The following is a 144,179-nucleotide window of genomic DNA, read 5'->3' as shown; positions in this document are numbered from 1 at the left end:
CCAAAGATATTTCAGGGTGTGTGCATGTGTGTGTGTGTGTGGGTGCACATGCGAATTTAGATGTTCTTACTCAATAATCTCCAAACCAAAAAACCCTGGCAATTTCTGACGTAAGCACTTACCTCCTGAAGATCTATAGGTTTGTGAATGGTGGGGGTAAAGAAAGTGCTGGAGATGGACCCCTAGATGATCATAAGACGATCAGTAGATGTCACATGGTGGCCTGGAGAGGGCACTGAGGGGCAGAATCATTGTGCCATGGGGTGGACTAAGTCAGGCGTCAGCAAACGATGGCCCCACCACCTGTTTTTGTAAATAGCTTTGTTGGAAGACAGCCATGCTCATGGTTTTAAGAATGACTGTATTGTCTATAGTGGCAGAGCTGAGTAGTTACAACAGAGACCACATGGGCTGCAGAGCCTAAGGTATTTACTCCCTGGTCCTTTCCAGAAATTTTGCCAACCCCTGGCTAGACTAGACAGCAGACCCCCAAGTGAAGGAGGGGGTCTCTGTTGCTGGCGACCTGTCTATTCTGCTTCCTACTCTGTCCACCAGCCTCTGCTTCCACCATGTCACGTCTTCCTTGTATTCTTTCCAACTCGTGGCCTATGCTTAGTCATGGTTCTGCTTTCTCGTAACCTGTGCTGCAGAATCTCTGTGGATGGTCTCTCCAAGCTCTCCCTACATCATGGACTTTGGGCTTCAGCCCCAACCACCACCATCATCTCTGTCATCTTCCAATTCAGAATTTGGAATTGAGCACTGTGTCTTGCCCAGTTCTCCTCTTCTTGTTAGGTCACAATAGGTGTCTATTGGCTTTTCTTAGGTCAAGTGGTCACTCTAATCTAACTGATGGATAGCTCTAGTATGGACTTAATTCCAAGACCATCGGTTTAGTATCAATTCTCATTCTTAATCTTGTCAAGATCCTATCCTTTAGGAAAGGGGTCCCCAACCCCTGGGGCCATGGACCAGTACCGGTCCTCGGCTTGTTAGGAACCTGGCCGCACAGCAGGAGTTGAGTGGCTGGCAAACAATTGAAGCTCGCGCTCCCCATCGCTCACACTACTGCCTGAACCATCCCCCCACCCCCATCCGTGGAAAAATTGTCTTCCACGAAATTGGTCCCTGCTGCCAAAAGTGGTGGGGACTGCTGCTGTAGGACCTTAACTGAGATAAAAGCATAATCTTGTCAAGGCTTTATCTCAGTTAACTGACATGGCCAAGATTTCTAAGCACCATTCCTATTTTATAGGTGAAGAGACTGAGATCTTCTAAGGTTAAATATCTAATCCAGGATGGACCACTTTGCTAGTAAGTGATGAAGCCCAGCCTCTGAGTGACTGTCCTTGGATCTCCTTAAATACTGATTCTGTGCTCTTTCCACCTGTCCCCATTGTCTTGGCAGAGTCCCTGGGACTGAACCTGATTGGGTGAGGAGGAACTATCTACCCAGAAAGGACAGAGGATGGGGGAACAAACCAGGTAAGGAAGTCCACTTGACTTAAAGGCACAGGGGTAGGTGGGAAGGAGCTGTTGTAGAGTGGGTTTGGCCAAATTGGCTAGATCTGGAACACATGGTGGGCCAGGCTGGTCTGCAACCCTGTGGATGGTTTCAGAATCCCAAGGACTGAGCATGGGGCAGCATTTGCTGGACCCCTCTGTCCATAACCACCATCCATTTGCATCTGGTAGATGCAAGTAGACAGAAGAAAAGTAAGACTCAGCGGGCTCTGCGGGTGTGGAAGGTGCACCCTTGGTCATAGATGAGCGCTGGACTTACAGGTCTCCACTGGACCTGCACACTGCCCACCTTTAAACTTGTTATTCCATCCAGGGAAACAGTTCGCAAAAGAAGGTTTCTGCACGGGCATCTGATGCTCAGAAGAGATTTGCTGATGTAACAATTATTTGCACTATTTATATTCAAATGTTCTTTTAAAAAATACAGCATCCAAATTTACCGATGGTAACTGTGTGCAAATCAGGAGACTTATCTTCTTTTTATAGGCTAAAATCAAATTACACTTCACATTTTTCTCACTTGCAGAATATTAGATTGTGATGTCTAAATGACTTGTGTTTATGAAAAAGGTGAATTTTAAGAACAAATTTTAAAACCGCATAAGAAGTTTAACGGGTGTTTTTAGAAACTGAAATCATCTGCTGTTAGGTATTTATATTAAACTGGTACTCACATCGTTGCATCTGGCAGAGCTGAGCCCTGAATATCACCATGGCTTGGGCTTTTCTTTATTACCCTGTGGACAATAGGACTGTTGAATAAAGTTCTAAAAAAAAGTTGGTGGATGTTTCTATTTTTTCACCATCAGAGTCAATCAACTTGTTTTCTGACCTGTAATCTGAGATCTGATTGAGTTCTCAATATCATGCAATTCACAGATTCTGTCCCCATTTACGCACACCCGTTTGTAGTTGTCACATGGTTTTCAGTGTTCTTAATGAGCTGTTAACAAGCTGTCAATTACCTACGCAAATGAGGAAGGCCGCCATTGAGAGGTGGCTGTATCTGGAGTTAAAGAGTACTACCTTGGAATGTTATGAAATCAATCATTCTTGCTTAATAGCTGTCTTTACCCATGTGTCTCTTGTCATGTCTGGGTCTTCTTTCATTATAAGACTTACCACATAAGAAAAGCCCTCTGGGAATTTTGAAGGTGCTTAGAAAGAGCTTACCTAAATCTTTTATAACTTTCAACTTGGCTTACGTATTGCCTTGGATGCAAGTTAACTTTTCCATCTCTGCCTTTCCAGGCACACGACACCCTGCTATGGAGCAGAGTTCATTGCTATCCCTGTGCTGACGTGATGGGGTTTCTGCCTACCTCTTCCTTCCAGCTCTTGGGAACTCTTCAGGACTCTTTGCCCATGTTTTCTCTGCAGGAAAGGTCTTCACCCTCTCCACCGCTTGGTGAACTCCTAGATGCAGGCATGCTGACTATAAATAAGTCAAGCTACATGCTAGGAATAACATAGGCAAGCTTATTAACAAAGTTAGCTGAGCCCCATGTTCCAGGCACAGTGAATGCAAGAGTAGAGATCGCTGCCATGATGGAACTGACATTCCGGTGGGGACACAGACAATGGACAATAACCACACTAATTAAGGAAATGACACAGAGAGAGGGGAAGGTGATGCATGATATGGAAAACTGGAGGGGGAATCAGTGGCAATCCAAATGGTCAGGTGAGGCCTCACTGAGGAAGTTGCATCTGAGCAAAGATTCGACAAAACTGAAGTTGTTGGCCTTGGGGATACGGGCAGAAGAGTATCCCTGGCAGAGCCAACTTCAAGTGCAAAGAGACTAAGACAGAAGCAGGTTCCAGAACAGTGAGGTGGTGGGGAGGGCATCTGAGGGAGCTGTGCTGTGGAGGGAGGGGCAGATGAGTGGGAGGAAGAGGGGCAGATGATGTGGGAGCCCTTTGGAGAAGCTCTTTGGTTTTTTTCCTCTGAATGAAATGGGAAGGCATTACTGGGTATTGTTATCTTTGTTTTTTTTTTTTTTTTTTAGTTTGGTTTTTATTTCTTCAGCTTGGTTTTTTTTTTTCTTCCAGTTTTATTGAGATGTATTTGACATACAGCACTGTATAAGTTTAAAGGTGTACATCATAATGATTTGACTTCCATACATCAGGAAGTGATTATTACAATAAGTTTAGTGAAGATCCATTGTCTCATACAGATACAAAATTAAAGACAGAGAAAAAAATTATTGCCCTTGTGATGAGAACTCTTGGGATTTACTCTCTCAATGGCTTTCACATATAACCTACAGCCGTGTTAGTTACATTTATCATGTGGTACATTACATGCCTAGTACTTATTTATCTTATACCTGGAAGTTTGTACCTTTTGACCACCTTCCTCCAATCAGTCTTCCCTGCACCCCAGCCCTGGCAATAATTTTAGATTTACAGAGGATTTGCAAAGAGAGTACAGGTGTCCCTCATACCCTTTACCCAGCTTCGTCTGCTGTTCACATCTTATGTAACCATGCGACATTGATCAAAACTAGGAAATCAACTTGGATGCAAAACTATTAATGAAACTGCAGACTTGATTTGGATTTTCCCAGTTTTTCCACTTTTTTTCTGTTTCAGGATTCAGATTAGTCTGTTTAGTGTCTCCTTGGTTTCCTCTAATCAGTGACCATTTTTTTGTTCTTTTCTTGACCTTGACACTTCTGTAAAGTGGTCAGGTATTCTGTAGAATGTACCTCAATTTGAGTTTGTCCCACATTTTCTCATATAGCCTGAGGGTATAGATGTTGGGGAAGGTACCACAGAGGTGAGGTGTCCTTTTCTTATTTTTAATTAAAAAATTTTTATTCTTTATTGGAGTATAGTTGATTTACAATGTTGTGTTAGTTTTAGGTGTACAGCAAAGTGATTCAGTTATACATATACATATATCTATTCTTTTTCAAATTCTTTTTCCATTTAGGTCATTACACAGTATTGAGCAGAGTTCCTGTGCTATACAGTAGGTCCTTGTTGGTTTGGATGTTGGGGAAGGTACCACAGAGGTGATGTGCCCTTCTTGTCCCATCACATTGAGGACACATGACTTATTACTGGGGATGTTAACATTGATCACTCAGTTAAGGTGGTGTTTGCCAGGTTTCTCTGCTACAAAGTTACTATTTTTATTTTTCCATACTCTGTTCACTGGAATAAAGTCACTCAGTCCAGTCCACATTCAGGAGAGGTATATTAAGCTCTACCTCCTGGGGGAGGGGTATCAAAGAATTTGCAGTCCTGTGTTAAAATCACCACAGTAATTAGGAAGTTTGTGGGGGAGATGCTTTGAGACTGTGCAAATAACCTATTTTTCTTTAAAGATTTGCCCACTATCTTTGGCATTCATCAGCAGATCTGACCTGCAGCATTTATGAATATCTTGTTCTGGTGGTGATTTTCTAGTTCCTTCATTTCTTCATTGCCAGCTTTTGAAGAGTGTGGTTAGAAACATGGACTCTGGAGCTTTGCAGTGAGGGATCACTCTTGGTTCTACCTCCCTTTAGCTGCATGAACTTGAATAAGCTATTGAATCTCTCTGTTTCTCACTCTTCTGTGTAAAGTGGGGCGAATACTCTAGTTGTGTTGTTTCAAGAATTACATGAATTAATATATGTAAAGCTGTTAGAAAAGACCTTGACAAATAAGAAGTTCTCCATAAGAGTTAGCTATTACTAGTATTAGTAGAGGTAAAGAGTGTCTTATTACTAGAAATGAGCAAATCTACCTCTAGAAGTAAAATCAAAGAAAACTGTGCCTACCAAGACAGATACAAAGAATGTTCACAGCAGCATTTTATGTTATAGTAAAATTGGAAACAACCTAAATACTCAATCTCATATTGATGTTTGTTACAATGGAATATTACAGTGCAGTGAAAATGGACAAGCTAGAGTTACATGCTCTAAAATGAATAGATCTCAAAATGAATATTGAGCCAAACAAGTAAATTTCAGAATGTGTACATTCTTCATTAAGTTGGCTGAAATATGTTGGTTTGTCTGAAGCACGTATGTGGAAAAACCTTGGCTACTCACATATATGTGTTTGAAAAGGAAGAAGTAATTTAATAGCCTTTTCAGATAATTTGGGGTATTCTTCTTTGATACTACAAAAAAACTTCAGCAAGTGGTAATTTCTTAAAGGTTAGTTGTAATGTAGAATCTGAAACCATATCAATGAGCTCTTTGTACTTTATTATATTAAAATCCATTGTATGTCTTGAGCTTTGAAATGGAATTGATGGTAGACCTATGTGTGATTTTGTAACATTATATGTTGGTGTTTTGGAAAATGTTGGTTCACCGTGTTACCTTCTAAATGTTGATAACTTTAATTATAAAATACTTTAGAAATCACATTAATAGTATCACCAGTGAGCTCATCAGAAAAGGTTATAAGTATCAAGGAGCTGGCAAGTTCATGGTTGCAGATAGAAATTTTTTCTAGAATTCAAGTATTTTGGTTTGAATCCTGGTATTTCCTTTTAAATGACAGGCTCTTTTTACTCATTTCTGAGAAAAATGTCTGCTAAATACTCAAGTCTGAATAACCGTAATCTTTCTGTTCTTCTAAGTAAAAATGTTGCATGAAAAAAGTAACTAGATTAGCTGGCAACTCAAGCAATCACACAAGTGTTTTCCTTAGGACAAGCACCATACTTTGGGGTGCAACAGAAGTGATCTAAGTGTGCTTCCTTTTTTTTACACAGAATATCAAAAAGAAGTGCCCATAATACTCAAGATGTAATAAAATGAATCATTTTTACTGTAAAAATCATTTTACCATTTCATCAAGGATATTCTTAAGGGAAACTGGCATTATTATTATTATTTTTTTCTTAACTTCAAGTGTGTGGTCGTGAAGAATGCATTGCCTGCTAAAAGAATTTGGTGCCGCTTCCTTGATTCATGCTAAGGCACCAGTGGTTTTATCCTGCAAAGAATTCTGCACCATCAGTACACATGCCAATGGAGTAAAAAGAAGAGAGAAATGTCTTAGAATTACCATGAGAAAAATTTTGACCTTGTAGACACTTTAATGGCATCGTGACCACAGACCTCTCTTTGTGAACTGATGGTTTAACACAAGGCCAGACTTGCTGGTTGGTTGGTTGTTTTGCTTACTTTGTTCACATGCCCTTCTCAGAGAATTGCTCCAGCTCTCCGTTTCTGAAGTGTGGGTAGCAGGCAGTCTAATTTCTCTCCTCCCTCCATCACTGGCCACAACTTATTCAAGAAAGGCTGACAACTTGGCTAGAAATCATCCAATCAGTGGCAAAGGGGTAGTTCTCTTTCTGGAGAGTTTGAATGAGTCACAGAGATGTCAGAAAGTAGTGGCATTGTGAATGGGGGGCCACATTGAATTAAAGCCATTTTGTCCACCTGAATGTTGGCAAGGAAGTAAAAGGAAACTGATGTTATCATCTGTAGATAGAAGCTTGAGAATAAAGCAACGTAGAGAAGAGTAGCAATGGGAACCCAGGAAATGTCGTGGAGAAGAGATAAAGTGACAGACACACACACACACACACACACACACACACACGCACAGACTGACTTCCAATAAAGCCCTTTTTACTTGAGTTAATTTGATTACATTTCCTAACAGCTTAGAACATGACAAAGGCTCTAGGGGGGAGATTCAAAGTGAGGAGAGAATTAAAACTTGAAGTCTTTAATTATGAGAATGCACTAGGACTCTTAAAAACCTCAATTGAAATTCACTTGAAACAAAAACTTGGAACTTTTGGATAGCACAGGAAGTATGTCTCTATGTTCATGCATTGCAAGGGGACACACGTTAAAAAATAGGTTTTCATGTCAGAGTCATAACTTAGGCTCCTGACCTTGAGCCACCAGTCACCTTGATTGTTCTGAAATATATAAGAGCTCTGGAGACCAGGATTAGGCACAGTCTTTCTGTCATATGCCCTCTTTCGTATTCTTTCTGAAGCAATCCTCACCAGATTGCCTGCTAATTGCCCTATGGCATCTCCATGGTCAGAATGCCATTTCCGGCTTCATTTTCTGTTTTCTGTTTGTACATAAGATAATGTTTCTTTTTTTTTCCATCTGCAAACTCTAGGGGGTAAATTTTGAGCATGACGCACGGAGGTTTAGCCATGGGACTCTCATTACTGTTAATGGGAATGACAGCACTCCGTTTCAGAGCCCGGGAACATTTACTCCTTGGATGATGGTGTTCTGTGGCTGGTTTTTTAATTGTATTTACAAATAAAGCTGAATACAAATGGTGGCAGCTCCTGGGAAGATGGCATTTTAGAAAATGGGCAGAAGTCGGACTTGCCTTGGATTCCCAGCCTAATGTGTTGTGGAATTAGAGAGAGGGGTGGTAGGGTTCTCTGCGTCTATTTTTAAAGATTGTAGTAATATGCACTTAACGTAAAATTTGCCGTTTTTACGTGTACAGTTTGGTGGCATTAAGTACATTCACACTGTTGTGCAACCATCATCATCCATCTCTCGAACTTGTTATTTCTATGAATTTGACTCCTGTAGGTACTTCATATAAATAGAATCATACAATATTTGTCCTTTTGTGACTGGCTTATTTCACTTAGCATAATGCCCTCAAGGTTCATCCATGTTGTAGCACGTGTCATAATTTCCTTCCTTTTAAAGGCTGAATAATATTTCATTGTATGTGTACACTATAGTTTACTCATCCATCAATGGCCACTTGGGTTACTTCCATCTTTTGACTGTTGTGATAATGCTCTTATGAACACGGGTGTGCAAATATCTGTTTGAATCCCTGCTTTTTGTTATTATCTGGGAGTGGAATTCCCGGATCATATGCTAATTCTATGTTTAATTTTTTTTGAGGAAATGCCATTTTGCATTCCCACCAGCGATGCAAGAGAGTTCCAATTTCTACACATCCTCGCCAACATTTGTTATTTTCTTTTCTTTTGTTTTTTAAATGATGATGGTCTTCCTCATGAGTGTGAAGGTTCTCTGTATCTTGATAAACATCTTGATAAAACACTATTTCTCTAGCTCCACTTTCCTCAAGCTTTAAATTCAGAAAATACTCCCTAAGGTCCAGAATTGACCAAGTGTCCCCACGTGAAGCACTGAGAATGCCCCTCTGTTCATCCCTATTGCTATACCTGATGCCTCATCTCTAAGTTGTGGCCTCTAAGTTTATCTCCTTCCCTCACCTCTGTGCTCTGTTAAGACAATGTCTGTCTCCTGCACCTAGCCAGCATTGGCACCTAGTAGGCACTCAATAAATATTTACTGAATAAAAGAATTTAAACAAACTCTGTTCTATGTGACAAATGTGTCTTTAGATACAAAGAACAAAAAAAGGTTTATTACCAGGATGACTATATCAAAATTCAGAGCCTGCAGTAACCAAATAACATGACTGTAAACACGGAGATGGAAAAAAGTAAATTGACTAAATTATTAGTGTCATTTTGATTTCAGAAAGTGCTGCTTCTTTACACATAAGCAGTTACAAATGCAGCCTATAAAAGTTAATATTCATAACATGATTATCTTTCAATGAAAGTATTAGGGAAACACAAAATAATAATAATGGTAATGTACAGGGGGCGGGCATCCATGGTAACCTCGCACATCAATTTAAGTGTTTAACCAAGGAGCTGTGGCTCTTTAAGACAGGAGGCTCTGACGCCCAATTTCAGAATGACCCTCAATAAGCACGTTGAAGATCATGATTACTTGGCATTTCTTGATTACTGATTATTTAGAAGGCACTTTAGAAATTGCAGATCGCTTGCTCGCCCAAGGGAATTACAATCCACGTAAGATAAACAAAGTGGAAGCTGTGTAAGGAAGATTAGACAAAAAATATTAGAAGGCTCCAAGTATTAATGGAACTCTTTCCAGCCCAAGCCACAGATATTTTTCTTCTTTCCTTCCTTTCTTGCTTTTTAGTGCATTCACTGATCATTTGCAAATTTTTAAGGAAGGGACAGACAAACGTGTTTATGGATGTGGGTGTGTGAGGGGGTTGAGTACACACTGGCCTAAAGGAATTGTAAGAGATGAAAATGGGAAAGAATGGTGATATTGATGGCTTTGGCCCTGGAAAGAGATGTTGGAGATCCCTTTGTTTTTACAAATGACGAGGTTCTAAAGGGAGGGGATCTTGGCAGGGCCAAGGATTATATTGCTTTCTAGCAGCAGACTAGCAAGAATTAGGTATAAACCCCAGGGCTTCAGTGGGTTGTTGGATCAAGGTTGGAAGATGATCTTGGGTATAAGACTAAGACACGTGTACTCAGGAATGATACCCGATCATACAAATGGATTATAGCAGTGAAAGACATTGCAAGTTGCTGGCTTCCACTAATTCAGTCTTCAAGATGGGCCACGTGGAAACTTCCAACAGGACTGACATCGCTGTGAAACACGGGAGGCACAGTGCCTGGGGTCCACGATATGTTTAGGGGCCCACAAGAATATTTTAATTTTCATTTCCTTGATAATCAGAAGAAAATTGTAAATATAATAAAAACAAATGTATCGTAATGAATCCAATTTGGATTATATTAATCTTACACCAACTATAAAATATAAAATTATAAAAAATTACAAAATATAAATTTATACCAATATGGTGCAAAGTATAATTTTTAACAATTCTATGGAAGAAGGAACACACAAAGGCAAAAGTGCCTCAGGCCCCCAAAAGTCACAATGTAGCCCTGCCCCCAAAGCCTCTAATCAGAGCTCAGTTTCTCACTGATCATTTTCAGATCATTGCATGAGGATAATTGCATTTGTGAGCAAGCTGGACTCAAGAGCCAACATGAGAAAAGTGACTACATTTCTATATTACTTAAGATTTTCAGTAACCAGAAGCAGAAACTCAATTTAAATTGGCTTAAGCAAAAGATGGAGTTTTGTGGCTTAAAACTGAAAAGTCTAAGGTTATCCAGCTTCAGGTACAGTTGGAACCAGGTGCTCAAGCAATAACATTTGGAATGTCTTTCTTCCCCTTTGAGCAGTGAATTCCCCTACATTGGCATTGGTCTCTGCAGGCTTGTGTGGGAGACATGCTACCCAGCAGCTCCGAGCTCACATCCTCCCAGGCTGGCTTCATAAGGGTCCCAGCACATGTCCCCGGAATGGGCACTTGAGTGATGCCAGGCACTGTGCTAGGTCTTTACATGCATCATTTCCTTAAATCCTCAACTCCAGCCTATGAGATAAGATCTAGACTTACTCCCTGTTTAGAGTCAAAGACACTGAGGCTTGAGGAAATTAGCACAAAGGTGACCCTGAATTTCTCTGACTTGCAAGGAGCCAGCTCTCTGTGGCAGGGCAGTATGAGTTCTATTTACCTGGCCTTGGGGGTCCTCTACAATGTGACCTCAATGATCCTTTTCAGCCTGGTGTTTCCCTCTTCCTTCCTGTTTTCCTGGACTCTCTCCAGTTTCAAGCTTTCCTAGCTGTACATATTTGCCTGAGCTGTCCCTGTCCCCAGAATGCCTTTCCTCTCATCGCCAAATCTTTAAATCCTTCTCCGCCATTGAGACCCAGGTCCAATGCCTCAAAGCTTCCATGATACCATAGTGTAGACGGCTCATTGCTAGTCTTCCCCTGGGTTTTATCACCTTCCTCTCATGACCCTTGGCACTTCCTCCTGAAATGATTACTAATTATTATATAGACGTCATCTCTCCCTACTGAAGAGGAAACTTCTGGAGAGCTGAGGTCAGAATGTGTTCACCTTTATATCAATTTGCCCCACCCCCAGTCCCTTTGAAGCCTCCTCAAAACCTGCCGTCCAGAAGGTGCTCATTAAACATTAGTTTATTAATTAATAATGACTCACTGGGCCGCCAAATTACCTTAACAGAATGGGCTGCTGCACAGGTAGGCTTCTGAAGGTAGTGCGCAGACTTCTGTAAGGATTTAAGAGCAGAGGGTAACAAAATATGAAAGAAGCCAAGGAAATTGAGTTACTATACTCAATTTCAGAGTACACTCAATACAGAGTATACTATACTATATAGCAAATTTTAAGCTTAAAAATTATTATTATTTATTTCAACTACTGTGTCTCCCACCATTTTCCATAAGAAGAGATTAAGGTATAGAGAGTTGAAAAGACTTGCCTTGGTCATTACCAAGGATATTAGCTTCCATTTATGAAGCTTCTATTTTATGGCAGGCTCTTCATGCATTATCCCTAATCTTCACCATAACCTAATTTGACAGATGAGAACATTAAAGCTAAGAGATAAAGTGTCCAACGTCACAATGCCACTAGTAAGTGATGATGCCAGAATCTGAATCTAGACTTGTCCAAAGCAAAAATTCATGTTTTTTTTTTTTTAACCATAACATGTACAGTGAGACTAAACGTAGCACCTCAACTCTGTGTCCAGTGCCTTTTCACAGTACTTGACTCTAAAGCCCCAAGGGTGAAGACTCCTGTCTTAACTCACTTTATATGGCATCTTTATGCATCAATGTGAGCCATTGGTGTCTAATAAATTCCTTTTGTTGGTGGAGGTTATCTTTGGTATAATAAGAAGGAAAAATCTTCATTCAAGAGAAATAAATGATAATTGTAAAACAACTAATTTATAGAATAGGGTGTAGAATTTTTGGATGAAAACAATAGGATGTAGAAAAGGGGACAGAGTCAATTCAAATGTGTTCATGCTGAAAAGAAAGACAGCATGGAATCTCAAACCAAGAGTAGATCATAATTCCTTTCTTCATGGCCTGATCTGCTTGCCCCAGCCACCAGTTTGCTTTCTCATTTACCTGTTTTTTTTAAAAAAATGAATATGTAAATGTCTTTGTTGTCCCTCAGCCCAAAGCAATGGGATAACGTAGGGCGGTGGTAGAAGGGGGATTGGGGAAATGTGGGATTGCTGAGGTCAGTAGAATTTCTAATTTCCTATTACCCAGCCTAAAATAGTGCCATATACTTCTCTGTCCCATCATGCTATTTTATCATTTTATTGCATTATCACCATCTGAATACCCTCATCATTTATTTGATTACTTTTTCATTGTCTGTCTCCCCTTCTAGACTGTATATAAACACTTACTTCTTAGCTGTCATGTTCATAGACGTAGCTCCAATTCCTAGAACATTGCTTGGTGTATAGTAGGTAATAAAAGAAAGAATGGACCATTATTGAATAAATAAATGGAATGAAAGCCATTCAGTGGAGCCCATGATCTAGAATGGCTAGAAACACCTGGATCTCTCTGGTTCCTATTTTCAAAAAGATCAAGAAAGTGGGCATAGGGGGAACCTACTTCAACATAATAAAGGCCATATATGACGAACACACAGCGAACATCATTCTCAATGGTGAAAAACTAAAAGCATTTCCTCTAAGATGAGGAACAAGACAAGGATGTCCACTCTCAACACTATTATTCAACATAGTTTTGGAAGTCCTAGCCACAGCAATCAGAGAAGAAAAAGAAATAAAAATAATCCAAATTGGAAAAGAACTAAAACCATCACTGTTTGCAGACGACATGATACTATATACAGAAAATCCTAAAGATGCCACCAGAAAACTACTAGAGCTAATCAATGAATTTGGTAAAGTTGCAGGATACAAAACTAATACACAGAAATCTCTTGCATTCCTATACACTAACAGTGAAAAATCAGAAAGAGAAATTAAGGGAACAATCCCTTTTACCATTGCAACAAAAAGAATAAAATACCTAGGAATAAACCTACCTAAGGAGGTAAAAGACCTGTACTCAGAAAACTATAAGATACTGATGAAGGAAATCAAAAATGACACAAACAGATGGAGAGATATACCATGTTCTTGGATTTGAAGAATAAATATTGTGAAAATGACTATCTTATCCAAAGCAATCTACATATTCAATGCAATCCCTATCAAATTACCAATGGCATTTTTCACAGAACTAGAACAGAAAATTTTACAATTTGTATGGAAACACAAAAGACCCTGAATAGCCAAAGCAATCTTTAGAAAAAAAAAAAATGGAGCTGGAGGAATCAGGCTCCCTGACTTCAGACTATACTACATAGCTACAGTCATCAAGACACTATGGTACTGGCACAAAAACAGAAATATAGATCAATGGAACAGGATAGAAAGCCCAGAGATAAATCCATGCACCTATGGTCACCTAATCTATGACAAAGGAGGCAAGAATATACAATGGAGAAAAGACAGTCTCTTCAATAAGTGGTACTGGGAAAACTGGACAGCTACGTGTAAAAGAATGAAATTAGAACACTCCTGAACACCATACAAAAAAATAAACTCAAAATGGATTAAAGACCTAAATTTAAGGCTGGACACTATAAAACTCTTAGAGGAAAACATAGTCAGAACACTCTTTGACATAAATCACAGCAATATCTTTTTTGACCCACCTCCTAGAATAATGAAAATAAAAACAAAAATAAACAAATGGGACCTAATTAAACTTAAAAGCTTCTGCACAGCAAAGGAAACCATAAACAAGATGAAAAGACAACACTCAGAATGGGAGAAAATATTTGCAAATGAAGCAACAGACAAGGGACTAATGTCCAAAATATACAAAGAGCTCATACAGATCAATATCAAAAAACAAACAACCCAATCAAAAAATGGGCGGAAGACCTAAATAGACATTTCTCCAAGGAAGACATACAGTTGGCCAAGACGCACATGAAAAGACGCTCAACAGCACTAATTATTAGAGAAATGTAAATCAAAGCTACAATGAGGTATCACCTCACACTGGTCAGAATGGCCATCATCGAAAAATCTACAAACAATAAATGCTGGAGAGGGTGTGGAGAAAAGGGAACCCTCCTACACTATTGGTGGGAATGTAAATTGATTACAGCCACTATGGAGAACAGTATGGAAGCTCCTTAAATAACTAAACATAGAACTACCATATGACCTAGCAATCCCACTCCTGGGCATATACCTGGAGAAAACCATAATTCCAACAGATACATGCACCCCAATGCTAATTGCAGCACTATTTACAATAGCCAGAACATGGAAGCAACTTAAATGTCCATCAACAGAGGAATGGATAAAGAAGATGTGGTACATAAATGCAATGGTATATTACTCAGCCATAAGAAGGAATGAAATTGTGCCATTTGCAGAGACGTGGATGGAACTAGAGACTGTCATACAGAGTGAAGTAAGTCAGAAAGAGAAAAACAAATATAATATATAAACGCATATATGTGAAATCTAGAAAAATGGTTCAGATGAACCTATTTGCAAAACAGAAATAGAGAAATAGACATAGAGAACAAGCATATGGACACCAAGAGGGGGAGAGGGAAGTGGGATGAATTGGGAGATTGAGATTGACATATATACACTATTATGTATAAAATAGATAACTAATGAGAACCTATTGTATAGCACAGAGAACTCTACTCAGTGCTCTGCGGTGACCTAAATGGGAAGGAAATCCAAAAAGGAGGGGATATGTGTATACATATAGCTGATTCACTTTGCTGTACAGTAGAAACTAAAACAACATTGTAAAGCAACTATACTCCAATAAAAATTAAAAAAAAAAGAAAGAAAAAGAAAAGGCTCTCAAGTCATTATGGTTCATTTCTGCTAAGCAGAAAAAAACAATAAAGGATTTTTTTTTAAAAAAAAAGATCCAAATTCACAATGGCTGCTGGGAACTGGGTCCTGATGGAGAATTTGGAATTTACCAGGGGACAACATAGAAGAACATCCGAGACCAGGGAGTTACCATGAAAGAAGGAAACACCAAGCTTGCATCTTATTATTATTGCCATGGTGTTGAAAAGCTCCTTGGAAAGTTCAGAACTTGTCTTCAAGTGATTAGGTGGGGCTTCTTAACGAATGGTGACTGAGTATTGATTTTTAGATGATTGAAAGTGGATACCTTCTCATTTGGTGGGCTCCCAATCAGGGCCCCAAACCTCTTTAAGTCAATAGAAATTGCCATTCCAATCAATGATTTGCACTGAGTGCAAATCCCTAAGTCAAATCACTAGGAAGTGATCAATGGAACTGCTTCTTTGATGTCTATAGGAAAATAGTGTGTCAGGTAAGTCGATGGGGAAAGTTTACAGCTTTTCTCAGTAAACTTTTGATTCTTTGGCAATTTACAATTTGGAACGATAGGCACAGATTTTCCAACATTAATAGCTTACTCTTCAGAAATCCTCACTGATCTGTCACCAATCTGTGAGGCTTCTGAGTTTCCAGTGGCAGTATCTTAACCTTGAACAGATAGTATGACAGGAATTTTATGGTGTGTACGACATATAGCAGGTAGTTTTTCTTTCATTTACTTGCAATCACTTAAAGAGAGAGAGAGAGAAAAGAAAAGAGCACCCGAAACAACCTCCCATCCCTTGTTATTTCATCAGTTACCTCCTATAATCAATGAAGTTCCTGAAGGGAAATTGAGCTGTTATGGCTGACTCATAGAGCCTACAATCAGAGTGGGAGTTTCTTGATGAGCTTGATATTCAACTTATCCAGACGACTCTCCTTGAGCTAATTAGGGGTGGGTGAGCTTGGGGAAATGAAGAGGTTGGTCAGGATCTGATTGAAGCCTCACTCCTGAGCAGTCACAGTTATAAGATTACGGTGATGCATGGGGAGAAGCTGGTAGCCCATAGGCAGTTGGCTCCGTTGGTTCCACCTGATGACCAAGAGGCCAGAGTATGTAGGTTTTATTCACTCGGGTACCCTCAGTTGCTTAGCAACCATGGCCATAGCCTACATTTCTTACCCTGGTCTCCCAAGGTCTACCAGGAGACAAGGTAGTCAAAATCCTATCCCTGCTATTTACCAGCTGAATGACTTTAGGAAATGATGATGATAAGTATAATAATAACCACAATACTAGCAGCTAACATATATCAAGCATTTACTATGTGTGTAACATCACCTGTCTTGCATGCATTTACTTATTAAATCCTCATATCATCCCTCTCCATTAGTTAGAGTCTCCATTTTATGCATAAGGAAACCACAGCACGTGAAGGTAAGTTAACCAGCCTAACATCACACAGTCACTTATAGATGGCACCAAGATTTGAACCAGATGTTCTGGCTCTAGAGTCCAAGCTTGTCACCAGCAAGCCAGTACCACCCTGGACTCCATGTCCTCATTTCTCCAGGGCTGTTGGCCTGGGCAAACACAGATGTGAGTGCTTTCTCTGTAAATGATACCAGTAGAAATTAGTAGAGTCATGCCTTTGGTAGCCAGTGTGTTGACTGAAGGCATATGACCCCTACCCCAACTCCTGTCCTAATACAGGAAACATAATTTGAAAGCATGCCCTTCTGATGGACGGGCCAGGGTGTCATTCTGATGCATGAAGGAGACTATTATCATCATAACCTTTCAGCGAACTGCCCCGTGGCTGAGATGATTATCTGCTTGCTCAGAGCTGTCACATGTGGCAGTGACAGGCAGTCCATCATAAACAGATCCAATACTGCATGGACATGAATTTTGTCTTCTTAACCCCTGGATATATCTTTCTCTATTGCTTTGCATGTTCCCAGTGATTATTCTGCCATTCTGACTTTTTTTGCAATTTGATTTTTCTCCCTGCAGGATTATGTATTTTTTCTCACTGGGTCCCCAGTGCTAGAGCCCAGTAGGATCAACTTTCTGTAGGGTTTGAATTTTTCTCGTTTAATGTCAATATTTTTGCATCTGGCAGTTTATTAGAGTCACGTTCTAAATTCTGAAGTTTGGATCCATCTTCCTGTTTTCTCATCTGCCAGTTAAGTACCATTTATTGCAACCTTGCACAGGGCCTGAGCCAGCTTCCAGATGATGATTGATAAGTTGCAGTCTATATTAGTCAGGATGAACGAGGTTATGTTGTTGTAACAAGCATCCCCTAAATCTGACTGACTTATAAAACTAAAGGTTGACTTCATGCTTCACTATGTGGGCTGGCTCCATATCTTCTCATCATGAAATTTGGGTTCCGAGAGTAAGCACTTCCTTGGATTTCTGGGTTCATGGGAAAGTTCTGAAGGATCTGGCACCAGCATTGGAAAGGGAAGGGACGCATGTAACTTGTGCTCACATTATGGGCCAGAATTAGTCACTCAGCCTCTCTCAAAATGGAGGTGCATAGGAAGTGCAATCTTGCATTGTGCTGGGAAAGTGGAGAGCTGGAAATACCTGTCATGCAGTTCTAATGACCACCACATTATCTTCAAGAAGTCAATCTAGTCTAAACTACAAGAAAGGAATCCATTAAATGAGGCTATAAGAGAAAATGTGATGAGTGCTTTAAACCTCAAAAATGATGCAAAGAGAATGGGGAAAAGAGAATTAACCTTTTTGCACAGACGTTTGGTTCAAAGATCTTTGCATATGGCTTCCTACTGACCTCTCAACAGTCTTGTGAAACAGATATCATTAACTCCACTTTTCACATCGTAGGAAGCTGGAGAGCTTGGGATTTGTGTAAGGCCAGTTGAGGCAAAGTCATTCTTTCCCCTATTTCTTTCTGATGTGAGCAACTGGTCCTGATCTTATCCCAGGGAGTCCAAGTACTATGTGTGGCATGAAAAACATTCTCAGTAGATGATGACTGAAAGAAGGAGCCATTTGAAGAATTGCTTCCTGATTTAAGAACCAGGTTGGATCCGCCATATGCATTTAAGTTTGGCCAATAAGTGGTAACAGGTGAACAAGACTCCTACCACCAACTGTGGCCAAAGCTCCCCAGAGTGGTGTTCTATCTCTCCTTCTCTCCTCCTTGGGGAAAAGTTATCATACACAGCTAGAGGCAAAGGGTTACATTTTTGTGCACACCCAAAACAACCCCAAACAATATAGTCTAAACCCCTTTAAAAAATCTGTCTTTTCCTTATCCTTCTATTCCTTCTTTTTAATATATTACATTTCTATTATTTCTGTTCTTTGAAATTTTGAAAGAGGGAATATATAGCCTACTTAGTATGTGAATCTGAGATACAAACCCAAAAAGTGCCAGGAAAGAATTTTCTGTTGCAAATCTGAGATGCTGAGTTGTTTTCACTTCTTGAAGCACTTTTGTACGTTACCAAGTAGCAACCCTGTGAATTCTGCAGTAAACACATGAACATTTGAGATAATTATTGCAGAAATAATAAAAGCAAGTAAAAAGTGCACTTAGTCTATTAGCAGGACAACTCTCTTTCGAGAGAGATGTACAAACTTAATTATTCAAGGAAGCAGTAACTGGAAATGGAGACTCTGTTTGCACTCAACGATCATTCCAGAAATATTTTTGAGCTTCTGTTCGTAATAACTATTTCAACTAGAATAGTATCCCTTCACTGAGGATCATTGCCCTCATCATTGTTGTAAAGCATTAAGTAGTATCTCATTTAATCCTCATGTAACTGTATGAAACTGGCAAACTTGCTACCTCCATTATCCAGAGGAAGTAACTAGACTTTGAGATGGAAAATAGCTTGTCTAAAGTCATGTGGCTGGTAACTCAGTTCTGGCTGGCTTTCAAGGTCAGCCTCTTACCCATTTCACCTCCGTGCAACCATTCCTAGTGTGTGCCAGATACATAGTTGCACAATCATGCACTTTGCAGGTCGGAAGGGCTACTAGGCAACAGTTAGACCTACTCCCTAATTGTATATCAGAGGGAACTGAGGTCCAGAGTGGGGGTAACACCCTAGTTACCTTTTCACTTGATGGCAGGGTTGGTGGTCACATCTAAAAGCCCTGGATCTCAGGAAGTGAAGGTCCTTGGGCTCTCTCTGGATTCAGACAGACAATTAGAACTCATCTCTGCCATGGCAGAACTGAGTGATCTCAGACACATGTGAGGCTCACGTCCCTCATCTATAAAATGCGGACAATTCTGCATGTGTATGTGCATGTGTGTACTTCACACCTAAGTGAGGGTTAAATGAGTTAATGTATAGAAAGCTCACCTCATCAGAGATGTTTTATCATTTATTTTGTGATTATTATTATTATGAAGCCACCGTACTCTCTACTATGATGATATCTTGATACTGTGGTGAGATACATTTTAGAGATTTTTGTTTGAAGCTACTGAGAGTTGAGAAGAGAGAGGTTGGCCACGGCCAGTGTGGGAAGGAGATGAGGCTGCAGTCGACGCAATTTTCACCCTGGGATCTCTATGTCTAGGTGACGAGAGCTCAGGATCAAAGAGGACATTGCCCTTGGACCACCGTGTGGTTAGTGAAAGTGGGTTTGTCATTAGCAGGTAAGACCATGAGTAGGAAGCCCTGTCCAGTTGGCCTTGAAAAGTTGACACAGTTATTCTACCAGAGTGTCTGCCCCAATCACACTGGGGAAAAGCACAGCCTCCAAAGTTCTAGTCAGGGAGAAAAATCTATCACTGACTGTTCCTTTTCCTATTCCCTGAGGATGCTGACAAATGACACCAAGTCCCAGGACCCACAGGAGAGAACACAAGAGGGAGGCAAGTGTGTGCAGCCAGGGTCGGGTCTAGCTGGCTCTGCCATGTGCTAGCAGGGACCACGAGCAAGTCACAGCCCTCCCCTGGCTTCTGAACCCGACGAGGCACAGAGCAGAAGAAGGGCCTGGGTTCCTGCTTCTGCCATTTGCCGTGGCTTCATCCCTTGACTTCTGTGAGGCTGAATCTCCTTGTCTAGGAGGATACTGACAAGGTCAAGGGCCGTAGCATAGGTGGAGCTCTGGAACAAAGCCTGACGATCACTGCTCAAGTCATGGAAATGTTGATCATCACGATGAAATGTATTTTCTTTTCTTTACGTGACTGTGAGCTCCTTGAGGGCAGGGGCTCTGTTTCTGTCATCTATCTACTTCAATGCCCAGGACAGAATCTGATAAAGATGAACAGGAGTAACAGTAACCCTGGCTTTATTGAGCATCTAATCTCTACTAGACCCTGTTCAAAGAGCCTTAAGTACATTAACTTCTTGGATCCTTATATCATCCTTATGACGTGGCTGCTGTCACGCACCTATGCCATAGATGAGGAAACCGGGGCACAGAGGAGTTGAGTAACTGGCCTGAGTTCACACAGGAATGCTGACATCATAGTGGATGCTCATTAAAAATGGAAGGGATGAATGAGTGGCTAATTCTGACTTCATCTTTTGACCCTTACTGTGGCCCTCTTCAGGCTCCTGTCACTCTTTTCAGGTGCTGTGCAGCTGGGCTGGCCGGATCTGGCTGTGGTGATGGGGATGGCAATGGAAATAGCTGGGGGTGCTTCAGGGTGGCCTGCCTGTCATACAGGCACAGCCCTGGTGAAATTGATGGGAGATTAATAGGAAACAAAGGATTAGTGATCAGAGCACTCAAGCGGCTTTCCACCAGTGAGAGCCTCACATCTAGTGACGTGCAATTAGCTCTCCAAGCCGAGATGCAGAGGCAGGGAATTAAATAGGCTTGCGGTGACTTCATTTTTATACCTGGGTCCGCCCTTGGTTCATCGGCCTAGTTAGCGCTTCGGAACCTCCAGCTGACTCTGCACTGCCTGCTAGCTTTAATACACTTCTACCCCGGCTTGCTACACAGCCCTACTGTTGAACACATGAGGCAGACAGCTGCCCGGAGGCATTCTCCCTAGGAACTCTCATATCACCACAGAACTCAGCTTTCCACTCTCACTCCATGCTTCTTCCTTCCATCAGCGAGCAAGGTAGCAGGTTGCAGACGCCAGCCAGTGTCATAGAAATGTCCTAATAGACACATCTGGGGAGAGTGGGACGGTTCCCATGGTACACCAGAAGCTCCCCCATCAGGCCTTCTCCAGATAAACCTATGAAACAGCGCTCTCTGTTCTTAGAAAGATCTATTTGAATCCTAGATCATGCGGACCTAAAATGATAACCTAAAGGAAATGACCATTGTTTTCGTCACCGCTGCCCCAAACTCCAAGACATTGTGTGAAGATGTAGTTTGATTTCTCTCCTTCTAGCAGATGGACTGACTCTGTTTCCCGGAATGTAATAATTATTTTATTGCCCTGGCTTCTATCCGGGCACACATTCCATTTTCCAATGTAAATAATCATTTCCACCTTTAATAGATGGAACCTGTCTTGCTTGGAGAATGAACATTTCAATATCTTCAGACACACAATGACACCGTATCAATATTTAAAATCATTTTATGCATGTATTCTGGGTTGTCCAACTTCATTAAGGCCATTCATCAAGCCTGTAGCTAGAGTCTATTCCCATTGGACTTGTAGGCCTGGGGGCCTACCAAACAGAAATTTAAACTAACTTGCCTTTTTAATTCACATTATTCTCAAATATTCTCTTTTTAAACTCCCTGCCATGACTAAGGCATTTAGACTGGGCCGTGATTCGGTACATGTCAACACTTAACTGACACAGACCCCATTAGTATGTCAGGATATGTGTGCCCCAGTAAAATACAGTATCCATTCTTCCCTCTTCGTTGATAAATTACCCTCTAGTTCTTTCTCGCACTCCACAATAATTTGAGTTTATTGCTCGATGTTTCCGTCAAATATTTACAAACATTTTAAACTATGTATAAATGAAATCTTCAGTGTTTGGCAAGTCTCCTCTTTTCCCCTGACTCCAAAATAATAAATCTATTTATCTATTTTTTATATTCCTGAAGATGCCCCACGTGAACGTTGGATGCTGAGACTAAGAATATTCTTGCAAAGAAAATCAGCCCCTCCCCTGGCCATCTCTGTAGATCAGGCCAGATTTGTTTCCCAAGTTGTGCATTATCTAGCTGACTCTGACATCCTGCACTGTGATGGCAATAAACAATTAAGTCCATGCTGAGGAAATTGCAATAAAACCTTCTGAAACAGGGCACCGACCCAGAGAAGGTCGGAGAGGAGCCTTCCTCCACGACGTCACCTAGCCAGACAAAGCCAGTGAAATGCACTGTCATATTTCAGGAGCATCTAGGTGTCCATGAGTGAAGTGGCTCTGTAAGGAAGGAAGAGGGCATTGGTTTGCTAGGGCTGCCATAACAAATATCACAGTCTGGGTGGCTTAAACAACAGACCTTTATTTTCCTACAGTTCTGGAGGCTGGAAGTCCAAGATCAAGGTGTTGGCAGTTTGGGTCTCCTTGGCTTGCACATGGCCACCTTCTTGCTGTGTCCTTCTGTGGACTTCCCTCTGTGCACACACTCTCCTGGTGTCTGTTTATGTGTCCAAATTTCCCTTCTTCTAGGGACACCAGTCATATTGAATGAGGGCCCACCCTAAACGCCCCATTTTAACATCATCATGTCTTTAAAGGCTATGTCTCCAAATACGGTCACATTCTTGGTTGGATAAAAGTCTTCCGTGTTGATAAAAGTCATTCTTGGTTGGATAAAAGTCTTCTTGGTTGGATAAAAGTCAACATGGTTGACTTTGGTTCCCCAAAGGCAGACCCATCCTCCCTCTCTTGAAGGAGTATGAAGGCAGCTTCTGTGTTCTCTGAGGTTCTTGGAAGTTCTGCGGCCAGCTTTGCTTCTCTGAGTTCCTGCTTCTTCTGGGGTCAAGTGGGGATAAAGGCCACTTCCATTACAGAGTCGTTATGAGGATTAAATGACCTCACAAATGAGAAATTGGCTGGCTGACAGTAGGCGTTCAGTGCATGTCAGCAAGTCTGAATCAAGTGGCATCAGAAAGGCAGCATTTAGACTTGAGGTTAAAAATGCACGATGCTTGGAGAGATGGAGGGGAAAAGTGAAGATATTCCAGGTGTACAGAAGAAGTGAATATTGCCTTTTCTGTGTATTTCCCCCCCCCCAACCCCCCCAGTTTGGGGACTTTATGGGGAAAAGTGTTTAGTGGTTGGATGATTGCATTTTCGAGTCGGTCATGTGTTCAATGAAAGTAATAGAGCATTATTTGAGTTACTTCCAAAATGAAGTGCTTATATAAAAAAAAATAGCTGAAGAGCGCCCATAATATTAAATTGTTCTGCACTGTGTGTGCCCAAACTCTCAATCCTTTCCAAATTCAGTACTTCACAGTTTTAAGAGCCCTTCATTTCAGAATTGAATGGGGTGTTCTGGGCACGTGCACTGTGGGCCACTTTAGACTCCCTCAATTGCGCTGATGATGTGAAGAGAGCTCGATTATGTGGAGCACAGCCCTGGCATGCATCTGCCTGCTCTCACCAGCCCCTTCTGAGCTGGAGTCAGACTGGCCCCTGGAACGTCTGTGCCCACGTGGGTAACTCTGGGCTGGACCTGCTCCAGGCACTGAGGTTCTCTCCGTACAGCATTCTTGTTCTGGTTTTGAACAGAGGTTGAGTCTTGGGGACAATGGCATGATTGGGTAAGGGAGTCGGGCTTTACTTTGACTAGACCCACCATGATAACATCCCTGTGGAGTTGATTTGGCCCTTGTTGGAAAGACAGAGACTGAGTCATTAAAGTCTTTCCCGGAGCCATTGCAAGCCATGTAGGTAGATGTGTGTTGTCTATTTATGCACAACAACATGGTGTAATAGTCATGCTCAGAGAGATTAAGAAATGTCCCCACAGATAGTAGGAATCAGCCCTGGGCCTGGAAACCCAGTCTGCCTTACTCCAATGTCCATGCCCTCTTCACAGCTGGCAGGAGATGTGGGGAAAATGCAGTCTTGGGAATTAGCAATGGAGCCAGACGTTGAACCAAGTCTTCTGACTCTCAGTCCAGAGTTTCTTTTACTCACAGGAAATTGGTGCCATTTGCTGAAAAAAAATTCCTTGGATTGCTCCACTATCAGTTTCATTGTCATTTTTAGTTACAAAGAAAAAATAGCTCATAAATGTAGACCACGAGTTACTGAAGCAACTTCTGCCAATAGGCAGAGCCACAGGTGGAGATGTTGGGATGGAGGCTTTGGGGTAGCCTGTGGCTGTCCAAGGTGCTGAGACCAGACAACTGCCGACCTCATATCCATTCACCAGGTCTCAGCTTCCCTGACCCTATAAGAATATAATAATCACACCCCTGACCTTCTCTCTCAAAGTGCCCTATTTTTCGTTTTCGTTTTCTTTTTTTTCTTTCTTTTTGAGTTCCAAATATCATGCTATGAAAGTACATGTTCATTTCAGGGACTTTGTTTCATATCTGGAACCTCTACCTGTTCTTCCCTAGAGGGGAGGGTTTGGATCTGTTTGGTCTGAGAACAAGCCCAGGGTTGCCTGGACTATAGTGGAAACTCAACAACTATGATTTGAAGGAATGAATGGGAACTAATCTCTTTCTTCCACTTCTCAGGTGTGGTGTAGGGGAACCTGTTCTTGGACCTACAGACCTAAGACTTGAATTAGTCTCACTTTTTTGCCCTTATTTTCTGGATGAACTTGGGCCAGTCTCTTGATTTTGGGGCCTCGATTTGCTCATATGTAGAAAGTGGATAATAACAGCCCTTTCCCGTGGTGCTATGGAAATGAAACGATACTCTCTGCAGAAGGTCCAGCAGAGAACCCAGTACATACTGACTTGTTGGTGTGTTTGCTGATTCTGTCAAGGGCTGTCTCCTCCAGGTCTCACTGTTTCCTGGAGTCTCAGTCATTGGGAGAAAAGGAGTTAAGGCAAAGAAAAACCTTCTTCAGGTGCTTGGTGATGAAGCACTGGCTACCCGAGGGCCTTTGGTGAAATGAACACAGTGACCTTGTTCACTCAGTTGATGTTCCAAACCAATCCCTCACCAAATCCACCCTCCCTCCCTTGGGGTGGCAGCCACTTACAGAACAGCCATCTGTGGACATGGATAAAGACCTAACTCCACTGTCAGGAGACTCAAAATAAAGATGAAATAAAAGTGAGTCAAAACAGGCCTAAGTCTTGATCTCAGCTACATGAGTGCTGGATATGGCAGTTCCAACTTTCCAATATAACAGTTCAATTGGTGAGTTTACATGGAAGTATTTATCATTATATGACAAGAACCCAAGCTATTGCTTATCAAAAACTGACTCCACTTTTAAAAAATTGCTCATTCACCTCATTTTGAGTTCCAGGACATGTGTTCTGCCATACTCGCTTTGTCCTCAATTTGCCAGTGGGTCCTACTGTTCCCCAGATTCATTCAAACAGTGAAACCAAGAAACTTCCTCTCTTGCATTGCTTTCCTCCCATGGATTGTGCTCTGTGGCTTTCTTCATGTTCTTTTCTTCATATGACTTGTTTTTCTCTATTCACACTACCTCTGAAAATCTTGTGCTTTTGTCTTGTTCCTGCTGGTCTAGTAATATGGTTAGCATTGGATGCTGACCCCCTTCCATGAACCCAATACCTGAGAGGCCATAAAATTAAGGAAGAAATGAATGGACCCAGACAAGTAGTATATAATATTACAAGAAATCTCTGGGGAGACAAAAGACAGTTATGATGACCAGAGGATGCCTACTTGTCATTTTTAGCAGGATGTATGTAAAAAGGAAAGTTTGAACATTTTATCTTTTCTTTTCTCCACATTATGCTTGGCATGTCTCTGTTAACTTTATGACATCTTTGAGGCAGAAAAAAATAGCAAAGTCAACTCAGTGGTGTTGGGAGTCAGTAAGGAAATATCACCCCTGAGGGCAAGTTTAGGGTGCAGGTAGAGTAAGTCCCCAACATACGTACGAGTTACATTCGGAGAGCGCGTTCGTTAAGTCCAATTTGTTCGTAAGTCCAACAAAGGTAGCCTAGGTACCCAACTAACACAATCGGCTATATAATACTGTACTGTAATAGGTTTATAATAATTTTCACACAAGTAATACATAAAAAACAAACACAAAAAATAAAGAAAACATTTTTAATCTTATAGTACAGTACCTTGAAAAGTACAGTAGTACAGTACAACAACTGGCACACAGGGCCTGGCATCGAGTGAACAGGCAAGAAGAGTTACCGACTGGAGGAGGGAGAGGAGGTGGGAGATGGTAGAGCTGAAGGATGGTCAGCAATAGGAGAAGGAGGGCAAGCTGCAATTTCACTCACACTTGACGTTGATGGCACAGGTTCTGGTTCCTTGCTGGTTTCAATTTTATCTACCCTCCTGAAAAAATGATCCAGTGATGTCTGGGTAGCAGCTCTTTTTTTCTCATAGATGACATGGTAGCACTGGATTGCGTTCTGAAGGGCTGCTGCAACCTTCCAGTACCATTTTACATTCGTGTCCTGTGCCTCAAAAACTAACAAACAGTGCCTCCTCAAATAAAAATAATACCATTGCCATTTCCTGCATTGTGAATCTCGTTGGTTCTTCAGTTACTTCTTCTTCCTCTTGTCTCTCTTCGGCCTTTCTCTGGGCCTCCAATTCCATCAGGTCTTCATTAGTAAGCTCCTCGTGTTGCACAGCAAGGAGTTCAATGAAGTCGTCCTCTTGCAGATCTAGCTCCAGCTTCTCACTGAGGGCCACTAAGTTGCTGAAGACCACATTTGCATCTTTAAAACTTCACAACTTGAAGGTTTGTATGTAGGGGACTTACTGCATTAGTAGGGAAGGTCAAGAGCCTGGTGACTGAGTGTTTCCATCTCTGCTTCCTTCTATGTTGTCAGTGGATGAAGGGAGGGCTAAAACTTCTTTGGGAAGAGCCAGGACTTTTCTCTAGTTGTGGCGAGCGGGGGCTACTTTTTGTTGCGGTGCGTGGGCTTCTCATTGCGGTGGCTTTGCTTGTTGCAGAGCACGGGTTCTAGGTGTGCGAGTTTCAGTAGTTGTGGCTCATGGGCTCTAGAGCACAGGCTCAGTAGTCGTGGCGCACAGGCTTAGTTGCTCTGCAGCACGTGGGATCTTCCCGGACCAGGGCTCGAACCAGTGTCCCCTGTATTGGCAGGCGGATTCTTAACTATTGCGCCACCAGGGAAGTCCCAGCTACTTAAACTCTTGAGGAGGAAGGAAGCAAGGGCACAAGGTGCTCAATAACAATAAAAGAAACTCTAACTCTAACATGCCAGTATATTAGGATTGTGAAGCAGAAACAAGCAGTTACAAAGAGGATAAAATATATAATACTGGACATAAAGAATGTAGGATGTGGAGTAAAAAGCACAATGAATGTATTTTAAGAATAAATTAGGGAGCTAGATCAGATTGAAGAATTCACCAAGAAAGAAGCAAGCAGATGTTAAGAGTTGAAATGTATAAAAGAAAAGTTAAAATAAATGGAGGCCAAGAGCACACATGTTGATATAAATATAATAGGCAATCATAGAAGGAGTGAATAAAGAGAGGAAGTATTTGTGAAACAATAATGACAGAATAAAAGAAAAAAGATTCAAGTTAAAAGCTCTTATGGACTATCAAACAGAATATATAAGAGAACAATCATTCTTAAACAACATGATTATATTTAATAACAGCAAAGAAAGGGTTAAAAAAAAAAAAAGCCCCAGCAAGCTTGAAGAGAGAAAGAAGAGATCACCAATACAGAAATAACATTTAGATTAAAATTTCATTTCTCAATAGCAATATTGAAGAAGGGAATGAAGAACAATATTTGAAGTGTAGAAGAAAAATAACTTTAAATCTATAATTTTATACCTAGTTAAACTATATTTTAATATCAGGGCATTATAATCATATTCTTAAGCAAGTAAGGCCTCAGAAGGCTTATTATCCAAACATACCCCCTTTGAAAATGTTTTTGGAAGAAGACACCAGTAGGAGGATACTTTGGGAAAAATGGATACTAAGGGTGAGTTGTACAGTTTATCTTGTGTGTGTGTATGTGTATGTGGGTTTAAAGCAGTATCCAAACAGAATCAGCAAGAAAAAATGCTCTATCACTTAGTAAACTGTTATAATTCTACATAACAGCATTATACCAAAAGTTTTGCTGGTGTGGGAAGAGAATAGGGTTAGGGAAAGCGTCTGGTTAACCAGAGAAAGGTGAAAATCACCCCAATATTCTTTATTTTGAGGGAAGACACTGAAATTGGTTCTCTCTGATTTGCCCATCATGCTGAAGTCCAGATTCTAATCCTGGCTTCTCTACTTTATGGCTGTGAAACTTTTGGGAAATTTCTCAGGCTCTCTGATCCTTAATTTCTCATCCTCAACCCTGGATGATAAAACCTGCCATGAAAGATTATTTGTGAAGTTCTGATGTAGTGTGGCTTCCACGACACTATTGCTGTGGACACTGCAAAGGTGTTGGCCCAAAGGTAGGAAACCATCATTTTGTCGGTGAATATGTAGCTTACATTTCACCCACTTTTTCTTCCAGACCTTGGCACAAGGCAGCCAACAATAACATATTCTTCTTGTCTTTGGGAACTAAAGAGGCTCAGGGGTGGAAAGAAGTAAGTCAGATCTGAAAATGAAGTTTCTTCCACCTAATCTAGAAATGTAATCTTCAAGACTTTGCAAACTGTTGCTTATTTGACCCAATATGCATTGATGGCTCATGAGATCAAGGTTCCTGCAGGGCCATTAATTACTCAGTTTGTTCCCTGGGAGTAAAGCAGGGACACTAACACATGTTCATTAGGACAACTTAATTGGAAACAAAAATCACCATGGATACCGCAAACATGATTTCGAAAGAGTAAAGCATGCTGGTCAGTTTTCATTTGGATTTTGTTTTATTTCATTTTATTTTCAGTTCTCCCAAAGGCAAAGCACAGCAGTCTCACGATAAAAAATAATGGCCTGAGAAATGTCCTTCTGTACCATCCCCATGGCTGTGTGGGTTTGCATAACTCAAATGTGTCTGGCGGGACCCATTTCATTCTCTGGCCCTGATGAGAGGGATTTGGGGTTCCTGCACGTGGGTTACTTGGGTCCCCCAAACGGCTACCCTGGGATATCCCAGAAGATGGTCTTCCAGGAACAATGTCTTTCTTTTCTCCTTACTGCACTCATTCAAGTGACAGCATTCCAAAGTTCCCATCCCCTCGTCTAGCTGTTAGACTAGCAAGCCCTAGAAAGAGTCTTTCTTTTTACAGAGAGGATATAGCACCCTGCCACGGCTATGTGTCTTTCTATTGCTGCTACGTAGCACTGCTCTGGATCCTGGGATGACAAAAGGTTTAAAATGCAATAAAGGACTTCAGTTGGATTGGACATGAAGAGGTGTGTGGTGAGTCTTCCTTTCTTCTTGGCACTTTTTTCTTTATTCTTTGATTAAAGTCTTTTCTCTTACTTACATCCCCCATTAAGATGTCTCAGTGTCATTTAGGGTGTTAATTGAGAGGAGGTTTAAGCTCATCAAAGCGATTATAAGTGATAGTTAAAAATTTCTATATATGGCCTGCGCTGGGATCGGCACGGTGGGGTGCCATTTTTTCTTTTATCCAACTGACATCGGTAATAATAGATGAAATTATTACTAAATCGCAGCTGCAGAGATGATATCATGATTTTTTTTGTGTGTAATCTTTGATGAAAAATTAATTTTTGAGAGGGATAATTTAAAATGATTTAAATAGTATTATACTGAAGTCCTTGCCGGTAATTAACACCAATCTTGTCAGAAGTGAAACCACTTTTGCAGCTGTTTCTAAAGATACCTACAGTATTTGTAACTTTTCTCTGAGTGAAATTATAGTGTTTGGACTTCATTTTTATTGCACAAGGACCATTAGAAGAAAAAGGCATCTGATAGGAAGCTTTGTTCTTTGAGGCCTGAATCCTGTTTTGTCTTTGAAGCCCCCAGCCCTACCCTTCCCCTGCTAGTTTAATTATCTCTAGACTGTGGACCAGGGCAGGAGTGGACATTTATTTATTTATTTATTTATATTATTTTTAAAAATTTTATTGAAATATAGTTGATTTACTATGCTGTGTTAGTTTCTTCTGACTAGCAAAGGGACTCATTTATACCCATATATATTCTTTTTCCTATTCTTTCCTATTATGGTTTATCACAGGATACTGAATATAGTTCCCTGTTATTTTTATTTTTTAAACATATAAAAGTATAGATACTGTGTGCATACATCTGTTTAGTCCTTAAATATTAGTTATGTAAGAACAGATAATTTAATATGGGCAGGATTTAATTGCCAGAACAGATGGCTGGTCATAAATGTTTCTTTGTCTCCATCAGTGACTTGACTTTCTTCGAAATCCACATTTTTCATCACCGTGGTGAAAAGCATTCTATTGAAAAAGAGCTGAAAATAGATCTTTCTTTGCTACTTTCTTCGTACTTTAAATGACAGAGTGAGGAAGTGAGGTGTGTGTGTGTGTGTGTGTGTCTGTGTGTGTGTGTTTGTCCTATATATAAAGACCTGTGGGAGAGGTTAAAAAAAGAAATGTAGTGAAATTTCAATAGAAAAAAAAGTGAATGAGAATCTGAGAAGACTGCATATTCTTCTGAGTCTTGAGTTTGGCTTTCTTCGTTTTTAACGTGCATGCTGATTTTTTGACAAGATATATGGCACTAGATTTTCACGGCAATTGCTGTACCTGCCATTTCATAATTTTTCCCCCTCAACTTTTCTGCTGAGAAGCGAGGGTGGGCAGGGGGAGGAAGAGAGGGGAGGAAAATGACTGAGTAAGGGAAAGTGAAGGGCGGAAGGGAAGGGAAGGATGAGAGGTGAAAGATGACATGAGGGCTTCAAAATTTGTTATACTGGGTATCTATCTGTTCATTAAAAATTGGAGCTACAGCCTCAGCTTCTGCTGCGGGTGCAATTTTATCCCCCCAGAAAGCAATTGTCACTCCTATACGCTCCCATTAGGAAAAGAAAGACAGAGAAAAGTTAAAAAGGAAAAGTACTTTTGCAATCAGAAAAGCCAGTTTATTTGGTGGACGTGTGGTGTGCTTGCCTGTGAGGTTTGCAACACGGAGATGGCATCAGGTAAGTTTGCAAAATGGAAATGTTATCAGAGAAGATCATCTCATGCTGCAATACGGGACAGTTTCTCTCTCAGCCTCAGGTGAAGGATAATCGGCCGGCACATCTGAAAGCTTGTCCATCACGGTGCCTGCGGTGACCCTGTTTACACCTCGATGGCCCAAAGGAGGAGGCCTTGGGAGTGAAAAGTCTTGCCCATGCAGGAAGTTAGGTCAGGCAAAGAAACCAAGTAGCCATTTTGCAGCCGTGAACTTTACAAATTTAGCTCTTATTTAAAGCTGACTCCTGAGTGCTTTCATGTGCCAAGTGCATGGCAGGCATTAGCTAATTGAATCTTCACAGAAAACTCAGGAGGTGGGAGCCATCCTCATCCTTCTGTGCGTAAAGAAAGAGGCTTGGAGAGGTAAGCAAGCTGCTGGAGCCACGTGGCTTCCCAAGCGGCAGGGCCGGGGTGCAAGTGCGGCCCCTTTTGAAGATACACATGTGTCTGTCCCCTGCTCGCCGTGGCTCACTGCTCCCAACTCTCTTCACAAGGTGGGGATGGGATTGTGGTCCCTCATTGTTTCTTCCACGGCAGTGTGGCTCCTGTAGAGAGGGGAGGGGAGACCTGGGAAATGTCAGGGCTCCTCCCTGCTTGGCTGCCCTCCTGCCCTAGGATCATCTCAGGATCTGGGGTTCAAGATCATGATTGAACCTCAGGCTTGGTATGTCCACTGTTAAATCCCTGGCTCAGCCATAAAAAAAGAACGAAATAATGCCATTTGCAGCATTATTGGACCTAGAGATTGTCACACTCAGTGAAGTAAGTCAGACAAAGACAAATATCATGTGATATTGCCTCTATGTGGAATCTAAAACAATGGTACAAATGAACTTATTCACAAAACAGAAATAGAGTCACAGATGTGGAAAACAAACTTATGGTCACCAGAGGGGAAAGGAGGGGGAAGGGGTAAATTGGGAGATTGGGATTGACATATACGCACTACTATATATAAAATAGATAACTAACATTAATAGATAATAAGGACCTACTGTATAGCACAGGGAACTCTACTCAGTACTCTGTAATGGCCTATGTGGGAAAAGAATCTAAAAAAGGAGTAGATATATGTATATGTATTACTGAATCACTTTGCTGTACACCTGAAACTAACACAACATTGTAAATCAACTATACTTCAATAAAGATTAAAAAAAAAAAAAAAAAGCTGGCACAGGGCTGGGGCCACAGAAGCTGCACAGTGAATTGTGGGAGAGTTGAGTCAATTCACTTCCCCTCTTAGAACTTCGAGAACACTCAGACTCAGCTTGGACGTCTCATTCTAGAACCCATGGATTTTACAATGAGGAACTTAAACTCTTCATACCCTTCGGGACCAGGCTCTAATGCCATCAGCTTCCTGCAGCTGGAGCTCCTTCCTCTGGAAAGTTTGTTCACGTTTATCACAACCCTTACCAGATCTTATTTTAATGATCTGTTTCCAGGTAAGTCTCTCCTACCAGACTAGAAATTCCCCGATGGCAGAGATCACAAATTTATTCACTTATGCCTTTATCGCGTGAAGTTGTTCATCCAACATATGTTTCCTAAGGACTTATTAGGTATCGGGCATTGTGTCACCAAGGATACAAAACAAGGCGGTTCCTACCCTCACATGGCTCATAGTCTGGTGGGAGACAGACTAATAACAGATAGTTGAATAAATAAATTTTGTGAATAAATGACAAAGGAATTAAATGTGATATATCTTAGGGGAGAGATGGGCCAGCTTTCTCTGTAAAGGGCCAGGTAGTAAATATGTTTAGAGTTTCCAGGCCAGAAGACCTTGTAGCCACTACTCAGTAATTCTGCCCCTGTGGCTTCAAAGCAGCCTTGGGCAATATGTAAGCACATGGGAGTGACTATGTTTCAATAAAACTTTATTTACAAAACAAGCCATGGGCTGGGCCCACAGACCACAGTTTGCTGACCCCTGCCCTAGGGCCTAGGCTTCATAGACTCTAAAGACAAAATATACCGAGATGAGTATTATTTCTGAGTCAACGTATGGGAGCTGCTTAAAAGTTCAGATGTGGTTGGCTGGGGTGGGAGTCCTGAAGATCATCGTAGGACTAAGGGCAGGTGGACCTGTCTGTCTATTAGTATTTGGAAAGGAAATGACAGTGTGGATTGAGGCAGGGGAGTGTCACCTGGTCATAGGCCTCAGTTCTTTGTTCTCCCCTGGGCTCACGCAGTCCTGAGAAAACTTGCAGAAAGGCTGGTCCACTTGGCAAGGCTGGAAGGCAGGGCAGGCATGGGTAGAGCGTGGAGCGCTGAGCCGGCCAGCGAACAAGCCTGGATCCTGCATATCTATCTGTGATTGCGTGTCATTCGGCTGCAATAAAAATCTGAGGCTGCATCAGGCCCTGGTCTGCCCCTAATGCATCCTTCCTTTCACCAGCACACTGCTGACGGAAGACCAGTGTCCTGGAATCCTGGAGAAGTTAGCTCTATCCTGACTGTGTGGTCAGAGCTCTCGGCCAAGGGGCCCCAGCTCGCCTCTCTGACACTTTCCTTCCTCATCACACATACATGGCCTCACTTTTAGGACTTTGAGGGTTGGACAAAGGGACATTCTGGCTGCATTGTGGGACTTGGATAGACCTGGGAAAGGATGACACAGACAATGAACACAGGTGTTCCAGATACAGGGACAGGTATCTAGACTGCTCTGGTAGCTGTAGGTACTTTTGTTTCCGTTTCACAGGTGAGGCTAATGAGGGTCAGAGAGGTGAGACAGAGCACAGCATGCCCTGCCATCCTGGTCTTGTGACTACAAAGCTAATGCACGCTCAGATCTAGGGTCCATTCCTGTCCCCTCCAGACGTGAACGACTTAACCATTCTTCAACACTCTGCTGACAGGCCACCTCCTTCTTGAAGCCCTCCCTGATTGCCCCCTCACACACAGACCTCTTCTCATCAGAGTGTCCAAAGGATTTTATCTGTACCTCCCAGGTATGCTTGTCACCATCCATCCTGTGTGCCTGGTAAATGTGTACAAGTCTGTGAGCGCCCACGAGCAGGGTCCTGCTCAGTCCCTCCCAGCCCCCACCCCAGCACAGCTATTGACACGTAGTGACTGTGCAGTGCACATGTGGAGGATAAGTGAACAAAAGAAAGGATGGGTTAAATATAAAGACCAAGTAGATAATGGTCTCCTAGTCCCCTCTCCCCTCAAAAGAACTGCTGCCCCTTGGAAGAAGAAAGGAAGAACGCTCAGAGCAGTTCTCAGAACGGAAGTGGGGCCGGAAGGAAGCAAGGACAAATGCAGGTTCAAATCCCAGCTCCGCCATTACCAGCTGTGCCTGTGTGGCCATGGCTGGTCTCCTAACCTCCCCGAATCCTTGTTCCCTGTTTGTCGTGAGGGATCATGCCCATTTTGGACAATTCAATTAAATGATGAAAGAAAGTGGAGGCCTGGCCAGTTCTGATAATTCGTGGTTAGCATGGGCTGGTCTCAGTAAGCTCCCTGAGAGCAGGCAATGGGTCTGTTTTGTTCATTCTGGTATCCCAGAACTGAGTAGAATCCCAGCATAAAATCGGGCTCCATAAATACGTGTTCCAAATCAGGGGATTAATGAGCTGCTTGTTTGTACGTCCTGCAATCGCTCCCAGGCAGGGCGAGGCTTGGCTGGTGTGGGCTCCTCCCGCTGTCCCAGCCAGGCTGTGTGGCCTGATACAGTCCAGGGTCCCAGAGGCAGCCCTGGGAGAGGGGTGGGCTGGGCTTGGGCAACTCTTACCTCCCCCCAGGGCCTCCGCAGACTGCCGGAATGTTGCTGAAGACCTGGCAGGAGGCGGCCAGATCACTGTCTCAGGCTGGCTCCCCAAGGGCTAGAACTCTGCCAGACCCCAGGTCAGACTTGCCCACACAGGCTGGCCCCGTCCAGAGCTTCAGCTGCGCCCGTCCTCCCCAGGGCTCCCACTGGGCACCGTGTCTGCTTCTTGTGTTGTGGGGCTTTGCACCTCCAAAGGCGCCACTCTGGGAGCCTCTTCCGCATCCCTCCCCGTCCCCTCCCTCCCGTGTGCATGGGGGTGCTGAGCTGATACAGGCCTCCCTGTGATGGGAGTGGGGTGGGGTCCAGATGGGAGCTGAGCCCATGGAGATGAGGCCCCAAGAGGGTGGATGAATCATTCCAGCCGTCACCCCAGCAAGGGCAGCGTGACTCAGGCGGAGCCAACAGTATTGCCGACGGCAAACTGGCGGAGGTTTGTCACCACAGGACCAGGTCTCCCTCCTCTCTCACTGAGGTACAGGTGGGCCTTGGTCTTGCAATCTGCTTACCATCTTTTGGGCTGGGACAGTACTGGGCACGCAGCAGGCACTCAGTGAATATTTGCTGAATGATTCTGCAACTGTATTTTGGGCTTGATTTTTAAAGATCATACACATCTGTAGACTTGTCTCAAACAGACCAAGGATTAAATCTAATTGCATCGTTTTGCAAATACTACTTGAATTTACAAAGAACCAGCCGAGTGAGAAGTATCCGTATGGGTTTACTAGATCAGGGTTTCTCGACCTTGGCTGCATTGACATTCGGGGCTGGGTCATTTATTGTTTTTGGCAGGGGGTGGAGGCTCCTGTGCCGTATTGTAAGATGAAGCAGCATTCCTGATCGCTACCCACTAGATACCAGTAGCAGCCTCTTCCCAGCTGTGACAACCAAAAAAGGTCCTCGCGCATTGACTTATGTCCCCTGGGGGTCAAAATGGTGAGGAACACTGCTCTGGAGGAGTTTTCTAAACTCCTCAGGAAGGATGCATTCATCCTTCAGTCTATATATCTTTTTAAAACAATCTTTATTTTACTGAAGTATTATCGACTGACAATGTTGTGTTAATTTCTGCTGTACATCAAAGTGATTCAGTTATACATATACATATATATATTATTTTCCCCATTCTTTTCCATTATGGTTTATCACAGGATATTGAATATACTTCCCCGTGCTCTACAGTAGGACCTTGTTGTTTATCTATTCTATGTGTGATAGTTTGCATCTACAGACTCCCAAAGCATCCCTCCCCCGCCCCGAGAACTGCATCTCTTCTCTATGTCTGTGAGTCTGGTTCTGTTTCATAGATAAGTTAATTTGTGTCATATTTTAGATTCCACATATAAGTGATATTATATGGTGTTTGTCTTTCTCTTTCTGATGTACTTCACTTAGTATGATAATCTCTTTGTCCATCTATGTTGCTGCAAATGGCTTTATTTCATTCTTTTTTATGGCTGAGCAGTATTCCATTATATATATGTACCACATCTTCTCTATCCATTCATCTGTTGACCTTCAGCCTGTACCTCTTAACTATGCCCTACCCAGTCTCAACCTGGCCTTTAGGACTGGGTGGCATTCTCAATGGAACTAGGTGGTCTATCCCTAAAGAGAGACATACAGATTTCCAAGACAGGATACCCTTCCCTGGAACACCCACCCGCTCCAGCCATAGTTTCTGCATGTTCTCTGCTTTGTTTCTGTCCTTGCTGCCCTCTCTCAGCTTCACCTGTTGAAGTCCTACTGGTTCAGTAAGGTCAAGCTCCAAGCCCATCTCTTACATCCGGACAGTCCCTGATCCTGATGGAACATCGCCTCTTTTCTATCCTCGAGTTGTCTTTAAAATTCCATCTTAGCATTGACTGCTGTCTTCCTGGTATCAGTTCTTATTGAACGTGGGACAAGAATTTTTGAGTTGAGATTAAGTGTATTGTATTCATCAGGGTTATGAGCTAGGGAAGGAAGCTGCTCTGGCTGTAAATCCCTTCTTTCATGATGTGGGTGACCCTGAGAATATTGTTAAGACCCTCTAAGCCTCCATTTACTCATAAGTAAAATGGAAGCTAATAAGGATGAATACCAACTTCCTATGTGTTTCTCCACTAAAGAGATAACGTGTAGAGATTGTTTCGCTGATACTATCATTATTTTGTAGCTGCCTGCAGTAGTAGATTATGAGACCCTGGGAGTCAAGAGCTCTATCTTCATCCATTGTGGAGATGGACCCATAATAGATGTCCAATTATATAGAAATATATATAATTATATTCATATATAATTGAACTGAATTATGAATCTTTCTGAGGCTTAAACATATGCTTCCATTTCCACAAGCTGTCTGTAAACTGGGATAAAAGGGTCTACCTCATAGAATCACTCAGAATTAGTGAAATGAGGCATATTGTGGTAAGAAGAAATCTAAGGTGGCCCTCAAGATTCCCACCCCCTGGTGGACACTTCCTGTGTAACTTCCTCCCCTGAGTGTGTGAGACTCGTGAATAAGATGGGATGTCGCTCTTTTGATTATATCACATTCTATGGTACAAGGGATTTTGCAGATGTCATTGAGGTCCCTCACCACTTTTCCTTGAGTTAATCAAAAGAGAGGTATCTTAGGGGGGGCCTGACCTGATCAGGTGAGCCCTTAAGAGATAAGAAACAGAAGCAGACACTCTTCTTTGGGCCTTGAAGAAAGCAGACACATTATGGACAGTCTTAGGGAGGGCTCCTGGGCAAGGATCTGAGAGTAGGGAGTCTGTCAGCTGAGCACGGTCCCTGGCTGACAGAAAGCAAGAGAGCAAGGACTTTGATGATACAGAGGCAACAGACTGAACTCTTCCAGCAACTACATAAACTTGGAAGAGAACCGCAAGCCTCAGATGAGACCTCAACCCATTGACGCTTTGATTTCAGCCTGTGAGACCCTGAGTGGGGAACTTATTTCCACTGTGCCCAGATTCCTCATCTACAGAAACTGTGAGATCATGAATGGGAGCTGGAAGTCACCATGTTTGTGATACTTCATTAGGCAGCGACAGAAAAGCAATACACATAGAAAGGGCTTACACATGCCCCAGGATAGACTAAGAGCTCAGTGAATGGTAATTGTTCTCATCGTCCTCCTTTTCTTTCTCCTCCTGCTTCTTTCTGTAGAAAGTACAAAGCTTCATCCTCAAACACAGAGGGGCATGAAATACAGCTGTATTTCTCCCTGCAGTGTTAGCATGCTAGGGCCACCATAGCAAAGTACAGAGAGTCAGTTTCCTCTGAAGCCTCTCTCCTTGCCTTGTAGACGGCTTTGTTCTCCCTGTGTCCTCCCACGGCTTCCCTCTGTGCCTGTCTGTGCCCAAATACCCTCTTCTTATGAGGACATCATTCATATTGAATTAGGGTCCACCCATATGACCTCATTTAACCTTAATTACCTCTTCAAAGATCCCATTTCCAAATACAGCCACATTCTGAAGTGCTGGGGTTAGGATTTCAACACATGAAATTTGATGGGACACAGTGCATAACACCTCCTAAGGCTTGATATAATAATTTTTATTTTAGGCAATGTAATCTCAGGCCAGGCAGAAAGTCCTTCTCTCTGTCAGTCTTTTTCCTCTCTTAGGTCTTGGATAAGCTTCTCAGGTGTCACTGGGTTGCATGGGTTCCACATCAGGTCCCCAGTCTTAAGGGGACCTTTCTGTGGTCAGGCTGGGTGCAGGGAGTCAATGAAGCTGACCAGGACCTATAGTGAAGGCCTAGGCATTCCATGAAGCCATTTATTCTCTGGAGTCCTGGCATTTCCCTGAGGCTCCACATAGAAAAGAGGACCAAGCTGCCTCTAATCTCAGCTTCCACAAACCAATGTGTGGGTGGGTCCCCTTCCCTTTGGATTCACCAGTGTCTACACCTTCATCTCCTATTTGCATCTTCCTTCTCTCCTAGGCTGGGGTCCCCAAGAGGGGAAAAGCTGTAACTTCTCCAAACCTTCCTGTCTTTATCTATATCTCATTGTCTCCTTAAGGATCTAGGCTTTTGGAAGACAAAAGCCGGGGAAACACAAGCAGCATATTTTATTTCTGCCTTAATGCTGTCTATCTCTGAAGGAATGAATACAAGAAAAGTCTGGCTCTTCTAAGGAGGTAGGGATGGAGGGGGGAGAACTTCCAAGGGGGAAAAAAAGAGAAAATTTTAGTTCACATTTAAGAAATGTTACCTACCACGTAATACTTAAAGCTCAGACCAGCGTTCCAGCACAGCTGTCATTTCAAACATTCTGTCCCACTGACTCCAGGAAAGTTCTTTAGATTGCTAGCTGTGTTGCTCAATGTTTTGATGGGGCAACAAAGTTAAAGGGCCTGGCACACTTGCAAAATTTAAGACTCACAGCAAAACCCAAGGCTAAAGCTGATGCTTCCATCTTATTTTTTTTTTCAACATCTTTATTGGAGTATAATTGATTTCCAATGGTGTGTTACTTTCTGCTGTATAACAAAGTGAGTCAGCTATACGTATACATACATCCCCATATCCCCTCCCTCTTGCGCCTCCCTCACACCCCCATCCCACCCCGCTAGGTGGTCACAAAGCACCAAGCTTATCTCCCTGTGCTATGCAGCTGCTTCCCACTAGCTATCTATTATACATTTGGTAGTGTATATATGTCCATGCCACTCTCTCACTTTGTCCCAGCTTACCCTTCCCCTTCCCCATATCCTCAAGTCCATTCTTTATGTCTGCATCTTTATTCCTGTCCTGCCTCTAGGTTTTTTTTTTTTTTTTAGATTCCCTGTATATGTGTTAGCATACAGTATTTGTTTTTCTCTTTCTGATTTACTTCACTCTGTATGACAGTCTCTACGTCCATCCACCTCACTACAAATAACTCAGTTTTCTTTCTTTTTTATGGCTGAGTAATATTCCATTGTATATATGTGTCACATCTTCTTTATCCATTCATCTGTCGATGGACACTTAGGTTGCTTCCATGTCCTGGCTATTGTAAATAGAGCTGCAATGAACATTGTGGTACATGACTCTTTCTTTCTTTTTTTTTTTTTTTTAAACATCTTTATTGAAGTATAATTGCCTTACAATGGTGTGTTAGCTTCTGCTTTATAACAAAGTGAATCAGTTATACATATATAATATGTTCCCATTTCTCTTCCCTCTTGCATCTCCCTCCCTCCCACCGTCCCCATCCCACCCCTCTAGGTGGTCACAAAGCACCGAGCTGATCTCCCTGTGCTATGCGGCTGCTTCCCACTAGCTATCTATTTTACATTTGGTAGTGTATATATGTCCATGACACGCTCTTACCCTGTCACATCTCACCCCACCCCCTCCCCATATCCTCAAGTCCATTCTCTAGTAGGCATGACTCTTTTTGAAGTATGGTTTTCTCAGGGTATATCCCCAGTAGTGGAATTGCTGGGTGGTATGGTAGTTCTATTTTTAGTTTTTTAAGGAACCTCCATACTGTTTTCCATAATGGCAGTATCAATTTACATTCCCACCAACAGTGCAAGAGTGTTCCCTTTTCTCCACACCCTCTCCAGCATTTATTGTTTGCAGATTTTTTGATGATAGCCATTCTGACTGGTGTGAGGTGATACCTCGTTGTAGTTTTGATTTGCATTTCTCTAATGATTAGTGATGTTGAGCATCCTTTCATGTGTTTGTTGGCAATCTGTATATCTTCTTGGGAGAAATGTCTGTTTAGGTCTTCTGCTCATTTTTGGATTGAGTTGTTTGTTTTTTTGATATTAAGTTGCATGAGCTGCTTATATATTTTGGAGATTAATTCTTTGTCAGTTGCTTCATTTGCAAATATTTTTTTCCATTCTGAGGGTTGTCTTTTCATCTTGTTTATGGTTTCCTTTGCTGTGCAAAAGCTTTTAAGTTTCATTAGGTCCCATTTGTTTATTTTTGTTTTTATTTCCATTTCTCTAGGAGGTGGGTCAAAAAGAATCTTGCTGTGATTTATGTCATAGAGTGTTCTGCCTATGTTTTCCTCTAAGAGTTTTATAGTGTCCGGCCTTACATTTAAGTCTTTAATCCATTTTGAGTTTATTTTTGTGGATGGTATTAGGGAGTGTTCTAATTTCATTCTTTTACATGTAGCTGTCCTGTTTTCGCAATCCACTTATTGAAGAGACTGTCTTTTCTCTATTGTATATCCTTGCCTCCTTTATGAAAAATGAGGTGACCATATGTGCATGGGTTTATCTCTGGGCTTTCTATCCTGTTCCATTGATCTATATTTCTGTTTTTGTGCCAGTACCATACTGCCTTGATTACTGTAGATTTGTAGTATAGTCTGAAGTCAGGGAGTCTGATTCCTCCAGCTCTGTTTTTCTTTCTCAAGATTGCTTTGGCTATTCGGGGTCTTTTGTGTTTCCATACAAACTGTGAAATTTTTGTTCTAGTTCTCTGAAAAATGCCAGTGGTAGTTTGATAGGGATTGCATTGAATCTGTAGATTGCTTTGGGTAGTATAGCCTTTTTCACAATGTTGATTCTTCCAATCCAAGAACATGGTATATCTCTCCATCTGTTTGTATCATCTTTAATTTCTTTTATCAGTGTCTTATAGTTTTCGGCATACAGGTCTTTTGTCTCCCTAGGTAGGTTTATTCCTAGGTATTTTATTCTTTTTGTTGCAGTGGTAAATGGGAGTGTTTCCTAATTTCTCTTTCAGATTTTTCATCATTAGTATATAGGAATGCAAGAGATTTCTGTGCATTAATTTTGTATCCTGCTACTTTACCAAGTTCATTGATTAGCTCTAGTAGTTTTCTGGTAGCATCTTTAGGATTCTTTATGTATAGTATCATGTCATCTGCAAACAGTGACAGTTTTACATCTTCTTTTCCGATTTGGATTCCTTTTATTTCTTTTTCTTCCCTGATTGCTGTGGCTAAAACTTCCAAAACTGTGTTGAATAATAGTGGTGAGAGTGGGCAACCTTGTCTTATTACTGAACTTAGAGGAAATGGTTTCAGTTTTTCATCATTGAGAACGATGTTGGCTGTGGGTTCGTCATATATGGCCTTTATTATGTTGAGGTAAGTTCCCTCTATGCTTACTTTCTGGAGGGTTTTTATCATAAATGGGTGTTGAATTTTGTTGAAAACTTTTTCTGCATCTATTGAGATGATCATATGGTTTTTATCCTTCAATTTTTTAATATGGTGTATCACATTGATTGACTTGCGTATACTGAAGAATCCTTGCATTCCTGGGATAAACCCCACTTGATCATGGTGTATGATCCTTTTAATTGCTGTTGGATTCTGTTTGCTAGCACTTTCTTGAGGATTTTTTCATCTGTGTTCATCAGTGATATTGGCCAGTCGTTTTCTTTCTTTGTGACATCTTTGTCTTGTTTTGGTATCAGGGTGATGGTGCCTTGTAGAATGAGTTTGGAAGTGTTCCTCCCTCTGCTATACTTTAGAAGCATTTGAGAAGGATAGGTGTTAACTCTTCTTTAAATGTGTGATAGAGTTTCCCTGTGACTCTATGGTTTTGCCATGTGATCCTGGGTTTTTGATTGTTGGAAGATTTTTAATCACAGTTTCAATTTCAATGCTTGTGACTGGTCTGTTTATATTTTCTATTTCTTCCTGGTTCAGTCTCAGAAGGTTGTGCTTTTCTAAGAATTTGTCCATTTCTTCCAGGTTGTCCATTTTATTGGCATATAGTTGCTTGTTGTAATCTCTCATGATCCTTTGTATTTCTGCAGTGTCAGTTGTTACTTCTCCTTTTTCATTTCTAATTCTATTGATTTGAGTCGTCTCCCTTTTTTTCTTGATGAGTCTGGCTAATGGTTTATCCATTTCCTTTATCTTCTCAAGGAACCAGCTTTTAGTTTTATTGATCTTTGCTATCGTTTCCTTCATTTCTTTTTCATTTATTTCTGATCTGATCTTTATGATTTCTTTCCTTCTGCTAACTTTGGGTTTTTTTTTTTTTTTCTTCTTTCTCTAATTGCTTTAGGTATAAGGTTAGGTTGTTCATTTGAGATGTTTCTTGTTTCTTGAGATAGGATTGTATTACTATATACTTTCCTCTTAGAACTGCTTTTGCTGTATCCCATAAGTTTTGGGTCATTGTGTTTTCATTGTCATTTGTTTCCAGGTAATTTTTTGATTTCCTCTTTGATTTCTTCAGTGATCTCTTGGTTATTTAGTAGTGTATTGTTTAGCCTCCATGTGTTTGTATTTTTTACAGATTTTTTCCTGTAATTGATATCTAGTCTCATAGTGTTGTGGTCAGAAAAGATACTTGATACGTTTTCAATTTTCTTAAATTTACCAAGGCTTGATTTGTGATCCAAGGTATGATCTATCCTGGAGAATGTTCCATGAGCACTCAAGAAGAAAGTGTATTCTGTTTTTGGATGGAATGTCCTTTAAATATCAAATAAGTCCACCTTGTTTAATGTATTATTTAAAGCTTGTGTTTCCTTATTTATTTTCATTTTGGATGATCTGTCCATTGGTGAAAGTGGGGTGTTAAAGTCCCCTACTATTATTGTGTTACTGTTGATTTCCCCTTTTATGGCTATAAGCATTTGCCTTATGTATTGAGGTGCTCCTATGTTGGGTGCATAAATATTTACAATTTTTATATGTTCTTCTTGGATTGATCCCTTGATCATTATATAGTGTCCTTCTTTGTCTCTTGTAATAGTCTTTATTTTAAAGTCTATTTTGTTTGATATGAGAATTGCTACTCCATCTTTCTTTTGATTTCCATTTGCATGGAATATCTTTTTTCATCCCCTCACTTTCTGCTTGTATGTGTCCCTAGGTCTGAAGTGGGTCTCTTGTAGACACCATACATACAGGTCTTGTCTTTGTATCCATTCGGCCAGTCTATGTCTTTTGGGTGGAGAATTAAATTCATTTTCATTTAAGGTAATTATGCATATGTATGTTCCTTTTACCATTTTTTAAATTGTTTTGGGTCTGTTATTGTAGGTCTTTTCATTGTCTTGTGTTTTCTGCCTAGAGAAGTTCCTTTCGCATTTGTTATAAAGCTGGTTTGGTGGTGCTGAATTCTCTTAGTTTTTGCTTGTCTGTAAAGGTTTTAATTTCTCCATCGAATCTGAATGAGATCCTTGCTGGGTAGAGTAATCTTGATTGTAGGTTTTCCCCTTTCTCCACTTTAAATATGTCCTGCCACACCCTTCTGGCTTGCAGAGTTTCTGCTGAAAGATCAGCTGTTAACCTTATGGGGATACCTTGGTATGTTATTTGTTGTTTTTCCCTTGCTGCTTTTAAAATTTTTTCTTTGTATTTAATTTTTGATAGTTTGATTAATACGTGTCTTGGCGTGTTTCTCCTTGGATTTATCCTGTATGGGACTCTGCACTTCCTGGACTTGACTATTTCCTTTTCCATATTAGGGAAGTTTTCAACTATAATCTCTTCAAATATCTTCTCAGTCCCTTCTTTTTCTCTTCTTCTTCTGGGTCCTCTGTAATTCGAATGTTGGTGCATTTAGTGCTGTCCCAGAGGTCTCTGAGTCTGTCCTCAGTTCTTTTACTTTTTTTTTCTTTATTTTGTTCTGCAGTAGTTATTTCCACTATTTTATCTTCCAGGTGACTTATCTGTTCTTCTGCCTCAGTGATTCTGGTATTGATTCCTTCTGGAGAGTTTTTAATTTCATTTATTGTGTTGTTCATCATTGTTTGTTTGCTCTTTAGTTCTTCTAGGTCCTTGTTAAACGTTTCTTGTATTTTCCGCATTGTATTTCCAAGATTTTGGATCATCTTTACTATCATTGCTCTGAATTCTTTTTCAGGTAGACTGCCTATTTCCTCTTCATTTGTTTGGTCTGGTGGGTTTTTACCTTGCTTCTTCATCTGCTGTGTATTTCTCTGTCTTCTCATTTTGCTTAACTTACTGTGTTTGGGGTCTCCTTTTCGCAGGCTGCAGGTTCGTAGTTCCCGTTGTTTTTGGTGTCTGCCCCCAGTGAGTAAGGTTGGTTCAGTGGGTTGTGTAGGCTTTCTGGTGGAGGGGACTGATGCCTGTGTTCTGGTGGATCAGCCTGGATCTTTTCTTTCTGGTGGGCAGGACTGCATCCTGAGGTGTGTTTTGGGGTGTCTGTGAACTTATGATTTTAGGCAGCCTCTCTGCTAATGGGTGGGGTTGTGTTCCTGTCTTGCTAGTTGTTTGGCATGGGAAGTCCAGCACTGGAGCTTGCTGGTCGTTGAGTGGAACTGGGTCTTAGAGTGGATACAGAGACCTCTGGGAGAGCTCTCACTGATTGATAATATGTGGGGCCTGGAGGTCTCTGGTGGACCAATGTCCTGAACTTGGCTCTCACCCCTCAGAGGCTCAGGCCTTACATCCAGCTGGAGCACCAAGACCCTGTCAGCCACACGACTGCTAGTGTTGGAGCATCTACTGCCGAGGTGGAGGGTGGCTGTGGTTCACTGTGGGGAAAAGGACACCCCCATCTTTATTGAGTCTTCAGCTTCATCTTCATCATTGACTAGTCTGATAGAGCTTCCATCTCCTTTATTGACTGAAGTTGGGTCAATCCTAGATCCTCACATCATTGGCCATCAGATCGGTTGCATGTGGACACTAAATCAGACTGAGCCAATGTATACCTTCTTTTGAAATTTTTTTTTAAATAAATTAATTTATTTAATTTATTTATTTTTGGCTGCATTGGGTCTTCATTGCTGCACGCGGGCTTTCTCTAGTTGCGGTGAGTGGGGGCTACTGTTCGTTGCGGTGAGCGGACTTCTCATTGTGGTGGCTTCTCTTGTTGCGGAGCACGGGCTCTAGGCACCTGGGCTTCAGTTGTTGTAGCATGTGGGCTCCGTAGTTGTGGCTCACTGGCTCTAGAGCACAGGCTCAGTAATTGTGGTGCACGGGCTTAGTTGCTCGGCGGCATGTGGGATCTTCTCAGACCAGGGATCGAACCCGTGTCCCCTGCATTGGCAGGCAGATTCTTAACCACTGCGCCACCAGGGAAGTCCTGAAAATTTTTAAAGATGGAACTGTGTGGATGAATGTGGAGTTGGAAAGTGGGATATGGAGAGAAAAGGGAAGATCTCTGATCTCTAAACTGTGAGGATCGGAGCCCAGGGTTTGCTGGTGGCCACGGAAACCGTGACAGAGAGCTTGAAAACATGATAACTTGCTGAGAGCATCAGAGGTAGAGAGGGAATTCTGATGGCATTCTCATCCTTGATTCTGCTCGTACCCTGGATACCCTACATTTGGGGATGTGAGCCATACATCCCCTGTTTTACCTAAGCTTGTCTTGCTTGTGTTTCTGTTGCTCATAAACAAAGTCAGTCTTGACACAGGAAGAACTATGTCTCAGATCAAGGTAGTATAAGTCAGGTGAAGAGTATTACTCTAAGTGCCCCACCTCAGACAGACTTGGCTTCAAACTGGCTGCCCTGAAGCTCCATTTGTCATCTGTGTGATCTTGGGCAAGATACTCAACCTCTGATGCCTTAGTTTCCTCACTTCCAGAATGGAGAAATTGGGATGATAAAAGCCCTTTTGAATCTGAAGGATATGGATTGGCATTTTTTCCCCTTTCCCCATAGTCAGCGTTCAGAAACTTTGCCTTAAAGCCAGTTTGTTAAGCCCATACTGCATATTTATTTCTGCCTATTTTTGAAATTCTTCCTTCCATAAGCATACATTGCAGGCATCCTATTGCGATGCCTCTTTCCCTTGACTAAGGCATGTGTTCCAGGGGTGAGCATGTGATGCAAGACGGAACAATCAGTATTCTTCCAAGGATTTTTCACCCTAGAGGAGAAGAGTTCTTGTCTTTTGGGTCTTGAAGCAGCCATTTTCCCTGGCACATGAAGAAAGTCTGTACTTAATCAGAGAGAAGGGTGCTGAGAAGTAGCAAAGAAGAGAGAAGGACTGTAAGAGAGAAAGAGTTGGATGACATGTAATATTGATGTGACTGAATCCAGCTTCATCCTGAACCAATAACATACTAAGTATATACAGTTTCATCCACAAGCTACTTTTTTTGGGCTTTTGTCACTTGTACCTTAAAAAAATCTGATATTAGGTGACCAGATGTTCTTATTTGCCTAGAAGAGTCTTGTTTTTAAGCCTGTTATTGTGATGTAATTATTAATATCGTCTCATTTAACTCTCTAAGTTATCCTGGTGGGATGACAAATCCCGTGTTACTCAACTGGTGCCCATGTGCCAATATAAGGGTTCATAAGGGCAAAGAGGACCATAGATTCTGAGAAAAGTTAAGGTAAAAGAAAACCAGAGGAACCAAAAGACTTATTGTAGAGAGGTGAGCTGCTCTTTCCCCAGCACTTGGAAGGGAGCAGAAGATGGGAAGACAGGTTGGAGGGAGGGTAGCATGTGGGGAAACCATGACAGTGGAATGATTCCAAGGATGATTGATCCACAGCAGTCCTCTTGGTTCCTTGCCCTTAAGGGATTCTTGGAATGGAAGGCTTTCCCCCTCTGCCATCTCCTGATGTTGGTTCAATGTCCTGTCCCCTCCTGGGAATTCTAAGTCCAGGAGAACCCCAAAACACTGTCCCTCAGGAATAACCAGGGTGCTCATCACACCCAGTGTTCACCTTCTAGTCAGAGATGGCCAGTGCTGGCTGAGTTTCTAAAGAAGTGGAGCAAAGGGCATCCATAAGCACCCTCCTCTTTCAAAGCACTTTCTATTCATTACCTGTCTCACAGGGAAAGGCGTGGGTGGATCATTTGCAAGAACACTATTTTCATTGTGGGTTTTGCTCTGCACCTTCCAATTCATCTGCCTTCCCTCTTGGCCTGGGTCAAGGTGACATTTTTATTCCACCCAGTGGCATAACAAACTTTGAACAAGAATGATAAATACCAGAATCAAATTGGAAGTAAAAGGATCCAGAAGATGTTACCTCTTGAGCATAATGGAACACGGATGGTGCCTGAAGTGTTCTTTGTAAAGTTCTGAAGAAAGCAAAGATGCTCCGGGGACATATGCAGCCTACAGTACTCCGCAGAGACTGGAGCCCAGAATTAAGAGAGGATGCCAATTTGAAGAATTTGGAATAAAGAATTACTCAGAAATAGAAACTGTTTTGGCAGAGTTGAAATGTTATATCAGTACAGAACGACTTCAAATTAATGGGCAGAATTCAGTTTTGTTCATATGCAGGCTCCAGCTTGGGAAGGGAGTCAGGTGGAAGGGCTGTAGGAGGCTTTGAAAGACACTGGACTTCCGGACAAACCTTCCTTCCCCCAACTTAGAATTTGGAGATGAGTTTGACCGAAGCCCTATGTGTAATACACAAGCATGTATGAGTTCAGACACGCAGTGGCTGGTAGGGACAATTTTGGCAACATCTAGGTCTATGGAACATTGCTTGAGGCGATGTGTAGACCAAATTATTTCCTGGCCCGCATCACAATGTCATGGTGCTTGGAATCTGGTAAGCCTGCTTACCTTGCCAGGAAGTGCGCTGTGCCCGTGTAAGTGTGGAATAGCAGTGACAATCTTGTATCTGAATCCTGTGTCTGTGTTTGCCTTTCTCTCTATCCTTATCTGTGTCATCTGATGATGTCTACACACCCAGACTCACACAGAGCCCCAGCCTGGCTCAACAGGCACTCACTGGGGACCCACTCTCTGTGGAACTCTGTGCTAAGCTCTGGTGCTTCAGTGAGGAAGATACCCTGGTTCTTCCCTCTGTATGTTTACCGTATCTTTAATGCTAAATAAAAGAGTGAAAATATTATCACATTTGAAGAGCCCACTGGCATTTCCAAGACACTTTCACATCAAACAACCCTGTGAAGATGAAAAGAGCTGTTCTTCCCATTCTACAGATGGGAAACTCAATTCAACAAGGCCAAGCGACAAGTTCAAGGTCACTCAGCCATGCCGAATCCACATCTCCACCTCTTGCCTCTACTTAAGTCACTTTTAACCATCTCACCTTTCTGTTGGACATTTTAAATTCCAGTAGGTGGACAATCCTAAGAGTGGATATGAAGATGAAAATTTTTTTTAAAAAGTAAGCCCTTTCAGTGTTTTGTACCATGAAAATTCATACGGACACAAAAGGAAGCAGGAGTCTCCTTGCCTTGTGATTTAATATTGTGACTTTAGACCCTGGGAAATATTTTAATTTGAATTCTTCCTTCTTTAAGTATTCTGGGACCATTTAAAGAGTCAATAGCCTGGTTTAGTCCTCCCTTCTTTCCTCCCTTCCCCCCTTCCTTCCTCCCTTCCCCATTTCCTTCCTTCCTTCCTTCCTTCCTTGCTTCCTTCCTTCCAATGGCTTCTAGTAATACAAGACTTGACTGGCTGCTGAGATGTACAGAAAAGACCCATCCTCCCAAATCTGGTGGGCACTGAAGCTGCCTGGTGGGCTCCATAGCTCCCCCAGTGATCAGGCCACCCTCTTCTTGAAGCCCTCTGCTGCTCCTCTGTCTTCCCCATGCCATTCCTTAGGTCTTTCCTGCATGACCTGAAGGCCTTAAGCTGGCTACACCTTCCAAGATCAAGCCCCAGCTCCTTCCTCAGCTCCCTCCTCTCAGAACACTCTCTCTCTCCCTCTCCTTCCTCTTGTCGCAGCTCCCTCAGCCCCTTACCTGAGTCAGAGCCTGTAGGTGGGGTCTAGTGCCAGCACCTCTCTCTCTCTCTCTCTCACACACACACACACACACACACACACACACACACACACACTCTACTGATTACTTAAGAGGTTGATTGACAAGGTACTGCATGTAACTGGTCCAGAATTCAAAATGCATAAAAGTAAGATGAACAGTAAACTGTACTTGTTTTCTGCTCTCTCCCAGCCATTTGTTTTCTTTTTATAGAGAAACTCGCAGCTTCTTGTGTGTCCTTCCATAGACACATATACCCATATAGCCATACAGGTAGACACATATATACACGAAGAAGTGTATGTGTGTGTGTATATATACATATATATATATCTGATGCGTATATATATGTGTATACATATATATGATGTGTCTATATATGTGTATACATATATATCTGATATACATTTACATACATATATATCTGTATAGTTATATATGTATATAAATGCACATATACATGTATAGATATACACGCATGTGCACATACATGCCCATATATGCATGCACGGACACATGTATGTGTATATACATATGTAGGCATATGTATATGTGTGCACACACACACACACACACACACACAACCCTATACAGCCACAAAGGCAGGTGGGTTTTTTTAACCCAAGGCTAGCACAGGGAGCACATTGTTCTCCATCTTGCTTTTGTTACTGAGCCATCCATCTTTGACAGCATTCTCATCAGTAAATATAAAGCTGCCCCATTTTAACAGTTATAGAATGTTCCATTAGATGACTGTACTCAGGCTTATTTAACTAGAATCCTCTTGTTGGATATTAGTTTATTTCCAATCTCATGGAGACGATGATTATGACAACTCTTTAGTTAATCCTGTTGTCCACTCAAATTTAAGAACTTCTTGCACACTGTGTAATGCCAACATCTTCACTTGCCTTTCTGAGTTTCACCTCCATGATCCACCCCTTCCAATGGCTGACTCCTACAGTCATCAAGCCTCACCATAGATGTTACATCTAAACCCTCACTTTCCTCATCTTTAGAATAGGGGCAATGTAGTGCCCACTGTTGGTGGTGGATGGGAGGACTAAATGGGTTCATGTCAGCAGAAATCCTAGAACAGGCCCTTCAGGTAGTAAGAACTAGGCAGGTGCTAGCCACTTCCCCTGTTGCCATTCTTATTAAGGAAATGCTCCACGTTTAGGATGCTGAAGAGCTGGACTCCATTACTCCCCACTCCCCAGAGGTACGGAGACAACTACAATTCTCTTGGGAAATAATCAGTTGACCTGTATGAACCGGGGAGGTGGTGGGTGAACTGATCTCTCCTACTTTTTGATATGAAAGTTAGGTGTGGGCGGGGACCTCACGACTTGGAAGCAGAGTTTCTGTATTGACACAACTACTGAAACTACTGCTCCAAGATTCAGGAGGGATGGAATTCAGGAAGAAAAGCTGCCACTGCAGTTTCCTCCCTTTAGAGGCCAGATGACGGAAGCCACAGCTTCCTTCTTTCTAAAGGGGAGAGAGCTCAGGGGTGCCAACTCTACAGTACATAGGCTTCCCTGAGCCTCCGACTCCCAAGTTTCCGGAGAGGGAGCTGTGAATTTCTGGGATCCTATTCAGAGCTTTCGCAATGTGCTCAGAGCTGATATTAAATGTTTTATATCATGTTGGCCATGATACAGCCACACTTACCTCTGATTCTAAAACAGCTCAGGATTTCATTAGGCCTTTCCTCACTTCCTGATGCACCCTCCTCCCCAACTCTCTTTACAAATTAGGAAAGAAGCTGTATGTTACAATTTCCGAAACACTAGAGGTGTGTGTTCTCCATCGCTCTTTCTTACCAGTGTGTGCATTCCATATATACATTTTCTCTAGGAAATCAGATATTACACGTTTTATGTTAAGAAAGAGACTCTTCTAAAAACACAGGGTGATGCTTTGACCATTCTACATATTGTAAGGTATAAACACTAAGCCCAGGTATCCAGATGTTATAAGATATCCATTGGATGTAACTTTTATTTGCCATCAAAGGCTGCTATGTCAAAACACAGAACCAAATCCCATGGCAAACTTTGCTTTGCTTTAATCAGATAAGCATGAATCCTATAGGCTACCCCCAACCTCTAGTTCTGGGGAGAGGGTTTATTGTCTTGAGACTTTCTCCCTTCTGGAGAGATCCAGACTGTCAGTCAGCTCCCAGGGAAGAGAGAAGAGTCTCCTCCCGTGTTTCCATCTTTCACTATCTCTTCCACACAGCAGGGTACAGGCACTCAGCCAAAGAGGCCATCACTAACCAATGGTTATTCTACACAAGGGCGCCAGCCCTTCTGCTGGGTGATGGAGATACAAAGATGAGAAGGACCCAGGCCCCACACAGGAGCTCACAGGCATGTGGGGGAGATGGACAGGTACACAGACTGAGGAAATAATGGGCTGCCTTATGGGGAAATTTTAAATAACGGAGAGATAGAAGAAAGCTTCCTAGGAGTCTGGTGCTGAGACTGAGGTGTGATGGATAAGTAGGTGTTTCCTAGACAGACAAGAAGGGAAGGATAAAAGGACAGCGTGTTCTAAGGCATGGAGATGTGGGAGACAACAGTGGGTTTGGTGAAAACAAGTTCAGTGTCTCCGGACCATAGGATACGATTGGGGGTGGTGGTGGTGGTGATCACATTTCCTCTTGTATCAACTGTTCCCTTCTCAATGGAAGAGCATGAAGGAACATCACCCCCCAGCTGGCCAGGCCAGGATCATCACTGGCTTCTCATACCTGCACGGGATCTCTGAAAGCTGTTGGTACACCTCCTTTAATTGTACTTTATTGGTTTGGTCCTTGGCTAGTCCCTCAACTCTCATGTTAGGAATATGCAGCCTCCTCTTTGCTTTATCTGCCTTTAGCTTCTTTAATCTATTTTCCCAACCATAATAAGTTCTCTAAAACAGGACCTTCAATGGATCCTAAGCGTCAACAGCAGTATATCCCAAAGTGTAGTTTTGTATCAGAATCATGTGGGGTGAGGGAGTCTTTAGTAAAAAAGCAGTTTATTTACCCTCATCCCAGACCTACAGGACCAGAATTCTAAGATGGGACTTAGTGCTTGCATTAAAGACACACACACACACAGACACACACACACACACACACACACACACACACACACAGAAAATATTGATTGACTGAGCTGAGTGATTGACAGGGTAATACGCATACTTGGTACAAAAATTTTAAAAGCACAAAAATGGTATGAACAGCAACAAATAATTCTTTTTTATCCCACTCATTTTTTTTTAACTCCAAGAAATACCATATTTATCATACTATATACAACCATACAGTTATGAACATTTTTAACACAATGGCAGTACAGAATACTCTGTTATTCATCTTGCCTTTGGTACCTAGTCATCTATCTTTGAGGCTATTTTCATCAGTATATAAAATTTGCTCCATTTTAACAGCTGTAGTGTATTTCATTTATGGGTATAAAAACATTTAACCAATATCCTTTTGCTGGACTTTGGTTTGTTTCTAACCCTGTGAAGACAACATTTATAACAAACTTCTTAGGTAGTTCTGATGCCTACTTCATACTGTGTAAAGTCAAAATCCTTAACTTGGCTTCTCCATAACAGTGACTCCAAAGGTGGGCTTGTGACCAGTAATAGCCAATCAGAGTACTTCATCCCTCTCCATCCACCTGATTGGTCTAGAGATGGGCACATGATTCAACTGCTATTTCAGGAAAAGATAATCTGATTGGCACATTTAAAGTCAGGTTTACCTCTGGGCCAATCAACTGTGGTCAGGAGGTTCTGTTCACTTGATAAAAACAAGGATGCCAGAGGACTCTTTCCTGTGGGTGTTGGGAATGGGAAATCTCTCAGCCAAAGGGGGTTTGTTCTGAGCTGACCTGACCTCCCCTAAAAATTGCATTTATGAGCTCAGTTCAGCATTTTAATTTCAGAAGGGAAAGTCTTTTGCATAGTCATGGGTCTTTACCAGGCTGTTAGAATTGAAAAAGTCTTCAGAAATTGTGAGTCCAATCACCTCATTCATCAAATGAGAAAACAAAGGCCTAACACAAGGAAGGGAGTTGTGTGATGCCTGTCAGTGAGTTAGCGGCAATATGGTACTGGGAGCCAGGTTTCTTGACTCCAGCCCAGGCGCTCTTTCCATTATCTCTCTCTACCTTAATTTTGTGGTTTCCTAAAAGGAAGGCAAACAAGGGAGCATTAACTTGAAACGTAAGGAGAATGCCTTAGCCTTCAATCCATTATTGAGTGAGGTAGCTCTGCTGGACCCGGCTGAATGATAATGTGCTCTTCTTGGACTTGGCCTTGGCTTATTTGTTGGTGCTCCATCATCCAGAGCCTGGTTCCCAGATGTTTTCATTGCAGACTCTGCCCACTATGATGCACTGGCGCCATGCCATCTCTTGTGTACTTGCCAAAATGCTTTTATAAAACCATTAAAAGAACCCTTTCCCAAGGAGAGTGGTGTAGGCTGTGAATTCCTGAAGGTTTACCTGCCTAGGGTAGAGGTTTGACCACAAGTGGGAACTCCACATGAAAACCTGCAAAGGGGCAGTCATTAAAGGGAGACCCAGTCTACCCTGTCTTGCCCTCTATCACCACCACCACTGTGACCACAACCACCCTGACTACAACTGCAGCAACAATGACTACAACTGCAGCAACAAACTGGGGGAAAAGACGGTAATGCAGAAAGAGTAGTATCCATCTAACCCTGCTTAGGTGTTGTGAAATGACACTATTTCAGTGGTGTCTCCGGTGCTCAAAGAACGTGGAGAGAATAGTCAATGACCTTGCCTCCTTTGGAGTCATCCATGGTAAAGGCAACTGTCTTCCTCAGAATTGAAGGCCTGCAGAAACAGAGAGGACACTGCCATCTTTTTGATGGAAAAAATTGTTTAAATGCCTAGGATGAGAAGTATAATTGGTTTGAACGTAAAGAAAATTTCAGGCAATGCATCTTGGCTATGTTCATGCTGAATCTGGAATATGTGATTATAAATAATGCTTCTCCTTTATTGAGAATAAAGGTGATTACCTTATTTAATGTGTAATACTTGTTTTATTCTGGCTTTCCTGCACATCTTCATCATCAGTGCCCTTCTGCTAAGGTGACCTGAATTAGTCAAACTAACACACTTCTTCCAGGAACCTAACTTTGAATGGTAACTCTCTCTCAATAATGTGTTTGTTATGTTTAACAACTGACTTTGAAAAAAATCCTCTGATCTGTAGTGTTTGCTGATTTCTCTGGTGTAAATACTTCCACTGTAGCCAATTGCAAGCCACCAATGTGGTGTCACTGAGCAGTAAGTTGGGAAGAGATGGGTAGTGACACAGCATTAGATACAATAGACACAAATAACCTTGAGGGCATAGATAATAGTAAACTACAGTAGTTAGAAAGTATGAAGTCTGAAGTATTTATTATCTATGTCTTTAATATCATTTATTTAAATGTAAGTTTATGTCATTTAATTTTTAATAATATCTGTGTTTAACAACTGGATCATACAATTTCTGAGACTTTTACTTCTGGCCCATGAGCCACTGTGAGCTGGGTCACAGCACACCTCAGTTTCTTCATCTGTGAAGTGAGGGTAGTATTGCCATGTGGAGTGAGTGGGTGATGAGATAAGGCACATGGAACTCTTGGAAGGGAGCCTGGTCTTAGAAGGTGCTCAGTAAATGTCACCAGTATCCTCCTTTACATATGCAGTCACACAGCGCCTGGGGTGATGCCAGTCTCGTGGTTTTGTTTGCTGATCTGAGTCCAAGGCTCTTTCCATGACAGCATTTCTGGCTGGCTCCTTAAGCCTCACGTTTGGGGTCTTTGCAGAGGCAGTATGGCATGGAGGAAAAAAAACAGACATTCAATTTAGACACTGCTGCGTTTGAAAACTGGTCTTGAGCAATTTCCTTTAGCTCACTGAGCCTTGGTTTTCTCATCTGTAAAATGGGTTTGGGTAAAAATTGAGGAGAAATAAACAAGTGATGTGTATAATGCACCTTGCACATAGTAAGTGTTCAATAAATGTTAAGAGTCTTCCCCTCTGGCCTCCAAACTAGTTGCCAGCCATTCAACAGCTAAGATTCCCTCCTGTGAGGGCTAAACTATGTCCATGGATATACCAGTTTAGGGATGCAGGCCTAGACTATGGTGTCTTAAACAGAACCCTGTATAACACAGTGACACAGTTATCGACTCTGAGTTGAACATGTAAGCCCCATGATATTAGCACCTTGAAAGAACTTTCTTCCACTGCTGCCCTTTTTTATATGTATACATGTCTCTCCTTACTTGATTAACTGAATTGTTCTACTCACATACCAATTCTTTGATATACTTAGTGTTTTCAACTAATTGCACCTTGTGGTCTCATGGCAGTCCCCATTTGAAACATTTGGCACCAGTCCTCCTATTTCATTTATACTAATGAAGGGAGTAGTCTGTGCATGAGAATCAGTTAGAAATCATGACTTGCCTTAATAATAAATACCAGATTGGTACACGAAATTGTATTGGCTAGGCCTTCATTAGGTAGCAGAGCTGTAGCAGGGGGAGATGCTTGTACATTTCTCTTGTAAACTCTCATTGCTCCTTTCTTTTTTGTTTTTCCTGCTTTTTGCAACTCAGAAAAACCAACGTGTCTTGAGATTTTGATATTCCCTAATCTGATACCATTGAAAGCACTTTATTTATTTTTTGGTCCTAGCCTTTTATTTATTTTATTTTTTAAAATTTTATTGAAGTATAGTTGATTTGCAATGTTGTGTTAATATCTTCTGTACAGCAAAGTGACTCAGATATATATATATTCTTTTTCATATTCTTTCCCATTATCATCTGTCACAGGATATTAGGTCAGTCTCCCAAGGCAATAGAAATAAAAACAAAAATAAAGAAATGGAACCTCATCAAACTTACAAGCTTTTGCACAGCAAAGGAAACCATAAACAAAACAAAAAGACAACCTTCAGAATGGGAGAAAATATTTGCAAACTATGCAACCAGCAAGGGCTTAATTTGCAAAATATACAAACAGCTCATACAACTCAATAAAAAATAAATAAACAAACAACCCAACTGAAAAATGTGCAGAAGACCTAAATAGACATTTCTCAAGGAAGACATACAGATGGCCAATAGGCACATGAAAAGCACTTTATTCTTTAAGTGCTTTTCCTCCCTCCCTCCCTCCTTTTCTCCCTCTCTTCCTCCTTCTGGTCCTCCCTTTCTCCCTCTCGTTCTCCCTTCCTTCTTTCCTCCACTTAGCCAAGGGACAGAGACACAGAGATGAATGGACTCCTATTTTTCATCTGGAGGAGATGGTGGTCTGTAGTGATGTCTCTTGGCTCACTATACTCTCACCAGCCTGGACTTCCAATGGCAAGACATCCCTGCCTTTAATTCCTTCCTATCTCCTGGGATCTCTCTGCCCCTAGACCTGTGCCAGGCTGGCCTGTCTCATCTTCCAGGTGTCAGGTAAAAGTCTTCTCCTCATGGAGGCCTTCCCTGATGATCCCAGTTAAATCAACTCCCTCCTGGCATCCTGTTCTCTCTCATCACCCTCTTCCTTTCCTTCCAAGCTGCTACAACAATCTGAAATCACTGTGTTCATTCAGCAGTTTTCCTTTTTATTGTCTCTCTCTCCTGCTAGAACATCAGCTCCAGGAGGCAAAGGGCCTTGTCAGTCTTCCTTATTGATGCTTCCAAAGGTGTTTTCACCACGTAGGTGCTCAGTAACTATTTCATAAATGAATGGCTCAGATGTTGGGACAGATACAAAGGATTCACCCAGTGTATTAGTTGCCAGTACTGTCATAACAAAATAGCACAGGCTGGGTGAACTAAACAACAGAAATGTGTGTCTTTGCAATTTGGGAAGCTAGAAGTATAAGACCAAGGTGTTGGCAGGGTTGGTTTCTCTTGAGGCCTCTCTCCTGGGCTTGTAGATGGCTGTCTTCTCCCTGCAGCTGTGTCCTAATCTCCTCTTAAAAGGACACCAGTCCTATTGCATTAGGGTCCACCCATATGACCTAATTTAACCTTAATTACCCCTTTAAAAGCCGTATCTCCAAATACAGTCACATTCTGAGGTACTGGGGGTTAGGACTTCAACCTATGAATGTGGGGGGATGGGGGCAATTTAACCCACAGCACCCAGAAAACTGCAGCAGTGACGGGATTGAACTGTTCAGTTACCTGAAAATGAGCCATATTCCTTTTAATTTTTTTAAAATTGACATATAGTTGACTAACAATGTTATAGTCGCTTCAGGTGTACAACATAGCGATTAGATATTTTTACAGATTATACTCCTCCATATAAAATTATTATAAAATGTTGTTTATATTCCCTGTGTTGTACATTATACCTTTGAATCTTATTTATTTTATATCTAGTAGTTTGTGCCTCTTAATCCCCTTCCTCTATCTTGCCCCTCCCCCACCCCTTTCCCCACTGGTAACCACTAGTTTGTTCTCTCTGAGCCTGTTTCTGTTTTGTTACATTTGTTCATTTGTTTTGTATTTCAGGTTCCACGTATAAGTGAGAACATACACTATTTGTCTTTCTCTGAGGCTTATGCCTTTGAAGACCCAGCCACTCTGGCTGGATTCCTTCGACGTCATTCTTCCACTCCGTCTTATCTCTCTGTGCCATGGAAAACATGACACATCTCAACACTCTTCTCACACTATTCCCTTTACCATCAGCCATGTCTCCGTCTGGGCAACTTCTACTTATTTTCCTCGATTCAGCTTAGTTGTTGATCCAGGGCTGGGTCTCAGGTCGTCCTTCTACACTTAGAATCACATCGTTGCCCTCCATCCTATCACAATGCAGTGTGATAAGGGGTTTTCTGATCTAATTTCCCTACAGACTAGGAGTTCTTTAAAGTCACCAGCTGCACCTTTCATTTCTGCATTTCCCTGAGTTACATGGTAGGCATTCATTCAATAAGAGTTCACTCTGTGGACAACTGAAATTGAAGTTAGTTCCAAATCTGACTTTTGTCATCAGGCGTATTAGTCAGAGTTCTGCAGAGTAACAATGCCACCAGAATATATATGTAGATAGATAGATAGATATAGAATACCACCCACATTACTGAGGGCATTCTGCTTCATTCAAAGTCCAGCAATTTAAATGTTAAACTCATCCGAAAAACACCTTTACAGAAACATCCAAAATAACATTTGACCAAATATCTGGACGCTGTAATCCAGCCAAGTTGAAACACAGATTTAACCATCACACTAAGAAAGACATTTTCTTTGCCTCATGTTTGTAAATGACCAACTGATGTGGATAACTGTATTACTGGTGTGAGGTAAGGTACTCCACCACGAAGCTGCCTGGAGAGTCAACTAGGTTTACGCAAACCACAAGGCATCCCCACTGGTGGGAGGTGCAATTTGTAAATAGCTTTGCCTGCTGTGTCCTTTTTTGTGGATAAGCTGAAGGGTTTAGTCTCTGGATACCCATCTGGCATCCTTTCCAAGAACTAAATTTGCTTACACTTTCAGATAAAGCCTGTGAGACATTTCAGCTTCACTTGCCCTGTCTACCTCTCCGTCTCGCCTAAGTGCACTGTTAAATAATGGATTTGTGAAATGAATATAAGGCTCTGATGGTGGAGGCCAGTCAGGAAGTATGTGCGCAGCTGGAAGGGTGAGACAAAGCATCAAGCAGACCTCCCTCTGGTTTGGGTTGGTTTGTTTGGGTTATTTCTCCTCCCTCCCCTGCCTCCCCTTTCCCCACTCTGTCCCCTGACTGTGGGGTTGGTTGGGATTGGATAGAAGACACCAGAAAACCCACTTGAGTGGTTTGCCCTTCCCAGTGCCCATGACCACAGACGACGCAAAGGAGTGAATGCTGCAGATGTTCTTGGGACCTAAATGCATTTTCTTGAGAAGTAGGGGAGAGAAAATACAAGTATACGAATTGATTAAACACCATCCACGAAAAGACACCAATGCACCACTGAAGAGTATTCCAAGTCCTTGTCAGAGCATGTAACCTCATGCTCTTGCCTTCCCAATCTTTTTCAAAATCTTGGTATGAGAAATGATAATATGAAGACCCTGGAAGGACCCTGGGTAGGTGTATTTCTTTTCAACATCTAATTTTGTCCTATAGGGGAGACACAGAGTAGGTGTGGCATTGTCAATCAAAATCCCTTCTCACCTTCCTCCTTAGTGATAAAACCCTGATTTCATTTAGGGTAACCATGGGCCCAGATGAACACACTAATAAGTAAATAGCAGTCAGCCTTGCCTTTCCTGGTTTCATTTGTGGTGGGAAGAGGTTGTGTTACACAGTTCTGACCAATGGACCACAAGCAGATGCCACTACATGTGGCTTTTGTGACTATTTCTTAATGTAGGTTGACCCAACTAGCACACACCCGCTTTGTCCTTGTAATTCTTCCTTTTTCCCATTGAGAAAGTGACATGTTACCTTCAAACAGTAAGCTGTCTCATGAATGCACATATATGCTCATTTATAACACACATGCATTTATATGTACAAGCACACATCCATGAATCACATCAATATACCCTCATTCATGTGTGTGCACACACATGCACACATAAGCCTACACATATGTATACATGCACACAAACATTCCATAGCTACTGATGCATGCAATGCACATGTATTAAACACACTTGTTTGCCTAAATACATGTATATGTAGTGATAGTCCTCTTTATCTGCCTTATTCAAATGTATATTCCTTCATGTGTGAATATACACATGGAGATGAATTCACACTTACACCATCTTTGCACACACACAGGCTGAATGAAAGGAGAAGTGGTTGAGGGCCACAGGGAACATGAAGTAGCATCTGAAGAATGATGTGGGCTTCATCCTTGGGGAATTGTAGTTCACTGACTACAGTGTAGAACTGCTAGATGCTGAGTGGTGTTTGATCAGGATTTGATTCCCAAGGAATTTACAATTTTCATGGGGAGAGAAAAAACACACACCTACATGATCACTTGGAAAACACTAAAACCAATGTGAAGAATGTCACAAAGCCATCAATAACATTCACCATGTCGACAAAGGTAGGTTGGGGTTTCCTGTGCCAGCATCCTCTCAGAGGTCAGGGATGAAAACCGTGTTCACTGACCAAGGCTGCCATGTACAGTTGTGTAGGATGTTTACTGTTCAAGGAACACCAACCAACATCAAGCCTGTTCTCTGTTCTTTAAGCCATTCACTTGCCCTGAGACTGCACCCTTCAAGAAGAGAGGGTGTTTTTCTAGTTGTACCAAGAAGCCCTCTGGGTGGTGGACACACAGGCACTGACCATGTCTGTGACACCCCATCCAGGTCCCTGTGTACAAGCAGGTGCTTAGATCTCAGAAGAACATCATTTGGTTCTGAGCCGCTTTCCTAGGTGATTCCTTGGCTGGTGATCAGCTTGGCCTCTGCACTTGCACTCACAGGCCGTGAGGTTTATATGGTCCATTGAATTAAATGAAGCCCACGAAACTACCTTTAAGCAGCACAGAGCAGCACAGAGAAATTGATTAAAATATGCATTCTCCTAATAGAGCGGCTGGTCCCAGTCTGGAAATTAATTAATGTTAATAGTACACAATCAAAACTGCTTTTGGAAATCTTCTTAGAACATTAACTAAAATGTTCACCTTTTTAATGCATTTGGCTGAACCACTGGGACTAAAACTTCTCTTGTTCCACGCAAATGTGAAGGCGAGGAATGAAGAAAGAAAGAAAGAGAGAGAGAGAGAAGGAAGGAAGGAGGGAAGGAAGGAAGGAAGGAAGAGAGAGAGAGAGAGAAAGAAAGAAAGAAAGAAAGAAAGAAAGAAAGAAAGAAAGGGAAAGAAAAAGAAGGAAAGAAAGAAAAGAAAGAAAGAAAGAAAGAAAGAAAGAAAGAAAGAAAGAAAGAAAGAAAGAAAGAAAGAAAGAAAGAAAGAAAAGAAAGAAAGAAAGGAAAAGAAAGAAAAAAAGAAAGAAAAAGGAAGAAAGGGAAAGAAGCATATTCAGCCCATTTCAAGCTTGGTTGCTTTGCCTTTCTAGCTGATCTGAGCCAGGTTTAAGGGCCAGGGAAGATGGCTCTGTTAGCCCCTGAGATGGATGGGGTGTCCTGGGAATGAGGACAGTCATCTCTGCATTTTGTGCCCTGGACTGCAGAAGGGGAAACTAGGGGGAGAAGAGGAGAGCAAACTGAAGGGCTAGCTGAGGATCCTCTGGGTGCCGTGCCGGTGTGAGGGTGCCAGGGAGAGAGTCCCTGGCAGCATGAAATCTTCCATCCAATTAACAAAGTTGTCCGTTTCAGCGGTTTCCAAATAGTAGGGGTTTTGTAGCATCACGCCTCTCAGTAACAAACTGTCTGCCTGTGTAATGAGTCTTTAACTCACAGATTGTCCACCCCCACCACGGCCACCATGCCACAGGGTTAAGGAGATTTGGATGCTCCAGCCCCCATAGTAAAAGTCCTGATGGTCTTCACCCTCGTCTTATTGCTCAGCCATTGATTTACTCAGCCATTATTTGCCTAGTCCCTACTCACTAGATGCTAAGTGATGCTGCTCTCACGGAGCTCAGAGCTTGATGTGGGAGACAGACACACAGATAGGGAAGGACAGTGAGTCAGTGTCATAGAGCCATGCCCAAGGCGGTGCCCAGAGGAGGGACACGGAACCCAGCAGGGGGTGGGGTTTGGAGGGCTTTGTGGGGGAGGGGTTGACTGAATGAAGGATAAGGGCAGGAGCTGGAGTGTGAGTGTGCGTGTGTGTGTGTGTGTGTGTGTGTGCGTGGAGTGTGAGTGTGATGCTGGGGAACCTGGGCAGAGGCAGGAATGGAGAAGTGGCATGGGGAGTTGGCAGTATGGCTCAGAGGAGACGGATGGAAACCCAATATTATGCAGGAGGAAGGGAAGGTGCGTTACTACCCTGGAAATGTGCTGGTCCAATCTAGGAGATCTTATGTTGTTTGGCAAGACTGCCAGGAGTCACCAACAAAATCAAGAGGAAAAATCTACATTGGTGAAGACGGTAAAGCCCCCAAAGGATTTACTCAAATCCTCTTTTTTGAGGGTGTTTACCCAAATGTTCTCTTTCCTATGATTGGGAATGGGCTTCTCAGCCTTAACACTGCTGACGTTCAGGGCCAGACGGGTCTTTGTTGTTGGATGGCGGTTCAGTGCACTGCAGGATGTTTAGCAGCACCCCTGGCCTTGACCCACGAGATGCTGGTTGTGATGAACAACCCTTTCTTCAGACCTTGTCAAATGTCCCCTGGAAGCAGGGATGAGAGCCACTGGAGAGATGAGGAAGCCAGATCGATGGTGTCACCAAATCGAAGGGACCACACATGTTGATTAGCCCTGACCTTTGGATCCTAAAAGTTGCAACTAATTTCAGCAGCTGTATTTCTCTGATTGTTTTTTGACAGTTTCACCTCATTTCAGTTTTGGATTTGCGTATGTTTTATCTGCAGAACTGGAATGGAATGTTCAAATATATTGTGCTCTTTTTACCAGTATAATTTAAACCACCCTGTCAGTACTTGCTGGTAATACAAGTCCATGAGAGATTTTCATTAAAATAGGACCATCTATCTTATTATATTATTTTCTCTGTTCAGGAGAGTTCATTGACAAATTTTAATTTCTCTGATCTCATTTTAAAATAAACTGTGATAAGAATAACACTAACATTTTAATAAAAACAAACAATCAGTTTCTTTTATAGTTTATTATTTTCTGGCATTAAGGAACAGGAGTTATGGGGGCACATGGGGCTGGGTGACACTAGTCTGAATTCAGGCCCCAGATCTTCCAAGCTTGAGCTGTGAGACCACAGACAAGTCTGTGATCTTCAGTTTCTTCTTCTGTATAATGGGAATTTTATCTGCTCTCTTGGGTTGTTGGAAAATCCAAATAAAATCAGGGCTTCCCGAACCTTTGAAGACTGAAAAAAAAAGCTAAATATAAAGGATTATTATAATTGTAATTATTACCATTCTATTGAAAGAGAAAATGAAATAAAACAGGAATCGGAATATTAACCTTAGATGTGCCACTTTGATTGTTTCAGCTCAGGTATGTTACTTAGGGTCTCTAAAATTCTGTTTCTTCATCTGTAAAACTCAACAGTAGCATTCACAGCATGAGGTTTTGAAGATTACAGGCAAAAAGTGTGCACAAAATGCTGAGCACAGTGTGAGGGAGAGTACAGACTCAAGGAAGAGTAACTTTATTATTATTATTACCACTACAGCTATTATTTCATCACTCTTGTTAATTTTGCAAACACACTTAGCCCAAATACATATTTAAAAAAAGAGATATGGCTGGGTTTTTTTTTTTTTTATTACCAAAAGCTGTCTTTTGGCATTTAAGCATGAAAAGGGGTAATATAGAAATGCAATCTCATTTTAGTTGCACAATTGCAACAATGTATCTTCTGGTCAATACGTTTAAAAGATGCTGTTATAAAATCATCAAGCATGTGCCAGGCTGCCCTTGGCCAATCACTTATAATGGAACCTCATATTTGAACCTCATGAGATCAAATCCACTTTATAGAACTGTAATTTTATTTTATTTTATTTATTTATTTAAACTTATTTATTTATATATTTATTTTTGGCTGCCTTGGGTCTTGGTTGCTGTGCGTGGGCTTCCTCTAGCTGCGAGAGCGGGAGCTACGCTTCGTTGCAGTGAGTGGGCTTCTCATTGCGGTGGCTTCTCTTTGCTGTGGAGCACAGATTATAGATGCGTGGGCTTCTGTAGTTGTGGCTTGCAGGCTCTAGAGCACAGGCTCAGTATTTGTGGTGCACGGGCTTAGTTGCTCTGCGGCATGTGGGATCTTCCAGGACCAGAGCTCCAACTAGTGTCCCCTGTATTGGCAGGCGGATTCTTAACCACCGTGCCACCAGGGAAGTCCCGGAACTGTAATTTTATTAGTGCCATTTTACAGATGAGGAAATGGAGGGCAGGAGCTGCAAGGAGGCAAAGGCTTTATTTTCTTCTCCGCCTCATCTTCATCTCTATATCAGCACCCAGACTGCAGCAGGCACCCAATAAATACTGTGGCCAACTCAATGGATGGATGAATGAACGGAGAAGTCCAGTGCATCCCCAAGATGGTCCCAAGTGGAGGAGCAGAGATTCCCAACCAGATGGCCAGTTATGTCTCCAGGTCTATGGGACACGGAGGCATCCCCTGTTAGGGACAGCTGCCCTAGAAATCCATTCCTGTAGCACCTTCTCTGTTCCTTTCTTAAAGCACGTTTGCACCTTGCCTTGGGTCAACGTCCTATCTGCCCACCTTTCTCTGTTCTATCAAACTGCAAGTTCCTCTCAGGAAGGTCCATGTGTCTGAGTCACACCTGTGGTCCTGCCCCCATGTTGCCTGATGAATGTTAATGAAAGGCCTGATAGCTTTAGGAGACATTGTTTCAATGCATCCTCACCAGATTACCTAACAATTACATAAACACCTCCATTCACGTAGCACCTAACAGACCCCAGGCATTGTACAGGCATTTTCTTGTTTCATCATCACTGCACATCCATGAAGTAAGTATCCTTCTTCTTTTTTTCCCCTCTTATCTTCATCATCCTTGTTTCATGGGGAGAAAAAGAAAGATCAAAGAGGTGAAATGAGTAAGAGTGAGTCTTCAAAGCAGCTCCCCTGGGCAGTGACCCCACGCACCGTCCCTTCCCTTCTCCATCCTCTCTTTTGGGGTGTCCAGACTCTCCTGGTTTCCTCCCCCAAATCCTGGACTCCCAGAGCTCTGGCTCCCAGTGGAGACGAAAGCGAGACAGGTCTTGCTCCTGGCTGGTGCTGTGGTCACTGCTGCTGCTGGGGGTGCCTTAGAGCTGCTCTAGATATTCTGTGGAGAGAACACTTGGGTCAGTTTGGCTATTGTGACATTTTTTGAATCATGAGAAAGTTATTAGCTCAAAAAAAACCCTCAAGTGATTATCAGATGCTACAGAGAGGAGAAGGGTGCTTTTCAGCAATGTCCACTCACATTTCCTAGTCACTGGCTTTGGATCTTGCTGGTGGCCTTGTCTCTCACCACCCCTCCCTACCAAGGTTGCAATCCATTAGGTCCTGACTTCCCTGGGGATGCATTAGTCACACCCAGCTTCGCCCCTCCTGTCTCCCTGCAAGGTGCCCCAGCATGACCTCAGAGGAGGCAGCCATCTCCCTGGTCCCTGGACCTGTCTCCCAGGTCCTCCTTCCTCCCCACACAAGTCTCACCTTCCTGGGAGTTGGACCCACTTAGGGGCCTTGCATAGAGGGAGGTGGGTCAGATGCTTAGCTCCACCCACTCATCCACAGCTGGACAGAGCGGCTCTTGTTTGTGACCACTTCTGTCCTTTGTTGGGGAAATGGGAGAGATGGGGCAGAGGAAAGAGATGGGATTCTCCAACCACAGATCCACCGTCTCAAAGGGAGACTGAGTCTTGGCGGGCTACAGGGGCTGGACCCTTATAGTACCAGCATCTTACCTTCTATCTCACCGACCACACTCCCCTCTCCCCACCTCCCTCCTCCCCCATCATCTCCTCTCCTCAGTGATGTCTCTGACACACATCCTGCACTCACACCATCACGCTAGCTCGCAGAAAAATGTCCAAAGAGGCTCCCATGACCCTCCCTGAACTGGCCCAGCCTCATTTCACGCAACAACTCCTGCGATAGAGTCAACTCCAGGCACCCGGAGCTTCTCTGCCTCCAAGCCCACCCCTGCCACACACACAGGACCCTGCAGGTGCCTCCAGCCCAGCACCAGCCAGGGCTCCCGCTTCTCCTCTTTCTCCATTAAACTGGGACCCTCCTGCGGGTGGGCGCTGCTCTCAGCCACCTCTGATTTCTTAGTGCCCGCCCAGATGAGGCTTTGACCCAGAGTAGACACTCAATAAAGCTTTTCTCCCCCATGAAAGATTTATCATAGTGCCTCTGGAAAGAATGATGGGACTTGCAAAAACTGACAGGATTATTATTGGAATTCATTTATTAAAAAAAAAAAAACTTCATATATTTTGTTATCCTAAACCCTGCATTCCAAGACATTTTTTTATGCCAAAGCTGACAAATGGATAGCTTTCCCCAGATTTTTTTTTCCTTTTAATTATTTGTATTCATTTTCTCTTTCAAAGGCATTTTAACACTGGGCAACCAGCTGATGGCTAAAACCGACATTATTAATGGGAGTATTAGAAAAATTAAAATCAAAACTTTTAATGTAAATTGAATGAAATGCTCAACCATCCAGCCAAATTGAACAGCTGATTATTCGTTCTGTACGCACAGGAGGAGGCGAATGATTTGAGAGTCCGTGGAGGTGGGTAGTAGACAGGAAGTGAAGTAGGAAGCAGGAAACCCAAGTCCCAAACTAAGATGCTGTGTGAACTTGGGCCAATCTCCTGACCTCTCTGAGTCTGAGTCTCTTCATCTAGTTGTTGAAGGGGGATGGATGAGATAAGGGGTTCTTAATCTGAATCCATGCGTGCTTTCTAGCCCTTCAGAGAGAGCTGTGAAACCCTGGAATGATGTGCAAAAGTGTTCTGGATATGCATTTTTCTCAATAGAATGTTGACAGCTTTCATCAGATTTTCAGAGATCTGTGGCTCAAAGACCTTTAGGAACCCCTACTAGGTACTTTCTAAGCTTCATTTATTTATTTATTCATTCATTCAAGAAACAAACAGTTATGAGCACCCAGTAGGCATCCTGGAGGCCCCAGAGAGCAGCAGTGAATAAGGAAATCTTTCCGCTCCCAGAACACTTCCTGGTTGGACTGTGAATGTACGCGGGCTGAGAACGCTGTCCTGAGTCCTTCCTGCAATGACCTTGGAAGGCGAACACCACCTCTCAGCTTTGTAGCTTTGATCAGGTGAGGCAGATCCAGGCAGAGCTGAGCCTCATGGGTCCACTGGAGGAGACTGAAGAGCCATGTGGGAAAGAATGTCCTGGAACAGAGGAGCCCTCAGACAAGGCAGTTCCCCCTGCCCTGAGGTAGCTTCCAGGGAGAGGGAGGAAGGAGACAGTGGATGCAGTGTAGGAGGAGCCCCAGAAACAAGGGATGCGCTTTGATGGGGACCAAGTTAGCCCAATCCAGGGAACAGGCAGAGAGATATGCTGGTGGCCTTTGGAACACTGAATGACCTCGTTTTAGCCTCATTTCAGAATACACTGGGCAACTCAGGTCACTCATTTACACTTAGTTGGCTCAGAAGCCAACACTGGGTCTGCAGGGTCCACTTAAGTTGCCCTCCCTGCCCCTTATGGTGGCAGGATGTGTAATTGAAGTGGCTCGCCACTTACAAAATCAAACTAACAAATGTTGATCAAAAGGAAACTTGCTTTTAATCAGAATGTCGGCAATCTGGAGTGTCCTTCCTGCTAAAAGCTTTTTCCTGCCTAAAGCTGCTTAGGGATGGGCCTGGCCGGGGGTGGGCCAGGAGGGGTCACTTTCTCTAAGGGTGCCGGGAGCATATTGTGGCCCAGAGGGGTCCAAGGCAAGGAGTCTCAGGGGTGAGCCAAGTTGAGATGGAGTACTCCGTCCTGGAGCTGGAATCCAGGGACGCCCCACATGAAGAGCTGCCAGACAAGGCACAGAGCTCCTGGTTAAATGTCAAGTTCAGATTAAAAGGTGAATAATTTTTTAGGATAGGTATGTCCACAATGCGGCATGGGACATACTTATCCTAAAACAGAAATTGGTTGTTTATTTGAAATTCAAATTTAACTGGGCATCCTGTATTTCTATTTCGTAAATCTGGCCACACATCCTGTATTTTTATTTCCTAAATCTGGCCACACATCAGCTCAATCGGGGGAAGCACAGGAGGAAGAAAATGGGAGGACCAGGAGGGAGGCAGGGATGCCAGAGGATTGTTTCTATTGGCTATTGTTTTGGGGTTGTATAAGTGGATTGGATTGATTTAAAGGCAAGTAAAACCATCTAGGTTCCCATGTGGACAAAGAATATCACTGCAAACAAAGAATATTGCGGCCACAAAGCCCTCAGCCACCGCAGCTGCCCTCAACTGTGCACCCTGAGGGGATTCAGGATGGAGAGAAGTAGGAAACTGGCCCTGGAGAGTCAAGGTGCATATCAAAGGAATGGTTTTAATAAGCCCAGACTCTTGCATCTTCCCATACACAGAAAAGTGGTAAATGCATTAATTTGAGATGTCTGGTTTTCTTCAATTAACAATACTCTTTGGATGTTTTGAATACCTGTTTTTTGTTGCAAAAACTCCTATATATCCTGGCCCCTCCCTTGACTCTTCAGAGCGGTCCCTCAGAGCTAACTGAGAGGCTGTCTCCCGGGCTTAAGTGCTCCAAAAGCCCGCCGAATAAAACATAACTCTCAGCTTTCAGGTGGCGCAATTTTTTTTTTTTTTCAGTAAACACCAAAATAATAAAATTTAGAAAAAAATGTGATAGTAATAGGTCATTTTTTTTTTAAGTTTTTATTTATTTATTTTTATTTATGGCTGTGTTGGGTCTTCGTTTCTGTGCGAGGGCTTCCTCTAGTTGCGGCAAGTGGAGGCCACTCTTCATCGCAGTGCGCGGGCCTCTCACTGTCGCGGCCTCTCGTTGCGGAGCACAGACTCCAGACGCGCAGGCTCAGTAGTTGTGGCTCACGGGCCCAGTTGCTCCGTGGCATGTGGGATCCTCCCAGACCAGGGCTCGAACCCGTGTCCCCTGCATTGGCAGGCGGACTCTCAACCACTGCGCCAGCAGGGAAGCCCCGGTCATATTTTTGAGCTCTGCGGGGCAGGTGTGCTCCTGGGTGTTTGCCATCTATCGATTCATTTAATTCCCAGGATCTTCTGAGGGAGTGTTTGCTGTGCTCTCTTACAGGTGGAGAAGCAGAGACCCGGAGGAGTTCGGGAAGCCGCCCCATTGCAGGGGTGTCAAGGTGCAGAGCTGCGCATCATGCCCTCTGACCGCCTCCTTTCTACCAGCACTCTACTCTGAGAATTGGCCCTGGTTCGCATCTGTCCCAGGAAATTCCTCTTGGTATGAGCGACCATCTTTCCTTAGATCATCTAAGGCAGAGGTCAGCTGATTTTTCTGCTCGGGGCCAGATAGCCAGCCTGGGGTTCCTAAGGGTCTCTGTCAGACTCCTCACGTCTCCTGTTACCAGCATTAAATGAGGGAGCATGTCTACACATATCTTTAATTTTACTTTCAAATTAAATCTTTTACATTATAATGAAAAGATACAGTCATATTCAGTTGTGAAAGATGGCTGCAAAAAACCCCACAATTCAATCCCCAAATTTATTTTTTATTTAGTTTTTAGAATTAATTTATATTGGAGTACAGCTGTGTTACTTTTTGCTGTACAGCAAAGTGAATCAGCTCTACACATACATATCTCCAATCTTTTTTAGATGTCCACTCTTGCCACTTTTATTCAACGTAGTTTTGGAAGTCCTAGCCACGGCAATCAGAAAAGAAAAAGAAATACATGGCTTAGCACAGGGAACTGTGCTGAATATTATGTAACAACCTAAATGGGAAAAGAATATGAGAAAGAATAGATAGATGTATATGTATAACTGAATCACTGTACACCTGAAACTATCACAACATTTATACTCCAATATAAAATAAAAAGTTAAAAAAAGAGAAATACCTGGCTATGTTTCTGTAAAACTTTATTTACAAAAACCAGTCTGTTGACCTCGGATCCAAGGGCATTCGGTGCCACCCAAAGAAGCTGGTCAGATAAGAAAGCCAGCCAATAACAAGAAAGCAGCGCTGAGTGCCTTATTGGCTAGAATGGTTCCCAGCATACAGTAGGCTCCCAGGACTAAGGGTTCCTTATTAATTTGCTGAAAAAGCTTACACTTAAAACGCAAGAAACACTGGCATGAATTCCCTGCCTCTGCAGGGACAAGCATGTGTAAATTGCTGGATGAGCCACAACTCAGATGCCCCGAGATCAGAACTTCAGCCTGGACCCCAGCATCCCTTGGTCATGCTTCCTTGAGAATTTATTTAATCTCTCTAAGCTTCAGATTGCTCATGTGCAAATTGAAGCTAGAAATACTTATGTCTTATTTCTTAGAATATGTGTGGGTTGATGGGTTTGCGTTACTTATATTACTGTCACGTGGTTCTCACTTTACCTTGAAGACCCTCCCAGATTCCCTCTCCCCTCCTTTGCTCCTCTCCCAGGTAGCACACACTCCCCAAGAATACAGAGACGCTGCCTCCTTTAACTGGCTTCCAATTTAAAGGAGCAGAATTCCTCAATTCCTGCTGCCAGATCTCATTTGCTAAACAATCATTTTGCTAACTGGGATTCAAACAATGCAGGAAGAAACACTTGAAAACAGATTTAATTGGTGTTGAAAATAAGAAGTCTGTGTGCTGGGGTGGGGAATCAGAGCATTATTAATTTTGCTGCCATAATGACCATTGTGGAATTGGCTGGTTATTTTCCCATTAGGACATAATGACATCCATTGTTGGCGGCTCTTTGTTTGATTATAAGATAATGACAATAATTTATTGTTTGCTGCTCTTTACCTTGAGACAAGGTAACCACAAGTTTAAAAGAAGATGTATAAGAAGCAAATTACATGTTGCTAAATATGAAACAGCACCTCACTTGTCCTGGTTTATAACGATAAAAACAACAATTTTAGATAGAACATATATTTAGTAGGTTTTCCCCCTAGGAGAGACAGAGACACTGATCATTGCATAATTACTACAAAGGAAAATCCTGCTAAATTGTTAGGTTTAGAGACTGTATGAAACTGTATTCTTGAACTGCAGAAAGCAAAGGGACCCTCTTTGAACCTCTTGCTTGCTATTTGAACAAGTCCTTCTGATTACAGAACTGGAAGCCATCCCGAAGATCACCAGGGCAGGGGTTTACAAGCACCTTTTACAAATGTAGCACCTATTTACAAATGCAGTCGTTCATGGATGGGCCATAGACAAAACAGATCTAGTTCTCAGAAGAGAACCTTTTTCATTGGGTCTCCTTTGCCTCTGGTCAGCTGTCATCTCCTCCACTCTGGATAGGTTGCTTCTGATTTGTTCTGATCAACTGGCTCATGAGCTTGCCTACCTGGGGTCTTTTCTTCACCAACAGCCAAATGAATCTTTTAACCCTCAATCAGATCCATTGTTTGTCTGGAAGAGAGTTTGGTGGTTTCTTACAAAACTAAATGTACCAAAAGGGATAGCAGGGGGCGGGGGGAGTGATAAATTAGGAGTTTGAGATGAACATATACACACTAGTATATATAAAATAGGTAAGCAACAGGGACGGGTATAGCACAGGGAACTATACTCAATATCTTGTAATAAGCTAGAATGGAAAAGAATCTGAAAAAGAATATATTTATATATATGTATATACATATATGTATAACTGAATCACTTTGCTGTACACTTGAAACAAATACAACATTGTAAATTAATTGTACCTCATTTAAAAAAAAACGAAATGTCCTCTTACCATACGATCCAGCAATCACGTGCAATACTTACCCAAATGAACTGAAAACTAATAAACCTACACATGAATCTTTATGGTGTCTTTATTCATCATCACCAAAACTTGGAAGCAACTGATATGTTCTTGGTGAATAGATTAACTTAGATGCTCAGGTCCATGGGTTCATAAGTTTTGTACATCCAGACACTGGAAAATGATTGAGCGAACAAAAGAAACGAACTTCCAGACATGAAAAGACATGGACAAACCTTATGCATCTGGAAGAACTGACATTGCTAAGTGAAAGAAGCCAATCTGAAAAGCCTGTGTACTGTGAGTCTATGCATATGACATTCTGGAGAAGGCAAAATTCTAGAGACACAAAAAAGGTCAGTAGTGCAGAGGACATTTTTAAGGCAGTGAATCTATTCTGTATGTTATTGTAATTGTGGCTACCTGACTGGACCCACTCATCAAAACATATGCAACATACGGAGTGAACCCCAGTATAAACCCTGGACTTTACTTAATAATAATGTATCAACATTGGTTCATCAATTGTAACAAATGCACAAAATGTAACAAACAGGAAGGCAAGATATTAACAATAGAGGAAACCATGTGCTGGAGAGAGAGTGTGTGAGGACTCTCTGCTATCTCAATTTTCTGTAAACATAAAACTGCTCTAAAAATAAAGTTTATTAATTAAGGAAAAGAAAAACTCTATAACTGAGCATCCCTCGGCTGGAAACCCCAGTCTTTACCATGGTCCCAAGACCCACCACCATCTGCCTTTGCCGGTGTCCCCACGCTCTCTTGTCCCATTGGCCTCCACTTTGTGTTTGTTCGTCCCCTGCCTGGGGTGCACGTGCCCTAGACGTGCTTTGTCTCACTCAGATCTCTGCTCAAGCGCCACAGGGAACTTACCACAAGGAGGGAGCACTGCTCCTCTCCTGGTCACTCCTCCGCCAGGCTTTCATCTTCTTCTTAAACGTTGTTCTGTATTTATCTGGTTGTTTTCTGTCCCTCCTTCTGCAAGCTCGCAGCTGTCTCCTCACCACGATGTCTGGCACGTTGTAAGCACTCATTCAGTATCTGTGGAGTGAATGGAGGAGGAGTTGCCCTTGCCCTTCCCTTTTAAGAGCCTCTGTGCTGCCTGAGATCTGGAGATTTCCTTTCAAACCACGATCTAGTCTGAAACCCTTTGTCTTACAGAATGATGTGGGCTAGGACTCGGGGTTCTGCAGGACCTCTGTCACCAGCTGGGGCATTGCATTTGGCACTCTTCAACTTGGGGGGAAACTCAATAGCTACCCCAGGGTCTTGCAAGTGCTCTTAATACAAGCTTAGGAAGAAGGTTTCCCAGGTCTAAATAGACACACACACACACACACAGAGAAACGCTAAGTTTGCAGATGATGTGATAGGTTCCAAGTCTCTCCACATCCCACCTGTGGTCAGAGGAGGCAGACCTGCAGAGTAGCTGTGATCTGTGCATACATCGGACGTCCAAGGTCCTCCTGGCTCAGGGTGAGGCCCTCTGGTGCCTCCTGCGCTGGCTGCTTCGAGCATTATATGAGCCGAGGGCCCGAGTGTCCATCTCCTTTCACACCTGGATGACACCCTCTTCCCCCGGCTGCTTCTTACGGATGCTCTGCCTCTGCTTTGGTCGAGCACAGTGCCTAGGGATGTGGTCTCTGGAGCTGGACTGTCTGAGTTCAAATCTCAGCTCCACAACTCATTCGGCATATGGTCTTGGGTAAGTTATATCACCTCCCGCCTCAGTTTCTTCACCTGTAAACTGGAGAGACAGGAACAGTACACATTAAATGATTTCATACACGGCAAGTGCTTATATCAGGACCTGGCAAACTGGAGGGACAAAGGATTGCCAGCCCTGCTGACCATCAGTAGTCTCAGTGGCATCTTGAATCTCTCTATCCCTTGTTGCTCCAGTAGACTCATCTCCTCTCCAGACTCATACTTACACATCTTGGCCACTTCTGTCCTGGGTAGACTCTCCCTTCAATGTTCTGCATTGTATTCAGACTGGAGAAACTTGCTGGGTCAAGATGATAGGGCAAGCCAGCATCATTAAAGGGATAAGAAGCCAGTGAAATCTGTAGGAGATGCTGGCATTTGCTTTCTCCCTGGAAATATCTTGGTGGAACCGTAGTGGCACAGCCCAGCTCAACAGTCATAGCTGTGCTTCTTCACTATTCTCGGTGGTGCGGGGAGTGTCAATGTCAAGATGGGATGGCTGTGAATGTCCGCATCTCAGAGCTCTGGGCATAACTGACTGAGAACCTCAGCTGCTGTGCCCTGAAATCTATCAATCAGGTCGTCAGTGCCCAGGACATGTGTTCCATGGGCTGCTCCCAGCCAATCACTGACCACAGCAGTCCAGAAACTAGAAACCCAGGACTCTTCTGATGGGCAGCTTGGCTAGAGGACTCCCTAAGTGCTGTGTTGCCCTTCGTTACACAGCCCTACAGACGAAGACGTCCCCACCTAGCTTTCCTTTCCTCCCTCCCCGTTCACTCAGGTCAGACCTGCACTATGGTCCGAGGGCTCTCCCAACCCCTGCCTTCCTTTCCATCCTCAGGCGTTTCCTCCAATAAATCTTTTGCACGTCTAATCCTGTCTTTATACCTGCTTCTCTGAACCAACTGACAGACAAGTAACAAGCCCTTGTCCCAGTCAAGTGCACCTGTTCACAGGTAGCCAGATTCCAGGGGCTTTCAAACACCTCAGCTGCCTCCTTCTTGGAGCTTCACTTAAGTGCACCTGTACCAGAAGGAATTGTCTGTGCAGAATGGAACAATCAGGTCGCATAGTCACATGGCTAACCTGTATTCGATGTCTACTCTCTGCCCAGTCTAGTGTCAGGACCAAAAGTGCACAGTCTCCGCCATTGGGAAGACCCTGTGTCATTGGGGAAAACAGGCAGACAAAGAGATTATTCAATTCAAATGATTCTGAAGCCCAGATGGGCATGGAGCAGAGAGGAAGTGCCCTTTGGTTGAGTCTTGAAACAGGAGTAGTTTGATAAAAGAGAGGAGAATCCCTCTTTGGATGGGGAACAGCATCTCTTGAGCTCAGGTCTATACAAGAGTATGGCTTGAAAGGCTCTACAGGCTGATACAGCTTGGCCCAGAAGCTAAGCACGCAGGCTGCAGAGCCAAGGCTGTCTGGGTTCTGGATCCTGTTTCCAGTACTTACGAGCTGTATAAACACGCCAAAGTATTGCCTGGGCCAAATGAGGACAGTACTGCCTCATAGAGCTGCTGAGCAGTTTTAGAGAGCTTATAAATTTACAAAGCTACTTGGAAGAGTAAATGGTACATACTCTTAAACTTTGTCCATCATTCTGACCAGGGTGTAAAAAGCGTTAGGCAAGGAGGTTTAAATGGTGATTGGATTACACTGAAAATTGCAGGTGTTCTCTCCGCGTACTGTGACTGGAGTTTCTGAACTTTATGCATTTACTAAAAGTTGGGCATGCACCATCTCTGAATTTCAGACTCAAAGCACAGGAGGCACCAAAATACTGCAAGTCTGTCTTAGGAAAGTCTATAAACAAAGAAATACAGCATCCTAGAGGAATCTCGAACCATCTGGTCCTCCCTCCCACCCAAAGCAGGAAAACCCCTTCACAGCATCCCAGAAAGATGGTCCCCCATCTTTAGCTTACACACTCCCAGAGATGAGGACCTCACTCCTGCACAAGGTGGCTGGTACAGGCACACCCCAACTGTCAGAAAGTCTGTCCTTATGTTGAGATGCAGTCTGTCTCCTGTAACTTCTACCACTGCTCCTAGTTTTCCATTTGGAATTCCAGAGAACAAGTCAGCTCCCTCACCCCTGCAAAACAAAAATGTCTGAAGCATGTTAGCTGCTTTGGAATCTTTTCTCCAGGGTAATTGTTTCCATTCATTCTCACAGCTTTCCCGGGGACCTGGCCTCCAAGCCACACAGCATCTTGGTTGCCTACCTCTTCAGAGCTGGAGCCTTATTTGAAGCTGGATCTTGTCCTATTTCCATGTTCTGGAGAAAGCTAGTAGCCCAATTTTAACCTGCCATTGGAGGGGGGTGGGTACTTCTTCCCTATCCTGGAATTTCCTCCCAAGTTGGCGGGCAGAGCGGATTCTGCTAGCATCCCACGACTAGCCAATCTCTATCTCTCTTCCCTTGGGAAGGAGGGGTGAACTCTCTGGTGGGGAACTTTGGAAGGAATGCCCTGGGATGCTCGGCTCAGATCTTTTTTTCCTGTGGGAGTCATTTGTCCAGAGAATGTGACTTCTACTCCTTCCTTGATGCTGTCAGCTTTATAGAGCCAGGTTCCCCAAGCAAAGGTGCTTGTGGTAACCCCATTCTGGGACTTAAGTACTAGGAAGTCCCTTCGTCTGCAGATAGAAGCCTCCATATTCATGAGCTGCTTGATCAGTAATCAAGGCATCCCATGGCTTCAATCTGCTGACTCTGGTTGGCTACTCAATAGGTTTCAAATCACATATCCGAAGAAAACCCAAATTCAAAAAGTTATGTGCACCCCGATGTTCATAGCAGCAGTATTTAAAATAACCAAGACATGGAAACAACCTAAATGTCCATTGACAGATGAATGGATAAAGAAGGTGTGATATATATCCACAATGGACTATTACTCAGCCATAAAAAAGAATGTAATAATGCCATTTGCAGCAACATGGATGAACCTAGAGATATTCATACTAAGTGAAGTAAGCCAGACAGAGAAAGACAAATATCACATGATATTGCTTATTTGTGGAATCTAAAAATAATGATATAAAAGAACTTATTGTATTCAAAACAGAAATGGACCCACAGACATAGAATACACACTTGTGGTTACCAAAGGGGAAAGAGATGGGGGAGGGATAAATTAAGAGTTTGGGATTAACAGACTACAATATATAAAGTAGATAACCAACAAGGACCTACTGGGAACTGTACTCAGTATCTTGTAATAACCTATCATGTAAGATAATCTAAAAAATAATATATATTTGTGTGTGTATGTGTAACTGAATCACTTAGCTGTACACCTGAAACTAACACAACATGTAAATCAACTATATTTCAATAAAAATAAAAAGATAATAACGTGGGGGGAAGGGATGCTCTTTATTATATCTCTCTTACGCCCCCCAAACCTGTGTGTGATTGTCTTGATATTTCTGCCATTCTGTGCTTACTGCTATACATACATTCTCAGACTACATATAATCATGGATATCCAAATCTTAAGAGATACACAGTATTTTTAGATTGCATGAAACTTTCTGAAAGAGCTAAGTAAATGTCTTGGTTTTAGCAGTTTCCTTTTCAGACTTACCAGCAGCAGTTTCATGAATGTCTAATCTAGACTAGCCTTGAAACGACCTGAGAAAAATCGTCTTATAATCCAATTCGGCCATGGTGAGATTGCCACCTCTTTAGCCTTATCTCATTGATACCTGTGATCTTTAAAATAATCACATTTTCCTCTCCATGCATCTTTAAGTTCTTCTTTAATAGAGGGGGACATCCCATCTTAGCACTGTGGTGATCCTTCCTTAAAGAGATCCAAAGTCTCTTACTGTCTCTGTGGTCCACGCGGCTGGAGCAATGCTTTTCCCAAGCAGGAAAAAAGCCAACGTTGAAAAATTTGGCAGAAAAATTTCACGTATACCCAAGCTGAATATTCTCACTTTTATTTTTCTTTTGAAAATATAAAGTCTGAGTTGTACTTATTCTAACTACAGTAACTGAAAAAATCCTTTACCACTCATTTTGAAATTATGAAAGTTCACATATCCTGAAAGTCCCAAATTTATTGTTTCATTTCTTTTTTAAAAAAATTTATTTATTTTATTTTATTTTTTTAATATCCATACACTATTTATTTTTAACATCTTTATTGGAGTATAATTGCTTTACAATGGTGTGTTAGTTTCTGCTTTATAACAAAGTGAATCAACTATACATATACATATATCCCCATATCTCCTCCCTCTTGCATCTCCCTCCCACCCTCCCTATCCCACCCGTCTAGGTGGTAACAAAGCACTGAGCTGATCTCCCTGTGCTATGCGGCTGCTTCTCACTAGCTATCTATTTTACATTTGGTAGTGTATATATGTCCATGCCACTCTCTCACTTCGTTCCAGCTTACACTTCCCCCTCCCCGTGTCCTCAAGTCCATTCTCTACGTCTGCATCTTTATTCCTGTCCTGCCCCTGGGTTCTTCAGAACAATTTTTTTTTTTTTGATCACATGTATATGTTAGCATACGGTATTGTTTTTCTCTTTCTGACTTGCTTCACTCTGTATGACAGACTCTAGCTCCATCCACCTCACTACAAATAACTCAATTTCGTTTCTTTATATGGCTGAGTAATATTCCATTGTATATATGTACCACATCTTCTTTATCCATTCATCTGTCGATGGACACTTAGGTTGCTCCCATGTCCTGGCTATTGTAAATAGTGCTGCAATGAATATTGTGGTACATGAGTCTTTTTGAAGTATGGTTTTCTCAGGGTATATGCCCAGTAGTGGGATTACTGGGTCATATGGTAGTTCTATTTTTAGTCTTTTAAGGAACCTCCATACTGTTCTCCATAGTGGTTGTATCAATTTACATTCCCACCAACAGTGCGAGAGGGTTCCCTTTTCTCCATATCCTCTCCAGCATTTATTGTTTGTAGATTTTTTGAGGATGGCCATTCTGACTGGTGTGAGGTGATCCCTCACTGTAGTTTTGATTTGCATTTCTCTAATGACTAGTGATGTAGAGCATCCTCTCATGTGTTTGTTGGTAATCTGCATATCTTCTTTGGAGAAATGTCTATTTAGGTCTTCTGCCCATTTTTGGATTGGGTTGTTTGTTTTTTTGATATTGAGCTCCATGAGCTGCTTGTAAATTTTGGAGATTAATCCTTTGTTAGTTGCTTCATTTGCAAATACTTTCTCCCATTCTGAGGGTTGTCTTTTCATCTTGTTTATGGTTTCCTTTGCTGTGCAAAAGCTTTTAAGTTTCATTAAGTCCCATTTGTTTATTTGTGTTTTTATTTCCATTTCTCTAAGAGGTGGGTCAAAAAGGATCTTGCTGTGATTTATGTTATAGAGTGTTCTGACTATGTTTTCCTCTACGAGTTTTATAGTGTCTGGCCTTACATTTAAGTCTTTAATCCATTTTGAGTTTATTTTTGTGGATGGTATTAGGGAGTGTTCTAATTTCATTCTTTACATGTAGCTGTCCAGTTTTCCCATCCCAACTTATTGAAGAGGCTGCCTTTTCTCTGTTGTATATTCTTGCCTCCTTTATCAAAAATAAGGTGATCATATGTGCATGGATTTATCTCTGGGCTTTCTATCCTGTTCCATTGATCTGTATTTCTGTTTTGGGGCCAGTACCATATTATCTTAATTACTGTAGCTTTGTAGTATAGTCTGAAATCCAGGAGCCTGATTCTTCCAGCCCGGTTATTTTTCCCTCAAGATTGCTTTGGCTATTCAGGGTCTTTTGTGTTTCTATACAAATTGTGAAATTTTTTGTTCTAGTTCTGTGAAAAATGTCATTGGTAGTTTGATAGGGATTGCATTGAATCTGTAGATTGCTTTGGGTAGTATAGTCATTTTCACAATGTTGATTCTTCCAATCCAACAACATGATATGTCTCTCCATCTGTTTGTGTCATCTTTAATTTCTTTTATCAGTGTCTTATAGTGTTCTGCATACAGGTCTTTTATCTCCTTAGGTAGGTTTATTCCTAGGTGCTTTATTCTTTTTGTTGCAATGGTAAATGGAACTGTTTCCTTAATTTCTCTTTCAGATTTTCATCATTAGTATATAGGAATGCAAGAGATTTCTGTGCATTAATTTTGTATCCTGCTACTTTACCAAATTCATTGATTAGCTCTAGTAGTTTTCTGGTAGCATCTTTAGGATTCTCTATGTATAGTATCATGTCATCTGCAAACAGTGACATCTTTACTTCTTCTTTTCTGATTTGGATTCCTTTTATTTCTTTTTCTTCTCTGATTTCTGTGGCTAAAACTTCCAAAACTATGTTGAATAATAGTGGTGAGAGTGGGCAACCTTGTCTTGTTCCTGATCTTAGTGGAAATGGTTTCAGTTTTTCACCATTGAGGACGATGTTGGCTGTGGGTTTGTCATATATGGCCTTTATTATGTTGAGAAGAGTTCCCTCTATGCTTACTTTCTGGAGGGATTTTATCATAAATCGGTGTTGAATTTTGTCGAAAGCTTTCTCTGCATCTATTGAGATGATCATATGGGTTTTCTCCTTCAATTTGTTAATATGGTGTATCACGTTGATTGATTTGTGTATATTGAAGAATCCTTGCATTCCTGGAATAATCCCCACTTGATCATGGTGTATGATCCTTTTAATGTGCTGTTGGATTCTGTTTGCTGGTATTTTGTTGAGGATTTTTGCATCTATGTTCATCAGTGATATTGGCCTGTAGTTTTCTTTCTTTGTGACATCTTTGTCTGGTTTTGGTATCAGGGTGATGGTGGCCTTGTAGAATGAGTTGGGGAGTGTTCCTCCCTCTGCAATATTTTGGAAGAGTTTGAGAAGGATAGGTGTTAGCTTTTCTCTAAATGTTTGATAGAATTTGCCTTTGAAGCCATCTGGTCCTGGGCTTTTGTTTGTTGGAAGATTTTTAATCACAGTTTCAATTTCAGTGCTTGTGATTGGTCTGTTCATATTTTCTATTTCTTCCTGGTTCAGTCTCGGCAGGTTGTGCATTTCTAAGAATTTGTCCATTTCTTCCAGGTTGTCCATTTCATTGGCATAGAGTTGCTTGTAGTAATCTCTCATGATCGTTTGTATTTCTGCAGTGTCAGTTGTTACTTCTCCTTTTTCATTTCTAATTCTGTTGATTTGAGTCTTCTCCCTTTTTTTCTTGATGAGACTGGCTAATGGTTTATCAATTTTGTTTATCTTCTCAAAGAAGCAGCTTTTAGTTTTATTGATCTTTGTTATTGTTTCCTTCATTTCTTTTTCATTTATTTCTGATCTGATCTTTATGTTTTCTTTCCTTCTGCTAACTTTGGGGTTTTTTTGTTCTTCTTTCTCTAATTGCTTTAGGTGCAAGGTTAGGTTGTTTATTTGAGATGTGTCTTGTTTCTTGAGGTAAGCTTGTATTGCTATAATCTTCCCTCTTAGAACTGTTTTTGCTGCATCCCATAGATTATGGGTCGTCTTGTCTCCATTGTCATTTGTTTCCAGGTAATTTTTGATTTCCCCTTTGATTTCTTCAGTGATCACTTCGTTATTAAGTAGTGTATTGTGTAGCCTCCATGTGTTTTTATTTTTTACAGACTTTTTCCTGTAATTGCTATCTAGTCTCATAGCGTTGTGGTCGGAAACGATACTTGATATGATTTCAATTTTCTCAAATTTACCAAGGCTTGATTTGTGACCCAAGATGTGATCTATCCTGGAGAATGTTCCATGAGCATTTGAGAAGAAAGTTTATTCTGTTTTTGGATGGAATGTCCTATAAATATCAATTAAGTCCACCTTGTTTAATGTATCATTTAAAAGTTGTGTCTCCTTATTTATTTTCATTTTGGATGATTTGTCCATTGGTGAAAGTGGGGTGTTAAAGTCCACCACTATGATTGTGTTACTGTTGATTTCCCCTTTTATGGCTGTTAGCATTTGCTTTATGTATTGAGGTGCTCCTATGTTGGGTGCATAAATATTTACAATTGTTATATCTTCTTCTTGGATTGATCCCTTGATCATTATGTAGTGTCCTTCTTTGTCTCTTATAGTAGTCTCTATTTTAAAGTCTATTTTATCTGATATGAGAATTGCTACTCCAGCTTTCTTTTGATTTCCATTTGCATGGAATATCTTTTTCCATCCCCTCACTTTCCGCCTGTATGTGTCCCTAGGTCTTAAGTGGGTCTCTTGTAGACACCATATATACAGGTCTTGTTTCTGTATCCATTCAGCTAGTCTATGTCTTTTGGTTGGAGAATTTAATCCATTTTCATTTAAGGTAATTATGCATATGTATGTTCCTATTACCATTTTCTTAATTGTTTTGGGTTTGTTATTGTAGGTCTTTTCCTTCTCTTGTGTTTCCTGCCAGATAAGTCCCTTTATCATTTGTTTTAAAGCTGGTTTGGTGGTGCTGAATTCTCTTAGCTTTTGCTTGTCTGTAAAGCTTTTAGTTTATCCCTCAAATCTGAATGAGGTCCTTGCTGGGTAGAGCAATCTTGGTTGTAGGTTTTTCCCTTTCATCACTTTAAACATGTCCTGCCACTCCCTTCTGTCTTGCAGAGTTTCTGCTGAATGGTCAGCTGTTAAGCTTATGGGGATTCCCTTGTTGATCTTAATATTTTTCTTTGTATTTAATTTTTGATACTTTGATTAATATGTGTCTTGGCGTGTTTCTCCTTGGATTTATCCTGTATGGGACTCTCTGTGCTTCCTGGACTTGATTATCTATTTCCTTTCCCACATTAGGGACGTTTTCAACTATAATCCCTTCAAATATTTTCTAAGTTCCTTTCTTTTTCTCTTCTTCCTCTGGGACCCCTATAATCCGAATGTTGGTGTGTTTAATGTTTTTCCAGAAGTCTCTAAGACTGTCCTCAATTCTTTTCATTCTTTTTTCTTTATTCTGCTCTGCAATATTTCCACTACTTTATCTTCCAGATCACTTATCCGTTATTCTGCCTCAGTTATTCTGCTATTGATTTCTTCTAGAGAACTTTTAATTTCATTTATTGTATTGTTCATCATTGTTGGCTCTTTAGTTCTTCTAGGTGCTTGTTAAACGTTTCTTGCATTTTCTCCATTCTATTTCCAAGATTTTGGATATCTTTACTATCATTACTCTGAATTCTTTTTCAGGTAGACTGCCTCTTTCCTCTTCATTTGTTTGGTCTGGTGGTTTTTTACCTTGCTCCTTCATCTGCTGTGTGTTTCTCTGTCTTCTCATTTTGGTTAACTTACTGTGTTCTCCTTTTCACAGGCTGCATGTTCATAGTTCCTGTTGTTTTTGGTGTCTGCCCCCAGTGAGTAAGGTTGGTTCCGTGAGTTGTGTAGGCTTCCTGGTGGAGGGGATTAGTGCCTGTCTTCAGGTAGATGAGGCTGGGTCTTGTCTTTTTGGTGGGCAGGACCGCATCTGGTGGTGTGTTCTGGGGTGCCTGTGACCTTATTATGATTTTAGGCAGCCTCTCTGCTTATGGGTGGGGTTGTGTTCCTGTTTTGCTAGTTTTTTGGCATAGGGTGTCCAGCACTGTAGTTTGTTGGTTGTTGAGTGGAGGTGGGTCTTAGCGTTGAGATGGAGATCTCTGGGAGAGCTTCTGCTGTTTGATATTACTTGGAATTGGGAGGTCTCTGGTGAACTGATGTCCTCAAATTGGCTCTCCTAACTCAGAGGCACAGGCCTGACACCCGGCTGGAGCACCAATATCCTGTCAGCCACATGGCTCAGAAGAAAAGGGAGAAAGAAGGAAAGAAGGAAAGAAAAAAATAAAATAAAGTAATGTTATTAAAATAAAAAATAAAAATAATTATTAAAAATTTTAAAAAATTAAAAAGTAATAAAAAAAGAAAGAAGGAAGGAAAGAAGAGAGCAACCAAACCAAAAAACAAATTCACCAATGAAAACAAGTGCTAAAAACTATACTAAAAAAAAAAATGGACAGACAGAACCCTAGGACAAATGGTAAAAGCAAAGCTATACAGACAAAATCACAGAAAGAAGCATACACATATGTACTCACAAAAAGGGGAAAAGGAAAAAAATATATATCTATATAGAAAAAAAAAGGAGGAAGAGAGCAACCAAATCAATAAACAAATGTATCAATGATAATAAACTCTAAATGCTAAACTAAGATAAACATAAAACTAGAAACAAATTAGATGAAGAAAGCAAACCCCAAGTCTACAGTTGCTCCCAAAGTCCATCTCCTCAATTTGGGATTTTTCATTGTCTATTCATGTATTCCACAGATGCAGGTACATCAAGTTGTTTGTGGAGATTTAATCCGCTGCTCCTGAGGCTGCTGGGAGAGATTTCCCTTTCTCTTCTTTGTTCGCACAGCTCCCGGGGTTCAGCTTTGGATTTGGACCCACCTCTGTGTGTAGGTCGCCTGAGGGCGTCTGTTCCCTGCCCAGACAGGACGGGGTTAAAGGAGCAGCTGCTTCAGGGGCTCTGGCTCGCTTAGGCCGGGGGGAGGGAGGGGTACGGATGCGGGTTGAGCCTGCGGCGGCAGAGGCATCAAGACGTTGCAGCAGCCTGAGGCGCGCCGTGTGTTCTCCCAGGGACGTTGTCTGTGGATCACGTGACCCTGGCAGTGGCGGGCTGCGCAGGCTCCTGGGAGGGGCGGTGTGGAGAGTGATCTGTGCTCGCACACAGGCTTCTTGGTGGCAGCAGCAGCAGCCTTAGCGTTTCATGCCCGTCTCTGGGGTCCGCGCTGATAGCCGTAGCTCGCGCCCATCTCTGGAGCTCGTTTAGGCGGCGCTCTGGATCCCCTCTCCTTGCGCACCAGGAAACAAAGAGGTAAGAAAAACTCTCTTGCCTCTTCGGCAGCTGCAGACTTTTTCCTGGACTCCCTCCCGGCTACCTGTGGCGCACTAGCCCCCTTCAGGCTGTGTTCATGCCGCCAACCCCAGTCCTCTCCCTGCAATCCGACTGAAGCCCGAGCCTCAGCTCCCAGCCCCGCCCACCCCGGCGGCTGAGCAGACAAGCCTCTCGGGCTGGTGAGTGCTGGTTGGCACCGATCCTCTGTGCGGGAACCTCTCCGCTTTGCCCTCCGCACCCCTGTGCTGCGCTCTCCTCCGTGGCTCCGAAGCTTCCCCCTCCACCACCCGCAGTCTCCGCCCGCGAAGGGGCTTCCTAGTGTGTGGAAACCTTTCCTCCTTCACAGCTCCCTCCCAGAGGTGCAGGTCCCATCCCTATTCTTTTGTCTCTGTTTTTTCTTTTTTCTTTTGCCCTATCCAGGTACATGGGGAGTTTCTTGCCTTTTGGGAAGTCTGAGGTCTTCTGCTAGCATTCAGTAGGTGTTCGGCAGGAGTTGTTCCACATGTAGATGTATTTCTGATGTATTTGTGGAGAGGAAGGTGATCTCCACGTCTTACTCCTCCACTATCTTGAAGGTCTCCTCTCATTTCTTTTTTAACATCCATTTTGGAAATATGTACATATGGAATATTTTCATAACCTAAAATTATTTTTTCCTTATAACTTCTCATATAGAAAATCTAAGTGTCTGGCCCCCTAACAGTTACTTAATCAAATATTTTCTCATCTAGAAACAGTTGGGAAAATACTTATTAAAAATTATTCTTCTAATAGAGGGGAAAAAATGATGTGAGCTTATCTAAATGATGTACATGCGAAAACAAACATTTTGACTCAGGAAAATACTTGCTGTGTGTGGTTCAGAGGACCAAAGTGTTCCTGTACATTTATGTGGCTTCTTCTGTTTGGGCATCCGGAAGGTTTTCTCCTATGTCTCATCTGTCTCCACCATCTGTGCAGAGATCTGGCCATTGCTTCTCTGGAAAGTTCTTGTCAATGCAGAAGTACCTCCCATTCCTATTAGAAACTCAACAACCTCCCAGGACCCTCAAATTCCCAACTCTGCCTTCATTTTGCCTCTCTCAGCTAAAACAGAAGAGAATCATTTGGGAAACAAGGGAGAGTGAAACAATGATTCCAATTGATTCATTACGGGAACCATTAAATTCTCTACCAACGCGAACATAAGGAAGACTCCCAGCATTATTTGTCACCTGGTTCTGTCCACTTTGCCAATGTCATCTGTCTTCTCCCAGTGACATGCATCAGAATTTCCAGCTTCTCTCAACCACCCTATTCCTGTATCCATTTTCTTACTTCCTACCTGTTCACTCATTTAATTCTTTCTTATATCTTGAGACTCATCGAAGCTGCCTCCTTACTGCAAATCCTTTTCTAACTTCCATGGAATGGAACAGAGGCTTTTCTTCTCTGCCACACACTGAATGTGGGTTCCCAGTTGGCATTTCAGAGAAGAGGATGTTGAGTCAGAGTGAGAAGAAAATGACTTTCCAGAGGCTGGGAAATGTCACATTTGAGATTCAAAACGAGGTTTTCTCTAAGTCCAGTATTACTCCTTTTATATTATACTCTCCACATCATCTCTAAAACAGGAGCAATTCGACCTATCGCGCAGGATGGGAGCAAAAGGTAAATTTGAGGGATGCAAAAAGCCCGTTTACCAGTGGTAAACTGCTATAAATATGAGGCATGTTATTATCAATGTTTGAGAGGCTAGAAGCCTAGATTTTCCACTTCTAAGCTCTGTGTCACGGAGTTAAAACTCCTTCCGAGTTTCAGTTACCTCATCTATAATTAATCAACATTAACATGCACCTACAGGATTGCTATTTGTATTAGACACATATCAGAGCCCCTGACATATAGTTGGTGCTCATTAAAAAGTCAGTTTCTTTTTTTGTTCTCTTAGGCCACATTTATAGATAGATCAAAATATCCTAACATTTGTTTTCTGTCTATTCCATTTAAGACGAGATCAAGATTGAGCTTTTTTCAGTTAAAAATATGAATTCGTTAATTTCTATTTATTTGAGAATATTATTACATATTACTGTTACCTGTGATCTAAGCTCAAATAAGCTCCTATTGATTTTTATATTGTATATCAAGAAACACCAATCATTGTTGATTCAAATGTGACAAAACTAAGGACCTCTATTAATTTCTCTGCCCTTACTTAAACTAGCTCCTGCAAAAATTTTCAAGATGGAAAGAATTTTCTCTTAACTAGCATTTCCAGGAGATTATACAGAATCCTGTTTATAGCTAGAAGCCAAAGAAAAACATCTCTAGTATGAAATGGAACTATGTATTTGGTTTTTTTTCTCTATTAAAGCACTAGTGTTTTAAAATTTCAAAATAAAATAGTTTATGCTGTTCTGGGAACAGTTTACTCTCCTTAAGTTAGAGAATATAAATTTGTGATGGGAAAATTTTGAACTGGAAATTTCAATCTCCCTTAAACAACTTTCAACAGCCTGTATCAAGTACAATAAACTGGTAGCATGCAAACTCAATTTCTTTTAAAAATTATCTTAAAAAATTTAAAAATCTTTTGACCTCCTTCACCCATTTCTTTCACCTACCCTTCATTACCTGCCTCTGGGAACCATCAATCTGTTCTTTGTATCCATGAGTTTGATTTTGTTGTTGTTGTTTTGTTTTCTGTTTTTCGGGATTCCAGATATAAGAGATCATATGGTATTTGTCTTTCCCTGTCTGACTTATTTCACTTAGCATAATGCCCTTAAGTTCTATTCACACTATTGCAAATGGCAGGATTTCCTTCTTTTTTACAGATAAATAATTTTCCTGTGTGCATGTGTGCGTGCATATGCATGCATGTGTGTGTGTGTGTGTGTGTGACATTTTCTTTATTTATTCATTCATCAACGAACACTTATGTTGTTCCCATATCTCGGCTATTGTGAATAATACTACAATGAACATCAGAGTACAGATACCTCTTCAAGGTCGTGATTTCATTTCCTTCAGATTAATACCCAGAATTAGATTAGCTGGGTCATATGGTAGTTCTGTTTTTAATTTTTTGAGGAACCTCCACACAGTTTTCCATAGTGGTTGCACCAAGTGACATTCCTACCAACAGTGCACGAGGGTTCCCTTTTCTCTACATCCTTACCAGCTTTTGTTATTTCCTTTCTTTTTGATGAGAGCCACTCTAACAGGTGTGAGGTGATACCTCATGTGGTTTTGATTTGCATTTTCCTGATGATTAGTGATTGAAAAACTTTTCATATACCTATTGGCCATTTGTATGTCTCCTTTGGAAAAATGTCTACTCAGGTCCTTTACTCATTTTTTAATTGGGTTATTTATTTATTTTTGCTATTGAGTTGTAGGAGTTCCTTATGTATTTTGGATATTAATTCCCTATGCCATATATGGTTTATAAATATTTTCTCCTATTCCATAGGTTGCCTTTTTCATTTTGTTGATTTTTTCTTTGCTACACAGAGACTTTTTAGTTGGATATAGTCCCACTTTATTTTTTCTTTTGTTGCTTTTGCTTTTGGTGGCAAATCCAAAAAATCTTTGCCAAGGTCAATGTCAAGGAGCTTTTCCTCAATGTTTTCTTTTAGGAGTTTTATGGTGTTAGGTCTTGCATTTAAGTCTTTATTCCATTTTGAGCTGACTTTGAGCATGGTGTAAGAATGGAGTCTAATTCCATTCTTTTGCATGAGGTCATTATACTAAGTAAAATAAGCAAGACAGAGAAAGACAAATATTATATGTTATCACTACATATGTGGAATCTTAGAAAAGGGAAAGAAAAGTTGATATAGAAATATCATAGAAATACTCATAGAAATAAAGAGTAGAATGTTGGTTGCCAGGGGCTGGAGGTTGAGGAAAATGGGGAGAGGTTAGTGAAAAGATGCACACATTCAGTTATAAAATGAATAAGTTCTGAGTCCCTAATATATAGCATGATGACTATAGTTAATAATACTATATTATTTACTTGAAATTTACTAAGAGAGTAGATTTTAAGCGTCCTCTCCAAAAAAAAAAAAAATGTAGCTAAGTGAAGTGATGGATGTGTTAGAATCATTTCACAATGTATACACATATCAAATCCAAATCATCCCTTTGTACACTCTAAGTATATTGCAATTTTATTTGTCAGTTATACCTCAATAAAACTGGAAAACTAATAAAATATGTTAAGAAGATAGATATGCTTTTAGGTGTTTTTAGCACACACAAACATATACACATACACACACACAACCAAAGGGGCACAAGAAAACTTTTGGAGGCGATGGCTATGTTTATTACCTTGATTGTGATGATGGTAACACTAACACGAGTGTTCACATATGTCCAAACCCATAAAATTATATCCATTAATTCTGTGCAGTTTTTGTACACCAATTATACCTCAATAAAGCTGGGAAAAAAATCTGGTATATACATACAATGGAATATTATTCAACCTGAAAAAAAAAGAAATCCTACCATTTGCAACAACATGGATGAATCTAGAAGGCATTAGGCTACAACACGGAATAAGCCAGACAGAGAATGACAGATACTGCATGATTCCATAACAGTCAAACTCACAAAAGCAGAAGATAGAATGGTGGTTGCTAGGGGCTGGGGGAAGGAGGAATTGGGGAGTTGTTGCTCAACGGATATAGTTTTAATTATGCAAGAAGAATGAGTTCTACCAATCGGCTGGACAAGCAAGAGCCTATAGATAATAATATGGTATTGTGTACTTCAAAATATATTAGGAGGATAGATCTCATGTTAAATGTTCTTATCACACACACACAAACACACCCACAAGAACATAAGGAAATAAGGAAATCTTTGGAGATGTTGTATGTGTTTAGTTCCTTGATGGTGGTGATGGTATCATGGGTGTATGCATATGTCCAAACTCATCAAGATGTATACATTAAATGTGTGCATTTTCTATATCAATTTACCTCAGTAAAGATTTTTTATTAAAAAAGGAAAACTACAATGACAACACACAACTGTTTTTACAATGCTCTAAAATTGCCTGATTAAAATAAGTCAGGAGGTATTTTAGTGGAAGTTCTTCCTAATTAGAAGTTCACTAAAAATGCAACCCATCCTATGAATAAATAACAATCATCCATTTGTTGAACAGGACTTTTTGAACAGAGTGGGTCTGTAATTGAACTATGTCAATGCACTAGACACAGGTCCTGCCTTCAGGTGGGAGACATGGCAGGAAAGTGAGTCACCATTGTAGTAAGTTATTAATCAATCAACCACTTAATATTAATGAATGAATATTAATACCTCTGTAAGGAGGCTAGCAGAGGGAGTGAGCAACAGACCAATGGGCAGTAAGGGGAAGAAAAGTCAGTCACTCAAGATGACTCTTGAAGAATAAGTTGAAATTCTTCAGGATAAGTCAGAAGGTCATTGCAGGCAGAAGGGGCAGCACAGGAGGAGTGAAAGAGACATACATTGACAGAATCATAAAAGTTCACCATGGTGATGCCTAGCGTGTGAGATAGTGAGTGAACAAGGTGACACCAGAGGGCAGGACTGGGGTGTCAGGTGGGCTGTGACAGGTCTGCAGTCTCTCCTATGAGTGCTAATTTTCAGAGAAGAGTCATCAGCCCCTTCCCAACTCGGGCCTCCTTCTCTGCAAGCCTCCTGCCCGCCTGCACCTGCACGGTGTCCTTGGCATCCATGGATTGGTCCATCACTAGCTTCAGGACCTGTCCTCATAGGGTCCACGTGATGGGAGCCACCGATCAACGGGAGGATGAGACCGAGCAAGGGTAGAAGGAGAGGGCCCAGCCTCTCAGCATCTGTTTAAGATCACAGGAAAACCACTCACGTCCTTTCAAATAGGTGAAATTTCGCTTTCAGCTTTATTTACCTGAGAATGAATTTCAGTTTGAAGAGGGCTTTATGTCGTTTGAGGCGAAGCACCAAAGGTATAAGCAATTTTCAACAAGAGTACTACACATTTGTCTTTATAACAATTTGTGTGTAACAGCTTTTATGCAAATGACACTAAAGTGGCACCTTTTTTTCTAAATTGGACATTTTTATGGTTATAATTTTCTTCTGTAATAACAGCAAAAAAATGGCTGTCCCAGCGGAGTTGAGCATTTCATTTCTGAGCACCGTCTTGTGAAGTTGGAATGACAAGGTTCCTTCATTTGCGCCAAGATGACAAAAAAGTATTCTTTGTCTTCCTTGTCTTAGTTTTCAGAGGCAGTTTAACTTCGGGTGCCTCCTTCCCCCATCAGCAACCCTGAGCAATCAGAACGGGCTCATAAAATCACCACCCAGCTTCCAGGCACCAAAAATACTGCTCGCTCTTGCTCCTTTCAAGCTGAGTGGCATAAATTATTTGGTTAGATTTCAGTTTCAACACGTTGTTGGGTCTTTTGCATTCATACTACTTTCCCCCAAGTCAGACAGGTGACTTTTATAGACAATGGGGTTTAATTGACTACCATACAATGGAATTTACAGACAGTATTCTAGGCAAGCATCCCGAGATACTCGTAGAAGAATCCACGTTATTGTTGCTCAATCGACCGAAAATTTTTGCAGAGACAACAGAAGAAGGCGTGCGTTTCAAACAATGACTTAAATTTATCCAAGGATTCAGCTAAACAATATATATAATTTGTGGCAGTGGAGGCCTTTGGGGTGGGCAAAACAAGAAGGTCATAGCAAGTTGTGGGAAGGAAGTATGCAAAGAGATGGAAAGGACAAAGACCTGGACCCTGAGTGAAACTGAGGGACTCACCCTCTCTCTCTGTGTTTCTGATTCCTCAGTGGTAAAAAATGTTCTTTTTCCTGACCTTTTTTTCCCCCTCATTCTAGTCAATCGTCAGAAGGGACTGCTTTCTTATGTTCAAAGAAACCTCATGTAGAATTAGCTCTGGATTTTTGGAATTTGGAGAGTGAGAGAGAAGGATAAATGTGGTGACGGCTTGATATCTACCACCTTGGGAAGAGTCTAGAATTCGGCTTTACTACATCTAGTCCTTGAACCCAAGACTAGAACTTTCTAGGTATTTGACCCTTCAGGAAATAAATTGCCCTTTCTAAACTTTCATCGACTCATTTGAAAAATGGGACCAGGAGTAGCTTGTCTCATGGGGTTCTCATGAAGACCAATGAGGTCATGGGTACAAAACACTTTGTAAGTTGATGTTTATGTTGTTATTGATAGGATTAAGACTCCTTTCCACCACTGAACTGAGATTCTAAGGTCACTCAGAAGCCACCTACTGTATTGTTAATACCATCTACCTAAAAGGTTGTATTCTCTGGCTTGTAAAAACTCCCACCTCTGATGAGTCACTGATGTTTCTTGGTTTCTTTCCTGGGGTCACACAGTCTTGCGTTCAGCCAGCTACACTGATGGAGCTCAGCCATGCTTGGTCCTGGGCAGGATCTGGAGATTCAGAGATGGGCAAGACGTAGTCCCTGCCCACAGTGAGCTCAGGCTTTAATAAGGAAGCACAGGGATTTGACTGGAAGGGAAAGATGTTCCCAGAGGCCATGTTTCTTTCCTCTCTCCTAGACAGTCATGTCTAGAGCACTTGCTGGTGGGATATCGGGGGATTTTTACTTTCTTCCTCAAGCATTTGTGAAATATATGAACATACTCTTTAGGAAGAACATATATTATATATAAAATCAAATGTACATGATAAATATGATGAACACGTCTGTATGTTATGTACAAAATGTGTTAAGAGAGTAAATCCGAAGAGTTCTCATCAGAAAGAAAGATATTTTTTCTATTTATTTAATTTTTTATCTGTAGGAGATAATGGATAGTCAGTAAACTTATTGTGGTCATCATTTCATGATGTTTGTAAGTTAAATCGTTATGCCGAACACCTTAAACTTATACAGAGCTGCATGTCAACGATATCTCAAATAAAACTGAAAGAAAAAAAAGTTGAAAAGCTAATCTCCTTATGAAATGAAAAAAATCTGCAAAAATAGTTCAAAAGGGGAAGTTGGCCATTTTTGGTACACAAATTTTGAATTAGAGAGGTTTTAAATAATAAACATATGTGTATGTCACTATTAGTACAAGTGTACATATGTGTGTGTGCATAAGCTATGGTATGCACACATACACATATGTATTAACACACATATCAGCATGGAGGCATTTCTTTAAAAAAAACCTTTCTTTATCTCAAGCTACTAAGTGGGATTTCCATGCTCTGTTTCATCTTTCCTGGCATCACTCCTGTCCCTAGGTCTTGGCGCTCTCACACTGGTCCATCCAGCTACCCGTGATACCCTCCAAGTGCTGCACAGGGAGGAACCTGAAGCACTGGCTTGTAACCCCAGACCTGGGACCACATGACTTACGACTGCAGCCCAGAAGTCCATCCAAGGCTTGTCCTTCCAGACAATATGGAGGAGAAGGAAGTATGGTCTCTGGGGTTCCTCTCCCCACACTGTCACTTACTGATTAGGCCATTTATTTATCCTTTCTGAACTTTAGTCTCCTCATCAGAGAAATAAGGACCATCTCAGAGGCTGTTGGGGGTATGTAAGCACCTGACGTATGCTGGTCATTTCATAAGCATCACTTCTTTTACTTCTGATTTGATCCCTGGGAAGAAAGATGGTGACATTTGAACTACCTGTCAGCTCATTAATGGGAATTAATTTTTTTTTCCCCCAGGGGGCAGTAATTTTGGAGACTTACAGTTTGACCATTGGACAAATGAAAAAACTGCATATCCAAGTGAAGGTGCCTTGGTGCTGGTGACACAGACCAGCGTGTGGTCCAGCCGGCAGATGCCCGCTGGCGAAATCCAGCCCAAGGTTTTATCCCATGGACCACACCACGCATCAGCAACACTGTTTCACTGCGCACTTTTGCAAGCAGAAATGCTTAGAGGCTGGTGTGCAAACATCAGCATATGTATATATCCTTACAGAAACCAAATACTGAAGTGTGTCATCATTCTAGGATTGCTGCACAAGACAAAGCAATTTGGATCCTTTGTGAGCTTTCTTTTCCGGTGGTAGAAACTCATTAAAATCTCATGAAATCCTTCCACATAAAATGTGAAGCGATGCTGAGCTGCCTCCCTAAAAGTTAATATTGTGTGTATTGAAGGGGAGGCGGGGGGTGGTGGTTTGAGTGGGAGGCATGTATTTGAGCTGCCGTAGAAAAGGGGGGACTTTCTTAGCATATTTTAATTACTGTCTGGCTTCCCCTGTAAGTAAATGAGCCAGTGGCTGGAGCTTGGATCCGGCCTGGGACTGAAGTAGAGGCGTGGAGTCCCAGTGGTCCCTCCACTTGCATCAGGGCTGAACTTGAGCATGATTGTTGCAGCGAGAAGAAAGGCTGCTGGGCTACCTGGGATTAATGAGTACCTAGGGAATGGGAGATGGCTCTAGGCTGGAGCTGGGGTCATTAAACTCTGCTGGTCATTAATCCCCTGGAAATGCCCAGGGCTGAGGTCATTATTCTTGGGAGATAAAAAATTCAGGACCCAACAGCACAAGAGCATGAATATTGTGCATTTCTCAGATTGGTGGTGTGTTTTCCAATTTGGAGGCAGAGTGTAATTGCAGGGAAACAAATCTCCTTTTTAGAGATCCACTGTGTATGCGTCGATCATCTCAACTTTCAATTCAAACTCAACCAGTGTTTTTGTCGCGTACCTACTATGTGTCAGGAGCTGTTATTAGTTTGATTTTCTTTAGCCCTCTAGGCAATAAAGGCAACACTCTTGAGTTTCATGATGAAGAAATTGAAGGTCAGAGAGTGTAAGTGACTTGGGCAAAGACACACAGCTGGACAGCAGATCTGCCAGAAGCCACAGCTCGTTTCTTCAATCTCTATGCTCAGTGCCTTTTTCATGTATCTCAGCTGCCTGCCTTAGGGTGCAAATTATTTAAACAGTGTACCGGAGCTTGAAACTCTTCCTGTGTTTAGATGCCTTCAGCTACTCACCTTTTTTGGAGTTTTCTCCCACTCATTCCTGTGAGTCAGAAAAGAAGCTCAGTTCCACTTTAACATCGCTGCAATACCTGATGCTGTTCGCAGAAATAGCCTCTGTAGCACGCATCGCCTTCTCACTCAGTGGATTGGACTTTTAAAAACTGCCCCAGATTGTTCAGAGTGAACTGGTAAATCAGACTGTATGGTTACAGTGGCTAAAACTATCTTGAGCCAATCGCAAGTGGGACTTTGTAGAATATTTTACTTCTATGTGCCTCAGTTTCTTCATCTGTGAAAAGGGGCTGATAATTGTGCCAACTCATGGGATTGCTGGGAGGATGGATGAGCTGGTATTTGTAAAGCACGGAGAACAGTGTCCAAGCCAGCGCAGGCAACACAGATGTGCTTGTAAAAGAAAATAAAGTCAAACCAAGTAAATGAAGTCAAATACAATCAAGTCAAATAAAATAATATAAAATAAAATAAAGTAGATTAATAAAGCTGGGAAATTATTGTAAGGAGCATATATTCTTCTAACCACTCTAATGCATATGAATATGTAAACTCTTTTGGGGGTAATTTTTGGCTCTTTAATGTAACTTTGAAACATCTTGCAGCTTCAACAATTTTATTGGTATCTTGCTTGCTGCACTCATCCCCTGCATATGCAGAATGCCAGCAAATCCAGTCCTATTCATTGTTAGTCTTTCAGATATTTTGCACCAGCCTTATGAGTTCTTTTGCATGCAAAAGAGAAAAAAGGTAGAAAAGAACCCTGACACTTTTGAACCCCAAATATGTCCTCAGAACTTGATATAAAACAACACTGGAAGTAAAGTTTTTTCCCATCCATATTCTCTAAGGCTTCAAGGTCTTTAAGGTTCAAGTCATCCTGCTGGAAAGGAAAGCTGGAAAGGGATTTGAACCCAGTCAGGTAACCTCAAAATGTGTGCTTTTTCCCATACCAAGAGGCAGAAATTTGCCTGTTTAATGCATCAGTTGTATCACTTCTATAATTTTTAATAATAAACTTCCTATATTTATTGATTGGGGAGCATTTTATAATGAGAGGAAAGCATAGAACCAAGACTGAAAAATTGAGCCCTTCTTCGAAACAAATTGTCCATCTTCTTCTATCTACATTCTTTTCCACTTCCTTCTTGTATGCTTAGTCATAATCATAGCAAAGGTCCAAGTTTAATTTAGCTTTCGCTGTTTAATATTAATCCAAGGTGGGTAATTTGAAGGACTTGGCTCAGTTTGAACTCTGTGTTCTGCTGTGTTTGTTAAAAAAAATTAGTTATGCTACTTTATGGACATAACTGAATATTGTTCAAATAATTACCAATTAGAGCAGAGGACCTCATTTTAAAAATTGCATCAGGAGAATGAATAAGTCTTCCTGGAGCAATGATAAGCCTGTCCACTAAAATAGGACATTGTTCATGTCCATTATGAAACCACAGACTTTCGGGCACGTCAGAGGTGCTGTGATTTGGTTTCTCAGATACTTGATGATTAATGACAAATGCATTTATATTATTGAGGAAATTCCTTTTACTCATTAACTAAATTAAAATTCTGTAGTCTCAGAAGACTTATAAAGTTCAGTGACATGGAACACTGACTGCCTACATCTTTGAGATGCAGAGTGACATCATTCATTCATTCATTTATTATGTTTGTTGGACATCTCTGTTTTCAAGGCACCTCTGTTTTCAAGGAACACTGCTTTGCAAACTATAAAGTGCATAAGAGCCTCCATGGATAATACTAAAAGGCATATTTTGTAAAGTGGGGACTAAGGTACTTGACAGTCCTAACAAGCTCCGAGGTGAAACCAATACCTCTGATCAGTGGATGACAGTCATGCAACGCTGGAGGAAGTGATGAGGAAGACGGACAAACATTGTTCCTCTCATTGCGCTCATGGACTCAGCATTCTGGTTTAGGAGACAGAGAATAAACAATTAAGCAGAGGCTGAATGAGATCCTTTCAAGGAGTGGCCCACGCTGTGAGAAATAGAATTTGGACATGGGGGTGCTGGTAACATGGGATGTTCAGGGAAGGCCTCTTCCTGATGAGATGACAATTGAGCTGAGAACGATGTGAAATTGGGAAATCAGGGAGAAGAGCATTCCAGACAGAGGGAACGACAAGTACAAAGGCCCTGAGGAAGAAACAAATGAGTTGTGTTTAAGAAAAGAAGTCCAGGGTGGACACAGTAAGTGAGGCAGGGAATAGTGTGACATAAGATCAGAGACATAAGTGAGGGCTGGGGTGCGTCAGGCCCTGGAGACCACAGTAAGGAGTTTGGTTCTTAGCCCACCTATCATGGAAAACCATGGGATGGTGTAAGTAGGGCAATGGAATGACTTTTTCAAGGAGCTCTTTAGCTATTGTGTGGAGGTGGGATCTAAAGAGGTAAGAAGGGAAACAGTGGCATCGAGTAGGAGCTAGGGTCTGGGTCAAGGAGAGATGATGATGGTTTAGACACAAGTGGGGACGGCAGATGGTTTGGGGATGTATTCTGGAGAAAGGACCTAGAGGCTTTCATTCTTTTAAGAACCAACTGACTTGAGAGCTGCCATGTCAACCTTCTTCCACATGCTGGTTGCTGATATCAACCTGGAAAGTCAACCTAGGAAGACCCTCTGCACCTGGGGGGCTGGAGGGAAGACAGGTGAGCGACCAGCAATTATAACATGGTGGCCAATCCCTTCTGGAGCAAAGTGTTCTGGGGGGCAAAAGAGACACAGGGCCAGCTCCTCTTGTTAACCTTGGCAATTGAATCCCTTCTCTGAGCAAGTCTCAGAGTTCACATTTGCAAAATAAAGGGATGAACTAAAGGAGAGCTTAGATCCCATTCAGATCAAATTGCCTGTGTTGGCGACATTATCTCCTTTATTTTTGTCTCTTTGTTTCTCAAATGTTTTGTGAGTATTGTGGTAAATCACGTGATGGGTTAATATGAGCACGGTGAATTGAGACTGAAGAAATAATTCCACCGAGATCAGCTCTCTGCTGATTTAAGAAGCAAGAGATTGCAATGGGGGAACCCGTGAACTCCTTGGCTTCACATCCCACTAGCTGTGAGGCCTTGGACAAGTTACTTAACCTCTCTGTATCCTCCTCCATGTTGTTGCCAGGATTAAATGAGTTAATGTAGGTTAGACATGAACTCATAGAAACGTCTGACTCAAGGGAAGCACTATATATGTATAGCCATTACTATTAATGTTATTGCTGCTTAGTTATTATGACTATGATCTGGGTATTTGTGCCATGGGTGAATTTACGGTTCACAGTCTATTTGCAGAAGCTACACAGGGAAAGAAAATGGGCTTTGGGGCCCCACAGGCCTATGTTAAACCTCACCTTCACCATTCACTAGCTCTGAGATTTGGGAAAGGGGTTTGGGCTTTTCTGAGTTGAGCCTCAGTTCCCCCCTCTGTAAATTGGGAATAATTATATTGATCTTAAAGTTCAAGATGAAGATTAGGCATAATGTCTGCTAAGTGACCAGCACAATACCTAGAGCAAGGTGGATCATTTATGAATGGCATACTCATGCATCCAATGGAAATTTGTCAACAAATGGCACTATGTGCCAGACACTGGGCTAGATGTCAGAAAGGTAATATGAGCAAAGCAGAGATGACCCTATTTCTGCAAGAAGGAAAGCACAGGTGATCATGCAGGGCACCTACTAAAATGATGCTAACTTATCCAATCAAGGAAGAATTCTTTAAGGAGGTGACATTTACATTATTATTAGCATTTGGATTCTTAATCATAGAAACACCCCTTTCTTAACCCCAAGACATTTTGTATCTAGCTATATTTTGTGGTCTGTTTGATGTAGATAGACATCATAGACTAATTGCAAAATGCCCTTATCTGTGATGGTGTCAAAGAGAGCCTCCCCCGTTGTGAGTGGCCAAATAACCCTCCCCCAAAGATGTCCACGTCCTAATCTCCAGAACCTATGAATATTGTAACTTACACGGCGAACGGACTTTGCAAATATGATTAAGGATCTAGAGATGGGGATTATCCTAGATAATCTGAGTGGACCCAATCTAGTCACACGGATCCTTAAAATTGGAGAACTTTTCTTGGCTGAGGTCAGCGGGAGATGTGAGTACAGAAGAAGAGTTAGAGAAATATGTGCCTGGCTTTGAAGATGGAAGAAAGGGGCCACGACCCAAGGAACACGGACCATCTCAGCTGGAAAAGGCAAGGAAATGGATTCTTCCCTTGAGCCTCTGGAAGGAATGAAGCGCTGCTGACAACTTAACTTTTGTCCAGTGATCCTGTGTTGGTGACCTCCAGCAGCCACAGAAAGCTAATACACTCTGTATGCAGGTGGTGATGTCTGCCATGCTTCCTTTTCCAAGTAGCTGCTATTATCCCATTTTACAGATGAGTAAACACTGGGAGTCAAGAAGGGTAAGCACTTAGTCCAAGACTAGCGAGAGAGAACCTGGGACCAGGGTTCCTACCCAAGGCTGTCTGACTCCAAAGGCCGTCCTCTCATTAGCCCGCCATGCAGCTTTGATGGATAGCCTCATTTTTCTACAGAGAACCACAGAGAGATCCTTACGCCCATGACCACCAAACACAAGAGAGGCAAAGCAGCCCCCAAAACTCCCAGGCCACGGCCCATCTGTTGCAAGTCACGTGCTTAACTCCACTCTCCAACTTTGTTTGGTGGAGCCTGTCATGCCAGACAAAAATTGTGTGACCTAGCTTGCAGTAGCTTTTGTCGTGAAGGTATCGTTTGCGGGTGAGTGTATTTCACTGTGCTGTTATACATCTCTTCACTCAAGCAGCTGTCCAACATGTTGAATAGTCTTTCATCTTGTCAAACACTTCCCTTCGCCTTTCTACAGCTTTCTCAGCCAACATGTACACACCTAATCAATCTAGTGCCACTGTCTCCAGACTTTCAAACCCCAAAAAACTGCCCCAACCACTTTCTTAAAGAGACAATCATCTCTTCATCGCATGCAAATAATGGCTTCTTATTAGGGGGTGTTTTCTGAGCAGGGTGAGCTGAGATTTTTCATTTGTCACATGTCTTCAAGTTCAGTTATAGGACCTCCTTGTGACAACAGGAAGACACATGGGTTGGTGTCCTCTCCCTTTCCCTAACCTACACACATGTTGATAAAGCAGGCTTCATCGCTGTATTCTCATGTATTCATTTTTTGTTTTTTTTTAATTTTATTTATTTATTTTTGGCTGTGTTGGGTCTCCGTTTCTGTGCGAGGGCTTTCTCTAGTTGCGGCGAGTGGGGGCCACTCTTCATCGCGGTGCGCGGGCCTCTCACTATCGCGGCCTCTCTTGTTGTGGAGCACAGGCTCCTCCAGTTGCGCAGGCTCAGTAGTTGTGGCGCACGGGACTAGTAGCTCCGCGGCATGTGGGATCCTCCCAGATCAGGGCTCGAACCCATGTCCCCTGCATTAGCAGGCAGATTCTCAACCACTGCGCCACCAGGGAAGCCCTATTCGTTTGTTTGTTTTTTTTTAAATGTGAAGCTCAAGGTCTGCAGATAAGCATGTAGCATCTTCCAACCTCCAGAATCAGAACTCAGGTAAGCTCTCAGCCTCATCTAGTACCTTTCACCTCACCCATCGCCTTACTCCAGTCTCCTGCAATGCTGGTCGGCATTATTTTATGCCTACATGCCTTGGTCTGTGGGCTTATCATGGCTTATCATACCTGTTTCCCTGATCTGTTTGATGAGCTCCTAATTATCCTTCAAACTCAGTTTAGACGTCATCCTTCATAGAAAGCAATTCTTGCATCTCTCAGAGTGCATTTCTCTGTCCTTGATACCCCGGGGGTCCTTGCCTGCTCTTCTATGATACATATTTATAAAACGGTGGTGTATGTCTTATCTGTTCCTGATAAGCAGAATGCAAAACAGCCTCGTTCTTTGCCACTGCTGGTGGCTGCATCCTTTGTGGCGTAACTTTGCGATGTTCTTCCTCTCTAATTTGGACTCAGCCATATAACCTTTGGCCAATGTGATATTAGCAAACATGATGTAAGCAGAGGTTGGCAAAGCACTGATGTGGCCGTGCTTGCCCTCCCCAATGGGTCTCTGACCTTGCAGTGAGAAAAAGCTCAAGCTTGCCCATCAGAGGTTGAGAGTCACTTAGAGCAGAGCCCAGTAATCCCAGTTGCCCAGCCAACAACTAGGCAGCCTTCAGACATGTGAGCAGGGTCAACTGAGATCAGCAGAGCTGCCAGCATGTGAGCAGTAAATGTTTCTTGTTGTATGCTACTGAGATTTTGTTTGTTCAGCAGCATATCATGGCAACGGGTGACCGATACACTCCCCTATAAACCTACACTCTCCTTAAGGGCAGACATTGCACCTAGGTCCTATTTACATCCTCAAGGCCCAACACTTAGTAGAAACTCAATAAATAATTGTTCGAATTGAAAGTAAAACATTTCCAGATTCTGTGTATATAAGAGGAGCTCAGAATTACTAATACTTAAGCTGGGGCTTTTATTATGCAGAGGAAAAACTAACATCACTTTTCTCTTATGACTCCAAGTTACAGAATTTCCATTAGTAGATTGATCCTTCATTTGTGTGAAGATGGAGGGGAAACCAAGTTTAGGACAGTCTTGCCAATCCCCATGCAGAGCAGAGCATGACTTTCCCAACAACCATGTCTGTGTATGAGGTATTAATTAATACCTCTTATTTTTTATTGTAAATACATGACCTACATTACTTAAGGGAATTGTGGGCAGTGCACCATGTGGAAGACAGAGATCACTCATAAGTTTATAGTTATCCCTAAACTAGTTAATCGGAGTAGATTGTGAAATAGCACATGGATACAATGACTGCATTTAAAGGAATCAAAACGAAAATCATCTCTTGCTAGTCCTGTGGTTTAGTGATAGACTGGATTTTCTCAATTGCACTTTTGTTTTTGTTTAAATTTCAGTTTTGCTGCAAATAGTTCCACACAAAGAAGACACTGAACACATAGGTAAATGTGTGCTCTCTTTTAATCTTCTTTAAAAATACACACACACACACACACACACACACACACACACACAAGTATTTGAATTAGTTAGGATGGAAGGAGGTAAGTCACTCCAACCTCTAAACCCCTTTGACATTCACAAGGTGCTAAAAGTCAGCTGGGGTCTCAGCTCTGACGAATTTGCATCTGTTTGAATATGACGCTTGAAAAACCCCAGCGATAGATTAAATTTTGCCAAGGAGAAAATGAGAGAGAGGCTTCCATCTCTTAGGTCTGCTGGGAGGATCTTTATGGTTGATTTACTTTTTTTAAATAAATGTTTCTTTATGTGTTTCCCTCAGTTCCTGCCCAGGCTGCGTCTATCATACAAGACGTAACTTCTGCCAGCCCTATCAGCCAGCAAACAGTAAGTCAACCTAGTTCTGGTACAAGGTGAAGGGCTATTTCAATCTAAGCTGCATATACCTTCTGTGTTTTCTGATTAAAATGTGCAAGCAAACCTTGGAATAAACTGTACCTGACATGACTTCTCAAATAATTTATGTTCCTTGCAAACCTCGAATGGAGGATTGATTTTGGTGCCTGTCACTATATTTCAGATGATTAAAAATGGATCAGAGCTTTTAAACGAATTTAATGACCAAAGATTGTCCTGTATGAAAAAATGTCAGTGAGGTCAGAAAACAAAACTCTTTGTCTAAAGCCAGAGTAGAGGGCTATTGTTTTCTTGCAAAAGTGACACACATTCATCATCAAAAATTTGAAAAAAAACAGGGATAAAGAGGAGAGAAAAATCACTCATAATTAAACAGGCCAGAGAGACCCATTGCTAGCATGTAGTCACATTTTTTCCAGTCTTATCTATGTCTCTGTGTTGTTTTCTATAGGTTAACATATGAAGTAAGTACAAATTTGTGTCCCAATTTTTATCACTTGCAATAATACCAGTGATGATGATTATGATGATGATGACGACATTTGAGCAGAATTCATAAGGAATTTTCTAAGCATTATGCATATATTGCCTTGTTGGGTCCTCAAAACAACCTTATCACGTAGGTTCTGTTGTTTTCCTTATTTATAGACTTTAAGTAATTTGCCTAAGGCTACACAACCAGAAAATTCTAAAGCCATAACTCAAACCAAAGCAATCTGATTCCTGAGCCCTATGCCCTTAACCACTATGCTGTGAGAGAAGCGTCTTCAATGTTATCATAAAATAATCATATACATAATTTTGAGCAGTGGTATAATGTACCAGGACACATTATTTGCCATATATTTGTACTTCATTCTGTGCAGATATGCCCTCTTGGCGGCAACCCTGTACTATAACATTGTGTACGTGATCTATTATCTTTAAAGCCATTTCTCCATTTCTGGATATCAAGGGGTATCATTAGGTTGCTCCCTGATCCACACTCCATGGAAGGAACACTATATATCTCATCAGACAGACCTGTGTTGGAAACTCAGCTCTGCAACTTACCACCAATGTTTTCTTGGAAAGGTAGCTTATCCTCCCTACATCTAAGGCAAAGTAGAGGTGTCAGAAAAATTAAATAAGATGCCATGGATGTAAATGATTTAGCATAGTTGCTGATCCATTGAAAGTGGCCAATATATAGTAATTCTTTGTATTATTAATAATAATTTATAATAACTGTTTTGAGTGATAATTATGTGACTATGGATGATCAGATTGAATCCTCACAACAATTCAATAAAATAGGCATTATTTATCCTTTTTGATAGATGAGAAAAATGATGCTTAGAGAAGTTAAGTGACTTTCCCCGGGTGAAGCCTGACTTGACAACAGAGGGTTCAGTGTCAGAGGCCACACTCTGACACTCCTTGCTACACTGAGACCTAGTCATGAAGTGCCTTAAAAATTCTGCAGAGGAGTTTAAGGATCAAGGGGAGCCCTGAAAAACTTTAAGTAGGAGTTGGATAAGATTGAGTTTCCAAGCTCTGTCTGGGGTAGCATGGCACATGGACATGCAAGGATAAGAACAAGCCTGGGGTGAGAAAACCCAGATAAGAGGCTGTTATTGGAATAGAGGCAAGAGATGATGGAATAAATGAGAGAGATTGACTTTGGGGATGGAAAGAAATGGATGGTTTCAAGAGCTATGTCAGAGGTAGAACTTGCAGGATTTGGTGCCTTGTGAGAGATACGAAGGACAGGAGAATAACATGTCCAGATTTCTATCTATATTTCTAGATAGGTAAAACCAATAGTTTAATCTACCAAGACAGAATAGAGGAATGGGCAGGGAAGGAGAGTCAGTATACTTTCAGATATGTTAACAGTAGTTTCCTAATAGATACCCCAATGGAACTGACCAAGTTGTTGCGTGTAGGCATCAGAATCTCAAAAGCAGAAACTACATTAGGTTGTGTGTACTTTCAGCACATTGGTGGGGTGAGGATATGGGGATTCACAGGAGTATCCAGGAAGAGTGTGAAGGTAAGGAAACTGAGCATGGGACATGAGGAATGACATTGTTTAGGGGATGGGCAGGAGCCATACTGTGTACTAGGATGGGCTAGGCTCTGCTGCAGTCACAAATAAGGCCAGTTCCCTGAGTGGCTTAGCAAAACAGAAGCATATTTCTTCCTTGTGCAAAATGTGAGGAGAGTTGGCAGGGGATCCCTTCATCTAGTGACTCAGGGAACCAGTATTCTTCCATCTTGGGACCCCCATCTCTCAATAATTGGCTTCTAAGAGTGCTGAGAGCAGGGAAGAACATATGCACAAGCTCTTAACTGCCTTTTTGGGAAGAGATACATATCATTAACTACGACCAATTGCAGGTCACCATCCTAACCACAGAAGAAGCTGGGAAGGATGAAGGCACAGACAGAAAGAAGATATGACCTGACGGGTGAACACATAGCATTAAGTCTATCACCAACCTCAGGTAGATTTCCAAGATCAATTATGAATTTTAAGACTGTATTTGGGGATTATTTACTATAATTAAATGTTGATGTCATAGCTCAGGTTAGTAATAGCCTTGAGGTGTGATGGGTGCCATGCATTCTGCCCCATAGAGAGAGATGGGCAAGCCAGAGAAAGAAAGCGGCTGGTGGCACTTTGCCAGTTCTGGAGGCTGGGCAAGTGGAGTGCATCAGAGCCTAAAGGGCATGGGAAGTCTGGTCTAAGGAAAATTCATCTGCCCAGAGGGCCCAGCAGTCTAAGCTGAAGTTAAACTCGAAACCAGAAGGACAACAGCACATGATTATGTCCAATCAATTCTGTCACAGTAGGACTCTAGAGCTTCCTGGGGTTGGAGGGGGGTCTCCGTGGAATCGGAGAGCTGGGCACAGGGACAAAGTAGAAGCCAATTTGTCCTGGGGGCAGAAACTCACTTCAGCGAGTGCCTGTGGATAATGCCAAGCATGTCAGATATGGAGTCTTGTGCTGAAAAACCAGCTCTGGGCGTCACCCCCAGGTGGACCAAGGGGTGATAGCTGTCCAGCTTTGGCCAGGACTGGATCAGCTTCTGAGCAGAGCAGAGCCCCCAGGAGTAAAGGAGAGAATCCAGCTGGGATGTCCTGGGAAAGATCTCCACTCTCATAGTCCCGGCAAAGGATTGGTCTGGCATTTAGGTTTTGGTTCTGCTGGGTCTCTGCTCCTGATGACCTGTGTCATTATGGACCAGCCATTTATTCCTCACCCTCTCTGGGTGTTGGTTTCCTTTATCCCTGAGTGGGGAGGGAGCAGCGAAATAGATGATCAGTAAGGTTCCTTCCCCTTCTAGAACTACTAACCTGTAATGAATTGAGATATTGTAAAACACAGCGCATGTGAAAGTATGCTGCTCTGCAAGCTGTTAGTTTTATTAGTCATGGGCAGCTCTTCCCCACACTCTGAGTGAATGGGCACCGACTGCAGGTTTAGAAATTCATTTAGAAGGACATTCAGAAGGGGGGTGCTGTATCAAAACCACATAAAACTTCTCATGAAGTTTAATTGCAATGTATTTCCCGAGAGAGGCAGAACTGTTAGCAACCAAGAGCGATTCTCGAATGCATGCAGAGTTTGAAAACAAAACATAACACTGCTCCCAACCATGCTGACGATATTAGGAAAACCCGACTGCTTGAAGCATTCAGAGGCAAAGGCTTCCTCTTTGTCCATCAGAGGAGGGAACATCTCCTCGTCCATCAGAGGAGCACCTCCTCGTCCATCAGAGGAGCACCTCCTCTGAGCTTAACACATTCTGTGTTTCTCCCACATAAGGAAAGGGGGAGGAAAACAGGGTTTGTCCACAGTGTTGGGATGAGGAAGGAAGACCTGAGGTGCCAGGAGCCTCCACTTCGCCCTTTTGGAGAGGCTCGTATGAGGAGCATAGTTTACGATGACGCAAACCTCCTGAATTCTCTTCCCCGTTGCTTCTGTTCACCCAATCCCGGGCCAGTCTTGTTTTCAGGAAGCCAGTGTGCTCTCTCTATACCTCTTGAATTTTGGGTTAGCCACTCACATATCAGCAAACTCTCTTGGAAGAAGCTGGGGGTCAGGTTCCAGTGGAGGCTTGCAGGTAAGAGGAAAGTTCTTGGAAGAGAGAGCAAAGAACGAAAGGAAGCAAGGGCAACCATCACCTAAGGAAGTGCATAGTGTGGCAGGTGCCCAGCGCTTCACAGCTTGCGCTGCACTTCTTCCCACCAATTCCAGCCAGCGTCACACCCACCAAGTGAGGCCAACAAGACTGGGATGAGGAAGCACAGGCTGCCAGCTGCTCCACAGCGTACGCTCCGCTGCACTTGTGCCGTCAGCGCCACCCCCTCTGCTCTGCTCCTTTCCTGCTCCTGCCTCTGTGCTGCCGGGGCTGCTTCCTCAGCCTCTGCTTTTGCTGATACTGCAACTGTGCCCCTAATTCCTCTGCCTCCCCTTCTTCCTGTTACTCTTCTTACTGCTATAGCTTGCTCTTGGCTTCTATTTGCCAGGGACACTGAGATGTATAATGATCTGGTTTAATCATCAGAGCAACCCTACGAAGACCTCCCTGAGGTTTGGAAGGGTGATCCACCTGGCTTGCGTTGCACAGCTTACAAATGACCCAATGGGAATTAGATCTGAATTTAAAGACCATTCTCTGACCTGTGAGGCATACGTTTCCCTAAAGCCAAAAGGAGGGGGCTTTGGCTGGGACTTTGTGTGACAAAGACCCTTTCCCAGGAACGAGTTATCTGGAGATGCAGGATTTGGACCTCATGGGGGAGAGGATGGGCCAAGCAAAGCCCTGGGGTAAAAAGAAGAACGTGTAAGCGGTACACAGATCTTGACACATGGAGTACGGCAGTGGGAAGGGCAGGGCAGGAGGTGAGAGAAAAGCCAGGCTCAGGAGGTGAGGGTGTTTTGGGGGAAAAGTTGGAGACCAGAAGGAAGGGAGGGAGGAAGGAAAAGAGGGGGAAAACAGTGCTGTGCTTCTGCTTTCATGCCCACGTAAGGGTGGACCTTTTTAGGGACGTGAAGCTTATCATCTGCTATAAATCTGATTTCCCAGAAAAGCTACAAAGATTTGGGGGTTTTTGAGACAAGTGACACAAAATCCTGCCCCTGGTCATCAAAGTGACTCCTTCTCATTCCAAGTTGTCCTAGTCCTTGGGGCTCCCTGGAGGAGGAGAAGATGGATGTAGGGACAGTATCACGGGGTACACGTCAGGAGAAAGGAGTTAGTAGTATGCTCCCAAAGCTGACTTCTCCCTTCTGTGCATCTCTGAGCGAGACCAGAGCCAGGGACCTCACGTCATCTGTGGAGGAGGGACAGCAGTATCTCTGAGGCTGAGGGCAGGGACCTGGACCAGACAGTCTCTAGAGACCCCGAGGACAGGTACCAGATCTCTCCAGAGTTTTCAGAGCTTTCCCACACACGTTTGTATGCTCCTCATCACAACAGTGCTGGGACTTTGCCTGGTGAGGGATTATTATATTCATGGAGGTGGCATCAGAATGCTGTCACTGAGGCTCAGAAGGTGAAATGACTTTCCCAAGATCACAGTCATGAGAGCAGGGCCCAGGGCTGGGACTCACATCTTCTGCTTTCTTTGTATGATGTTGCCTCTTCAAAAATCACTCCCAGGAAGGCAATGCCAACCCCTCACTACTCCAGGGTTTTATCTTAGGGGACACCCAAATATAAATGGGCCATTTTTAGCTTTTTTTTTTTTTTGCTATTTGTTTACTTATAAACTATCCCTCCAGGTCCCAAGTTGTCCAAATTCTCGGGGAAAATGGAATTTGCTTGATATATTTAGAATTTTGAATAAACATCTCACATCAAAACCTGGCTGGAAACGAACAATTCTCTTGCTGATAATGCAAAACAAAGCCTGGGTTTAAAAGTAAACAGAGCACTAAGATGACAATGATATTGACAAGAATACCATAAACAAGCCCAGCCTCTTGCATGGTGTGCCTACCTTTAACATGTTGGTGTTGTACTTTGTCTCCCTACTTAATTAAAATCATGTACCTACCAAGGGCCATACTGTAAAAAGAATTTGTTCCTGAAGTGGGCTTTGCATGCAGCCATCCAAACAGTTGTGTTTCAAGTTGCCTTCCCTGGCAGCTTGGCTATATTTTGTATTTCTATTTGCAGGTTTTCTTTTTTTTTCTTTAAGTTTTATTTGGGACCAAATACTTAATTCTGACCCACCTCTTAAAACATCATTCTCACCATAAATTTACCCCAGGTGTAGACATTTGCATGCTGCTTAGTCCACTTGTTCCACTGTTCTACTCTGACTGCTCTTGGGTTTTTCAAATGTCACCCAGAATTGCCATGGTTCCCCCTGGCCTGCTAAATTCATCCTGCACTTCTCACCTTGGCTTTTGAGGTCTTTCTTGACAAGTCTCCAGCCTGTGCATTCCAAAATCATGTCACACACACCCTATTACAAGTTTATTCATTTATTTCACAAGTACCTACCAAGTAGCTACTATATTCTAGATACTGTTCTATGTGTTCCTACTATGTGCAAAATGTGGAGAGATATTCCTTCTTTTTTTACTTTATTTTATTTTATTATTTTGTGTGTTTGTTTCTAATTGAAGTATAGTTGATTTACAATGTTGTGTTAGTTTCAGGTGTACAGCAAAGTGATTCAGATATATACATATATATCTATATATTTCAGATATATACATATTTCAGATTATATTCCATTATAGGTTATTACAAGATATTGAGTGTACTTCCCTGTATTATACAGTAAATCCTTGTTGCTTACCTATTTTATGTACAGTTGTTTGTATCTGTTAATCCCATACTTGTAATTTATCCCTCCTCTGCCTCATTTGCCCCTTTGGTAACCATAAGTTTGTTTTCTATGTCTGTGAGTCTGTTTCTGCTTTTTATGTACATACATTTGTATTATTTTTTAGATTCCACATATAAATGATATCATGTAATACTTGTCTTTATTTGGCTTCCTTCACTTAGTGTGATAATCTCTAGGTCCATCCATGTTGCTGCAAATGGCAATATTTTATTCTTTTTTATGGCTGAGTAATATTCCATCGTGTGTGTGTGTGTGCGTGTGTGTGTGTATGCACCTCATCTTCTTTTTTCTTTTTGAATCAACTAACAAATATTTATTTTAATTAAAGAAATTCTTTACACTTGTAACTGTGGCATTCACATTCTTTTTTTAAAATTTAATTTAATTTTTTTTTACACAACAGTTTCTTATTAGTTATCTATTTTATACATATTAGTGTCTATATGTCAACCCCAATTTCCCAGTTCATCCCACCACCACCAGCCCACCCCCTGACTTTCCCCGCTTCATGTCCATACGTTTGTTCTCTACATCTGTGTCTCTATTTCTGCCTTTCAAACTGGTTAGTCTCTACCATTTTTCTAGATTCCACGTATATGCGTTAATATACGATATTTGTTTTTCTCTTTCTGACTTACTTCACTCTGTATGACAGTCTCTAGGCCCATCCACATCTCTACAAATGACCCAATTTCGTTCCTTTGTATGGCTGAGTAATATTCCATTGTATATATGTACCACATCTTCTTTATCCATTTGTCTGTTGATGGGCATTTAGGTTTCTTCCATGACCTGGCTATTGTAAATACTGCTTCAATGAACATTGGGGTGCATGTGTCTTTTTGAATTATGGTTTTCTCTGGAAAACCCAGGAGTGGGATTTCTGGGTCATATGGTAGTTCTATTTTTAGTTTTTTAAGGAACTTCCATACTGTTCTCCACAGTGGCTATATCAACTTACATTCCCACCAACAGTGCAAGAGGGGTCCTTTTATCCACACCCTCTCCAGCATTTGTTGTTTGTAGATTTTCTGATGATACCCATTCTAACCAGTGTGAGGTGATACCTCATTGTAGTTTTGATTTGCATTTCTCTAACAATTAGTGATGTGGAGCAGCTTTTCATATGCCTCTTGGCCATCTGTATGTCTTCTTTGGAGAAATGTCAATTTAGGTCTTCTGCCCATTTTTGGATTGGGTTATTTGGTTTTTAATATGGAGCTGCATGAGCTCTTTATATATTTTGGAGATTAATCCTTTGTCTGTTGATTTGTTTGCAAATATTTTCTCCCATTCTGAGGGTTGTCTTTTCATCTTGTTTATAGTTTCCTTTGCTGTGCAAAAGATTTAAGTTTCATTGAGTCCCATTCATTTATTTTTGTTTTTATTTCCATTACTATAGGAGGTGGGTCAAAAAAGATCTTGCTGTGATTTATGTCAAAGAGTGATCTTCCTATGTTTTCCCCTAAGAGTTGTATTGTGTCTGGTCTTACATTTAGGTCTTTAATCTATTCTGAGTTTATTTTTTTGTATGATGTCAGGGAGTGTTCTAATTTCATTCTTTTACATGTAGCTGTCCAGTTTTCCCAGCACCACTTATTGAAGAGACTCTCTTTTCTCCATTGTATATCCTTGCCTCCTTTTTCATAGATTAGTTGACCATAGGTGCGTGGGTTTATCTCTGGGCTTTCCATCCTGTTCCATTGATCTATATTTCTGTTTTTGTGCCAGTACCATATAGTTTTGATTATTTTAGCTTTGTAGTATAGTCTGAAGTCAGGGAGTCTGATTCCTCCAGCTCCGTTTTTTTCCCCTCAATATTGCTTTTGCTGTTCAGGGTCTTTTGTGCCTCCATACAAATTTTAAGATTTTTTGTTCTAGTTCTGTAAAACATGCCATTGGTAATATTGCATTGAATCTGTAGATTGCTTTGGGTAGTATAGTCATTTTCACAATTTTGATTCTTCCAATCCAAAAACATGGTATATTTCTCCATCGAGTTGTGTCATCTTTGATTTCTTTCATCAGTGTCTTATAGTTTTCCAAGTACAGGTTTTTTAACCTCCTTAGATAGGTTTATTCCTAGGTATTTTATTCTTTTTGTTGCAATGGTGAATGGTATTGTTTCTTTAATTTCTCTTTCTGATCTTTTGTTGTTAGTGTATAGGAATGCAAGAGATTCCTGTGCATTAATTTTGTATCCTACAACGTTACCAAATTCATTGATTAGCTCCAGTAGTTTTCTGGTAGCATCTTTAGGGTTATCTATGTATAGTATCAAGTCATCTGCAAATAGTGACAGTTTTACTTCTTCTTTTCCAATTTGTATTCCATTTATTTCTTTTTCTTCTCTGATTGCCATGTCTAGGACTTCCAAAACTATGTTGAATAATAGTGGTGAGAGTGGACATCCTTGTCTTGTTCCTGATCTTAGAGGAAATGCTTTCAGCTTTTCACCATTGAGAATGATGTTTGCTGTGGGTTTGTTGTATATGGCCTTTATTATGTTGAGGTATGTTCCCTCTATGCTCACTTTCTGGAGAGTTTTTATCATAAATGGGTGTTGACTTTTTTCAAAGATTTTTCTTCATCTATTGATATGATCATATGGTTTTTATTCTTCAGTTTGTTAATATGGTGTATCACATTGATTGATTTGTGTATATTGGAGGATCCTTGCATCCCTGGGATAAATCTCACTTGATCATGGTGTATGATCCTTTTAATGTGTTGTTAGATTCTGTTCGCTAGCATTTTGTTGAGGATTTCTGCATCTATATTCATCAGTGATATTGGTCTATAATTTTCTTTTTTTGTAATATCTTTGTCTGGTTTTTGTATCAGGGTGATGGTGGCCGTGTAGAATGAGTTTGGGAGTGTTATTCCCTCTGCAACCGTTTGGAAGAGTTTGAGAAGGATGGGTGTTAGCTCTTCTCTAAATGTTTGATAGAATTTACCTGTGAAGCCATGTGGTCCTGGACTTTTGTTTGTTGGAAGATTTTTAATCACAGTTTCAATTTCATTCCTTGTGATTGGTCTGTTCATATTTTCTATTTCTTCCTGGGTCAGTCTTGGAAGGTTATACTTTTCTAAGTATTTATCCATTTCTCCCAGGTTGTCCATTTTATTGGCATAGAGTTGCTTGTAGTAGTCTCTCTGTATTTGTATGCTTGGTATTTCTGCAGTGTCCGTTGTAACTTCTCCTTTTTCATTTCTAATTTTATTGATTTGAGTCCTCTCCCTCTTTTTGTTGATGAGTCTGGCTAACGGTTTAACAATTTTGTTTATCTTCTCAAAGAACCAGCTTTTATTTTTGTTGATCTTTGCTATTGTTTTCTTTGTTTCTTTTTCATTTATTTCTGCTCCGATCTTTATGATTTCTTTCCTTCTACTCACTTTGGGTTTTGTTTGTTCTTCTTTCTCTAGTTCCTTTAGGTGTAAAGTTAGATTGTTTATTTGAGATTTTTCTTGTTTCTTGAGGTCGGATTGTATTGCTATAAACTTCCCTCCTAGAACTGCTTTTGCTACATCCCATAGGTTTTGGATCATCGTGTTTTCATTGTCATTTGTCTCTAGGTATTTTTTGATTTCCTCTTTGATTTCTTCAGTGATTGCTTGGTCATTTAGTAACATACTGTTTAGCCTCCATGTGTTTGTGTTTTTTACATTTTTCCCCCTATAATTGATTTCTAATCTCATACTGTTGTGTTTGGAAAAGATGCTTGATATTATTTCAGTTTTCTTAAATTTATCAAGGCTTGATTCCTGACCCAAGATGTGATCTATCCTGAAGAATGTTCCATGTGCACTTGAGAAGAAAGTGTAATCTGCTGTTTTCGTATGGAATGTCCTATAAATATCAGTTAAATCTATCTGGTCTATTGTGTCATTTAAAACTTGTGTTTCCGTATTAATTTTCAATCTGTCCATTGGTGTAAGTGGGGTGTTAAAGTCCCCCACTATTTTTGTGTTACTGTCGATTTCCTCTTTTATAGCTGTTAGCGTTTCCTTATGTATTGAGGTGCTCCTATTTTGGGTGCATAGATATTTACAACTGTTATATCTTCTTGGATTGATCCCTTGATCATTATGTAGTGTCCTTCCTTGTCTCTTGTAAGATTCTCTATTTTAAAGTCTATTTTATCTGATATGAGTATTGCTACTCCAGCTTTCTTTTGATTTCCATTTTCATAGAATATCTTTTTCTATCCCCTCACTTTCAGTCTGTATGTGTCCCTAGGCCTGAAGTGGGTCTCTTGTAGACAGCATATATATGGGTCTTGTTTTTGTATCCTGTGTCTTGGTTGGAGCATTTAGTCCATTCACGTTTAAGGTAATTATTAATATGTATGTTCCTATTACCATTTTCTTAATTGTTTTGGGTTTGTTTTTGTAGGTCTTTCTCTTCTGTTGTGTTTCTCACTTAGAGAAGTTCCTTTAACATTTGTTGTAGAGCTGGTTTGGTGGTGCTGAATTCTCTTAGCTTTTTCTTGTCTGTAAAGCTTTTGATTTCTCTGTTGAATTTGAATGAGATCCTTGCCAGGCAGAGTAAACTTGTTTGTAGGTTCTTCCCTTTCATCACTTTAAATATGTCCTGCCACTCCCTTCTGGCTTGTAGAGTTTCTGCTGAGAAATCAGCTGTTAACCTTATGGGAATTCCCTTGTATGTTATTTGTTGTTTTTCCCTTGTAGTAATTTTTCTTCATCTTTAATTTTTGTCAATTTCATTACTATGTGTCTCGACATGTTTCTCCTTGGGTTTATCCTGCCTGGGACTCTGTGCTTTCTGGACTTGGGTGGCTATTTCCTTTCCCATGTTAGGGAAGTTTTTGACTATAATATCTTCAAATATTTTCTCAGGTCCTTTCTCTCTCTCTTCTCTTTCTGGGATCCCTATGATGTGAATGTTGGTGCATTTAATGTTATCCCAGATGTCTCTTAGGCTGTCTTCATTTCTCTTTATTCTTTTATCTTTTTTCTGTTCCACAGCAGTGAATTCCACCATTCTGTCTTCCAGGTGACTTATCCGTTCTTCTGCCTCAGTTATTCTGCTACTGATTCCTTCTAGCGTATTCTTCATTTCAGTTTTTGTGTTGTTCATCCCTGTTTGTTTGTTCTTTAACTCTTCTAGGTCTTTGTTAAACATTTCTTGCATCTTCTTGATCTTTGCCTCCATTCTTTTTCCAAGGTCCTGGATCATCTTAGCTATCATTATTCTGAATTATTTTTCTTGAAGATTGCCTATCTCCACTTCATTTAGTTGTTTTTCTGGGGTTTTACCTTGTTCCTTCATCTGGTACATAGTCCTCTGTCTTTTCATTTTATCTATCTTTCTATGAATGTGGTTTACATTCCACAGGCTGCAGGATTGTAGTTCTTCTTGCTTCTTCTGTCTGCCCTCTGGTGGATGAGGCTATCTAAGAGGCTTGTGCAAGCTTCCTGATAGGAGGGACTGGTGGTGGGTATAGCTGGGTGTTGCTCTGGTGGGCAGAGCTCAGTAAAACTTTTATCCTCTTGTCTGCTGATGGGTGGGTCTGGGTTCCCTCCCTGTTGGTTGTTTGGCCTGTGGCGACCCAACACTGCAGCCTACCTGGGCCCTTTGTTGGGACTAATGGTGGACTCTGGGAGGACTCATGCCAAGGAGTACTTCCCAGAACTTCTGCTACCAGTGTCCTTGTCCCCACGGTGAGCCACAGCCACCCCCACCTCTTCAGGAGACCCTCCAACACTAGCAGGTAGGTCTGGTTCAGTCTTCTATGGGGTCACTGCTCCTACCCCCTGGGTCCTGATGCACACACTACTTTGTGTGTGCCCTCCAAGAGTGGAGTGTCTGTTTCCCCCAGTCCTGTCAAAGTCCTGGAATCAAATCCCGCTAGCCTTCAAAGTCTGATTCTCTGGGAATTCCTCCTCCCATTGCCGGACCCCCAGGTTGGGAGGCCTGACATGGGGCTCAGAACCTTAACTCCAGTGGGTGGACTTCTGTGGTATAATCATTCTCCAGTTTGTGAGTCACCTACCCAGTGGTTATGGGCTTTGATTTTATTGTGATTGTGCCCCTCCTACCATCTCACTGTGGCTTCTCCTTTGTCTTTGGATGTGGGGTATCTTTTTTAGTGAGTTCCAGTGTCTTCCTGTCGATGATTGTTCAGTGGTTGTGATTCCGGTGTTCTTGGAAGAGGGAGTGAGCACACATTCTTCTACTCTGCCATCTTGAACCAATTTACATCATCTTCTTAATCCAATCGTCTCTTGATGGGTACTTGGGGTGTTTCTACATCCTGACTATTGTAAATAGTGCTGCTATGAACATTGGGGTGTATGTATCTTTTCAAATTAGTTTTCATCTTTTCCAGATATATGCCTAGAGTGGAATTGCTGGATCATATTGTAGCTCTGTTTTTAGTTTTTTAAGGATGATCCATACTGTTTTCCATAGTGGCTGCACCAATTTACATTCCCACTAACAGTGTAGGAGGGTTCTCTTTTCTCCACACTCTCTCTAGCATTTATTATTTGTAGGCTTTTTGATGACAGTCATTCTGACCCATGTGAGGTGATACCTCATTGTGGTTTTGATTTGCACTTCCCTAATAATTAGCGATGTTGAGCATCTTTTCATGTGCCTGTTGGCCATCTGTATGCCTTCTTTGGTGAAATGTCTGTTTAGGTCTTCTGCCCACTTTTGATTGGTTGGGTTTTTTTTTTGATATTGAGTCATATGAGCTATTTGTATATTTTGGATATTAACCCCTTGTTGGTCGCATTGCGTGCAAATATTTCCTCCCATTACATAGGTTGTCTTTTTGTTTTGTTGATGGTTACCTTTGCTGTGCAAAAGCTTTTACGTTTGATTAGGTCCCATTTGTTTATTCTTGATTTTATTTCTTTTGCCTTGGGAGACTGATCTAAGAAAATATTGCTGCAATTTATTTCTGAGAATGTTTTACCTATATTCTCTTCTAGGGGTTTTATGGTGTCAAGTCTTGGGTTACTGAAGACACAGGCAAGGAAATGATATCACTGAACAGAACTTCAGCAGAGATATTATATATATATATATATATATAAAATCAGAAAGTGTTTTTATTTTTATTTTTAACATGGCTGACTGCCATTTTAAATGGGCAGTGCATATATATATATATATATATATATATATATATATATAGAGAGAGAGAGAGAGAGAGAGAGAGAGAGAGAGAGAGAGAGAGATACAAAGTGGTGGTTTGGCATAAGGAAAGAATTGATTCTTTCACAAAGCTGGTTCCTATGAAGCTGGATTCCAGAAGGGGGTGACGTTTGGATGGGATTTGAAGATCTAGCCTTTCAAAAACAGAGGTTGGGTAAGTGTTACCCCAAAGAGGTCACAGTATGAGTCTAGAGCATATGGACTTTTTTCTGAGATTAACCATTGGGCTAGTACACTTGGGACATCAAGGGTAGTTGGGGAGATAAACTGATAAATCAGATGTGAAGGAAATCCTGCAGATAGAGTGTGGATGGCTGTGAAGGCCACATCAGGGACCCAGAATATAGTTTCATTGGTACACAGGGGTGACAACATTTATTTCAGAGTGTCTTACACAGCAATCCATTTAGACACCTTGTTATTTTTCCAAACATGCCTGGCCTTGCTCAGGCCAGGGATTCACTCATGCTCATTTCCTCTGCCTGGAACAACAGTCTTGTATTTCTGCTCGTGAATTTCCCACATTCTTGTCTCTTCTGACTCCATGCTTAGAGTTCCCTTGGAGTGCTTCTGTGTGCACACATGTGAATATGTGTGCCTCTGTGTGTGTTCAGTGTTCTACTCCCTATATCTGCTTTCAATCTTTTTTTTTTTAAGATTTTTTTGATGGACCATTTTTAAAGTCTATATTGAATTTGTTACAATATTGCTTCTGTTTTATGTTTTGTTTTTTTGGGCCATGAGGTATGTGGGATCTTAGCTCCCTGATCAGGGATCAAACCCACACCCGCCTCCCATACTGGAAGGTGAAGTCTTAACCACTGGACAGCCAGAAAAGTCCCTGCTTTCAATCTTCAAGATTCCTCAACATTTGTAGTCTGCTAATTGTACTCTGGCTTGTTTTTGTGGATTTGCTCTGTTTTCTTGCCTTGTTTGAATATATTCTCTGGAATCTTGTGAGAATTTTCATGAGCAGTAGAATAGTCACCAGTTCAGCCTGCCATCTTGAACCCATCACACAAGTCCTTTAGATAGCTTGCGATCACCATGCTGCTTTCCTCCCTCACCTTGCATTTTTTAAAAAGAGAACAAAAGTCCTCTACTCACACCCAAGGGACAAAATACTAATTATTTTCCCCTCAATGCCATAACGTGACACTTCACAAAATCACACACATATGAAAAATATTTGACTGTCCATTGACCTTTCCTGCACGCCCCTCCTCAGGAAATTCCACATTAATAAATGAAACAGAACACTACTCTTCCTTTACGCCATTCAAGAGCACTGCTTTATTTTGTTGCTGTTGACAAACAGATCTTGGAACAAGAGAGAGGTCTGATACTTCCTTGCTGAACAAATGACTACACACATTCATCATGGAACCTCTTGTGTAAGATGGTTTTGGTGACAGGGAGAGTCTCTTACTCAGCTTTGTACTCTGTGATGATTGGATACTGGGATTTTTAGCATAAACTGCAACAGATTTAATGATGCTGGTGATGTTACTATTTTGAATATAACAGCACCACCAAATGCATGGTACCACTGCTATGGTACTACCCCAACTAATGGATCCCCTGGGAGGGCAGCCCATTTGTACTGGGAGTCTTGTTAAAAATAAAAAATAAAACCACTCTCTGAATCAAGTGACACAGTGATACAGTGGGAAATTTTCAAGACTAGATGCTATTTCAATTGCTTCTGTTTCATTTTTTCTGATATAATACTAATAATGACCATTTATTTACTACTTGCTATATGCCACACTCTAGGATATATGCTTTTCATGAGTTACTGTATTTAGTAGTCACAAAAAATTTATGAAGTAGACACAACTATTATTCCTATTTTATTGACATGGAAACTGTGATGTGGAGAGTTTACATGACTGTTCAAGGTCACCCAGCAAGTGATGGGTAGAATAGGAGTTCAACCTTGGACATGCTAACATCAGAGCCTGTGTTTTCAACCACTGCCCCTCCCCACCCTCTCCATGTTGCTCAAAGGATCATTCAGAACCTAAGGCCAGAGTTACTTAAATTGCAGATTACAGGACTCACTGCAGGCCTGTTGAAGCTGAGGTCCAAGCATCTACAATTTTTTTTTTTTTGGTCATGCCGCGCAGCATGTGAGATCTTAGTTCCCTGACCAGGGATCAAAACCGCGTGTCCTGCATTGGAAGCGCAGAGTCTTACCCACTGGACAGCCAGGGAAGTCCATAAGCATCTACACCTTTAATATTGGAGGACCAGATGTTTTCTATGAACACCAAAGATTGGAGTCATGACCTCACCTCTTTAGGAGCCCAGGGTGAAGGAACCTGTAGGGAGCAGGTGTTCCCTGGAGAACCTCATATCTCTTAAAACCGGTGTCAAATGATCTGGCAGCTCCTGGTAGGAGGTTCTCTGCCAAGGGTAAAAATTTCTCTGCAATTCAGAGCCTCAGTGACTACAATCTCCTGCATTGTACCCTCTTTAAGTCCTATGTGGTCTGGAAGAAAATTTTTAGATAAGAGCCAATGCTGTGGAAGACCTCCAAGGATTCACATCATCTAAAGTGGTTCTTCCATACATCTCACACCTCTTACACCTAGCACACGCTCAGACACCTTCAGAGGGAAGTCTCTGGGGCCATGCCCCATCCCTGGCAGAGAAGGGAAGAGGTTGAGGAGTTTCTAGTCATTGCCTGGCCTGTTGCAGAATTCTTAGTGGCTGTCAGAGACATGGTGTGCTCACTCCATCCAGGGTGGCAGCTGAGGGTCATTGTTCTTCATGAATAGACAGTGAACTAAGAAGGTAAGTACCAATATGTTTTTTTTCGTCACTGAACTTCTCCATTGGGAAAGTTGTTCTTCTCTATCAATTAAGATTCTTTAGAAGATTTTTACCTCCTTATAGTTGGTCTTTTGTTGACCTCCAGCCTACAGAATTCATCAAGCTCTTAACAGTGCTTAAAAATGTCTTTTTGTTTCCCCCAACTTGAAGTCACAGGGTTGTAACCAGATATGCTTCCTTTGGAAAATCTACTCAATTCATAAAATATTTAGAGAACGCTATGTCAAATTCTGAACAAGACACAGGTCTTGTCACAATAGTAATCATGTCCTAGCTGGGAATGAGCAACAACTCTGAAGGGGAAATTTATTTTATTGAGGGAGGGTTCTTAGTGGGTTACACATCTTAATAATTTCAGCTTCACAGGACATAATTTTAGTTAGCGTTTAATATTATCTTTGTATCATGTAACCACTTCCCTACAGCACGTTTTCCAAAACCCTAGGATGCCTTCTTTAGGATGTAGGTTAACAAAGTGAAGACAATACAGCCAGGCCATGAGCTACTTGAACTCAGTGACAGTGCCTTTTTCTTTGTCCTAGGAAGTTGGGGTTCCTAAATATTGGACAAATGAATAAACGAGGAAGTAAAGATGCACTGCTTCCTGTAATTATAAATAGCCCTTAATATTTGTAATATATTTCCCTAGTTTCAAAGTCATCATATATGTTAGCTTTTTTGATTATTATGAATACTCTGTGAATAAGCAAGTGAGATATGATTTTTATCACTCAGGATGGATTAGGAGTTTAACACTTCCTAAGGCTTTAACTAGTCCAAGAAACTGAAAGTGGACAGATTGGGACTTGATTCTTAATCTGCCTGTCTTTTGATCCCACACAGATTGCCCTGTATCACCCCAAGACATTAGAGATTATTACTATAACTGAGACTTTTTTTTTTGTGGATTATTAATCTTTTCCTGAGTTACAATCCATGGATTATTAATCTTTTTTATCATTGGTGATAATCAGCAAGTGGTAAAACCAAAAGAATGTTCAGTTAAAATGAGTTCACTTGAGTCTAGTGTTTGATTTAAGGAACTACGTTTGGTGGATGATTCTCTGTCTTCATTTTACTGAAGCTTTCAGAGCCAGTAGATATGGTCGATCATGTAACACTCTCTTCTCTTGACTAACTCTCATGATTATCACGTGCTTCTGTTTCCACTCCTCTATCATCCTGGCTTCATGTCAGGCTTCTTCTCTGAGTCATTCTCTTTTACTTGCTGTTTAAAAGGTGATGTTGCTCAGGTCTTGGTCCTCGGCTCTTTCTACTTCTACACCCTTTTCCTATTTGATTAATTCTACAGTTCATTGTTTATTAATACCTAAATGCTCATGAATTCCCAATTTCTATCTCTGACCCTTATCTCTAATCTGAACTTTAGGCTCACATGCCCAAAAGCCTACTTGGAATATCATAGAACTTCTTTTCTGATTCAACAAAGACTTACTTATTAGTCATTATGCATTAGGTACTCTTTTAGACATTGAGAATAAAAGATTTATGTAACTTATCCATCCATGACTTAACAAAGTGGAACTTGATTCCTCACCTATGAAACCTATTCTCCAGTTTGTCTTAACTCAATAAATGAACCACCAACCATCCAATTATCCTACCTAAAGACCAAGGACTTGTCATGATTCCTTAATTTCTCTCACTTCTCAAATCCAGTCCACCAACAAGTTCTGTCAATCCTATTCTCCAAACGTCTCTCTATTACATGTACTTCTCTCCATGTCTGTCACAACCACAACTAGTCCAGGAAGACCACCATCATCTCTTGGCCATATGGCCACAGTAGACCCTGACTTCCTCTCTTAGAACCTTCGGTCCGTTCTCCACACCATAGCAAGGGTGATCTTGAAACATCATCAGACCATGTCACTCTCTGATGATAGCCATTGGTGCCTTTCCATTGTACTTGTGATAAAATTCAGTCTGTTTACATGGAGTCTTCTGTGTCCCTGGACATTTCTTCAAACTCACTTCACATCATTCCTTCCTCATTTGCAGCCTTGTTAATCCATGAGCTGGTCCTCGAATATGCTAAAGCTCTTTCACACCTTGAGTTCTTCCCATATGCCATTTCCTCTTCCTGGAATGTTCTTCCTTCTATTTGTTTCCTGGCTCCTTCTCAAATTTGCAAGCTGAGCTTAATTATCTCCTCAGAGAGAACTTCTTTGATTGTACTCTTTTTTCCCCTGTAACGGAGTATGACATTCCTTGTAGAACTTTTCACAATTTGGAATCATTTTATTGACTTTTTGTTCATTTTAAAAATTTCTTTCCCCTACTAGAATATAAGCCCAATGAAGGTAGACACCATTGTATCTTATTCACCAGCTTTATCCCCAGTGATTATAGCAACACCTGGAATGCAGCAGGCCCACAGTAAATATTTGTTGGTTGAATGAATGATCATTTTGCCATCTGAAAGACAGGCAAAAGAGACTTTTGCTCAAATTCAATCAAATATTTTAAAGCTTGTTATTGTTTTTACCTTAATAAAAACATGAATAATAACTTTGTGTCATTGTTAATACCGAGATAATTCAAGTTAAACATAGAACAGTTTTCATCTAAGTATTCAGACAATAAAATATTAATGTTGTCCCACATCTAGACCACAGGGTCACATGAAGAGATGTTTAGGGAGCTGTTTTATATGGTTTCTGGGTTTATATTTGATGACATTTATCCTTGCTCATGCAAACTTGAATTAATCTTAGCCACCAATCCTTTCTGAGCCCCTCCTTTGTGCCAGACTCCATGGGAAAAAGGAGACACATAGGTCTTGGAAGAGCATCCGTCTGCAAAGATAGACAAGATAGACAGTTTCAGACTCAACTCAAAGAAGACAATAAGAATGTAGTAGCAATAAGATAAGATAGCAGTAAGATAAAGATAAGGTAAGATGATAATATAACAATAAGATAAAGAAAACATATATCCTTTGAATGTACAGAAGAAAGAGATTAATTTCCCATCTAAGATGAGAAGAGACTTCATGGTGGTAGTGGCATTTTGTTGGGATGTCAGGGTGAAAATAGTAGTAGAATGAGAAAGAGGAAGAAAAGGCAATAAAAACAAGCAAACAACATTTGCATTCCGCTTTACAGATCGAGAAGCACATTTCATATCTTATTTGACTTAATAATCCTGGGAGCCAAAGGGGCAGGGATCACAGGTTTTCTTGTTATCATTGTTGTTGTCTGTTTGCTGGTTTTTTAACAAAGGAATGAAACATCAGAGATTAGGCATGCTTTTCCCAAGGACACTTGGCTAAAAACCGTGAGTGGTCTTGCACCATAGCCTGTGAATGCAGGCTTTTGAGCTCAGCTAGGCTGTCACATGTATGTTGAAATAAATATATGGCCCCAGATTCCTCTTCATTCTTCTACTCCTGCCAGGTTGAGAAATACTCTGTGATGATTTATTTCCTGGTAGAGTGTTAGTCCTGACTAGTCAAAACTGTCACCTGTCAAGAAGTCCTCTAAACCCTAAGGGGGAAAAGTTTTAACTTTTCAAACATTCTTAAGAGCAGGGAAAATGTCCACAATTTTTTGCCTCCTGGGCTCACTGGGGCTGTAGAATGGAGTGTGGACCTTATGGGACAACTGACTATTTCAAAAAACGTCTGCCCCCCTTCCCTTCCAGAGCTGTGTATGCTGGGAGAACCCTTCCTCTGGAATGGAATCATTTCAGGTGGCACAAGATTTCTGTCTCCTGATTGGCTGATAACCAAGTGTTAGCAAGACAACCGTGAGCTAAAGTACCACCCAGGGCTCTCAGAGAGGAAGTGTGAGTGCAAGGATGACATCTCAGGTGGCTCATTATTGCAAGAACCCAGGATTGAGAGCTGCCATTGCTTGGATCTTGAACTAGTGTTTCTGGTTGCAACTTAAGTGCTGGCTTTAGGAGATGGCTGACAGTAGGGAAGGCAGCATGACAAAAAGGGCAGTGTCAATAGAAAGATGAAATAGACCCCTATTTCATAGCACATTCTACTATTAGAAGGACCTCACGAGCCCGTCTCCCCTCAGTATATACCCTCTGTCCCATGTGTTACCCTAATCCTACTCTAACCAACCAAAGACCTCATATACCTACTTTCCACTGAACTTCTGATGCCAGGGAGAAAGATGAAAAGTCAAGCTGTAAAGGTCCTACTGATGCAAATCTATAAGCTGTAACTAACCTGTAACCCAATAGATCGATTCCAGAAAGAAGATAACTACAGGCGAGATGGGAGAGCTTGAGAGGCTAAGAAGAAAAATTACATTTCTCTGCATAACAAAAGATCAGGCACCTTGAAACTTCCCCAGTCTAGTGAAGGATACTGGGTGTTGGGGTTCCAGGTTCTCAGAAAACTTGCCGGGAGACAGAAGACTCAGGAAGAGTCTTAAGAAGTCAGACCATGTGACCACTTGAGTGATGGCTAAGATTGGACTTTGACTCCTCTTTGACTCCTCCTCTCCTCTTTATATTATTGCTAGCCCTCTTTTAACCTTGACCTTTAGTCTACAGCATACATTAGCTTTGAGCTAGTCGTCCTCTGGAGAATGAGAGCCACGCAGGGGTGCTGATTGAGGTACCATGGGATGTGGTTAGGAGGTAGAGGTAAGTGGGGTGATGGAGAAATCAACAAGGGCAGGGATGGAGAGGAAGAAGAGGCCATGAGAACGTAGGCATCCAGTTCTCTTGACTCAGAAAGACATAGAAGGATTAGAAGAGAGGAAAGTCTTCATAGGGTCTGTGATGGGGGCCCCAGGGTGGGATGCAGCCTAAAGGAAGGGGGCCGAGGACGTTGTGCAACCCCCCTCCACAAGACTGACCTAAAAGGCTCTTTGTGGACCAGCTCAGCAGGGCTTCAATTCTGCAAAGGACTTGGGAGCTGAGCAGTGAGTCCCTGCTTGCATTATAGCCCCAGGGATTCCCTGGAGGCCAGTGCTGGTCACGTCCAGCCTCTCTCCAGCCCATCAGCACCCTGACCTTCCAGCCTCTCCTCTTTGTTCTCCTACCTCATCCACCTGACCCTTTCCAGTCAGATTTGTTGTGGTCTCTGAATCCAGGCAACCGACAGAGCAGATGAGAACATGCAGATGCTTTCATGCTAATGGTAAATTGGGGGAAGAAATATCCAGAAAGAGGCATGCATGGTTTCCACAAACTTAGGGAAATAACTGAACCTAACAAAAGGCTGAGCTCCACGCTCTCTGATGCTTGCATTCATTCATTCATTGCACCTTCTTCACTTATTCAGTCCCCACCTATCTTCTCTGCAAACCTACTCAGTTCCTGTGCATTTCAGTCCGACCTGACATCTCAATGGAGCTGTTTCTCTGGGGCTCTTTCCTCCTTCACCCCAAATTTCCATCTGTCCCTTTCCTCCTCTTTTTTCCTTCCCAATGGCAGTTTTTTATTTCAGAAGAAAACTTATGAAAATTATTGAAACATGCACTACAAAGAGAAACCTTATTTTTTTTAACATTTGGCGGAGAGCTTCCCCCCACCCCCAAAAAAAGGAAGCCATGTCAAAGACACTGCCTCCCCCCTTTGACATTCATGCAGTGCTCAGAGTCAGCTGGGGTCTCGGCTCTGACAAATTTGCATCTCTTTGAATGTGACGCTTGAAAAAAGCCGGAGCTGCTAGATTAAATTTTTTTTTTTCCGTCGAGAAAATGAGAAAAGCCTCTATCTCTCTGCAGAGTCTACTGGGAAGATCTTTATTCTGATTCTTGTTAGAATTGTTTATCACCCTGACAGGCCAGACTCGGACGAGATAAAGGCTCCGCTCCATCACGGGGCCTGACAGTGGTAGGACATGCAGAAAAATGAAAGGAGCAGGAGAAAATATTATTAATAGATGCCGACTTGCTTTGCCTGCATGGCACGTCAGGGAAGGGAGAGGGGAGCCATGGCTTGATTGCAGGCCTATGAAGTTCTGTCCAAAAAAGAAGCTATTTTTCATTAAGTGATAGAAGGGCCTTTTTCATGTTCTTTCCTGAGGAGCTGATAACTTATGCAGTTTATTCTAACCCTGCTGATTTCTGTCAGGGGAAGAAAACTCCTGAAAGATGGCTTTGACTTGTCCTTTTCAGGAAAGGAGGCTGGTTTGACAGACACACAAGCCAAGTCAGGGGGTCCGGATGGACAGGCTCAAGGTCTCAGGTCTGGTTGGGTGTGTTGGGTGTTATGAGTCTAGGATGGATGAGGAAGGGAAAGAAAAACTAAACTCAGAGCCCTTTCAGCCTGGAAGGGGGCTCTCTGCCTTGTAAATGCAGGGCTTCGGCATGGGGGTCTCTGTGTTGACTCCTTCCTTAAAAATATATACTAGTGCTCATCTATGTGGATACTGTCCCAGCCACATTGCTATTTACTGTTGTATGAGGCAGCTCGGGCCACCATAAAAAAGTACTTCAGGCTGGGGAGCTTGAGAAACAGATGTTTATTGTCTCACAGTTCTTGGGGCTGGAAGTCTAAGATCAAGGTGTCAGTAGGGTTGGTTTCTCCTGAGGCCTCTCTCCTTGGCTCGCAGATGGCCACCTTCTCCCTGTGTCTTCACATGTGTGTGCACACACTTGGTGTTGCTTCCTCTTCTTATATAGACACCAGTCTTATTGGATGAGGCCCCACATTATGACCTTATTAACCTTAATCCTCTCCTTAAAGATTCTGTCTCCAAATCCAGTCACATTTTGAAATACTGAGAGTTAGGACTTCAACATAGCGGGGCACAATTGAATCCATAACAACTGTACAGTTATTTCTTCCATTTTAGCTTCGGTGGATTCGGGTGGCAAAATCTGAGCAGGACATGATGCCCATACAGCCTGTAGTGTCCTTAAGGAAATGCTTTCTGTTAGGAAAGGGAGCTTATGCAGATCTCTGTGGCTGACAGGCACATGGGCACCAAGGAGAGGACCCTTGGGAGGGAAGCTGGCCTCATGGGCACCAAGGAGAGGACCCTTGTGAGGGAAGCTGGCCTCTGACAACACTGCCTTCTGGATGAAGCAGCCCCAGTGGGAGGAGATGCTGAGAACAGGACTCTGGGAGGTGATATTGGGGTACCCAGTGCCTGGACTGGGTAGCTGTGTGCCCCAGGGCAAGTCATGTAACACTTTGTTCCTACATTTCCTCTCCTGTAGAAATGATGGCATTTCTGCTGCTGCCCAAGTTGAGTGAGGACTGAAAGGGATGAGGAATAGGCAGAAGCCTTAATTTAGGCTGGAGGTTCATCCAGGATTAAGGGTTGATTACCGTTGCTGAGGGATAGCCCTATGGCAGGGTGTTCCCCCATGGGGAATCCTGAGAGTCTGGGTGTGTGTTTACACTAGTCATGATGCTGTTGTTGCTACTGATGATGACAATGATGATGATGATGATGGTGATGGAGATGGTTATTTTCTTGGTAACCAAGTACACAATACTTAACTTGTGACAGGCACTGTTCTTGGTCTGTTCATGCTTAAGTTCATCTAATACTTCAACGACCCTAAGGAGTAGTTATCATTATTATCCTCATTTTAAAGATGAGGACCATGACGCTTAAGAAAGGTCAGTAACTGGCCCAGGGTCACACGACCAGTAAGAGACTCTGTGACTGGCCAGGATGATCATGGTATTCATTGGAGAATTGTGGAAGGTCTTTTAGTCTACCCACATGAAGGAGGTACCTGAGCTAGGGGTTAAAAATCAATAGCCAAATTATTGCCAAATGGTCTGTGGAGGGGTAGTAGGGTTCTAAGTAGTGTGTGCTTACTCCTAACATCTAGGTGTGAAATGTAACTCTAAGGGGGGGAAGGTGTGTGACTGAAAGCCTTGGATCACTGGGGACAAAGCCATGGGGTGAGTCATCCATATTGCTAGCAATCATTTCAGTCCTCACTGACATAGCAGCTACTAGATGAGAAAGCCTATCAAAAAGAACTCAAGGATCCCAAGCGTAAAGGATCCTAGCAAGAGCATGGAGAAACTAAACGGTTTCTGCAGTGCTTAGTCATGGACAGAAGTCTCTTGCTCATTCTTCAAGGAACAGGTTAAAATCACCTCCTTAATGATGCCTTCCTTAACATCTCCAGCATAGGAGACTGCCTGTCTTCTACAGAAACTAAGCATTTGTAATGTATTTGCAGGTATCATGGTACAATGTAGCCATGCATTGATCTGTGTGCCTTTTCCCCGACTCTCACACTGGACTGATAGAAACTCTGCAGAGCCCAGGGCTTTGTCTGATACTGAGATGGTGTTTTGTGAATGTTTTTGAACAGAACCATGGAAAATAAACTCTCTATGAATTCTAAATACATTGGATGTGAATCCTAAATCTATAGCGATAAAAGAGTCATGGTATCAACAGAGAGCAGAAGTTTAATATTGAGAAACACATTTTGGAAAAAAATATTAAGATCTTAGAGTTATGTTTCTTTTAATTGAACATATACATAACACATGCAGGCACTAGAGTGGTGGGTGTGGGAAAGGGTGGGATAAGGAGACACATGGGACAAAGCATTCAGACCCGAGGAAGCTTCCCTCTAGAGAAAACTAGCCGCCTAGAGTTACTCTCTCTGTTATCTCTGAGAAATTCAAGGGAGAAGATGAAGCTGAGAAATAGAAGGATGAAAGACTAAGAACTGAGCCTTTGGGTCACAGAAGTGGAAGTGTAAAGGATGAATGGGGTTAGTCTTGGTAATCAAGGGAGAAAAAGCCTTCCAGGAAGAAGGAATATGTAAGCAAAGACTAGCTCGTAGACTGTCTTAGGGTGCCAGAGTGAACATTGGACTTGATATTGGAAGATAAGTGTTCCAATCATGGCTTTACCTCTTGTTCAGTGCAGCTCAGTTGACCTACCCGGCTTCATAATTTTATCTCTACAATGAAGGTGGCCAAGTAAGTAAGTGAAGAATTTCTTCCCAGCCTAGTGAGTCACATGATCTATATGGGTTATCTTCCTTTGATGGTTTGAGCATGAGGTCTACTGAGAACGGATTAATTTCCTTTACACACAGTGTGGTGTTGTGAAAACAGCTTTGGGTTTGGGGCTGTGGCTACTTTCTAATTTTGACTTTTTTCTTTACCTTGGGGCAGTTCTACTCAGTTCAACCAACATAAATACGGCACTCACTGGGAAACAGGCATTAGGTAATCTGGGCACATTTGAGAATAAAAGGGCGTGCTACTCACAATTACGTTAAGATAACAGATTCCATTAAAAAGTTGGACTGCACTGGGCAAACTAGGATATGGGATTGTCCTGGTCATATACCATATTAAGCACTTAAAAATAGATCTGAGTAAGAAGATTCCATTTCTTCTCTCAGAGAGCCTACAGTCCAGTTGGTGAAACAGTTATATCTAGTTATTCTTCTATTTATTCATTTGTTAAATATTTACTTATCCTCTCTAAGCCTCAGTTTTTGTATGTGTAAAATTGGGACTGATACTGGTTTCACACTCATAAGATTTCTCTGGATACTAAGCATGTAAAATTTTGCACAGCACCTTGTACTGAATGTGCAACATATATATTTTTTCATGGTTTAGAGCAGTATCTGGCATGAAGAAGATGGTCAGCAAGCATTTTCAGAGAGTGAATAAGGAAAAGTTTACTGTTTTTGTTATAATTGTCTGCAATGGGCCAAGCACTGTCCTGGGTCCTGAGGTGACTTTTATAATAAGGTTTAATATGGTATTATGATACAGATAAACAAAAGACACTCTCTGGACTAGATGGAGAACACCTAAAGTCACCTGAAGAAGATGTCAAAGGATGCTTTCTTGAGAAAGAGGTACCAGCGCTAGGGGTTAAAAAATTAATAGCAGTAACCAAGAGAGTTAGGGTGGGAAGAATGAGAAGAGGGTGAGTGTGTTCCAGGCAGAGAGACCAGCTTGGACAAGGTCACAGTGGTGTGACACAGAAGACGTTTGGCAAACTACAAATGGTGCTGAATTTTAAATGCAGGGGCATTGGAAGCAACTGCAGGTACAGCTAGAAAGGGTGGCAGACACTATTTATTGTAGACAAGCTAAGGCTTAGTTCTTACCCTGAATGGGCTGGAGAGCAAGGTCCTGAGCAGAGGAGTAAAATGGCTAGACTTATGTCTTAGATCACTGTTGAGGCTCTCTTGTATCTTCTATTAACAACCTAGTTTGCATTTGCAGACAATATAGGTCCTCCATTAAATTGAGGCTGGTGGGTATGTTGTTGAGGATACCTGGACTTCCTGTAGCCAAGGTATGGGCTGTAACTGCAGCTTAGCCAATCAGGCGCAGTGTCCATGGACTTTGTATCTCCCATGGAGTGGTGTCATCGTGAATAAAGTGGCTGGTGTTGGTCCGTTTTGGTGGAAGCATTTGGAGAGTCTATTAGTTCCTACTGCCCAGATCCAGAGGAGGGCTCATGAATTCCCATTGCAGCTACAGCATCTCAGGAGCTTGCCATCTCACTGAACTGCTGGACTGACAGACAACGTTGCTGCTATCTGCTATCACCCCAGGATCTCATCCAGCCTTTCAACCATGTGCAAGTCCCTCCCACTAGCAGAACATAGCTGGAGCCAGGTGACAAAAGAGAGTGAGAAATGTAGTTTTCAGGTTTCCAGCCCCCTGTAATAGAGAAGAGCATGGAAGGACAAATGTCGGGCTGAAAGACAACACACAAATGTATGGCACATCATCCCTGACCACTGTGTTTCCCACAGAAGTATCACAATGCAGGTTTAGAACTAGAGAACTCACAATGTTATTTATTAACAGTCTGGATCAAAACCAATGAAGTGAAGAATTAGATGATCAAAACTAGTCAGGCACTTATCACTGGAATATAAATTCTCTGAGTGCAATGATTCTTTCAGTGTTACTCATCCCTCTAATCTGACTCCCAGAGATAGCCTCATCCACCAGAGGGCAGACAGAAGAAGCAAGAAGAACTACAATCCTGCAGTCTGTGGAACGACAACCATATTCACAGCAAGACAGACAAAATGAAAAGGCAGAGGACTATGTACCAGATGAAGGAACAAGATAAAACCCCAGAAAAACAACTAAATGAAGTGGAGATAGGCAGCAATCATAAAAATATGGAGACCCAACATAGGAGCACCTCAATACATAAGGAAATGCTAACAGCTATAAAAGAGGAAATTGACGGTAACACAGAAATAGTGGGGGACTTTAACACCTCACTTACACCAATGGACAGATCATCCAGACAGAAAATTAATAAGGAAACACAAGCTTTAAATGACACAATAGACCAGATAGATTTAACTGATATTTATAGGACATTCCATCTGAAAACAGTAGGTTACACTTTCTTCTCAAGTGCACATGGAACATTCTCCAGGATAGATCACACTTTGGGCCTCAAATCAAGCCTCGGTAAATTTAAGAAAATTGAAATCATATCAAGCATCTTTTCCGAACACAATGCTATGAGATTAGAAATCAGTTAAAGGGGAAAAAAAAATGAAAAAACCCCACAAACACGTGGAGACTAAACAATACGTTACTAAATAACCAAGAGATCACAGATGAAATCAAAGAGGAAATCAAAAAATACCTAGAAAAAAATAACAATGAAAACACGATGATCCAAATCCTATGGGATGCAGCAAAAGCAGTTCTAAGAGGGAAGTATATAGCAATACAATCCTACCTCAAGAAACAAGAAACATCTCAAATAAACAATCTAACTTTACACCTAAAGGAACTAGAGAAAGAAGAACAAACAAAACCCAAAGTGAGTAGAAGGAAAGAAATCATAAAGATCGGAGCAGAAATAAGTGAAATAGAAACAAAGAAAACAATAGCAAAGATCAATAAAAATAAAAGCTGGTTCTTTGAGAAGATAAACAAAATTGATAAAACTTTAGCCAGACTCATCAAGAAAAAGAGGGAGAGGACTCAAATCAATAAAATTAGAAATGAAAAAGGAGAAGTTACAATGGACACCGCAGAAATACAAAGCATCATAAGAGACTACTACAAGCAACTCTATGCCAATAAAGTGGGCAACCTGGAAGAAATGGACAAATTCTTAGAAAAGTATAACCTTCCGAGACTGACCCAGGAAGAAATAGAAAATATAAACAGACCAATCACAAGGAATGAAATTGAAACTGTGATTAAAAATCTTCCAACAAACAAAAGTCCAGGACCAGATGGCCTCGCAGGTGAATTCTATCAAACATTTAGAGAAGAGCTAACACCCATCCTTCTAAAACTCTTCCAAACGGTTGCAGAGGAAATAACACTCCCAAACTCATTCTACAAGGCCATAATCATCCTGAAACAAAAACCAGACAAAGATACTACAAAAAAAGAAAATTACAGGCCAATATCACTGTTGAATATAGATGCAGAAATCCTCAACAAAATGCTAACGAATAGAATCTAACAACACATTAAAAGGAGCATACACCATGAGCAAGTGGGATTTATCCCAGGGATGCAAGGATTCTCCAATATATGCAAATCAATCAATGTGATACACCATATTAACAAACTGGAGAATAAAAACCATATGATCATCTCAATAGATGCAGAAAAATCTTTTGGCAAAATTCAACACCCATTTATGATAAAATCTCTCCAGAAAGTGGGCATAGAGGGAACGTACCTCAACATAATAAAGGCCATATACAAAAAGCCCACAGCAAACATCATTCTCAACGGTGAAAAACTGAAAGCATTTCCTCTAAGATCAGGAACAAGACAAGGATGTCCACTCTCGCCACTATTATTCAACATAGTTTTGGAAGTCCTAGACATGGCAATCAGAGAAGAAAAAGAAATAAAAGGAATACAAATTGGACAAGAAGTAAAACTGTCACTGTTTGCAGATGACTTGATATTATACATAGATAACCCTAAAGATGCTACCAGAAAACTACTAGAGCTAATCAATGAATTTGGTAAAGTTGCAGGATACAAAATTAATGCACAGAAATCTCATGCATTCCTATACACTAACAACAAAAGATCAGGAGAGAAATTAAAGAAACAATACCATTCACCATTGCAACAAAAAGAATAAAATACCTAGGAATAAACCTATCTAAGGAGGTAAAAAAAACCTGTACTTAGAAAACTATAAGACACTGATGAAAGAAATAAAAAATGACACAAAGAGATGGAGAGCTATACCATGTTCTTGGATTGGAGGAACCAATATTGTGAAAATGACTATTCTACCCAAAGCAATCCACAGATTCAATGCAATCCCTATTAAATTACCAGTGGCATTTTTACAGAACTAGAACAAAAAATCTTAAAATCTGTATGGAGACACGAAAGATGCCAAATAGCCAAAGCAATCTTGGGAAAGAAAAATGGAGCTGGAGGAATCAGGCTCCCTGACTTCAGAATATACTACAAAGCTACAGTAATCAAGACAATATGGTACTGGCACAAAAACAGAAATATAGATCAATGGAACAAGATAGAAATCCCAGAGATAAACCCATGCACCTATGGTCAACTAATCTATGACAAGGAGGCAAGGATATACAATGGAAAAAAGACAGTCTCTTCAATAAGTGGATTGCAAAAACTGGACAGCTACATGTAAAAGAATGAAATTAGAACACCCCTTAACACCATACACAAAAATAAACTCAAAATGGATTAAAGACCTAAATGTACGACCAGATACTATAATACTCTTAGAGGAAAATGTAGGAAGAGCACTCTTTGATATAAATCACAGCAAGATCTTTTTTGACCCACCTCCTAGGGTAATGGAAATAAAAACAAAACTAAACAAATGGGACCTAATGAAACTTAAAAGCTTTTGCACAGCAAAGGAAACTATAAACAAGATGAAAAGACAACCCTCGGAATGGGAGAAAGTATTTTCAAAAGAATCAACGGACGAAGGATTAATCTCCAAAATATATAAACAGCTCATGCACCTCAATATTAAAAAGACAAACAACCCAATCAAAAAATGGGCAGAAGACCAAAATAGACATTTCACCAAAGAAGACATATAGATGGCCAAGAGGCATATGAAAAGCTTCTCAACATCACTAATTATTAGAGAATTGTAAATCAAAACTACAATGAGGTATCACCTCACACCAGTTAGAATGGGCATCATCAGAAAATCTACAAACAACAAATGCTGGAGAGGGTGTGGCGAAAAGGAACCCTCTTGTACTGTTTGTGGGAATGTAAATTGATACAGCCACTATGGAGAACCATATGGAGGTTCCTTTAAAAACTAAAAATAAAATTACCATATGACCCATCAATCCCACTCCTGTGCATATACCCAGAGAAAACCATAATTCCAAAAACACATGCACCCCAATGTTCATTGAAGCAGTATTTACAACAGCCAGGTCATGGAAGCAATCTAAATGCCCATTGACAGACAAATGGATAAAGAAGATGTGGTGCATATATACAATGGAATATTACTCAGCCAATAAAAAGGAACTAAATTGGGTCATTTGTAGAGATGTGGATGGACCTAGAGACTGTCATACAGAGTGAAGTAAGTCGGAAAGTGAAAAACAAATATTGTATATTAACATATATATGTGGAATCTAGAAAAATGGTACAGATAAACCCGTTTGCAAGCCAGACATGGAGACACAGACGTAGAAAACAAACGTATGGACACCAAGGGGGAAAAGCAGGGTGGAGGTGGTGGTGGTGGTATAAATTGGGAAATTGAGATTGACATATACACACTAATATGTATAAAATAGAAAACTAATAAGTATTTGCTGTATAAAAAAATAAGTAAAATAAAATTAAAAAAAAAAAAAAGAAGAAGTTGTTTAAGATTCCCCATCACAAACAAAAAAACTCTCACCCAATCGCAACCTGGACCTTAAAAAAAAAAAAAATTTGACTCCCAAACTCCTAAAATAAGTACTCACCCAATATTTGTTGACTAAGTGACTGACGGACAACTTTTTTTCAACATATAATTGGCCGTTAAAAATCTTTTCATTGTTAATTCTCGTATGTGATTTAAAGAACTTCCTGATTTACAAATGTTCTTTAATGCACAGCTACAGTGTTTTATATGGAACCCCAAGCCTCATAAGTTATGTGCTTGTGTGACTCTTGTGGACATTAGTCAGGGTACCTAAACAAATAAGACCCAATATATAATGGCTCAAATATAACCTCCACTATATGTATGTGTAGTTGGCAAGCAACTTTCCTCCATGTTGTGACTCAGGAACCCAAGCCCTTTTTCATCTTGTGGCTTCACTATCTACCATTGTCTTGCTGTCATCTGCATCCAGAAGCCAGAAGGAGAATGAGGTAGACCCAATGCTTGTTTAAAAACACCACAGAAGCAAGTGACCCCCACCATTTTGATTTATTCCATTGGTAAGAACTAGCCTCGTGGTTATAGCTCACTACAAGGAAATGTGGAAATGTGGAAGCCGAAGTGCAGAGGAAACAAAGGAAACTGACTTTTGGTGACCAGCTGTCTCTCTGTTCCACAATGTGTGTGTATTGATTTCAAATTGCAGAGATGACATATACAGACATTTAAAAAATCACTTCAATAATAATTATTTAATTTGCTGTTGTGTCACAAGATCTCTTTGTTGTTGTTGGTTTAGGTATTCTTTATGTGTATTTTTTTCTTCCTGGTCGGGAAAGGAAATAATATTTTTGAGGACTTATTACTGTGAACCTAAATTTTGCTCTGCAATTCACACACAATCTTTTCATGTTCCTCACAGTAACTCCGTGAAGTAGGTTCTATCATTTGTCCTTCGTAGATAAGAGTATTGAGACTCACAGAAGTTCTTTAACTTTTCCAAGCTCTCAGAGCTGTGGAATTGCAAAGAGAAGATTTGAGTCCAAGTTTACCTGATGCCAAAGCCTGTGCCCTAGTCACTGTATAACCTGCCTCCCGATCGGATCCACAAGGGTCTTCACCTGCAAGAGGCCATGAAATGCCCTGAGGAGCAAGGACATTGAGGGATATCTCTACACATATCATGCTGAAGTTTTCCATATTCAATGCACAAGATAGTCTTCATTTCCAAACTGAAATGTGTTCATTTCCAGTTTTCTCAAAATATATAGGGTTTTTAGTTTATCTTAAAAAAATGCTTTTGATAGGGACATGAGCAAGAGAAATGTTTCCCTACTATAAGGGAAAATAATAAACAGGACACTGCAATGACAGCCAGAAGCTTACACTGAGCCCCACCAAGGGGGACAGCAGGGCGGTTGGCATGTGCCGAGTGGGGTGTGAGTGTCCCTGTGAAAGACTCAGTCCTCCACAGCTCCAGCCACTGTGGCCACAAGCTGAAATGAGGCCCATTGTTGCCACATCTTCCAGCTTTGCAAGGGAAGCTGCAAACCTAGACGTAAAATTCCAGTTTTAAATATTGGATCGAATGGGAGAAAAAAAAAAAAGTAAGGTTGAGGTCACATCTGTAGGCTGAATTCAGCATCTGGGACAGTGAGATTGCGACCTCTGCTTTTGGGGACCCACAGCGTCAGTTCCACACTGCAGGATTTCACTCACCACCTCAGTCCCTGCTCTTTGTGCTACAGACAAAGCCTCAGCACTGCCAAGGACGTGCATTTCTCTAGTGCCTGTTTGGCACATCACAGGCAAATAAGAGGCATGTCTAACTGCCCAGGCTCAGCCAAACCAAAGGACAAAGGCAGCGAGGCTCTCTCTGGACCTTGGGGGAAAGCACAGCTCTCCCAGGCAGACGATATGAAAGTTCCCATCTCTGCGTAATTAGGAGCAGCAAAAAAACTCAGACATGTGCCCCTTCTGTGTTGGCAACTGATATGACAGAACTACATGAGGTGCAAAATGCAGGCTCTGCGTGTGTGCGTGTGCGTGTGTGTGTGTGTGTGTGTGTGGTGCTGGTATATGCTGCTGCCCAAGTTTCAGAACGATTTCTAACTTGAAGTTGATGAGATGGGATATTATGTCTTTTTAAAAAATATAACCCAAAACAAGCTTTGCTTGGTGTAATTTTAGCAGGGATGAGAGCTTGCCAAGGTGCAGTATGTTATTGTCAAGCTACTGTTTTGACAAAATGTGTGTATGTGTGGTTGCGTCTGTGAGTATGAAGGAGACAAGCAAAAAAATAGAGCAATATATATATATATATTTTAATGAGATGAATGCAATAAACAAGGGACAGGTAATTTAAATTAGAAAGAAGCTGCTGAATTTCACTGCTGTCATAGGTCTTCAGGGAAGCTTTTTGTTTGTGATATCTCTGGGTATCTCTGGAGTCTGCTCTGCGTTAGCACTGTGGTAGCCCTGACCATGCCAAGATGCGTAGGATGTATCCTTGTGTTCCAGGACCCTCACCATCCACTGGGGACGGCCCTGCATATCTGCAGGGAACTGCCATGCGATTCCAGAAGTAACCAGAGTAGTTGATATTGTTATTATTCTAATTCATGCAAAGCTCTTCAAGCAGGATCTGGCGTGTAGCAGCACACACAATAAATTAATAGGCACAGGACAAGGTGTTTTGCACTAACGTTTCTTATTCTCATAACAACCTCAGATTAGACCGTACTTTAAAGGAGGCAAAGCTTAGCAAGGGGGCAATATTGCAAAGTGATCAAAAGATCAAAGCCCGGCTCAGCCATTACTATCTGGGTAATTTTTACTTAATCTTATTGTTCTCCAGTGTGCTTGTCTATGATTTAGAGCTTTTAATAAAGCTATTGTAGTCATTAGTTTTGGTACATAACCATCCACCACAGAATTCGGTAGCTCAAACCACAACCGGTTATTACCGCTTGTGTGTCTGTGGTTCGGCTAAGGTCTGGCTGATCTAGGTGGGGCTCAGCTGAGTGGTCCAACTTCAGCTGCAGCAGCAGCTCCATGTCTCATTCTCACTGTGGGTCTGTGGTTGGGCGGGATGGCTCTGATTCACATGTCTCTCATCTTCATTGGGCAAATGGTCTGGCTAAGGCCGGTTCTTCCAGAAATGGCAAAAATACAAGAGAACAAGCTTCATCTTACAAGTGTTTTTGAGGGCTTCAGTCACATCACAATGATTGCCCCTTGGTCAAACTGAGCCTCATGGCCATGCAGAGTCATCCAGTGGAGAAGTAGGTCTTCCTCTTGGACCTGGAGCTGGGGGATCAATACATAGTTCTGAGCAATAATCTAATCTACCAAGCTACCTATAATTTTGAGAATTATATGCAAAAAACTATGTAACATGCTTAATAAAAAGTTTAGTACACATTGAAGGATCGATAAAACTAGTTAATTTATCATTGATAATTCTTTTCTTTATTTGAAGGATGATCCAGTTGAGGCTCAGAGTGGTTAGGTAGCTCATCTGGGATCGCATGGTGGTAAACAAAGTGCTATAATTCAAACGCAGATCATCCAAGTCCCTTTCTTTTTGATGGAAACCCATGGACCTGTATGGCACGAGGGATAGATTTTAAGGTCCCAATAAAAGCAGAGTATGCATTATAAATATCCGAGTTGGCCCTATTTAGGAAGGCAGATCTCAGACCTTGAGAGTTCAGAGAGAAAACCTAGATGGATAAAGACCAACTCTAGAGGGCAAGAGCAAGATGATAAATCACAACAAGAACTACCTTGCTTTGAGGTCCCTGTGTATCACTTCCAGGATTGGAAGACCCTGGGCCTGGGCCTTCAGGTGGAGCATATCTTCTCTCTGCTCTGCCTGCTCATAGGCTCAGAAGCCTGACCCTTTGGACAGAGCTGGAAAATCCATGCTGGCTGCTGGAGCTCTTCCTTCTATGTTCAATCAGACAGTGGGAAGGAAGAGATTTTCTCTAGATCTCTTCATTTGCTAAGATTTATTTTTCCCCTCTGACCTTTTCCTCCCCTGAGGATCTTGAATTTATAAGTATTGAATTTTTTAGAACTCTCTGAAAAAGTACTACATTAAATGCAGAAAAGGGTGATGGGTTCCCCGGGCACTTTGTGACTGCTCTCTATCATGGCCCTTATATATTGACTTACAGGATTTGCTCAAGTGTTGGGGTCCACATCCTGTCCACCTGTCACTCTGTCCTCTCAGTCCCTAGAAGGCAAACTCCTTGTGCCTTAACCGGGCCAGACATTCAGAAAATATTGGTTGAATGAGTGTGTGAGTGAATGACAGATGAATAAAAGTATGATGAATGAGTAATGAATGAGTCAATCAATTATACATCAATGAATATACGGGTGGATGAAGGAGCAAGTGGTTGGGTGAGTACATGAGTGGTTGGATGGAAAAGGGAACCATGAAGGAGGGAGTGATGAAGTGACGTGTTAAAGTATTCATCCTCTCTTAAGCCCCCCCTTTTAATTGGCCTTTTTCAGCCACCACATCTTGGTCAAGCAGATCTGGTTAATTACATTCATTCCATCAACTTTAGCTCAAAGCCTGAGGGAGGGAGGAACCCTGTATTTGTAGCAGTAGAGGGTATCTTAGTAGTACAGCTTTGAGGGAAATCATGATATTGGAGACAAAGGACTCCTAGTCTTTTACTTATTCTTGACTAAGTTGCTAATGTAGCAGGGCAGAAAATGTAGGCATGATCTCTCACCTCATTCAACTATGATCTTTTGTTTATCTGTCAGGTAAGCAAATGGAACTTGTGGTCTGTGTATTTATGGGTATTCTTGAGGGACATGCTACAGAGGGAGTGCAGCATAAATGGCCATGCAATTCTAATAGGACCTTTCATACCACCCAAGCTCTGAGTCAACAGCTGCCACCTATGACAAGGCAGGATATGGCACTGCTACACAGGGATCCCAGAAGGGTCAAGCCCTAGAGGAATACCAGTGTGACCTGTCCACTCTCTGAGATTGGCCACCATTTAAATGATACTTCTTTCCTTTAACATCCCGTAGAACCCTTTCTTGCAGCTCTCTGGCTTCTATGGACAGGCTACCTTGACTTTCATGGACCCGCTTATAGGCTATATCCAACTGGAGAGTAAGCTCTGTTTTCAACTCATCTCTAACTGACCAAAACGTACTACTTTAGTTAACTATGAGGATAATGGTGACAACAAGTCATTTCCAACCACACAGGCTCTGTTCAGGAGTAGCTTCACCAGAAAAAGTGATGGGATGTCCAAGAAAGGAGAGACCAGCTGAATAGACTCTGGGGTGATCAGGAGGCACATCTTGGAGGATGTGGCATCAGAGGTGGGTTATGATAAGTGAGAAGAACTTCAGAATGCAGAGATTAGAAATGAGGGATGTATTTCAGAGGATGGGAACCCATGCACACAAACAGCAAAGAAAAAGATGGTTTGAGGTATGAGATCTTGAGGAGGCTGACATGATTACAGCAGTTCCCTTCCTGGACATGAGTGAACAGCCCAGAAACTACTTAAGAAAGCATAAATTTGCACTTTGTTCCCATGTGGGCTCCTGGATGCCCAAGGGAACTTGGCAGGTTGGGGAACCATGCTAAGCTCCACCAAACAGCAAAGGACTCGACACCAGTTCACGAACACCCTGAGAACCTAGAACCCACTGCATGTTTACAACATTACAGGTCTTCATGAAGTGTTTAAAAAGGGAATAGATGAATGAGTTCATGTATCAAAGAATGCATAGGTGAGACAGTCAATTAATGAATGAAATGAGTCAATGGAAAAGTAAATAAATAATGAACAAATGTGCCCATGAACTGGTGTTTTGTCTTGTTTTGTTTTGCTTTTGGCAGATGGAGAGCGGGAAACTGCTGGAGTCGTTTAAGCAAGTACAAGATGTCGCCATGTTGTTTTAAAAATGCAAAAGGTATAAAAAGAAAGATAATGAATTGTTTAGTATTTGGAATTTTCCATATATTTAAGGGGAAAGTTTCCAACCTACTTACACACTTTGCATTTTCTCAATAGACTGAAGTGAGAATTTAAATTGCTTTGAATTATTTGGAATTAGCAACAGTTGATGTCTTCTTTAATTTCCACACTGTCCAGAGAAGGGAACTTGAAGTGAGGCTGACTTTCTAGATGGTTTGGAAGGATGGCCCTGACAACAGTCTGGGAGGTGGGAACAGATGGGATGTATGGAGACCAGATCGAGGGATATGGCAGTGATCACAGCTGGTGATGATGAGGGTCTGGGTGAAAGTCACTGCAGGGGGATGCATGGGCACATACTTGGGCTGGGGTGACTTGATGGGATTTACTGACCAACTGGATGTGGGAAACATGGGGAGGAGAATAGAATGTCTAACAGATGTTTCTATCACCATTAACCCATCCTCCTATCCAGGTCTGTGGGAAAAGGAGAACGTCAGTATAGACATGAAATGTGAGGTCTACTCCCAATGTCACTAACCAAACATATGAGTGTCTCATTGTTAGACTGTCCCAAGTCAGCCCATACTTTCCCAGGGCTCCTCATGGAAGAGCCAGTATCCTAATCTGGTTATCTCTCATTGTCTCATATGTATGTAGAACCTCTCAATTATCTGAAATAGATCGTAAAGTGGAAGTATACAAAATTATTGCTGAAATTGCAGAATTCTTGGAGAGGCTGTTTGTTAAGAATATAGAGTATATTTCAACCTTAGGGTACATAATTAGTGGAGAAATGCCCTCAACTAATGTTCCTAATTATTTTGACAATTGTCATTTCATACAACATGGAAATGGTCTATGGATTCCCACATAATAGTAGTTATACCTTTAAGCAGCACTTCTCAAATAATGTAATGAAGCTAGTCTGAATTTATTGGAAATCCAAAGTGCTTTGGGGTTGGAGACAGTTGACTTTAGGCTTTAGATTTACCTCTTTATAAGGGGGTGACTCTAAGGCAGCTGCTTAAGCTCTCAGGGCTTTAGTTTCCTCATCTATAAAATGGGGATAACGAGAGTGGCTGCCTGCTGGGCTGCTGTGCACACTGAATAAGGTAATGGATTTAAATATTTAGCCCTGGGACTGAGACATGGGGAGTGACGAATCAATACTTAGTTGTCAAAGTGACAAAAAATTATTTTCTGTGCATAATTTTATTGGAACTAAATAAAAATAAAAATGACGATGATTTATGTGCATATGGATTTGAGGATCCCTTTTAAAGATTTTTTTCTTCTCTGCTCTTTAAGCATTCATCTAGCTACAGTTGAGAATCCAGGTCTTAATATGTCTTGCTAACATTAATTATAAGCCACCAATTAAAAAAATCAAGACGTTGCTACTTACACTCTGAAGATTATGAGTATGTGAAGACTGGATTTCTGAACCACCTCTGGGGTCAACCTTACCTCTAATGGAAAGCTTGATTTCTATTTGGATTTTAAAATGTCTCCAATTATCTAGTCAATATTACATGAATATTCAACGATTGGTTTTCATCTCATCTGGAAGTACATTCTCCAGGCCCACTCTTAAAAATCCATATACTTATAAAAATACAAGTAAAATTGGGTCCATAAATTCCCCATATCAAAATGTAATCCCACTTCTGCGTGTTCCTATCACCCAGACAGCTTCGTTTGGTCTTCTGAGATAGAGCGACCCAAGTTTCTCTATTCTTCAGCATTTCCACCTTGAACTTTGTTATGAAAAACAGAGGTTTAATTTAGAAACGGCCAAAACTTTCCATTTGTATGTCAGCCTGTAGGAACTCAACTTAAAGAGAGTATTTAATAACACAAAGAGTTGAAGGGGAAAATCCAGTTGAAGGACTTCGTGGTTAAGCCTGCAGCATTTGTTAACATTTAAATTCCTAGATTGCATTGCATTTTTTTCCCCCTAAGTCACATGGTGGTGGGTAATCACCATTAATCTTCCATGCTCATAGCTTTTTTCCTTCCCTGAAATAGTACTTCACAGGGAAAAACATAGCACCCATTTTGCCTTCCATTCACTTTTATTCTTTTATTAGCAGAGAAAAGAAATGGCTACCAAGGACCAAGTTCTATGGGTCGGGCACTGCACTAAACAATTGATATGAATCACTGTGATTAATTCTGGAAACTGACAACATCCCTGTTTGAGAGAAGGAAACTGAAGTTCAGAAAAGGGAAAAATGTGTCCAGAGAAACTCAGATAAGAAGCAGGAATGTGTACCACCAGTGGCCATATGTGAATAATTGGAGCCATTTAAAAATCCAGATAAAAATTGAATTTTGGATTAGAGGCAAGTTTGGCCAATGACCCAATTCCTCTGGGTACCAACAAACTAATAATGGCAGTGACTGGTCTTGAAAGACCAACAGCTGACAGGAGAATATGTAAGAAGGTAAGGTAAACATTATAAAGGGACCTGTGACAGACAAGTTCTGAGGTAACCTCCATGATTCCCATCTCCTGGTGTTTATGTTCTTGAGTGATCCCTTTCCCTTGAGTGTGGGCAGGACCTTATGACTTGCTTCTAACCAAAAGAAAACCACAAAGGTGATGGGACATCAATCCTGTGATATCATTATGAGACTATAATATCTATCTTTCTGAGAGACACTTCTTCCTTTGCTGGCTTTGAAGGAGTAAGTTGCCATGTTGTACGCTGCCTTATATGACAAGGGGCTGAGGGCAGCCTCCAGCAGACAACCAACAAGGAATCTGGGCTCATAGTCTGACAACCTGCAAGAAACTGGATGTTGCCAACCACCATGGGAGCTTGGAGGCAGATCCTTCTCTAGTCAAACCTCAATGACACCACAGTCCTGACTGACACCTTGATTGCAGTCTTGTGAGACCGTGAAGCAGAAGACCCAGTTGAGTTGTACTTAGACTCCTGACCCACTGAAACTGTGACATGATAAATGTGTGCTGTTTTAGGCAATTACATTTGGAGTAATTTGTTATGCAATCCTAGATAACTAATAAGAGATCTTTTAAAACCACATGATGGAATGTACAATTCTTTGGAAATCATGATGGTGTAATGGAAAGAGTAGTAGACTTGGTGTGAAATGACTCTCACTGAAGTCACAAAAGCCCAGTGGACGCATTCCAGTATCCAACTTAGATGACCTCTGGGGGGCATTCGATGCTGTTATCACCCTCTTCCTTTTCTCCCATGACAGGCCTCACCACTTTAACTTCTACTTCTCTGACTATTCCTCATCAGCTTTGTCTGTGACTTGCTTCCTCTGCCAAAGTCTCACATGTATATAGTCTCTGAAGATGCACTGCCAGCTCTGTTTCTCTTCTCACACCAAATGCTCATAGCATTCAATGCTGCCTGCATGCTCATCAGGCCCAGATCCATGCCTCCTGCCCTAAGATCCCCCCTGAGCGCCTGACTCAGGTACCAACTGGGTTTCTCGTTTTGGATGTCCGGCGGATACTTAACTGTACACCCCAATTCCTTATTGCAGTGAGTGATACCCACCACTTACTACCCATCCAACCAGCCACTCAAGCTAGAATATGATAGTTGCCATTAACTTTTCTTCTCCTTGAAACAGGCACTGACTAAATCCTGTTAATTTAATCTCTGAAATAATTCTCAACCTACACTCCTCTCCCATTCTGGACCATGATGACTTGGTTCAGATTTACATCAAGTCAGAGGAACTACTGAAAAACTTTTCTAGACAATCTCCCCATCTTGTCTTCCTCAATCCACTGCATACACTGCTGCTCTAATATGGCAAAATAACAGAAGGTTAGGAAAATTCACCAGGGAACACCCTAAAACTCTGCCTCTTTCACATTTGATCACAAGTGACCACTGACTGTGAAGCTGATGAGGTTCACAGCCCCTTCCTTGCAGGGCCCCTTCCAATGTGCCTTCTTTCTCATGTTAAATAAATATTTATCTTTGTATCCAACTGTATATTCATGATTATGTACATTTTTTCTTTAAAGAAGGCCCCTGCAAATACTGCTTACAACCTTTCTTTGGTTTTGAATCACCCCTGAGATAAAGGCTAAACTCCTTAATGTGACCTGGATAGTGTGGCCTGTTTCATCAAGCTTATCTGGCACCCCTTGTCTCACATTTTATCTTCAGTACAGTGGAACACATTTCACTTTTTACTATATACCATGCTATTTCATGTCCCTAGGTCTTTGCTTATGCCATTCCTTTAGGAGGCAACATCTTTTCACCTCTC

Source organism: Balaenoptera physalus (assembly GCF_965194825.1).
Source record: "Balaenoptera physalus genome assembly, chromosome: 2".
In the NCBI taxonomy this organism is placed as follows: Eukaryota; Metazoa; Chordata; class Mammalia; order Artiodactyla; family Balaenopteridae; genus Balaenoptera; species Balaenoptera physalus.
The sequence above is the reverse complement of the archived record's forward strand: the minus strand, read 5'-3'. Positions refer to the sequence as shown.